This window comes from Bidens hawaiensis, unplaced genomic scaffold (genome assembly GCF_021521415.1).
Source record: "Bidens hawaiensis isolate Kalapana, Puna unplaced genomic scaffold, B.hawaiensis_p1.1 tig00006387_1, whole genome shotgun sequence".
Lineage (NCBI taxonomy): Eukaryota > Viridiplantae > Streptophyta > Magnoliopsida > Asterales > Asteraceae > Bidens > Bidens hawaiensis.
This window is the reverse complement of record NW_027491429.1, coordinates 823,904-942,762: the sequence shown is the minus strand read 5'-3', so window position 1 is coordinate 942,762 and position 118,859 is coordinate 823,904. Positions and strand designations below refer to the sequence as shown.

The window sequence follows — 118,859 nt, the reverse complement described above, 5'->3', positions numbered from 1 at the left end:
TAATAGCATTTTTATAATTATGTGAAAGTTCAACAAGAAAAGTGATTTTGAGTTCGTAAATATATGATAAGTGAGTTTAGCAAGACTTCTTATAAAGAAAAGGGTAAAACAGAATATAAAAGGAAGAAAGTAACAAATCAATCCCATACTTGGATGCCACTTCATTTTCTCTTTAACAAATACCTTGCTTACATGCACGAACACACATATATTTAGACTTTAGTTATGTACCGTGTTAATGTTAACTACGTACATTTGTCAAATATGTTTGTAACTAGGTAATACCGCGAGTTGGGCCGCGGCGTTAAATCATACGAAAAACTAGAATTGTCAATTTATGACAAAGACCTATTAACACGACCAACACGACATAGATTTTAACATGTTTGGGTTTAAGCTTAAGATGTTTTATGTCTTAAACATGTTTCATGTCTTAAACAGGTTGACATGTTTAAGATATATTTAAATTTTGTCCTAATAGGGTAAAGACCTGTTACCTTGTTAGTAACATGTGTAGATTTTTAATTTAAAATAAATAAATAAATAAATATATACTCCTAATGTCATGCTTACATACGGCATTTCACTCGTGCTCGTCATAACCAATATTTTTATGAATTGCTTATGTGGTTTTTTGTTTCAAGTATGTTATGGGTTTGTGATTTTTTGTTTCTGGATTATGTGTTAAGACTTTTATGTTGGTTTTAAATTTTTTGTTTCATGACACATGTATTATTCATTGAATCTTATGTCTCTTAACATGTTAACCTGTTACTAAACAGGTTCGTGTTTGGAAAAATGATACGATTAGTTATCGTGTCGTGTTCGTGTTTAGTATCACATGTCATCATATCTTATCGTGTATTGTCTTATCGTTTCATGTCTGACATGTTAAAGCGTTGAATGGATCATGCATGTCGCGAAGCATTAACTCACTTGTCGCGGCACATTAAAACGTAAATTAACAAAAGTTAGACCGAGACGTAAACCACTATCGTAGAAAAGAATGACAAAAAAAGCTTTAATGACCTTATTCGTCTATGCTAATTAGTTATCTTGTACATTATCACGTACAACTTCGTTCTGAAAAAAACTTACATCGAAACGTAGATGAATTTAAGCATGTCATAACAGTTTTCTGGGAATTTTATAAAAGATTATATTCCAAAAGTTATAACTGAAAAAAAAAATACTCAAACTTGATTAAACAATAAAATAAAATAAAAATTAAAGTTAAAAAAAGAGTTACATTAACTTGAGAATAAATATAAGAATATATAATCTTTAAATATATAAAAACCTTGAGAATAAAGTTAAGAATGTATATTGTTGCATGCTTGACCTCATTATAAAGTCTTTCGTGCTTACAAATGGTAGCTTATAATTATGTTTTCATAATTCATCCCTTTCATCTTTGATTTGCTCTCTTTCCAATTCTCATATAATTTTCATTTCTTTTTTGTTGTTTTCGCTAGTTTTGATACCAAAAAAAATATATAAAAATTTATAATGTTCACACACTTTCACATACATCCATTAGATCTAATTGACTTGTGGGCAGAGCAACTGCAACATGAAGAAGAGGAGGATGAAAGTGTGGATTTAACTGCACAATAAAATTTGCAGTCCTCTTGTGACGTGTAACAAAAAAATCAAATGGCTTCATAGGTATTACTATAAATGTAGCCAATGTAATTACGACTCCCATAAGTTTTGTGCAGAGCTTCCAGAAACATTGGAAGACATTTGTCACATTGGTCATACTATGTGGGTCTTTGATCATTCTTTTAACCCCATCTCCGTCAAAATAAAAGTCTGGTTGCGGTTTAAGATATTGTCGTGTAGTATTTGTAGCAATCGATCTAGGGGGCTATTTCATTATTATTGTTCTCAATGCGATGTTGCCATTGATGCGGATTGTGCTACGAAAAGGCTACTAAAAATATCATCCATCATCCTAGCGACAACCACCCACTAGTTTACATCAACAAACAAATTTTATGCGAGTGTGATGTATGTGGGAAGGAACATAAAGGGATTTTCTATAACTGTCCCACATGTGCCAACTCTTTCATACATAGTCATTGTGCTTTTCTACCAAAAACAGTTGCATATCCAACATACAACAAACAAAATTTTCTCCCATATTCATATGCTCTCCCTTGCTTATTCTTTTCCAAATGCGGATCAAGAATCTAAATTTTTCCCACGTTGTAGGGTATGCAATAAAACATTTTCTAATCAAAATCTTTGGATTTATAAATGTGAAAAGTGTAGATACTATACCCATCTAGACTGCGCAACACCAAGAAATGAGCCATTCATGTCCATAGTTACATCTCCTGGTACGTAGCTATATCTACATAATATGTTTAGTGGTTCTTTCCTAATCCATCTTACAGCATACTAAAACACATGTTTTTTAAGGAAAATGAGTGTAGTGCGTTAGAGGTCACTAAAACATATATTAGTCACCAACATCCACTAATTCTTGAGGATGCACGATGCACTGATATCACAAGACATGCCTATTCAAGAAAAAAATCAATATCCTATCATGACCCTATAAAAAAGATTGAACTTTTGTGCGATGGATGTTTGAGACCAAGATGTTTGAGACCAATTACTACTGGCCAGTTTACGCGTGTGCTAATGAAGACAGGCATTGTAACTTTGTGCTCCATGAGTGGTGTACCCAACTACCTACTGAACTAAAAGATCACCCTGGCCACCCACAACATACCCTATTTTTCCATTCAAAAATTCCGGGTAAGTTTTTCGGAGTATTCTATTGCGATATATGTCACTTAAATTGCAATGGATTTGTCTACTATTGTGAGGAATGCACGTATTATATCGACGTTAATTGTGCCTTTCTTACCTAAAGCAATCACTCATGCCTTTCATCCAAATCACCTCCTATCAATAGTTCAAAACATAGGCGGTTACGATGCCCTTGACTGTAACATGTGCGCGGATATATTTTGGAGGGATGATTTTGCATTCGGTTGTCATGTTTGTGATGATTTTTATCTACAAGCAAAATGCGCTCTGTTAATACCCGAGAAAACTTCGCACAAGTGTGACAAGCATCCTATGAAGTGGAGATACTTCCCCGCTGAGAATCATAAAAGTGAATATTTTTGTGAAATTTGTGAGGTGGGATTTAATCCTAGTTATCCATTCTATCATTGTGATGAGTGTATGCAGTCTATGCATCCAGCTTGTGCTCCATCAATACTTCAGTATGAAACACATGCGGATACCGCCGATAATAACAGAGCCATTCATGGGTTTGTAAATGTGAAATTTGGGGGAATATATAACAATATTGAAGTGCATCCACACCCCCCTTTCATTCTGTCAAGGGATTGCTAGTGATGGTGAATGTGACATTTGTAGTTATGGACACCAATACAGGACGATCTTTAAGTGTTTAATTTGTGAGTTTGTAATTCATTACGACTGTGTGGTACGTAAGCTTGAGTGAATAACATATTGCATATAATTGGTTGTTTTTCTTGTACGTATGTATTTTCTTCTTTATTTGTGAAAAAAAAAATGTTGTAAACAAACCAAATTTTAGTTAATGCATCATGTCCTCACATTTGTAATTCATTTTTGCTTTCGTTAATTATTTCGAATTTCAAGTAACCTAAGTTCAGAATTACATAGACAACACTCTAGTGTTATTGGGATTAAGGCTTACGTATCGGCTCATGAAAAGGCTCGATCGAAACGGGCCCAAGCCTAAAAGTAACTCGCTTAATAAATGACCACTCGCCCGAGTTTCACTTATCAAGCTCGAGCCGTCTCATGAGCTTGTCAATTATATAATTTTTTTAATATATAATAATAATAATAGTTAAATAATATAAATAATGTTATGAAAAAATAACTAAAAAAAATATATATTAGGTTATATATAAAATTATAATAAAAAAACATATATAAAAATAACTATAAATATAAAGAATTAATTAATAAATAGTAAAGCGAACCGCTGAGATGAGCTCGAGCTTGGAAAAATACTCACAAGCCAAGCTCGAGCTCGAGTTCCGTATAAGTTAAACGGGCCAAGCTCGGGGCTCGGCTTGGCTTGTTTGTACCTCTAATTGGGATATGACCAATTCCATAAAAATGTGACAAAAACCACAAATCTTCAGCTCTACCTTGGTGCATGTAAACTATTAAAAATCATGACTTGAGCTTTCCTAACAAGGATTGTCGATGAGTTTTCAACGTCCAATATAAGTTGTCCATGCATGTTAGGAATACTATTAAATGCGGTTTTGTCATATTCCAAGGGTAATATTGTAAAAACCGCATCACGAACCGTGTCGGGAGAAAAATCTGATCAAGCTAAGTTTCCCGCGTTAAGAAGACGAAACCATATCTTTGTAATCGCAGTCGATGCCGATAATATTAAAATTTTTTTCGAAAACGTTAAGAAGGTTTTCGAGGCGGTATAAAAAGAAAAAAATGACGGGTCGGTCGGGTTTATACTGGCGATGTCGTTACAGATGGCAGAAATACACTCGTTTATGGTTTCGAACGGTATAAACCCGTCTGATTTTGACGCGTTTATTTGCAGGAGTGGTGCTGATCTGTACTACACGTCTTCCCATTCGGAAGATAACCCGTTTGTGTTTGATCTTTATTATCATTCGCATATTGAATACCGATGGGGCGGTGGGGGGCTTAGAAAGACTTTGGTTAGATGGGCTTCTTCGGTTATTGACAAAAATGCCAAAAATAAAAAGGAAGAACATGTTGTTACAGAAGACGAAGCGGTTTCTACTAATTATTGTTATGCTTTTAATGTTCGAAATCCAGCATTGGTAAGTTTGTTTATTATGTTATTTAACTGACTTTCAACCTGTTTGACGCGTTCTCCATTTATCTTATATTTCTTATTTAACTTGTAGGTTCCGCCTGCAAAGGAGCTTAGGAAGATGATGACAATCCAAGCTCTTAGTTGTCACGTTATTTATTGCCAAAACGGGAGGAAAATAAACGTTATTCCGGTATTAGCGTCTCGTTCGCAAGCCCTCAGGTGTGTATACATGCTCAACATTTTTTGTTTCCAATATATTAGTATTAACCCATACTTGACAGTTGACCCGTCTAGAGGTGCACAAAGAAACAGATTTTGCTAGAACCGATTAGGAACTGACCCGAACCGTAGGGTTGAAATCGGGTATATTTTGAATCTATTTGAACCCGGTCAAACTCTATTCTTTGAGCTTCTTCAGTCTGTTTCTAACAAAAATCACACTTGACTTTTTGAAACCGGTCAAACCCAAACAGAACAGGTTAAATGCAGATTACTGGTCGACTTTTCTTCAACCCGCTTCCAAAAAAAAACCCCTTTCGACTTTTTAAACCGGTCTAACCCGACCTGAACCGGTCAAAGTCCGGTTTCAAACGAGTCAAGCTCTAGTGATTCCAACCAAAACTGGTTTTGACTTTTGTTGACCCAAACTGGAACTGGTATTCGCACCTCTAGACACGTCTATTATAAACAGGGCCGTCCAAACCGCTCGTCGCTCGAACTCGCTCAGAAATTGCTCGCTCGTTTTTTCGCTCGATTGAAAACGAGCCACCCTGCTCGGTTCGGTTTGTAAACGAGCCAAGCAACGAGCAAAGGTCTGCTCGGTTCGGTTCGGCTCGAATATTTTTTATTTATTTTATATATAATTATATATGAACAAATATATAAATATATAGACTAAACACATAATTATAAGTTTACAATTATTTTTACCCCTTTAAAATTTTCATATTCCGTCAATTTTATAGTTTTATTTGCTCAATTCAAGTTTTTAGAATATTAGAAGTTTGTTTACATGATCATTATATCCCACTTCAAACTTATTTTTAATAAAAACTTATAATGTATTACACGTTTGTCTAAAAACTACTAATTTATTTATAACATATAAATTATTTACAACCTTCAAATTTGTTTCTTATTGAAAATTTTAAAGTGAAAAAGAAATAAATAATGCTCGAAATCGCTCGATGTTCGATCGAAAAATGCTCAATTCTATTTTGGCTCGTTTCGGTTTTCGCTTGGTTCGAATTTCAGCCGTTCGGTTCGGTTGTAAATGAGCAAGCCTTCGCTCGGTTCGGCTCGGCTCGTAAACAACCCTAATTTATAAATATACTAGGTCTTTTCTAGGACCACGGGCCTCAAGGGTCTGGTAATGGGCTGGGTCGTGCTCGACAGGTCCAATCCACGAATTAACATTTTCACCATTCAATAATATGTTTTCAGGTATTTATATCTCCGTTGGGGTATGGACTTAACAAAAGTGGTCGTTTTTATTGGCGAAAGGGGAGACACTAATTATGAAGGATTTCTTGGTGGTGCTCATAAATCCTTTATACTTGGAGGTGTTAGTAATACTAACGACCAACTTAATGCCAACATAATTTACCCGCTTTCAGACGTATGGCCCAAAGACAGTTCTAACATTATTCAATCACCCAATCAGTTTAGTGTCGCTGACATTCGCGGGTCGTTGGTAAAACTTGGAGTTCTCAATGGATAAATTATCAGTGATGTGTTTTTCTTGTTCTTTTTATGCAACTTCATAAAACTATAAGAAATTGGGAAGTGTTGGGTCTCTTTTTGGGAGTTGTATTGACCAAATCTTGAGGAATAAAGCTATTGTTAGTTCTTTGGATTTTTTAATTAATTTATTTATTTTACTCTTTATATATTTTAACAATTTGTTTTTGTTTTTATTTTTTTAATTTTTGGGTTTCGTTTATGAGTTTTTTAAACCCTTTTTGCATTATTGTTAAAACTTTTTTTTATTAATTTCTTATTTGATATATGATCTACTGATGGAGGCCCAAGTATTGAAGAGTGTGCCTGTAAGGCCCCGAACCCGGTAGCCCTACTTTAGCGTCAGATTTACTCATAAACACAGTTCTACAAATAAAATATCATATTTAAAACATCGTTTCTTCCATCTTCAGATGCCAGCCGTTCAGTCCATGCCATGTGCCGTCCTCATGATAACTCTATAATCAGCTCACCTGCGTGCATACTAAAAGTCAGCTACGCTGAGTGAGTTCTAGTTAATCAGACGCCATACAATACATACACATACAAACATATCCGAAGATACATATCCATACTTAATCCGTTACCCTACTACCATACATACATACATATCTACAATCACTAACCTCAGTCTACCGAGAGTACGTTCATAGTCCGCTGTCTATACCTGTACTCAAGATCGTGAACACGTAAAAGGTCCGCAGTCCTTACCTATGTTCACCAGTTATGGTACGTGCAAGGTCCGCAGTCCTTCCCTGTACCATCCTATATTGACAACACGTACAAGGTCCTCAGTCCTTCCCTATGTTGCAACCTAACCCATAGCACATGCGAAGTCCGCAGTCTTCCCCTATGCTACCAGAACACAAGTATAGCACGTATAAGGTCCACAGTCATTTCCTGTGCTGACGCCTATCTATAATACGTATAAGGTCCGCAGTCCTTATCTACGTTGGCGTCTATTACCTATAACCATAGCACGTACGAAGTCCGCAGTCTTCCCCTATGCTACCACAACACAAATATAGCACGTATAAGGTCCACAGTCCTTTCTTGTGCTGACGCCTATCTACATTACGTATAAGGTCCGCAGTCCTTATCTACGTTGGCGTCTATCTCCTATAACACGTATAAGGCCCACCGTCCCTATCTACGTTTACATCTATCATCTACATCACGTATAAGGCCCGCAGTCCTTAACTACGCCATCACCTGCCAAGTCTATGTCCAACAGAAGTTAGAGGGATTCGCCATCCTAACTTACTATGTCGAACTTAGGACTCACATACCATTAGTGTACCTGTACACACATACTTCACATATACAATAATTACATTATAGCATAAGAACACTCTAGGCGTTCTTTACATCATTCATTTAACAACCATACCCCTTGTCGATACGTGCAATATCCGAAGATCATTCACGCCCCGACAAGTGTTCATTTGTAATGTTCATACATCTTCGATATATAATATTCGTACCTTTATTTTTAACCTGACAGTACGCGCAATATCCGAAGATCGTTCGCGTACCGACAAGCAATCATTCATATCCATCACATATATCACATATGACATACACTTATCATTTAGGATAAATGTATTAACAACACATCGAGTATGCACACAGCCCCGAAAACATAACAAGGAATGAGGCTAGAAACTCACATGAACGTGGTTACTTCTTCGGCTACTGATTATTCCTTCTCGAGCCATCCTCATTACTACTTAATTAGTCTTACGTGTCTAAGCCGATTTTACTTCATTGAATCATTACCCGGTTAGTTAATCGTTACTCGTTAATCCTTTAAGGGCATCTTTCATAAATTATCAAAGTCCAAGGGCTACTATGTAATTATCTCATTCCTTTCTAAGTCCAGGGACTATTCTGCCTTTATATTAAACTCCTAGTTCTTTACTTTGCCCTTAACGAATTGGGTAAAGAATCATCCTCTGATTCGCTAAGCTCCCATAACGAACTAGCTAACGAATCACCCTCTAATTCGCTAAGCTCCCATAACGAACTAGCTAACGAATTACCCTCTAGTTCTCTAAGTTTCCTTAGCGAACTAGCTAAAGAATCACCCTCTAGTTCTCTAAGTTTCCTTAGCGAACTAGCTAATGATCACCCTCTAGTTCTCTAAGTTTCCTTAGCGAACTAGCTAGCGCATCACCCTCTAGTTCTCTAAGTTTCCTTAGCGAACTAGCTAGCGAATCACCCTCTAGTTCTCTAAGTTTTCTTAGCGAACTAGCTAAAGAATCACCCTCTGATTCGCTAAGTTTCCTTAGCGAACTAGGGTTAGGTCAGGGAACATTCCCTGACACCTTTATCTTTTCCGGCGCAGCCTTTCCGGCGCCGTCATCTCCGGAAATCCGCGTTTTTGCCGGAAAAACGAGATCTCACTCGTTCTTCCACCGTTTTCATCGTTTTTCGTCCCGTTTGATCCAGATTTGAGCTAGGGTGATCCCTAAACTCATCTTAGGTCCGTTTTATACCCGATTCCACCCGGATCTTGTGATTTAAACGGTTTAACGGTGTCGGCTCGTCGTTACGCGACTATAACTAACGTTTTAGGCTCGTACAATATTAAACTATTATTACCTCGGGTCAGAAATCGATTATCCTTCTTCTTCCTCTTGATTTCGGCTAGAGAGAGAGTAGGATGAGAGAGAGCTAAGTGTGTGTTTTGGTGGTGTATGGATTATGTGTGAAATGAATGGAAAATGGGGATTAAGATTTATATAATTATGGATCATGGGCTTAAGCCCATGGCCTCTTCCTTCCTTCCCAAGTCTATAACCCATATCCATTACCCAACACTAGCCCGACCCATACTAGCTTCTACTCTATTAATTTTTTTTCCGACTAACCCGAGTAAACTTTTCCACTGATATTAATTTATTTAATTATAATATTCTTAGAAATTTCGGAATGTTACAGTGCCATGTTATATTTGGAGGCATCGTGCTTTCAAAGGTGGCCCACGAAAATGGGCATAACTTGGCCTACGAAACTCCGTTTCAAGCCCCCATGACTAGTCAAATCGAAGCTTGAGAAGAGGAGCATGTTGTGGCAAACGGCCTACGATGGTTTTTCCCTTTTCCGAAGCCCAAAAACGCATTCTAAATTAAGTTATGGGCCTTTTTATGCTTTTTCAGCATATTTTACATTTTTATTTTTGGGGTTGTGTATGGCCCATGGCCTTTTTTGGGCTCATTTCGAATTTGAAAGTCTATTTGTATTATGCTAATGTAATGTGAGAAGTCAGACTTGAATCTTAGTAATAAAGTATTTTCTCTTCATTTTCCTTGATCTTTGGGTGAGATTTGGAAGTTTTGAGAAGTTCATCACAGGTATTTCAAGAATCAACGTGATTTGATCTTCGTTATCGTCTTACCGTTGCTTTATCTACTCTTTTTAATCACGAGATCTTAGAGTAACAATTATAAAATATGCGAGTGTTAATAATCAGTGTGTTAATTAATAGTTAGGATGGTTGGATTTTTTTTATATGATATTTTTGTAATTATGTGAAATTTCAACAAGAAAAGTGATACGTTTTGAGTTGGTAAATATATGATTAGTGTGTCAATTTAGTAATACTAAACTAATAAACAACCCTCTTAGTATAATCCATGAAGTAAAATAAACTATCAATTCAAATAGTTTCATCCTTAATTTTTACATTCTTTGGGCGACATTTACAGTTTGACTCTTGAAATCTACCGACAACAATTGAAGAAACACTAAGTGACCCCGGGCAGATTATGGATAATCTGGGGGTTAAGTAATGTTTCCCACGAGGGTTAGGTCCGGCAAAGAAGGATGTTCTTCAGATGACCTGCAAAACAGACACCGTGAGCTCGTCACTGAGAAGGGGGGGGGGGTTCCTCCTTGTGACCACCCTCCGGCGTGAAAATCAGACTAGATTGCTCTTGAATATAAGTGTATATTGAGAGAAATAGCTAGTGAAGGTAAGATACAAGATGATCATACCGTTCCAAGGTGTTGGAGTATTTATAGCCGAAGGTAGGTTTCCAAGCAGGTACAGCCAGCTGTAGAATATTCCTGTTCTACCAACTATGGGCTACGCGCGTGCCATGCTGGTTGGTGGGTAGGAAGCAGCTGATAGTGACAAGGCCGGCTATGTACTGTTCCCTTTCCACCAACTGCAGGCTTTGTGCGTGCCACAAGGGTTGGTGAGTAGGCAGCGGCTAATAGTGACAAACAGTACTAGAGCATGCTCCTCCTCGTACTGTTGTCGGTGAGCTGTCACCCTGTGATTGGTTCATGGGCTGCTTTGGTCAGATCTTGTCTATTTTGTCCATACCTTGGCAGGTATAGTACAAAAGATCTTCCAGAAGCGTACGGACTGGCTCATTTGGGCGGGAGTATTCCCGCCTTGCTCATTCCTTCAGGTGACACTGAATTATTGAGTGCCTTGTGCGTGTAGCCTTGCTATTAGTGCGGGTAGCCTTCCCTGATGGCTTGTATCCGCAGCTGCGGGGTCAGGCGGTGTACTTCACCATTGGGAGGCTTTCCCTGCGGGAACAGCTGGCGTATTGCGCGTAAGGTCTTCATCTATGAGCATGGTGGGTCCTGCGGAACCAGTTGGTCCTTGCGCAGACGTCCCTCTGCAAGGTGAGTCTTGCGGGTCCAACTGGGCTCTGCTGGGACCTACCTCTTCAAGTCCCCCCAGTCCAATGTACTTCTCATGAATTGTTAATAAGTGAGGTGAACTTTGGACTTAAGCAAGTGGTTTTGAAAAGGATTTAGTTTTAAGGTTGTCCGTGGGGATTCTTCCCGCGGTTTCCCTAATGTCACGTGCAGAAATTCCTGACTTTTCTGCTTGATCTTTGGGTCTGATGCGGGTAGGTGTGTAACCTCCTCGCAAGTCAGGAGCGTTGAGTTTCACTTGTGTAGATTCTCCGCGAGGTTTTGGTAGTTTTAAACATAGTGATCACGTATGTTAAAGAACCAATTCCATCCTGGAGCTTCAAACAATCTAGTTCTCAACGTTCCCGCTATGCGGGGATGTTATTTCCCTTTCCGCAAGCATGACCCAGAAGATCCTTCTTGGTTTCAATTCCCTTCGAGTGCTAAGTATGTGAAGGGTTTCGCCTTGACATTGTACCCGCACTCGTCTTATAGTTATCTTACTTCCAAGGTATTCTTGGCGTCCATTCCCTGCGGGTGCTAAGTATGTGAAGGGTTTTGCCTTGACACTGTACTCGCACCTGTCTTATAGTTACTTGGTTGCCAAGGTAAGGGGTATAGTCCCGCTTACTTTTGAATCTTTTTGAAATTCGAAGAGTTGGTGAAAGGATAAGAACAGTCCAAACTGTTGAAACGTCGTCCGACGGTTTCTTCTAACAGTGTCAGGACGTGCAGGAAGTTATGGCGACGTGACAGTACATGGTCATTCCAGACGCTTTTTCAGGCGCGTGGGCGCAATTTTTTGGGCGCGTGGGTGCGGATTTTACGGCGCGCGTCCCGTCAACAGCCGTTGCCAGCTTGCTTTTTCCACGTGTCATAGTTTCATTGCACCAGCTCTTTTCTCTCTCCTCCGCATTAAATTCATCGCATTCATTGCGATGAGTATATAAAGAGGGGGAGGGTCCTTGGTAATCCACACTTTCACTTCTCTCTTCTCCTTCTAAGCGATTTCCGGCGAATACTCTTTCTGTCGAGCATTCTCCTGAAATCGTTCTTTACCTCCAAAACATGTCGTCTACTCATGATCCAGAAGCTATCGTTGAGGAGTCTGACTTGTATGTCGAGAACCCGACGTCTACGTCCGATAAGGACGATAAGAGCACTGCTGGCGAATGCCAGTGTGCTCTTCCCATCGAGCTTTACCGGTACATCGTCCGGAAGTTCATGCTCGAGCCGTTCGAGCCTGAGTTTCCGGAGCCACACCAGACGGTGTACGATGCCCCCAAGGGCAAAATAGGGGTATATGCCGCCTTCTTCGTCTATGGGAATCTTAGGTTCCCATTGACGAAGTTTGTATACCGTGTTCTGGATAGACACGGTGTGCACCTGACGGAGGTACACCCAATGGCGATCGCCAAGATCCGCCATTTTGAGTGGCTGTGCCTCATTCTTGGCGTCGATCCCCACGTCGACCGCCTGATGACCTTCTACTCCTGGAGGTGCATCCAAGGCTGGTACACCCTGGTCACCCGGATCAAGGGTTTGAAGATCTGCGCTACCGAGCGCAGTCTTCGGTCTTGGAAGCGGGAGTTCTTTTACATCTCTGCACGTGTCGTCCCTATAGCGATGACATTTAAGAACGGGAGAGCTCTCCCCAGCCTTCACGCCTCCAACTACCAGGAGGCGGAATGGTTCTCCAAGATTTCCCGGATCCAGACTCCGGTTTACCGCTTTCCGGAGTCCGGGATGGTGATGCTCGGTATGAGCAGGGTGTGGAAGGATGCTGGGGCGGATGCGCCACAAATTCCCATCGTACTTGAATACGGTTTGAACTTTATCCCTTACGGTATGCTCCGTCTTCTTTGTTGATTTAAGGTTTTTTCTAACTATTTTTCTTTTTATTTCAGAGGGAAATGACTTGCAGTCCCTCCTGCATCCGTGGGAAGCTGACGGTCCCGCTCGGTTGGGTACTCGCGCTCTTGACGAGAACGAGTTGCCCATCCTTGCACAGACTGCGGATCGGTTTGTGGAGGCCTACCCGCCAGGCCACGAAATACTGAGCGCCACGCGGCCAGGTAAAAGACTATTTAACCCTCGCCCTCTGAATGCTGAAACCTCTGCTGGAATTCCTCTAATCTTGTCATCTTCTGATGAGGAATCCGCAGATGGTCCTTTTCTTGCGCGGAAGAAGAAGGCTGCTGGCGGGAAGGGTAAGGCGAAGGTATCCTCCACCGCCGACCAGGTGAACCGGTCTGAGTCAGAGACCGAGAGTGAAGAGGCGGCGGGGAACCCAGGTGGTGTTGAGACCACTGCTCCGGAGGTTGAAACGGCTGTCACCTCCGAGCAGCCCAGGACGACGACGGTGACCGGTACGAAGAGGCCGGCTCCATCGGGTTCTTCCCCGCCTGTTCGCACCTTCAAGCTCAAAAGGACCCGTAAGTGTACATAACTTTAACTTCATATCTTTCCGCTATTATACTTATATATCTTGTCTTCGTGCAGGCGTGGATGCTACGGCATTCCAGAGTGGAGCTCACGGTGATGACCCAGGCGGCTACGCCTGCTTGCAGTACTGGTTCAGTTGCTCATCCCGTTGAGCCAACTGTTCCAGCTGTAACATTATCCCCGCCGGATGTCAGTGCCATTTTCAAAGAATCCATCACTGAGCCGGCGGTGATTTCTCTTGCGGGTTCTTCCGCAGCCGCGGCCACGGTTGTGAGTTCACCTCCGGTGAGTTCACCTCCGTTGGTTTTCACCGCGGCAGCCTCCACCATGCCTCCTCCAGCGCCTGCGACTACGGCCAGTCCTTCAGGTTCGTTTGGGGTTGGGGTGTCTAGCCAATCCCTGCCTCCTTCCCGTCTCCTTGACCTTTTGGATGGATATCCCTTAGGTTCAGGTGATGGGTTTGGTGGCTATCGGCCTGTTGTCGACCCTACAGATGCGTAGGGTTATTTTGGCCTATATCCATTTCATCATTTCTCTCTTAACTGTTTTTTGTTTTATTGCAGTTCGTGATTCCAACGAGGTGTACGCTCCTCGGTGGAAGATCCGCCGAGGAACGACCCTCCGGACTGCTGAGGAGTGCGTCGAATGGGTGCGTCACGCCGCCCCAAGCGGTGCGCTGGGGGAGGCCATGGCCAGCTACCAGGAAGGTAGGCTGTCCAACGAGCTCCGAATCCTCCTCGCCTGGATGCAGCCGCGCGTCGAGCTACTTTGTCGTGAAAACGACAAGTTAAAGACGGCGCGTAGCCTTGAAGTGGCTCAGGCGCGGGCTATCCGGGAGGAGAATGCGAAGCTTGTCGCCGTTGCTGCGGAAAAGGAGAAGGCCTTCAAGGCCCTTGAGGTTGACGTTCAGGCTCGTCTCGAGGCCCGTTCCAAGGCCGCCCAAGCTGTTAATGAACAGCTTCGGTTGACTAAGGAAACTGCACGGAACGCAACCGAGAGGGCCACCAAGGCTGAAGCTGCTGCTGAGCCTCTACGCATCGAGATGAGAAACTTAAAACCAAATTAGAGAGGCTCCAGCAAGCACATGATGCCTTGGCCATTGAAGATGCCAAGAAGCTCCAAGAGATCTTGGACCAGAGGGGGGTGCTTGACCACACTGAGCGTAAGCTAAAGGGCGTCGAAGAGGCTGCAGCCAAAGATGTGTTGCTTGCCAACCTTACAAAGAACGAAGCCGAACGCGCCCGTAATGAAGCTCAAGCTGCCCTCCAGGAGGCTCTGGTTACCAAGGAATGGCTTCTTCGAGAAGCATTGTCGCAGGTATGCGCAGTTTCACAATTTCTGTACGCTTTTCCTTACACTTTGAAGAGTTTTTGATATACTTCTGTTTTTTAGGTTGTGCATCGGGTTTTCACGAACACATCATATGACGATGCGATGAGCGCAGCCCTCAACGCTTCTCATGAGGATGGGGAAAAGGCTGGCTTCCTGCTTGGTCTAGGGTTTGTTGAACAAGGCATTCCGCCTTCCAACTTCCCTCTTTACAATGTGGATACTGAAGCTGCGTATGACCAAGCAGTGAATCAGTATGCCGCCTTCCCGCATCCGGTGGTGGAGAAGGTAAACGAGATTGCTGCTGCTGATGATGGGCTAGCTATCCTCAAAGCTTTCCTTGAACCGCCACACTCTACTGATGGTGCGGGTCCAAGTGGGAGTGGTCCTGAAGCTTGATACTTTAGATCCCTTTCCACCATTAGAGTAGATTTTTATGTTTGTAGACTTCTAATCTTGTATGCGGGTATGTACCCAGCAATTCTTGTAATGTTTGAATGTTGATGGAATAAAAATTATTTGTTAATGCCTTGCCTTGTTTATTTCGCTCATATTTTGTTTTAACTTAGCAATTTCTTTAGTACTTAGATAAGTTAACTTTTCAACGTGGCAGATAATAAGTTAAAGTTTTGCTTCCTCTTTCGTGATTGTGCGGATAAGACCGTCACTTTCACTTAGTAGGATGGCTAAACTTTACCTGTATCTGACCTGCGTGGAAGTTTTCCTCATCTTTTCCTTTGAAATTTTATAAGTGTTTTGAATAAGTTAACCTTTCGACGCGCGGTTGCCAATAGGTCAATGTTCAGTTTCCTCTATCATGATTGTGCGGGTAGGACCGTCACTTTCATTTATTGGGATGACCAAACTTCACCTATAGCGACCTGCGTGAAGGTTTTCCTTAGAAATTTTTACCGTATTGTGTTTATGCGGGTTTTTCCGCCTTCCACACGCAACGACTTCTTCCCATATTTATGCGGTGAATACCGGCATATCAGCGTGGGAAGTTCATAAGTATAAAGGTAAGGCTATCAACACAATGTGAGGAGAATCATTTCCATTAGAAGTGGCTCTAGGCCTTTTCTTTACAAGTTTGGAATTGATCTACATGTAACATTTGCGTAATTGAGCTCCGTTCCATGTTCTTGGTATAGGAGTGCCATCGAGCCTTTCGAGCCGGTATGCGCCTTTTCCCAAAACTTCTTTGATAATGTACGGTCCTTCCCAGACCGGTGCCAGTTTTCCTGGGCGCTCTTGGTTTGAAGCCTCGTTGTTACGCAATATGTAGTCTCCTACATTGAAGTTGCAGAGTTTTACCCGCGTGTTGTAGTACTTTTGCATTTGTCGCTTGTAGTTTTCTTCACGCGCTGCGGCTAAGTCTCTGCGTTCCTCGGTTAGCATAAGGTCTAACCGTCTTTCCGCATCATTGTCTTCTAGCTGAATCAAGACCCTTGGTGAGGGCAAACCAATTTTGAATGGGACCATGGCTTCAGTGCCATAAGTGAGGCTGAACGGGGTTTCTCCCGTACTGGCCTTTTTCAGCGTTCTGCTTGCCAAAAGGACGTGTGGAACTTCGTCTACCCAGCCGGATCTGTGTTCCATGAGTCATTTCTTTATGCCTTCGACGATGCTTTTATTTGCTCTTTCCACCTCACCGTTACCTTGCGGGTGTGCCACTGAGGTAAATGTGTGGGTGATTTGAAGTTCTTCTAGCCACTTTTGTAGCTTCTTGTCAGCAAAGTTGGTGCCGTTATCACTCACCAAAGTCTGTGGAAGTCCAAAACGACAAATAATAAATTCCCAAATAAATTTTTTAATATGTTTTGCGGTTGTTTGGGCTAAGGGTTTTGCTTCTATCCACTTGGTGAAGTAGTCGATGGCTACAACTAGGAACTGAACGTTTCCTGCTGCTGTAGGAAATGAGCCTGTCACATCGATGGCCCACTTCTGAAATGGCCATGAAGAGGTGACCGGAACAAGTTCATTCTTCGGGCGATGCGTGTTGGGTGCGTAGAGCTGGCAAGACCTACACTTTCTGATGTATGCCAGCGCATCCGTATGCATCCCCGGCCAAAAGTATCCCGCGTTATTTAACTTAGCTACAACAGCGCGTGGACCTGCGTGTACTCCACAGATGCCTTCGTGTACTTCCCTTAGGAGGTACTCAGCATCTTGGTTGTCCACGCATCTTAAGAGTGGGCCAAGAAAGTTACGTCTGTAAAGGATGTCATCGATGAGTTGATAGTTTAATGCTTTACAACGTATTTTTCTTGCCTGTGTTTTTGACTCTGGTAGTATACCCGCTGCAAGGTAATTTATTATCGGTGTCATCCACGTTTCTGTGCCGGTTTGGATGACACAAATTTCCTTGTGCGGGACTGATGGTGCTTCAAGGAGTTCAATGCGGATGTCCTTTCCCAAATGGGTGAAGGCTAATGATGCAAGCTTGCTTAACGCATCCGCAGATTTGTTTTCGATACGCATGACGTGTATGACTTTACAATCATTAAAATTGCGCATAAGGGTTTTTGCTTGTGCGAGGTACCGGGCCATTGTGTCGTTCACGGCCGTGTACGTTCCGTTTATTTGGTTGGCTACTAACATGGAATCCACGTGGGCTTCCAAGTTTTTCACTCCCATTTTACACGCAATTCTCAGCCCGGCCAAGAATGCTTCATACTCGGCTTCGTTATTCGTACTTGGAAAATCCAGTCGAATAGCGTAAGTGTATTCTTGGCCTGCTGGGTTGGTTAGTTTCAACCCTGCGCCTGAACCCTCGTTGCTGGCTGCTCCATCGGTGTAGAGTCGCCAGACATCATTGATGTCCTGTGCTGGGGAGGGTTGAGCCTCCTCCTGGCACTCTTTCTCCCGCGAAGCGGGGACTTCTGCTATAAAGTCGGCCAGAACCTGGCCTTTTATGGCTGGTCTTGGCTTGTACTTTATCGCATATCCCCCCAACTCAATTGCCCATTTGGCTAGACGTCCCGATAACTCGGGTTTGCCTAGAACGTTTGCAAGTTTGAAGTTGGTGAGAATGGTGATTGGGTGACCTTGAAAATATCGTCTTAGCCTGCGTGAAGCCTGTACAAGTGCTAAGACTAGTTTTTCCAGGGTGGAGTACCGGGTTTCTACGTCTGTTAGGACACGGCTAACATAGTAAATAGGCATCTGGATACCTTTTCGCTCTACTAGCAGGACTGCCCTGGTTTCTCTATCTGTGGCAGAAAGATATATGATTAATTCCTCCCCCGCTTCTGGTGCTGTGAGCGTTGGGAGTTCGATCAAGCGTGACCGAATTTCCTGAAAAGCTGCTTCCGCTTCTGGTGTCCAGCGGAAGTGCGTTTTCTTTAAACAGTTTCTCAATGTTGACACGAATGGGAACGACCTATCCGCATGGTTTGACAAAAAGCGGTTAAGTGCGACTAGGCGTCCATTCAGTGTCTGGGCTTGCTTGATGGTAGTAGGTGATTCCATTTTGATAATGGCTTCGACCTTTTCAGGGTTCGCTCTGAAGCCATCTTTAGTAACAATGACTCCCAAGAACTTCCCTTCTTCCATCCCAAAGGAACACTTGCTCGGGTTGAGCTTCATGTTTATCTTTCTGAGCGTGTTGAAAGTTTCTTCGATGTCTTTCAACATCGCTTCTGGCTCAGGGCTTTTGATGACCAAATCATCCATGTAGACTTCCAAGTTTCTCCCAATTTGGGCATGAAACTCTTTGTCCATCAGGCGTTGGTATGTGGACCCTACATTCTTAAGTCCGAATGGCATCATTTGATAACAAAATGTGCCATCGGGCGTCCGAAATGCGGTTTTGTCCTGATCATCTACAGCCATGTTGTAACACCCCGACCAAAGGCGGATTATACATCGGGGCGCCACATATTGCTTCATTACTCGCGACACTATTGGTGTCAATATTTATGAATATGCTCGCACTTGCGCAGTATATGATTTTATGTTTTATTTCGCGATATTTCGATTTTGGTTGAATTTCGATTTTTATTGATTTTACTTACATATTCGTTTGTGGGATTTGAAAATCCGAAAAGTCATGGTGATACATGAATAGTTGATTTTCAATTTCCATTTACGATTATGTTCTGAGGTTGGAGACTTGAAAAGTCATGGTGATACATGAATTGTCAACCTCCAATACTCATTTTCTTGTATATTTTATATTGAAGATTGGAAAGTCATGGTGATACATGAATCGTCAATCTCCAATACTCGTTTACTCGTATATTTGGGGCTCGAAGCAAGAAGAAGCCTTTCTGACGCTCAAGCTTGGTGGTGCGAGGGGCCGGATGTTCAGGTGGTATCAGAGCCACTCTTGTGCCGTTCGGGATGATGGGACACGCCTCATCGAGGACGATGAGTCCAAAAGGGGGTTGTCTGTAACACCGTTGGCAAACACATCGTCCCACTCTTAGGCTATCACACATCGGCCGTGGACAAGAGAGATCAATGGTTCATAAGTAATGTCTTGCCTCTTCAATCACCAACGCGTTTTGGGCAACCAAAAACAAATCCGTGAGCTCTTCGTGGGCAAAACGGACAATATTGGTGGTGCGAGGGGCCGGATGTTACACATGTGGATTTGATGGTACCCCTTATATGCGTCAAGGAAGCATTTAAGGCGAAACGGTGCTAATGAATCCACTTTGAGGTCAATTTCGGGTAACGGGTAACAATCTTTGGGGCATGCTTTGTTTAAATCTTTGAAATCTATACACATGCGCCATTGTTTGTTAGCCTTCGGTACCATAACGGGATTTGCAACCCATGTTTGATATCTACTAACGCGTACGATGCCCGCGTCAAAGAGTTCCTTGACTTAGGTTCTACACGCGTTAGCCTGTTCCACCCCCATTACTCTGCGCTTTTGTATGACTGGCGTAAAAGCCGGGTCACACTTGAGCTTATGCTCTGCTTTACTTCGAGGTACACCAGTCATGTCAGCTGGTGTCCACGCGAAGATGTCAGCGTTTCTCTGTAGTAAGCGTTTGAGTAAGGTGCGCGTAGGATCAACGATTATTGGGCCAATTGTAACAGCCTGGTCAGGGTATTTGCCATTGAGGGCCCATTTTTTTGGTTCGGTAATGGTTGGTTTAGCCATATTTGGTTTGGGTTTAGATGAGACGGATGCGATGCATACCTGGGGGATACCGGTGATCATCGCTACACCCTCAGCAGTTGGCCATCCCATCATGCCGTGGACTGAAGATACCACGGCGTTGAATCTTGCAATCCCGTCTCTTCCGAAGAGAATGTCGTATGTGTGATGTGGCTTCCTCATTACGACGAAGTCCACGTCTTCTGTGCGGGAGTATTTCCCGTCTGGAGAATGACGGGGAAAGATAGGATACCCAGGGGGGTGTTTGTGCTGCCGTCGAACCCTTCCATTGAGGCGTAAACCGTTTCCAGGCGTTCTTTGTCTTCGTCGTCTAGCTTGTCGAACAACTGCCTGTACATAACCGTTGACGAGGCGCCGTTGTCAGCAAAAGTGCGGGAAGTTATGTAATGCCCCAGCTGGCTTTTGATGACGATAGGGCCTTCCTTGCTGGGTCCTCCTGGCACTCGCGGAAAGCGCACCTCAGCTTCCTTCCATTCGCATGGTTCTGTCGTTCGTCTTTTTCTTCCTCTGATGTTGCCATGAACCATGTGGATGCTGATGTCAACGGGCTTTCGTCCGTTGCCTTTATACCGGTTATCATTCCTTCCTCCATTCTTGATTGATGCCACAAGGTGTGCAAGTCTTCCATCCTTGACGAATGTTTCAACAATATCCTTCAAGGATGTACACTCCTCTGTACTGTGACCCTTTGTCCCGTGGAAGTCACAGGATTTGCTCTGATCCGCATTAGGTCGTTGCCGGATCATTGGAGCTTTTGGCCATGGGAGTTTTTCGGTGGCAAATATCTCCGTGACGCTTTTGGTGAGTGGCGTCCACCGGTGTTTTCGGCTTGAAGGGTGCGTGTTATCCCTTCCGCCAACAAGAGGGCGAGAGCTGGATGAGGTGTCAAAGTTTACCCTTGACTGCCAAATACCTAGCTTCCTCTTTTTGTTTTGCCGGGCGATCCGAACATTGTTTTCTCTGGTCCTCTGTGTGTAGAGATGTGTACTCTGGGGAAGATCCCTACCCAGTTACTTCTCCGTCTCGGCAAAGCGCTTGGCCGCCGTCATGATGGCATCCCATGTGGATGGCATGCCGTCCTTACCCGTCAACGTGCGGATAAGCTCTGGGTATTCGGCGCCCTGGATGAAAGCGGCGCGAACAAGATCTTCACTTATGTTGCCCAGACTCAGCTTTTTGGAGTTGAAGCGAGTGATGAAGTCTAGTAAAGATTCATCTTCCTCTCTCACGCAGTTGAGGATCATCCACTGCTCTTCAGTATATTTCCTCTGTTGACTGAAGTGTTGGCTGAACTTGTGTTGAAAGTCCGCCCAATCTTAGATGCGGTGGACCGGTAAACGATCAAACCACGCCCTGGCCGCTCCAACCAGCGTCATCTGGAACATATAACACCACGTGGGTTCCGTCCAGTTACTGACGGTTGCCCCCGCTATGAATCTGTTCAAGTGATCGTCTGGGTCGGATAGACCATCATAAGTGCCGATGTTGGACATCTGTTTGGCACTTCTCGGGGCGATTGCTTCCGCAATGTCCCTTGCAAACTTGGATGTTCCCGCATTTGCAGCAGTTGGTCTAAAGGTTTTGGAGAAGTCGCGTGGGTTTCCCCCCGCGTTCCTTGGTTTGAAGGTTTCTCCGAAATTCCTTCTTGGTTGGAAGTCCGTTTCTTTACGCTTCCCTTTCGCCCTATGACGAGGGTTCGCGTCAGTGTCGGATTCCTCCCGATCATCGTCCGAGTACTCGCACTCACTGTTCATGTTGAGCTGTTGTCGAGTGCTTCCGAATTCGTCAGCCTGTTGGAGTGAACGCAAGCGTTCATCCAACTCAGCTTGGAATTCCTTCTGACGTGCTTCGGCCCACGCCTTAACTTGATCGAGTGTTTGGCGAGGGAGCCTCGTCTGTTTCTCCAACTGTGCATCAGTGAACCCAGTGAAATATTGTTTACTGCACTTGCCCCGGCTTGGGTAACCGGGGTAGTGTTCGTAAAATTTGTGTAACCGCCGGTGTTCCCCCCAGTAGCTGGGGTTGTGGTTACCGGGGTTTCTTGGTCACTTACTGGCCTTGGGACCGGAGTAACGTTAACCATTTTTTCAGAAGTTTTGAAAAAACTGAATTAGTTCTAGCTTTTATGCACGGATGGCGCCAATGAAGAAACACTAAGTGACCCGGGGCAGATTATGGATAATCTGGGGGTTAAGTAATGTTTCCCACGAGGGTTAGGTCCGGCAAAGAAGGATGTTCTTCAAATGACCTGCAAAACAGACACCGTGAGCTCGTCACTGAGAAGGGGGGGGGGGTTCCTCCTTGTGACCACCCTCCGGCGTGAGAATCAGACTAGATTGCTCTTGAATATAAGTGTATATTGAGAGAAATAGCTAGTGAAGGTAAGATACAAGATGATCATACCGTTCCAAGGTGTTGGAGTATTTATAGCCGAAGGTAGGTTTCCAAGCAGGTACAGCCAGCTGTAGAATATTCCTATTCTACCAACTATGGGCTACGCGCGTGCCATGCTGGTTGGTGGGTAGGCAGCGGCTGATAGTGACAAGGCTGGCTGTGTACTGTTCCCTTTCCACCAACTGCAGGCTTTGTGCGTGCCACAAGGGTTGGTGAGTAGGCAGCGGCTAATAGTGACAAACAGTACTAGAGCATGCTCCTCCTCGTACTGTTGTCGGTGAGCTGTCACCCTGTGATTGGTTCATGGGCTGCTTTGGTCAGATCTTGTCTATTTTGTCCATACCTTGGCAGGTATAGTACAAAAGATCTTCCAGAAGCGTACGGACTGGCTCATTTGGGCTGGAGTATTCCCGCCTTGCTCATTCCTTCAGGTGATACTGAATTATTGAGTGCCTTGTGCGTGTAGCCTTGCTATTAGTGCGGGTAGCCTTCCCTGATGGCTTGTATCCGCAGCTGCGGGGTCAGGCGGTGTACTTCACCATTGGGAGGCTTTCCCTGCGGGAACAGCTGGCGTATTGCGCGTAAGGTCTTCATCTCTGAGCATGGTGGGTCCTGCGGAACCAGTTGGTCCTTGCGCAGACGTCCCTCTGCAAGGTGAATCTTGCGGGTCCAACTGGGCTCTGCTGAGACCTACCTCTTCAACAATTTATTAGTTTGACCACTAGATAGATAAATAACAGTTCTCATTTTAAAATGCATTTACGTATTTTATATTCAACAAGATGTCAATATCAAAATAAGTTTAATTGTGTCTTCAAGAATGTTTGAGCTTGAAACGTACAGGGTCTATAAAAATATCCAGTGGGTGCATATTAGTTCTTAACTCATATTTAGAAAAAAAAATCAAATCCATTATAAATGAAAAATTAAACCCACTAGGAGGTTGAGGGGGTGGGTGGGGGGGGGGGGGGTGGTGCTCGGACGTTCTTCCATCCGCCACTAGTTATAAGAATATAAAAAGAATAAAGTAACAAATCAATCCCATGCTTCAATGGCACTTCAATTTCTCTTTTAACTTTAACAAATACCTCTCTTTAACTTTAACAAATATCTTGCGAGCGCGCGTGCACGAACACAAACTACGTACATTTGTAAATTGTATTTGTAACTAGGTATTATGACTTGCGCATTGGGCCGCGACGTTGAACCATACGAAAAACTAAGGTTGTCAATTCATGACATTGCTTGACATGTTAGCACGACCCAACACGACATGGGTTTAACATGTTTGGGTTTTAGCTTAACATGTTTCTTGTCATAAACATGCTGACCTATTTGGTGATGACACTCGGTTTATGAGAAAACAATTTATAAAGAAAAAGCATTTTGGGTTTATTAAAAAAGTTTTTGGTTATTTGATTTGTTAAGTTAATTTATTTTAGTCTTAGAAAAATAATCGGGTTATAATAATTATTATTAATTTAGGTGAGTCCGGTTTATTCCAACCGAACAATTAATTAAGAAAACTAGTTTGACGAGTGGTTTGTTTTTATTTTTCCGAACACGAACCCGGTTTTTGAGTCTAGTTTGTGCCTGTTATTATTTGAAAAAAATGAAGTCTTATGATAAAAAAAATATTTGTTCTTGATTATTAGTTTGTAAAAAATTAGAAGTTGACTTTTAAACATAATATTCATAAACCGAACATAAGCGAGCCGATTACGAAGAATGATACGTCTCCATGAATTTCGTTTGTGATGTCATCATGGAAACAATCATTATGTGTAACGGCAAGAAATAAACATTACCCTGGGATTGAATCGCAAAGTTGACTTTTGAAAGTGAAACTTGAGACTTAAAAGCAGTTGACAAGCTCGAATGCTTTTGAGTGTAAGATGGTTGTGCAAAGAAATTGTAGAGAATGATAGAGCTTTATATAGGCTCAAAATCATTAATAACAAGATCAAAGTGAGTTAATTTGATGCTAGCCAAGAGGCTAATTATAAGGCTTGAAATCATGTGTTTTGATCAACTAATCAATTATTATGATTTAAATGTCTTTGACTCAGTTAATGAAAGAAAGATGATATATTAAATTTGTAACGCCATCAATAATAAAATAACATTATACATAAACATCATGAACATAAATAAAAAAAAACAATTCATGATTTTATTAATTAATGAAGATCCGAAAGGTGTCGAAATTTTAAAACTAAAATTATTAACGAATGTTACAACATAAAATCTTTTCGCCTTTTTATTAAGTTTTGTCTTTCTTTCTTTTCTTTTTAACGCCTTTTCATCATTTTTTTCGTTTAGTTATATTCTATTTATTTTATTTTATCATTAGATATTGGAATAACAATCATAAAAAATATAATTATTTTCTATTGGATGTTTTTGAAATAGTAGTTTTTGTAATTATGTGAAATTTCAACAAGAAAAGTGATATATGAAAGTAATAAATCAATCCTATCCTTCGATGGCACTTCATTTTCTCTTTAACAAACACCTTGCTTGTGCTTGCACAAATGGTCAGAGGCTCCATGTCGTACAAAACGTATGAAGGAAGCATGACCATTGATTAGTTTCACTCAAAACAAAAACGTGATGGCATAATCGATCTCTATGATTCAATTTCTACCATTTATAGTTTGGTTAAAGGTATAATACAACACTGCCTCCTACAGATGAAAATACCAAACCGCCTTTGCTCCGGCGATATCAAGGTATTAGATAAGTTTGTGTTGTTAGGTGGTGAGAGTTCAAATTCTATGGTTGTAAGAAAGTGTAAATCCAGAGTATCGTTAGAGTGTGTGTGAGTAGCCGTTCTCTAAATAAAGTTTTGGATAAAAATGCGTGTGCGAGTGGCTGGACGGTTAAATTGGAGGTGTCTAGAGATCATGTCGGTTCTTAGCTTGGGCCAGGCTAGTCCTTGGCCTACAAAGCTTTTTCACTCAACAGTGCAAATTTCCGAAAAAAAGTATGTGTATTGAGTCCGACCCAATAAATTATTTATTCAAAATCCTTCGGTCCACCCATATTATTTGTTCAAGATCCGTCACTTCTGGAGAGGTTGATGTCCGAAAATTTTGAAAAGTATATAACTTTTCCCTATCATGTACTACAACCGCAATTTTTAAAATTACGTAGTTATGTTTAAAGGGTGTTTGATTAGATGTATGATTGAAGATAATGGGTATTAACATATGTAGTTGTTTACTATGTTAACTAAATTTGTAAAATGTGTGACTAACTATCGGGTGTTAAAACATATAAAAATAGGAAAAAACGTAGAACCACGTAGGCACGTTAAGAAGCATTAACTCACTTGTTGCGGCACACTAAAACATAAATTAGCAAAACTTAGGCCAAAACGTGAAACACTATCATAGAAAAGAATAACACAAAAAACTTTAATGTTCTTGCTCGTCTATGTTTAGTTAACTTGTACATTATCACACGCAACTCCGTTCTAAACGAAACCTACGTCTAAATTAACATAGATAAATTTAAGCACAAACTTGAGAATAAAGATATATATGAATATATAATCTTTAATTATATAAACTTGAGGGCAAAGATAAGAATATATACCGTTACTCGACATCCTAAAGTTTCTTGTGCTTACAAATGCGGGCTTATAATCATTTTTTCACAGTCCATCGATCCCTTTCATCTTCGATGTGTTGCCTTTCCAATTCTCAACTCATTTTCAAAATATATTTACTTTAATTTGTGTTAGTTTTCTTATATATAAAAAGTTAAACATGTTCAAACATGAACATCCATTGAATCTGATAGACTTATGGGCAGAACAACTGCAAGATGAAGATGAAGAAGAGTACAAAGAAGAAGAGGAGGATGAGAATGTGGAGTTAACTACACAACAAAATTTCAAGTGTCCTTGTGACATATGTGGCAAAAATATCAAATGGTTGCATAGGTATTATTACAAATGTAGCCAATGTTTCTATGTCTCCCATAAGTTTTGTGCACTTCCAGAAACATTGGAAGACATTTGTCACCTTGGTCACACCATGTGCGACTTCGATCATTTCTTTAGCCTCGCCTCCCCCACAATCTTCTTGCAGTTAATGAAGTCTACGCAATGGCCGTGCAATATTTGTCTGCATCCATCTTGGTTTCGTTATTATTGTTCTCAATGCCATTTTAGTGTTGATGCGGATTGTGCTACAAAAAGGCTACGAACAAGTATAATCCATCATCCTAGCCACAAACATCCGTTAGTTTGCATAAGCAAACAAATATTATGTGAGTGTGATGCATGCGGGGAGGAACATAGAGGGATATTCTATCATTGCCCCACATGTGCTAATGCTAACTCTTCCTTACATAGACATTGTGCTTTCCTACCCAAAAAATTAGATATTCAACGTACAACAAATGAATTTTTCTCCCATATCCATCCACTCTCCCTTGCTTATTCTTTTCCAAAAGCAGATCAAGAATCTAAATTTTTCACACGATGTAAGGTATGCAATAGATTTTTTTCTAACCCTTATCTTTGGATTTATAAATGCGAAAAGTGTAGATACTATACCCATCTTGACTGTGCAACATCAAGAAATGAGTCATTCATGTCCATACTTTCATCTCCAAGTACGTAGCTAGATCAATATAATATGTTTAGTGGTTCTGTATTTTTGCTTGATTAATTAGCGCGTACTCTTTTTCATCAGGCACAGGTAAAAACATTAAAAGTTATGAAGATGCTCAATATCCCAATCTTCTTCATCTCCCATTTCCCGATCCATCTTATAGCATATTGAAACATTTGTTTTTCAAGGTAAATGAATGTAGTGCGTTAGAGATCACTAAAACACATATGAGTCATCACCATCCGCTAATTCTTGAGGATGCACAATGCACTGATATCACAAGCCCAACATCTTCAATCCTAAAATCAATATCCTACCATGACCCTATGAGAAAGATTGAACTTTTGTGTGATGGATGTTCCAAGACCAATTACGAGTAGGCCAGTTTACGTGTGTGCTAATGAAGACGCGAATTGTAACTTTGTGCTCCATGAGTGGTGTACCCGGCTACCTACTGAACTAAAAGACCACCACGGTCACCCACAACATACCCTAGTTTTCCATTCAGTAGTCCCAGGTAAGTTTTTCGAAGTATTCTGTTGTGATATTTGTCACTTACGTTGCAACGGATTTGTCTACTATTGTGAGAAATGCATGTATTATATTGATGTTAATTGTGCCTTCCTACCTAAAGAAATCACTCATGCCTCTCATCCGAATCACCTTCTTTCAAGAGTTCAAAACATAAACAATTATGATGCTTCTTACTGTAAAATGTGCGAGCTTGGAGTTTTGGAGAATATGTTAGCATTCAGTTGTCATATTTGTGATAATTTTCATCTACACATAGAATGCGCTTTGTTAATAACCGAGACAACTACGCACAAGTGTGACAAGCATCCTATGAAGTTGAGATACTTTCCCGTTGAGAACCATAAGAATGAGTACTTTTGTGAAATTTGTGAAGAGGAACTTAATCCTAATCATTCATTCTATCATTGTCATGAGTGTATGCAGTCTATCCATCCAGCTTGTGCTCCATCAATACTTCAGTATGAAAGACATGCGGATCCTATCACCGCGGATAACAGAGTCATTTATAAGTTTATAAATGTGAAATTTGGGGGAACATATAACAATATTCAAGTGCATCCTCACCCCCTTTCATTCCGTCAAGGGATTGCAAGTGATGGTGAATGTGACATTTGTAGCGACAGAAACCAATACGAGATTATTTTTAAGTGTTTAAACTGTGAGTTTGCAATTTGTTACTTCTGTATGGAAACTATGTTGAGTGAATAACATATTGTATAATATTAATAGTTTAACAATGCATTTTCTTCTTTATTTGGAAACAAAAAAATGTAGTAACACTACTAGAAAACTATTGTTTTAAAAGCGGTTGACAACCGCTTCAAAGGAATATATTAACCGCTTCTGAGCTCATCGCTGTTAATCAATTTTTTGTTCACTTTGAAGCGTTTTGGAATTGACAGTATATTTGAAGCGGTGATTTGTTTAAAGCGGTTTCCTCACCAGAACCGCTTCAAACTTTACAAATTACAAATTGAGTTACTGCCAGCTGTGCATTGGAAATTCAGAACTAAATATTGATAAATAAATAGCAGCCGACATTGACTTCAACAAAACTGTTACACATTAATAATATTATCCAATAAAAACTGCTACATATATTACGAAAATCACACAAATTATCTGGATTCAACAATAAGAAAACCATACAAAATTTTCAAATCAATAATAAGAGAAACTTATAAATCTAACTTAACGTGGGGGTTGTTTTCAAACAATCAACCAAAAAGCCACAACATTACTCTCATTATCAAATCGTCGATCTCCGCGAGCTTAGCAAACCCCGATTCTTGCCAAATCTAAAAACAAATAAATGAAGTTAGAATAAACCGACCAAAACCATAATATTATGTTTAAGAACCCTACAAACCTTAACAAAAAACAACCAAATCTGAAACGAACCCGTAAACAAAAACCCGAAACAAAGATTCAGACCTTATTTTCACTTTACCTCTAAAACCAAATCAAACTCTAGCCTGAATACCCAAAGCATATATTGTAACTAACCCCAAATTACAAGAATGCCCTTGGTAACCAAAGTTAATCCACAACCAACAAACCCATATAAGCAAGAAAACACAAACTATGAAACTAATGGTCATAGTATCACATGAAGTATAAACAAATTTTAGATGTCGGTAGCAATAAAGTTTAAATTTTAGCTATTAGCTAATTATCTTTACATTTGAACGCCCAAAAATAAGTGTTTGGGTTGTGTTTTAAGGATCAACCCCGAATAACAAATACTTTCGAGCTCAAACAACCGCAAACAAACCTAAGACATGGTGTAATAAACAAATTATTGTGAATATATAAAATACTTACATTGTTGGGGAATTGATTATGATAACGATAAACAAATTCAAACATATGCTTTGTAGCCATATATCCACATTCCCAAGTGCCTTTTGTTTCTTGCACTACAATAAAAAAAATACAATTAACTATAAACCAATTAACAAAAACTAATGAACTATAAATATAGAAAACATACCTCAACATTTTCCATGTAAATATTTCCCAAAAGCTACTTGAATTATGTTTCAAAGAAGATATTTATCTTGGTCCTTTACGCCTTTTAAGAGCATCATTCACTTGTCTATCATTCAAGTGTTTCGAAAATCCAATCAAAAGAATCATAATCAGAACATACAAGTAAACAAATCAACTTTTTTGTATAAACAGTGAATAAGTAAACAAATTGAGTATTTTTAGCAAAAATCTAGTATATACTTACTGAAATCATTCGTTAACTTATACACAGTATCAACAATCCATTTTCTTTGTTTCACAAAAAGTTCAGAATTTTATATAGCATCCAATAAATTGTATCATCATAAACAACTTCAAACACTTAAAATCAAAAAACACAAGATTTACATGCTAACATAACATTATCACCTAAAATCATCACAAAATGGTTGCAATATCCAGCAGTATGCCACCAGTTATCAAATCACATAAAATAGCACTAAAAACATATTTGATGTTAAAGAATATATCACCCAAAATACTATAAATCTAGACAGTAACTAAATTAAGCTTATATAATCCATAAAGTTATAACTTATAACAGCAAACTAAGATAATATAATCATCTTGGTAATTCATCAAACAACTAGAATGCAAAGCAACAAAGAAGATAATATCAACGATAAGCATGTTAATCAGATTGTAGAAAATGAAATAATCAAACTGTAAACAGTTCACAACCCAAGCTCGTGTCTGAAAACATGATGTTTAGTTTTTAATTCGTTTAACAAATACAAAAACCACAAACTAAAGTGCAAGCTATCTATGTAACACATATTAAAAGGCTCCAACAGTTAATCAACAAGAAAACAACAAATGGCATATTCACAAACACCTTGTGGGCATTCACAATAACTGACAAGCTCCAAATACAGTTATATTAACATATAAAAAGCTCATATAGTTACCTTTAAATGAAATTCGGGAAAAAAAAGCTTCAAATTGATGGCACGGTTCCTTTAGGGTTGGCTACTTGGCTTTGTGAATATGAAGACGATGGCGGGTGACTGATAGATTTGGGAAGGAAAGAATAGATTTGGGGGTTTCATGTTTGATAGATTTCATTGGTAGTTTGAAGCGGTTCTAATATAAAAAGACTTTTATGAGATTTAATAATTTTATCTAATTTTGAGCATGGTTTTATATGTTAACCGCTTTAAACATGAAAAGTGAACCGGTTGTGTTTGTCGTAGTGTAAACAAACCAAATTTAGTTAATGCATCACATCTCACATTTGCAAATAAAGGATGCACTATATCACAAAACACATATTAGTCATCAACATCCGCTAATTCTTCAGGATGCACGATGCTCTGATATCACAAGCACTACGTCATTAACAATATTGAAGTGTATCCACACCCCCTTTCATTCCTTCAAGGGATTGCAAGAGATGGTGAATGTGACATTTGTAGGTGTAACAATGCACCATCCTTAAGGGCCAACGTCCTCGTTGGTCACGGCCGGCTCACTCCAAGCCACCACTCCATGGGCCACCACTCCGAGTCCTCGTTGGTCACGGCCACGTTGGTCACGGCTGGCTTCCTCCAGGCCACCTCTCCGTGGGCCACCACTCCGAGGTTGGGGTTGGCTCTGATACCAATGTTACAAGCCAAACAGAAGAACTCAACCCAAAAGACTAGTATGATAAGTGAGGGAACTCATTTGGCTTATAAACCCCACATCAGTTGCCCATACAACCGATGTGGGACAAGTCCCATACCTTGCATTGGTTTCAGTCCGTAACAACCGCTGTCCAGATATAGTTTGGTTTGTGTTAAATGAAAACGAATTACATTCTTATTTTGTGAAAAAAAAATGTAATAAACAAACCAAATTTAGTTAATGCATCGTGTCCTCACATTTGTAATTCAGTTTTGCTTACCTTAATGATTTCGAATTTCAAGTACCCCATAACTGTTGAATCACATAGACAATGTAAAACACTCTAGTGCCATTGGGATATGATCAATACCACAAAAACGTGACCAAAACCACAAATCAAATTAGGGGTGCGTGCGGTGCGGTTTTAGGGTAGAACCAAAGTTTTGGTTTTTTGTTATTTCAAAACAGTTCGGTTTTGGTTTTTACGGTTTTCAAAACTGAAGATCGTCCGGCCTATATGGGCCGAGGTTGGTTAAGTCACACGTCAAAACGAATTGGGTGACGCGGGAGTGCATGCTCAATTAACTTCTAGTTGTTATTTGGATTTTGTCAAAATGCCGGTCAAACGGGCTGTTATTTGAACCCGGTCAAACTCTATTCTTTGAGCTTCTTCAGTCTGTTTCTAATAAAAACCACTTTTGACTTTTTAAAACCGGTCAAACCCAAACATAACAGGTCAAAATGCAGTTTTATACGGGTTGACTTTCTTCAACCCGCTTCCAACAAAAAACGCTTTCGACTTTCTTAAACCGGTCTAACCCGACCTGAACCGGTCAAAGTCCGGTTTCAAATGAGTCAAACTCTAGTGATTTTCCAAAACTGGTTTTGACCTTTGTTGACCCAAACTGTAACCGGTATTTGCACCTCTAAACACGTCTATTATAAATACACCAGGTCTTTTCTAGGACCACCCGGCCTCATGGGTCTGGTAATGGGCTGGGTCGTGCTCGACAGGTCCAGTCCACGAATTCACATTTTTACCATTCAATAATATGTTTTCAGGTATTTATATCTCCGTTGGGGTATGGACTTAACAAAAGTGGTCGTTTTTATTGGCGAAAGTGGGGACACTGATTATGAAGGATTTCTCGGTGGTGTTCATAAATCCGTTATACTTAAAGGCGTCAGTAATATTAACGACCAACTTAATGCCAACAGAATTTACCCGCTTTCATACGTCTGGCCCAAAGACAGTTCTAACATTATTCAAACACCCGGTCAGTTTAGTGTCGCTGACATTCGCGGGTCATTGGTAAAACTTGGAGTTCTCAAGGGATAAATTAGCAGTGATATGTTTTACTTGTTCTTTTTATGCAACTTCATAGAACTATAAGAAACTGATAAGCGTTGGGTCCCTTTTAGGGAGTTGTATCGACCAAATCTAGAATAATAAAGCTATTGTTCTTGGGATTTTTTATTTTATTTATTTTTATATATTTTAACAATTTGTTTTTGGTTTTTCTAGTTTTTTGGTTTCGTTTATGAGTTTTTAAACCCTTTTTGCATTATTAAACTGTTCCTCTTTCTTTTCATTTTTCAAAAACTTTTTTTCATTATTTTCTTCTTTGATTTATGATCTACTCTTTTTAATCACGAGATCTTAGAGTAACAATTATAAAATATACAAGTGTTAATAATCAAGATGGTTGGATTTTTTTAATGCCATTTTTGTAATTATGTGAAATTTCAACAAGAAAAATGATTTTGAGTTGGTAGATATACGATCAATGAGTTTAGCAAGTATTCTTTGAAAAGAATATAAGAATATAAAAAGAAGAAAGCAACAAATCAATCTCATGCTTTATTTACACTTCATTTTCTCTTTAATTTTAACAAATACTTTACGGGCGTGCACGAACACACATATATTTAGTTATGTACCATGTTAATGTTGACTACCTACATTTGTAAAATTTGTTTGTAACTAGATATTGTGAGTTGGGCCGTGACGTTAAACCATACGAAAAACTAAGGCTGTCAATTTATAACACTAAATGACATGTTAACACGACTTAACAACATGTTTGGGTTCCAGCTTAACATGTTTAGTGTCATAAACAGGCTGACCTCACTACTAGAAAAATGACATTTAATGACGCGCATTGCATGTTATTAAAGGGGTAGATGACACATATATCTGTGTCAAGGAAGGCCTTGTCAAGAAAAGTTCATGACATGTATTTGTGTGTCATCCTTTTATGACACACTTATGACATGTATTTGCGTGTCATCTTTTTATAACATGCTTATGACATGCATTTACGTGTCATGAGTTTAGGGTTCAAAAATATATTATTTATAGAATTATTAATTTCCCTATCAAATGAGAATTCTCATAACACAAAAAAATATTCAGATACAGAAAAATAATACATTTCATACAATATTTAATAAAATACATATATTTCATAAAACATTCAAAGTTAACTAATATCAATACATAATTTTAACAAAAAACAAACGGTGCCACAAAAGTCGACCAATCTTCACTAATTTTCTTCAATCCCGGTATTCTTCACTTTCATACTTTTGTAATATGTTCATTTTCCAGAAAAAGAAATGCATACCTGAAAGCAATGAACTCCATTGAAATATATAAGATAAGAATCTAAAGACTTAGACAAGAGAATTTAACAATCATATGCTCGATAATAAAGAACGAGGGGAATATTTTGTTTCTACAAATATCATAGCTGATACATGTTGATAATCAAATATGTAGTTGTCTTTGATTCGGGACAGAGTAAACAAGGTGCACGAAAAAACATGACATTTAAATTACCTGCAATGGTGTTGAATACAATTGACTATAGGTAAATTGTTATAACAAGTATACAAGCATCCATGTCAAGTTGTTTCCAGTTCCATGAGGCCTGTGTTTATTCTTCAGATGTTATTGTTTATGGATGTTAGTGATTATTAACATAGGGTAAACCCAATATATATTAAAATGTCATCAATAACAAAAATAGAATATATTCATTAATTATATGACAAAAAATAAGTGCATACACAAAAAATAAGTTTAACAAAAGACATGTTAACATGTTAGTAAAATGTTCAGATTTTTAATTTAAAAACAAATAAATAACTATATACTCCTAAAGTCTTAAACCTAAAGTTATGCTTACATATGACATTTCGTTCGTGCGCGACAGAACTCATAACCAATATTTAATTTTTAATGGATGTTTTGATTTGCTTCTATGGTTTTTTGTTTCAAATATGTACTAGATTATGTAGTTATTAAGAATTTTATGTTGGTTTTAAAATTTTTTTGTTTCATTACATATGTATATTCATTGTATCTTTAAATATGTCTCTTAACAAATTAACATGTTATTAAAAAGGTTTGTGTTTGAAAAAAATGACACGATTAGTTATTATGTCGAGTTCGTGTTTAGTACCACATGTCATCGTGCCTTATCATGCCATGTCTTATCCTGTCGTGTCTGACATGTTATGGCAACCTTATCAAAAAACAGAAGTCCCAATGTGGAACCACGCATGCATGTCGCGAAGCATTAACTCACTCGTCACGGCATGTTGAAACTTAAATTAACAAAACTTAGACCAAAACGTAAAGCACTATTATAGAATCAATAACAAAAAAATTGCTTTAATGACCTTATTCGTCTATGCTTAGTTAACTTATACATTATCGTCTACAACTTCGTTCCGATTAAAACGTACATCCAAACATAGATAGATTGAAGCATGTCGTAATTGTTTTCTCGAATGTATAAAAGAAAATATTCTAAAAGTAGTTTTGAGAAAATTAAAATATACTCAAAATTAATTAAAAAAAGTAAATAAATATTTAAAGTTAGAGTAAAAAGAGTTAGCATAAACTTGAGAATAAAGATAAGAATATATATTCTTTAATTATATATAAAAAACTTGAGAACAAAGATAAGAATATAAAAACTTGAGAACAAAGATAAGAATGTATACATTGCATGACACTATAAAGTTTCTTGTGCATACAAATGGTAGCTTATAATCATCTATTCATAATTCATCTCTTTTATCCTCGATTTGCCGTCTTTCCATTTCTCATCTCATTTTCAAAAAACATTTGCTTTTGTGTTAGGTTTTTTATACATAAAAAATTATAAATGTTCAACCACGAACATCCACTAGATCTCATAGACTTGTGGGCAGAGCAACTGCAACATGAAGAAGAGTATGACGAAGAGGAGGATGAGAATCTGGATTTAACTGCACAACAAAATTTCCAGTGTTTTTGTGACATATGTGACAAAAATATCGAATGGGTTCATAGGTATTATTACAAATGTAGCCAATGTAATTATGTCTCCCATAAGTTTTGTGCAGAGCTTCCGGAAACATTGGAAGACATTTGTCACGTTGGTCATACCATGTGCGGCACCGATGTTTTGGTTAGCGGTAGGTATTGGGAGTGTAGTATTTGTGGCCGTGAATCTGGTTGGTACATAAAACTTCGTTATTATTGCTCTTTATGTTACTTTAACGTTGATATAGATTGTATTACGAAAATGCTACGAACAAATATTATCCATCATCCTAGCCACAAACACCCGTTAGTTTACATCAACAAAGAAATTTTATGCATGTGTGATGCATGTGGGAAGGAACACAAAGGGATTTTCTATCATTGTCCCAAATGTGCTTACTCTTTCATACATAGTCATTGTGCTTTTCTACCGAAACAATTACATATCCAACATACAACAAATGATTTTTTCTCCCATATTCATCCGCTCTCCCTTGCTTATTCTTTTCCATACGCAGATCAAAAATCTAAATTTTTCCCACTGTGTAGGGTATGCAATAAAAAATTTACTAATCAAAATCTTTGGATTTATAAATGCGAAAAGTGCATATACTATACCCACCTAGATTGCGCAACATCAAGAAATGAGCCATTCATGTCCATACTTACATCTCCAGGTACCTTGCTAGATCTACATAATATGTTTTTAGTGGTTCTCCATTTATTTATTAACTAGTGCGCACTCTTTTTCATCAGGTACATGTAAAACCATTAAAAATTATGAAGATGCTCAACATCCTGAACTTCTTTATCTCCCGTTTCCCGATCCATCTTAGCATACTAAAACACTTGTTTTTCAAGGAAAATGAATGTAGCGCGTTAGAGGTTACTAAAAAACATATTTGTCATCAACATCCACTAATTCTTCAGGATACCCGATGCACTGATATCACAAGCCCTACCTATTCAAGAATAAAATCAATATCCTACCATGACCCTATGAAAAAGAATGAACTTTTGTGCGATGGATGTGTGAGACCGATTACGACTAGGCCAGTTTACGTGTGTGCTAATGAAGACTGGCATTGTAACTTTGTGCTCCATGAGTGGTGTACTCGCCTGCCTACTGAACTAAAAGACCACCCTGGTCACCCACATCATACCCTAGTTTTCCATTCAAGAATCCCGGGTAAGTTTTTCGGAGTATTCTATTGTAGTATATGTCGCTTACCTTGCAACGGATTTGTCTACCATTGTAAGGAATGCTGGTATTATATTGATGTTAGTTGTGCCTTCTTACCTAAAGAAATCACTCATGCCTCTCATCCAAATCACCTCCTTTCAAGAGTTCAAGACATGAACCACAGCCTCTGTAGAATGTGCGCGTATGGATCTGGTTTAAGTAAGTTTGCATTCAGTTGTCATAGTTGTGATGATTTTCATCTACACACGAGTTGTGCTTTGTTAGTACCCGAGACAACTATGCACAAGTGTGACAAGCATCCTATGAAGTTGAGATACTACCCCGTTGAGAATCATAAGAGTGAATACTTTTGTGAAATTTGCGAGGGGGAATTTGATCCTAATTATCCATTCTATCATTGTGATGAGTGTATGCAGTCTGTCCAGCTTGTGCTCCGTCAATACTTCAGTATGAAACACATGCGAATGCCTCCTGGGGTAGCAGTAGCAGAGCCATTCATAGGTTTGTAAATGTGAAATTTGGGGGAACATATAACAATAATAAAGTGCGTCCACACCCCCTTTCATTCCGTCAAGGGATTGCAAGAGATGGTGAATGTGACAGTTGTAGTAGTAGAAACCAATACTGGATGATCTTTAAGTGTTTATATTGTAAGTTTGCAATTCATTACCACTGTCTAGCACGTAAGCTTGAGTGAATAACATATTGTATATGATTGGTTGTTTTTCTGTTATGTATTCCCTTCTTTATTTATGAAAAGAAATTGTGTAAGCAAACCAAATTTAGTTAATGCATCATGTCCTCACATTTGTAAGTCAGTGTTGCTTAAGTTAATTATTTCGAATTTTAAGTACCATAAGTGTTGAATTACATAGACAATATAAAACCCACTGGCGAGCTACTTGAGATCGGTTCTAATCGAGTCAACGATCCCGAGCCTAAAAGTAAGCTCGTTTAATAAGCGAGCCCGGTCCGGAGCTTCACTTATCGAGCTCAAGCCGCATTCTTCGACGGAGAGTCATGTCGTCCAACACCGACCAGACTATGTTGTGTTAATCAGGCCTACGCTGGCTTCAGAGTTTGGCTTGAACGTTCATCCGAAAAACATATTGTCGGCAACTACTTGACATTTGTTGTGCCACCACAAGAGCAAAACTCTCTGGCACAACACACGGTTGGACAATTGTTATTATTATTATTATTATTACTAGGTTAAAACCCGTGTAAACACGGTTAGTAAAATAGTATAACTAAAAAATATTAATAATACAGATGATAATTATGATTGTAATAGTTATGATGTTTTATTTGAACAATAGATATTAAATTTTTAAAAATAAAAGCAACAAATTAATATGTACTTTATACAAAGTATAAATCTAACTATCTATATAATTGTCTACCATAAAATCCTACGTGTCGCTCTCACATCACTCCCCACCCTTTTTAGAGCCACCAAATTACTTGATTTATAAATAGAGACTTCTCACTGATTTAACCCGGTTTGACCCATATAACTCACACGGGTCATAACATATCAAAAACTCTCAATTTACTCATCTAATTCCTTTTCACGGGCATGAGTGTTCTAATGGAGATTATATTCTCTCAAGCCAAAATTCATTCCTTTTTTTCCGTTCCATTCTTAACAATACTATTGAACACTCATCTATCCTCTCAAACCCTAACTCCATTCCATTCAATATCGTCTGATTCTCTTCTAACCATTTTATCCTATTAGGGCTAAAGCTTGGTGTCAGATCTGAAACTCTTAATAATATCTGTAAGTTATTCACGATTCGTGTTTTTGTATGTTGTTCAATTTCATCTACTTGGATTATCAAATCGGGAATTAGGAAAGTCTAAATTGAAGACTGATAACCTAATTTTCTTAATTCGAGTCTTAATTTTTTAAATTGTTAAATTCTCCTTTAGAATACGTGAAGTTCTATCTAGCGTGCATGCATTAGGGTTAATGGTATTGCAGGTGTGTTCATTGGTCAAATTTTAGGGGTTTTTTGGATTAGGTTTTACCAGTTTATGCATGTGTAGTGATATAAAGTAATAAGAATTAAGAAATTGGAAAAGATTATTGTCACCAACATGATTATCTGAATTTGTTACATAATTTCATGATTACACTCTTCAAATGCTATGATTAGGGCTTTAAACGAACCAAATCGTTAGCGGGAGTTTGTTTTATGTTCGTTTAATAAACTAACAAACATGAACAAGAAATGTCGTTCGATTAACTATATGAATGACACTAACAGAGATACATGATTTGTGTGTCTTGAACATAGTGACATGCCTAAACGAAGACAAACTTAAATGAGCTTTCTCGCATTGGTGCTTTGGGTATCTTCTTGGCTCTTATAGAGTTTATGGTTTTCTTCTCTTATAATCATATGTGAACTAAAATATAGAAATAAATCTGGAGAGAATGGTATATAAGATTATTTATAATTCCATATCTCCAATAAAATGGCAAGTTACATTCCTACTGCTCATTTTTTATCTAACATTTTTCTATTTGCAGAATGAGATATATTTATGCCATATCAAACTTCGTCACTTAAAAAGGAGACTGGAACTCTGGAAGTATTGTAAGGCAACACTACTCTGCTCAGGACTTTGTCAAGCAATATATTTAGGAACTTCCTAAATAATAAAAAGATTAAAGAGCGTCATGTCTTGATGGTTTAAGAAAATTTGTAACACTGCAGGTAAAATTGTTAAAAAAATATATATTTGTTGCACAACAATTTTGACTTAATGTTTCACCTTCTAATACATATAAGCTACGATTTAGTAACTAAAGATATTATTCAACAATGGACGTACCCGTTCGTTGTGACATCTGCCCTGATCCGACCCGACCCAGGTACCCGTTTCTCTGACCCGATCTCTTTCTTTTATGATTTAATATTTATTTATACTTATATTTTACTTTTAATAATAATATAAATTTCCTTCCCGCCTCTTTCTCTCTCTTTCTTTCCGCCGTCCCCTCCCTCTTCCTTCTCTCATTCCGCCTTCTTTTCCCTCTTGTCGCCGTCCCGCCCTTAAGCCTTGTTTCCCTCAACTCTTTGCTTGTCCTTTGGTTCTTCCCGCCTAAGGATGTCTGCAGCTCCACGCGCCAGACTCCTTACATGGAAGCCTGCGTGAAGACATCTTGTTCCTGCGATGTGTGAAGAGAACTCTTCTCGCAGCACGCTAAGAATGCATGTTCTTCCCGCAATGCGCTAAGAATGTATGTTCTTCCCGCGATGCGCTTAGAATTCTAGTTCACGCAGCACGCTAAGGATGTGATTCTTCCCGCAGTGCGCTAGGGATTGTTGTGCCAGCCTTCGCGCTCGCGCACTCAGCCTTCCCGCGCTTAACCCTTGTATCTTCTGTTTAAATCTAGCCGTTTGCTTTTGTGTTGTCTTATCTTTTGAGCCGTTGACCTAACCCATCTAATGTCTGAATAGTTACTTTCGGCGCAGCATGCGCACCAACCCCATTGGTTGACAGATAAAGTGACTGACATAATCTTTTGAGATCTGCTTTTGCCATGCTTGACCAGTACCTTTATCTGACCCGCCCATGCTTTTTACTGTTCCCTGACAGCTTTATCTTGCCCCCTGCAGCTGCCATATCTTTTGATATCTTTACTTTTCAGAACTTTTTACCGTTGATATCTTTTCTTTTACTTTTTGAGATCTTTTCCCCTTTTTCTAGGGTTTGTGTCTCCTAGGGTTTTCCTATAAATAATAATAATATTTTCATAACACATCACACACAAACACTTAATCTCTCCTGTTCTCTTGCTCCTTGCTCTCTCTGCCGTCTTCCTCTCCTGCCTCCGTCTTCCTCCCTGTTCTTCCCTGCTTTTCCGGTAATATATATATATTATATATAATAATTTACTTATTAATTATCCTAACTTATAATCAAGACTTAAAACAGATCATTAAAACAATAATCTTATTTATAGGTTAACTTGTGCTTGTTTAAAGTTGGTTCTTGCTTTATCTTACACCGCATCGTTTATCAAGTGAGTTATCTCGTATCAAATCCCTTTTTATTTTTGCTTTGGGATGTTCATGTGTTCATACAAAACTTGAGTCTTAAACTGTTTATGAACTTTAGTCGCGCAGTATCCCATGTGTTGAGGACGTAGACTTGGCTGTTTATTTGTATGTGTGGATCATTAACCGTCTTGTCGGTCTATTCCGCAGTTTTCATGGTACCATTAGATGAACACGGGAGAACATTCGTTTATGATTTTCTCTTTTGTTACACTTGCACAGTTAGTCTTGTTTGTGAGCTCAATTGTGAGCACTGGCAGTCTTGTCTCTTAGAGTTGGTCCCGATCAGATTACACCCTTGTTGAAAACCAGACATACACATGTTGCGCGCAGATTTATTGTTATCTATGTATTGTATTAAACTTGATTCCTCACCAACACGCAAGTGTTTGACGTTTATTTTAACACATGTTCAGGTTTGCAGTAGCTGTTTTGGAGCTTGTGGACACGTAGGACGTTTTTACTTTTGGACCTAGAATTAAAATGTATCAGGACAAGTTAATGATGTTTGAATGTTATAATTTATAATATATTGATTTATGTTTGATTTATGTTCTATATTTTCCCCGCTGCGCGTGCGCGATAAAATGTGTATTAATAAATAGACACCAATAGTGTCGCGAGTAATGAAGCAATATGTGGCGCCCCGATGTATAATCCGCCTTTGGTCGGGGTGTTACAGATTGGTATCAGAGCTCGTTGACTTTAGGATAGGTGGTTAGACGTAACGGCCTAGAATACCTAAGAGTCCCTTCTCGCGCATGAGAGAAATCTCATGTTTGCGCGCTTATTGTTAATTACTCGTTATTTATGAATATGCTCGCACTTGCGCAGTATATGATTTTATGTTTTATTTCGCGATATTTCGATTTTGGTTGAATTTCGATTTTTATTGATTTTACTTACATATTCGTTTGTGGGATTTGAAAATCCGAAAAGTCATGGTGATACATGAATAGTTGATTTTCAATTTCCATTTACGATTATGTTCTGAGGTTGGAGACTTGAAAAGTCATGGTGATACATGAATTGTCAACCTCCAATACTCATTTTTTGTATATTTTATATTGAAGATTGGAAAGTCATGGTGATACATGAATCGTCAATCTCCAATACTCGTTTACTCGTATATTTTAAATTGGGAATTCGGAAAGTCATGGTGATACATGAATTGTCGATTTCTGATTCGAATTTGTTACCTTTATTAAGTCTGCATTTTGGGTCATTTATTTTACTTTAACTTTTGATAGCATCTAACTCCGTGAAACCAAGCTTTATAAAGTTATACTTTGCGATAAAACCAAGATATTAACTAAAATTAAAACTTTTATAGAATGCCTCCGCTATCTCGCCGATTTCAGAGAAGAGAAGCCTCGCGCATGCGTAGACAGCAACGTTCCCAGGAAATGGCCGCCGCAATAGCCCAAGCTTTGAGCCAAAACAATACCAACACCTCGAGTTATAACATTAAGTCCTTTAATGCGGGTAACCCTCCAAAGTTCACAGGTCTCGAAGGAGCCACCGTGATGCTCCAGTGGCTCGAGAAGATAGAAAACACTTTCCTTCACACCCAATGCCCCTCAGAAAGACGAACCCTATATGCTTCCAGTGTCCTGGAATCCAGAGCGCTTACATGGTGGAATGGAGTAGCTCATGCGCGTGGCGCAGAGGCTGCTTCTAGCATGACATGGGAGGAATTCAAGGAAATTCTTACGCGAGAATTCTGCCCTCCCAACGAAGTTAAGCGCCTGGAGGAAGAATTCTGGAACTTGAAGCAATACAGCGGTGAAGCGCGCGAGTACGCGACGCGCTTCCACGAGCTAAGCTTACTGGTCCCTCACCTTGTTACCCCTTCACGCCGAGCCATCGAGAAATTCCTTGGGGGTCTCCCCATGGAAATTCAAGATTCTGTATGGGCCAGAAACCCAGTTACCCTCTCTGACGCCATCGAGTTGGCCGCTGTGCTTAGCGACAACCATGTCAGAGCAGGAACCCTGTTCCTGCGGGGAACTGAGAAGACCAAAACCACCAAAACTGTCCCTGAACCCGCAGAAACCAAACCAGAACCCTCAAACCGTAACAACCTCAAGCGCAGGCGCAAGGCCTATGCGCTTACCAACCCGCCCATTGTCCGGCAACCCGCATACCAACCCCCAGTTTACGCGCCTAACCCACTGTCAACCTACCCAGCACCTCCTGCAGTCCATAACTATGCCTTAACCAATCCAGCACTCCCTGCCCCGCCAACTAAGAAACCTTACACAGGAAACCATCCCTTTTGCCCAACCTGTAGATTTCACCACCCAACCCAAACCCCGTGTCGACTTTGTAACCGATGTGGCCGTACTGGTCACACTGCTGAGAACTGTAGAGTCCTTCTCGCCAATCCAATTGCGCCAACACCACCAGTCTACCCGCAGAATCCACAACCAACCTACCAAAACCCACGACCCAGATCGTGCTTTAACTGCGGTGATCCCAGTCATTTCCGGAACGCGTGCCCGAGACTGCAAGTGCAAATCACACAAGCGAATCCGGTGAACCAGATTTCGAACCAAGTGACGCGTGGACGAGCTTTTAACATAACCGCGCACCAAGCGCAAGCGAATAATGACGTAGTTAATGGTACATTTTTACTTAACGGATTTTATGCTTCTGTACTTTTTGATACTGGCGCCGATCGAAGCTTTATCTCTCGCGCCTTCGAGCAGAAGCTTGCGCGACCGCGCAACGATTTAAAAGAAGATTTTTCAGTTGAATTGGCTAATGGTGAAATTATTTTAATTAACTCAGTGATTAAAGATTGTACGCTTAATCTTAACGAAAACGATTTTCTGATCGACCTCATCCCTATGCCTCTTGGAAGCTTTGATGTTATTATTGGTATGGACTGGCTCTCGCATAATCGCGCCGAAGTTATTTGCGCCAAGAAATTGATTCGCCTACCTCGAGAAAATGGTGATCTTTACATTTACGGCGAAAAACCCTCCAGTGGTCTTAAACTTATGTCTTGCGCCGAAGCCCAAAGACTCATGCGGAAGAAGTGTATTGCATTTCTAGCCCATGTGGTTAAACCTGTTGAAGAGAAGAAGCTTCGCGATATCCCTGTTGTGCGTGATTTCCCTGAAGTTTTTCCTGATGATCTTCCTGGTATCCCTCCCGCTCGTGAAGTCGAGTTCCGTATTGATCTTGTCCCTGGTGCTTCCCCCGTAGCTAAATCTCCTTATCGTCTTGCACCCGCTGAGATGCAAGAATTGGCCAGCCAACTTCAAGAGTTGACTGCTAAAGGATTCATTCGCCCTAGCTCTTCGCCCTGGGGTGCTCCGGTGTTGTTCGTTAAAAAGAAAGATGGATCGTTTCGCATGTGCATTGATTACCGCGAGTTGAACAAACTCACCATTAAAAACCGGTATCCCTTACCGCGTATTGACGACCTCTTTGATCAACTCCAAGGTGCCTCTTGTTTCTCGAAGATCGATCTCCGCTCTGGCTATCACCAGTTGCGCATCCGCGATGAAGATGTTCCGAAAACTGCTTTTCGAACTCGTTATGGCCATTTTGAATTCTTGGTCATGTCCTTCGGTCTAACCAACGCACCCGCCGTTTTCATGGATCTTATGAATCGGGTGTGTAGGCCTTTCTTGGATAAATTCGTGATCGTGTTTATCGATGATGTTCTGGTGTATTCTAAGACCAAGGCCGAGCATGAGCAACATCTCCGATTGGTATTGCAAAAGCTTAGAGCCGAGCAGCTCTTTGCCAAGCTCTCCAAGTGTGAATTTTGGTCTGATGAAGTACAGTTTCTTGGTCATGTTGTAAACAAGATGGGTATTCATGTCGACCCATCCAAGATTGAAGCAATCAAGAACTGGATTACGCCATCCTCTCCTTCTGAGATCCGTTCCTTTCTAGGCTTAGCTGGTTATTACCGGCGCTTTATTTCGAACTTCTCGAAGATCGCTTTGCCTTTAACAGCTCTGACGCACAAAGGTAAACCGTATATTTGGGGCTCGAAGCAAGAAGAAGCCTTTCTGACGCTCAAGCGTTTGTTGTGTGAAGCTCCTGTTCTTGCGCTACCCGAGGGTAATGATGATTTTGTCGTGTATTGCGATGCATCCAACCAAGGTCTCGGTTGTGTTCTTATGCAACGAGGCAAGGTTATCGCTTACGCATCAAGGCAACTTAAGGTTCATGAAAAGAATTATACAACTCACGACCTCGAGCTTGGTGCAGTTGTTTTTGCCTTGAAGATCTGGAGACACTACCTTTATGGTACTAAGTGTATCCTCTACACTGACCATAAAAGCCTTCAGCATATCTTTGATCAAAAGGAACTTAACATGAGGCAACGCCGATGGAACGAACTCATCAGCGATTACGATTGTGAGATCCGGTATCATCCTGGTAAGGCTAATGTGGTAGCCGATGCGCTCAGCCGATAACCCTGCCAACTTAACTGTATCTTGCCGCGCACCCAGCTTCACTTCGCGCCGATTCAAAGCAACCTTGAATCGCGTATTCGTGACGCGCAGTGCGCATCCATCAGTAATGGTAACCTTCGCGCCGAGTTAGCGTGTGGCGCGGAAGCACTCTTTGTCCCTAATCTGAGTGGAATTCTCTGCTATCTCAGTCGCATCTGGATCCCTTGTGATGAGAATCTTCGCGCTGATATCCTGAGTGAAGCGCACAAATCTCGGTATTCTATTCATCCCGGCGCTGATAAGATGTACAAGGATTTGCGCATAACTTATTGGTGGCCCGGTATGAAAAAGGATATTGCTGTGTTCGTAGCTAAGTGCCTGACTTGTTCTAAAGTTAAAGCTGAACACCAACGCCCATCTGGTTTGCTCGAACAACCAGAAATTCCTACGTGGAAATGGGAAGGTATAGCGATGGACTTTATTACCAAGTTACCTTTGACAGCAAGCAAACATGATAGCATCTGGGTAATAGTGGATCGATTGACTAAATCTGCTCACTTTCTGCCCATTCGTGAAAACTACCGTGTTGAGCATCTCGCGCAGCTTTATGTCAAGGAAATTGTCTGCCGCCATGGTACTCCTTTGAGCATCATATCCGATCGCGATGGCCGTTTTATATCTCGCTTTTGGAAATCTCTCCAATCTGCGCTAGGAACTCGCTTGGACATGAGTACTGCATATCATCCTCAGACTGACGGACAGTCTGAGCGAACTATTCAAACTCTTGAGGATATGCTCCGATCTTGTGTTCTTGATTTTGGAGGTAATTGGGATTCACACCTGCCTTTGATCGAGTTTTCTTATAACAACAGCTATCATTCCAGTATCGGTATGGCCCCATTTGAAGCACTTTACGGTCGTAAATGCCGCTCCCCGATTTGTTGGAGCGAAGTGGGTGAAACTCAAATCACAGGACCCGAACTTGTTCAAGAGACAACCGATAAAATCGCCAAGATCCGTGATCATTTGCTGACTGCCAGAAGCCGACAGAAGAGTTACGCAGATCGTAGGCGAAAGCCTCTCGAATTTCAAGTTGGTGATCTTGTTCTCCTCAAAGTGTCGCCTTGGAAAGGTGTTGTCCGCTTTGGGAAGAAGGGTAAGCTTGCTCCTCGTTATGTTGGTCCATTCAAGATTCTCGCGCGTGTGGGAAAAGTTGCCTATAGACTTGACCTGCCGCCCGCGCTCAGTAATGTGCATCCAACGTTCCATGTATCCAATCTCAAGAAGTGTTTAGCTGACGAGAACCTTCACATTCCACTTGATGAAGTCCAAGTTGATGAATCTATGCATTTCGTTGAGAAGCCTGTTGAGATTATGGATCGCGAGGTTAAGCAAACCAAGCGCAGTCGTATCCCTATCGTGAAAGTTCGTTGGGAGTCCAAGCGCGGAGCCGAGTTTACATGGGAAAGGGAAGATCAAATGAAGATCAAGTACCCGCACCTGTTCTCTGCGCAACCTACTTCGAGATAAATTTCGGGACGAAATTTCTTAAAGTAGGGGAGACTGTGACATCTGCCCTGATCCGACCCGACCCAGGTACCCGTTTCTCTGACCCGATCTCTTTCTTTTATGATTTAATATTTATTTATACTTATATTTTACTTTTAATAATAATATAAATTTCCTTCCCGCCTCTTTCTCTCTCTTTCTTTCCGCCGTCCCCTCCCTCTTCCTTCTCTCATTCCGCCTTCTTTTCCCTCTTGTCGCCGTCCCGCCCTTAAGCCTTGTTTCCCTCAACTATTTGCTTGTCCTTTGGTTCTTCCCGCCTAAGGATGTCTGCAGCTCCACGCGCCAGACTCCTTACATGGAAGCCTGCGTGAAGACATCTTGTTCCTGCGATGTGTGAAGAGAACTCTTCTCGCAGCACGCTAAGAATGCATGTTCTTCCCGCAATGCGCTAAGAATGTATGTTCTTCCCGCGATGCGCTTAGAATTCTAGTTCACGCAGCACGCTAAGGATGTGATTCTTCCCGCAGTGCGCTAGGGATTGTTGTGCCAGCCTTCGCGCTCGCGCACTCAGCCTTCCCGCGCTTAACCCTTGTATCTTCTGTTTAAATCTAGCCGTTTGCTTTTGTGTTGTCTTATCTTTTGAGCCGTTGACCTAACCCATCTAATGTCTGAATAGTTACTTTCGGCGCAGCATGCGCACCAACCCCATTGGTTGACAGATAAAGTGACTGACATAATCTTTTGAGATCTGCTTTTGCCATGCTTGACCAGTACCTTTATCTGACCCGCCCATGCTTTTTACTGTTCCCTGACAGCTTTATCTTGCCCCCTGCAGCTGCCATATCTTTTGATATCTTTACTTTTCAGAACTTTTTACCGTTGATATCTTTTCTTTTACTTTTTGAGATCTTTTCCCCTTTTTCTAGGGTTTGTGTCTCCTAGGGTTTTCCTATAAATAATAATAATATTTTCATAACACATCACACACAAACACTTAATCTCTCCTGTTCTCTTGCTCCTTGCTCTCTCTGCCGTCTTCCTCTCCTGCCTCCGTCTTCCTCCCTGTTCTTCCCTGCTTTTCCGGTAATATATATATATTATATATAATAATTTACTTATTAATTATCCTAACTTATAATCAAGACTTAAAACAGATCATTAAAACAATAATCTTATTTATAGGTTAACTTGTGCTTGTTTAAAGTTGGTTCTTGCTTTATCTTACACCGCATCGTTTATCAAGTGAGTTATCTCGTATCAAATCCCTTTTTATTTTTGCTTTGGGATGTTCATGTGTTCATACAAAACTTGAGTCTTAAACTGTTTATGAACTTTAGTCGCGCAGTATCCCATGTGTTGAGGACGTAGACTTGGCTGTTTATTTGTATGTGTGGATCATTAACCGTCTTGTCGGTCTATTCCGCAGTTTTCATGGTACCATTAGATGAACACGGGAGAACATTCGTTTATGATTTTCTCTTTTGTTACACTTGCACAGTTAGTCTTGTTTGTGAGCTCAATTGTGAGCACTGGCAGTCTTGTCTCTTAGAGTTGGTCCCGATCAGATTACACCCTTGTTGAAAACCAGACATACACATGTTGCGCGCAGATTTATTGTTATCTATGTATTGTATTAAACTTGATTCCTCACCAACACGCAAGTGTTTGACGTTTATTTTAATACATGTTCAGGTTTGCAGTAGCTGTTTTGGAGCTTGTGGACACGTAGGACGTTTTTACTTTTGGACCTAGAATTAAAATGTATCAGGACAAGTTAATGATGTTTGAATGTTATAATTTATAATATATTGATTTATGTTTGATTTATGTTCTATATTTTCCCCGCTGCGCGGTGCGCGATAAAATGTGTATTAATAAATATTGACACCAATAGTGTCGCGAGTAATGAAGCAATATGTGGCGCCCCGATGTATAATCCGCCTTTGGTCGGGGTGTTACATTCGTGCCCGATGTCATGTTGTCATCGAACGAAACATGATTTATTGAGCCTCCAGAATATCGCAATCGTGTATGAATGAAATCGGCCCGTTTACGTGTATTGGGAAAGGAAGTAGTATTAGAAGTAAAACATATTGTGATTTCGGTTATCGTTGATGGGTCTAAAATTGGGTGTAACGTGTCGATTGATATATTTGGAATAACGTTACAAATGAAGACGGGTGCGCTTTAAAGCCGTCGATATTATGTGATGGGGTTGTTATGAAACCCGGGTCGATTCTTGAACCAGGGGGTACCTTGATTTGTCAATAATATGTGCAACACAGCCTTAGCTTCTTCTCGCTCTGCTAATAACACAGTTGGTCACTTGGAGGCACGTTTACTAAGCTTACCGTCCCATTTATCAAGATTCAAAATTTCAGAATATTAACAGTTAAACTTTGGACCAAAAAAGGACAAGATTTAATTATAATGAACTTTTAGTTTCTTACTGCTTTCTGCCCGTTAGAAAAAGAGCCTCTAAGGGAAAGAAAATTGGGTCCTGAATTCATAAGAACTATGATTGGTGTTGATAAACAGAAATAAACACTTTGAAAATTCTAAATATGTGATTGTTTAGAAAATTGTGAAGTTACTAACATGTCCATAGCTTTCAGGATCGGTAAATGGAACCACTCTGAATTTTGTTTGTCTAGCTGAGATGCGTGAACACTTGATCTCGGTTATCAGCCAACCCTCATGGCTACTCGTACTTGACTTAGCTCTCAAGGCAGTCATTGGAGGGCTTTTCATATTTTCAAACCTTAAATTTTTTTTAGATCAATTTGATGATACTTACAAAGATTGGTTTATTGTATTGCACACTTACAAAGTTCCGATTCTTCTCAATTAGAAGCCACTTTGCAATTTGAAAATGAAAAAAGTGTAAAAAAAAACATTTTATTAACAATTTGTAAACCACATTAAAGTCGATGCAATTCAACCCAAAATGGGGCATTTTCTCAGGGGATCAATATATGGTTGTATATGTCAAATTGGTTGATTGGTATCTAAAGGTAATAATGATAGGTCAAACAACAAACAACAAATAAAACTATAACTCATTCACAATGTTCAAATCATAAGTCCAATCAACCTATAATCCTAGCTCATCTTTGTCTAAATAATTATTGAAAAAATAATATATATTAATAACAAACAAACCAAAAAACAAATATTAAACCTGTTAAAAATATCATGTACTAAATAATTCTTAGATGATAACTATATACTTTAACTCAAACCCTTAACCCATGTAAGTCAAAAATAAGCTTGTGAGAATAAGTCCATACGAACATAATAGCAATCCATAAATTAAACTTAAACTCTAACTATAAATATACTCATCTCAATCAACTTCAACCACAACCAACTATAAACCTATTAATCTCAATAAAAAGAACCCGAATGTTAAAAAGTATAGTTAACATAACCACGAAATATATACGTATTAAATTAAAAAAAATACTCGGTGGAAAATTAAATAATTAATTTAATAATATATAATTACAAAATGATAACAAAAACCTAAATAATCCGCGTGACACGCGGGCTAAAAACTAGTAATATATAAAATCGCAATTTCATAATTAAGAATTGTTAATCATAACATCAAACCATTATCCTAACTCATAAAATTTTTCAAATGTCAAATGACCAAAAATTATCAACCATGATACAAAAATAAAAAAAACACAAACGTAATTGTTTATACCGATAAAACATTATCGAAACCTCTAAAATAAAAACCAGCATAAATATTGTTTTTAGACTCACCCAATAAATCTATTTTTCCTTCATAGGAATTAATTGATTTTTCTTCACGCCACCAATGCCACATGAAGCATCGTTGCCTTGGCTTTATTAGTTGAATTAACAGCTGCAACATGAACATTTTCAGAAATTTTTTCGAAGTTCATGATGTAAAGTTGGTGAAACACGGTATTAAAACTTGGAATAAAATTGAGTGAAGAAAAACTTAAGAACTTTAATTCAACACTAATTTACCCGAAATTACTACAGTGACAGACAATTTCCTTTGACTCGTGGCCGGCTCAGGTTATGGGGGCTGCGTACGAAATACCCGACGTTACTTAGTGGGTTGTTCCAAAAATAAAAAAGATTAATTCAACATATAAAAACTTAAAAAATATTCATACTTTTGTTTTTGAGTTTAACATCACAAAGCAGATAAACCTTCCACTATCATCATCATCATCATCATCATCATCATCATTCACGATGGTTGGGCGTTTTTTATATGTTGTTTTTACTTTTTTTTTAAATATGTGAAATTTCAACAAGAAAAAAAGTTTTGAGTTGGTGAGTTTAGCCGGGTTTTTTTTGAAAGAAAAAGGTTAGAAAGAATATAAAAAGAACAACGTAACAAATCAATCTCATACTACGATGACACTTCATTTTCTCTTTTAACAAATACCTTGCTTGCGTGCAAGAACACTCACATATTTAGTTAAATATAAATAACTTGCTTGAGTGCAAGAACACTCACATATTTAGTTACGAAGTATTAACTCATGCGTTGAGGCACGTTAAAACGTAAATTAACAAAACTTAGATCAAAACGTAAGACACTATCGCGGAAAAGAATAACCAAAAAAAGCTTTAATGACCTTATTCGTCTATGCTTAGTTAACTTAACTTGTACATTATCAGGCTAACTCCAATCTAAACAAAACTTACTTTGAAAAGTAGATAAATTTAAGAATGTCGTAATGGTTTTCATGGTTTTTTAGTTCACAGTCAGATACAGTTATAAGCAACCTCTAAAGCTGCTAATGCTCTCCGAGTGAGGAGGGAGCGCTATCTTTGCTTCAATATCGAGATCACATCACTCTAGGCAGTCCAGTTACTTCACACTAGCACATCCAAAGAAAGGGCGAAGGCAAGTCGGTTATAAAAGCAAGCAAGAGAAAGAAATATGCAAGTCCCGAGAAGTACTTCTACGGAAAAAAAAAACATATTCTGCCTCCTTAAGCAAGTTAAGGTTCCTATTGCTGCAACCAACCTATAAGTCAACGGTTCTAGCCTCATGAAGTTATTGTGCTTTCCTACCGAAACAATTGCATATCCAAAATAAAACAAACGATTTTTTCTCCCATATTCATCCACTTCCCTTGCTTATTCTTTTCCAAAAGCAGATAAAAAACTAAAATTTTCCCACGGTGTAGGGTATCAATAAAACATTTTCTAATAAGAATCTTTGGATATATAAATGCGAAAAGTGCATGTACTATACCCATCTGGATTGCACAACATCAAGAAAAGAGTCATTCATGTCCATACTTACATCTCCAGGTACGTTGCTAGATCTACATAATATGTTTAGTGGTACTTTATTTATGATTAATTTAATAAAGTGTACTCTTTGTAAATAGGTACAGACAAAATCATCAAAATTTATGAAGATGCTTAACATCCTGATCTTCTTTCATCTCCCCTTTCCAGATCCCTCTTTTAGCATACTAAAACACGTGTTTTTCAAGGAAAATGAATGTAGTGTGTTAAAGGTGACTAAACACATTAGTCATCATCATCCATAACTACACGTTTTCACCATTCAATAATACGTCTCCAGGTATTTATATCTTCGTTGGGGGTATGGACTTAACAAAAGTTGTCGTTTTTATCGGTGAAAGTGGAGACACTTATTATGAAGGATTTGTTGGTGGTGTTCATAAATCCGTTATACTTAAAGGTGTGAGTAATACTAACGACCAATTAATGCCGACAGATTTTACCCACTTTCATACGCCTGACCCAAAGACAGTTCTAACATTATTCAACACCGGATCCGTTTAGTGTCACTAACATTCGCGAGGCATTGGTAAAACTTGGAGTTGTCAAGGGATAAATTATCATTGACGTGCTTTTTTTTTTCTTTTTATGCAACTTTATAGAACTATAAGAACCGGAAAGTGTTGGGTCTTTTTGGGAGTTGTAATGAGTTAATGATCAAATTTTTTGGAATAAAAGCTATAGTTAATGTTTGGATTTTCTTACAATTTATTTTTGGATTTTTTTATTTTGTAGGTTTTACTTATAATTTTTTTTGTGTTTCATTAAGTTGTATTTATTTATATTTTCTTTAACGCTTTTTCAATATTTACTTTTGTTTATGTATTATCTACTCTTTTTTATCATGAGATTTTGAAGTAAAAATCATAAAAAATACGAGTGATAATCATGATAAAGGTCGGATGTTTTTAAATTGTAACTATCATGAAATTTCAACAAGAAAATTTGGATGTTTTTGAAGTGGTATTTTTGTAATCTTATGAAATTTCAACAACAAAAATGATGTACGCAATTTTAGTTTTGAGTTGGTAAATATATCATAATGAGTTTAGCCGTTTAAGAGAGGATATATGGTATTCTTTTCAAAGAAAAAGGTTAAAAATATATAAAAAAGAAGAAAGTAATACCTCCAGCGGTTGAAAATGCAAAACTGCATGCCTTTACTTAATGAATAAGATTTTGTCTTTTCAGCTAGTGAGAGTTTAAATCCTATGAACAAAAACAAAAGTGTAATTTAGGAGTAAAGTCAGAGAGTGCATGAGTTGTTGTTCTCTTAAAAAGTTTTGAATAAAAACGTGTGTGCACGTGGCTGGACGATTGCATAGGATCGAAATGTAAACACACTACGTAAAACACTATGTAAGATTAACCAAATCACAAGTGTAATTTAGGAGTAAAGTTAGTGAGTGCATGAGCTGCAAGTTTTGGATAAAAACGCGTGTGCACGTGGCTGGACGGTTACACGGGAAGCCTTGTCCGAAGGTGTCAGTCGATGTTAATGTCCGGATTTTTTGAAAAAAGTATATAATTTTCCCAACATGTAAAAATACCGGTATTTTTGAAGAGTATATAGTTCTATATATAAATTAAAAACCAAATTTTTACACACTCTAAAAATATTGTTCATCAACCCTTCAATTCTGTCCACACACCTTTGTTTGAACTCGTCTTTTCTACCACAACTTTTCACCCAGTATAGATTAATTAAGCATGTTGGAATGGTTTTCTCGGAATTTTATGAAACATTATATTCTATAAGTTATAAGAGAAAAACAAAATATACTCAAAATTAATTTAATAATAAAATAAAAGGATAAGTTTAAAAAAAGAGTTAGCATAAACTTTTTTTTGGAACAACAGTTAGCATAAAATTGAGAACAAAGATAAGAATATATAGTCATTAATCATTAATTATATAAACTTGAGAATAAAATAATGTTGTATGGTATGTATAATCCTTAATTATATAATCTTGAGAATAAAGATAAGAATTAAACCCCTTTCATCATTGATATTCTGTCTTTCCAATTCTCATCTATATATTTCCGAAAAATATTTGCTTGTGTTAATTTCATCTTCTCATGCTAGTTTTGATATTGAAATATATATCTATATAAATTACAAATGTACAAACACAAACATCCATTATATCTTATAGACCTGTGGTCAAAGCAACCGCAACATGAAGAGTATGAAGAAGAGGACGATGAGAATGTGGTCACAGCAACAGCAATTGCACAACAAAACTTCATGTGTGTTTGTTACATATGTGAGAAAAAAATTGAATGGCTTCATAGGTATTTCTACGCATGCAGAAAATGTTTCTTTAAATACTCCCATAAATTTTGTGCAGAGCTTCCGGAAACATTGGAAGACATTTATCATGTTGGTCATACCATGCGTGTTACCGATCATACTTCTTACCCCATCAGCTCCTTCCAAAGAGGAAGAGGCTGGGGGCATAATCTATGTCAGGATTGGCAGTGTAGTATTTGTAGCTATCGATCTAGGCACCTATCTCGTTATTATTGTTATCGATGTGATTTTAACCTTGATGCAGATTGTGCTACGAAAAGGCTACGAACAAATATCATCCTAGCCACAAACACCCGTTGGTTTGCATCACCAAAAAAATATTATGCGAGTGTGATGCGTGCGGGAAGGAACATAAAGGGATCTTCTATCATTGTCCCATATGTGCTATTCATACATAGTCATTGTGCTTTCTTACCGAAACAATTGCATATCCAACATACAACAAAACAAATTTTCTCCCATATTCATCCGCTCTCCCTTGCTTATTCTTTTCCAAAAGCAGATCAAGAATCTAAATTTTTCCCATGGTGTAGGGTATGCGGTAAAACATTTTCTAATCAAAATCTCTGGATTTATAAATGCGAAAAGTGCCGATACTATACCCATCTGGATTGCGCAACATTAAGAAATAAGCCATTCATGTCCATACTTACATCTCCAGGTATGTAGCTAGACCTACATAATTGTTTAGTGGTTCTTCATTTATGATTGATTAATTAGTGCATACTCGTTTTCATCAGGTACAGACAAAACCGTTAAAAATTATGAAGATGCTCAATATCCTGATCTTCTTCATCTCCCATTTCCCGATCAATCTTATAGCATACTAAAACATGTATTTTTCAAGGAAAATGAATGTAGTGCGTTAGAGGTCACTAAAACACATATTAGTCATCAACATCGAGGATGCACGATGCAATGATATCACAAGCCCTACCTCTTCAAGAATAAAATCAATATCCTACCATGACCCTATGAATAAGATTGAACTTCTGTGCAATGGGTGTTTGAGACCGATTACGACTAGGCCAGTTTACGTGTGTGCTAATGAAGACGGGCATTGTAACTTTGTGCTCCATGAGTGGTGTACCCAACTACCTACTGAACTAAAAGACCACCCTGGTCACCCACAACATACCCTAGTTTTTCATTCAAAAATCCCAAGTAAGTTTTTCGGAGTATTCTATTGCAATATATGTTACTTATATTGCAATGGATTTGTCTACTATTGTGAGGAATGCATGTATTGTATTGACGTTAACTGTGCATTCTTACCTAAAGAAATCACGCATACCTCTCATCCAAATCACCTCCTTTCAAGAGTTCAAAACATAGGCGGTTTTGATGGTCCTCCCCGTGACTGTAAAATGTGCGCGGATACATTTTGGAGGTGTGATTTTGCATTCGGCTGTCATATTTGTGATGATTTTCTTATACACATGCACTGCGCGATGTTAATACCCGAGGCAACTACGCACAAGTGTGACAAGCATCCTATGAAGTTGAGATACTTTCCCATTGAGAACCATAAGAGTGAATATTTTTGTGAAATTTGCGAGGAGGAATTTGATCCTAACTATCCATTCTATCATTGTGATGAGTGTATGCAGTCCATGCATCCAGCTTGTGCTCCGTCAATACTCCAGTATGAAACGCATGCGAAAACCACTGGGTATCATTATAAAAGAGCCATTCATAGGTTTGTAAATGTGAAATTTGGGGGAATATATGACAATATTGAAGTGCATCCACACCCCCTTTCGTTCTGTCAAGGGATTGCACGCGATGGTGAATGTGAAATTTGTGGCAAAGAAAACCAATACAAGATGATCTTTAAGTGTTTAAATTGTAAGTTTGCAATTCATTACGAGTGTCTGGAACATAAGCTTAGATGAATAACATATTGTATATGATTGATTGTTTTTCTGTAATGTATTCTCTTCTTTATTTATGAAAAAAATGGTGTAAGCAAACCAAATTTAGTTAATGCATCGTGTCCTCACATTTGTAACTCATTGTTGCTTAAGCTAATTATTTCGAATTTCAAGTACTATTACATAGACAATGTAAAACCCACTCGGCGAGCTACTCGAGATCGGCTCTAATCGAGTCGGGAGTTTAAACGAGCCTGGGCCTAAAAGTAAGCTCGTTTAATGAGTGAGCCCAGGCCGGAGCTTCACTTATCGAGCTCAAGCCGCATTCTTCGATGGAGAGTCCTGCCGTCCAACACCGACCAGACTATGTTGTGTTAATCAAGCTTACGCTGGCTTCAGAGTTTGGCTTGTGCGTTCCTCCGAAAACCATACTGTCAGCTACTACTTGACATTTGTTATGCCACCACAAGAGCAAAACTCTCTGACACAACACACAGTTGGACGATTATTATTATTATTATTATTACTAGGTTAGAACCCGTGTAAACACAGGTTAGTAAAATAGTATAACTAAAAAATGTTAATAATACAGATGATAATTATGATTGTAATAGTGGTGATGTTTTATTTGAACAATAGATATTAAAATTTTAAAAATAAAAGCAAAAATTAAAAAAATACTTTATACAAAGTATAAATAATATAAAATCACAATTTCATAACTCATCATAACATCAACAATTAGCCTAACTCATAAAATATTTCAAAGGTCAAATGACCAAAAATTCATCAACCATAATACAAAAAAGAAAACACAGAAAAGCTTCCTTGACTAATTGGGTAGATCAAGAAAACAGCAGTCACAGCTGTAACAGGAGCTGAATATGCAATAGCAATCCAAGGTCGCATACTAAGCTCTCACTCACGACCCATGTAACAAGCTACACCAAGTAAGAAGTGTAGAACGATTAGTTCATAAGGATCACCATTGTATAAGCATTCATCAACTGATGTTGCTTCCCAGATTGGATAAAAATGCAAACCTATAGCTACAGATATAGGTAATTATTTATACCGATAAAACATTATCGAAACCTCTAAAATGAAAACCAGCATAAAATATTGTTTTTAGACTCACCCAATAAATCTATTTTTCCATCATAGGAATTAATGGATTTTTCTTCACGCCACCAACGTCACATGAAGCATCGTTGCCTTGGCTTTATTAGTTGAATTAACAACTTCAACATGAACATTTTCAGAAATTTTTTCGAAGTTCATGATATAAAGTTGGCGAAACACGGTATTAAAACTTCGAATAAAATTGAGCGAAGAAAATCTTAAGAACTTTAATTCAACACTAATTTACCCGAAATTACTACAGTGACAAACAATTTCCTTGACTTGTGGCCGGCTCGTGCTACATTTAACCAATGGGGGCCGCGTACGAAGTACCCGGTATTACTTAGTGGGTCGTTCCTAAAAAAAAATTAAATCAACATATAAAAACTTACAAAAGATTCATACTTTTGTTTTTAAGTTCAACATCACAAAGCAGAAAAACCTTCTTCCACCATCAATATTATCATTCATGTCACGTTACGTTAAACCAGACTTCTCCAGCATCACCCAAACCATCGCCTCGTTTCTTGCTCCGCCGCCTATGCTTCACCGTCGTCTTACGAATATCCAACCGTATAGTGAAACAGATATTCGAAATATCCGGAAAAAAAAAATAAGAACTACTTTAAAAATATTTGAATATCCAAAAAATTATCCGAATTATCCGAAAAATTATATGAAATATTCTAAATATTATCCGAAGTATCCGAAAATTATCCAAAATATCCGAAAATTATCAGAAATATATAAATAATATTTAGTATTTAATAATTAAAAAGTATTTCGGATATCCGAACTACCCAACAATTTCCAAAATCACTATTCGAATCTGAATCAGATATTTCTTTAACTATCAAATAATTCGGATTCGGATATTTTTTAACACCCCTACTGTCGGCTAATACTTGACGCTCATTGTGCCATCACAGTGGCAAAACTCTCTGACGCAACACTTTTGTTTTGCTATTATTATTATTATTATTATTATTATTATTATTACTATTATTATTCAACATATAAAAACTTAAAAAAGATTCACACTTTTGTTTTTGAGTTCAACATCACAAAGCAGATAAACGTCCACCACCACCACCACCACCACCACCACCATCATCATCATCATTCATGTCACTTTACGTTAACCCAGACTTCTCCAGCATCACCCAAACCATCGCCACCTTCCTCGCCCCACCGCCACACCCACCACCAGTCTCCGCCGATGCTTCACCGTCGTCTTACGACGGCTTAAAGAACGATCTAGCTGAAATTGGTGACAGTTTAAAGATGGGTATGATTGGAATTACAAAATTTGCTTCTAATTTGATTGGAATTGATCAAAGCACTGATCTTGATCAAGATAATGTTGTGGGGGTTACTGATGATGTTATTCAGTTTGTTCGGGCGGTTTCGGTTCTACCCGAGTGTTGGATTGATTTCCCTTTGTCTTTATTGCATAAAGGTTTGATTTTTATTGTTAGTTTTGTGTTTTATTTAGTGATTGTTAGTGTTCTTGTTAATTTTATTGTTGTTGGTTTTAAATTTTTAATCTTGGTTATGAACCCGTAAGGAGTTAGGATCGGTTAGGTAGTTAATTGCGTCGGGTTCGTATTTGATCAAGAATTGGATAGGCATTGCTAAGTCACTAACGTGTCATATGGGTCGTATGGTATGCAGAAAGTGATCAAATGGGCGATATGATAGGGAAAAAATAATCATATGTGTTGTATGTGACAAAACCATGTTGTTTTTTATTGATAGAGAATGACTGATGTGATCATTGACAAAGTCATACAGCCCGAATGACTTTTTTTGACCTATCATATATTGCCCATATGAGGCTATGTGTAGTGGAGGGGCTACAAAATGAGGCGTTTTACGCCATGTGGCGTCCAGTCAAGTCAGCAAATGGTGGGTTTTTGTTTTTGGGGTGTAATGGTGTTGTGGCCCAATATATATATATATACATATATATAGCACACAAACAAATATAATAATAATAAGAAAAAGGGAAGTCGGCGACAAATAGTCCCCCCTCCCCGCTAATCTCCCCACATTTCGCCGGGGGAGGGGGGGTGGGGTGCTCGCCCAATATCGCTACAAATTGTAGCCCACTACGGGTGGCAGGATGTAGTACACTGACACATAAGTGGCTGTCATGACCAGAGGCTATGTGTAGTGAAGGGGCTACAATTTGGGGCGATTTGTGTCATGTGGCGCCCAGTCAGCAAAGGGGGGGAGGTTTATTTTAGGGGTGCAATGGTGTTGTAGCCCATTATATATACATATATATATATGTATATATCACACACACAACATATTATAATAATAATAATAATATTTCCCAAACACAACCCATGGACAAGAATTTGCCGCCCACACCCCACACATTTTGCCCCTTTTGTAGCCCGGGAGGGGGGGGGGGGTCACCAAAAAATTGCCCCTTTTGTCGCCCCGCTACAGGTGGCCTTAGAGCTTAGAAATTTATACGACCCGTATGATGACATCACTGGATGTGCGTATGGCATCACTCGTTCATCTATTGGATGGCCCTTTATGATATTGCCGTATTGACCTGTTTTTAAAAAAAAAAATTCGTCTTGGATACTATTTAATATAATTTCACAAAACCGAACATATTCTTGTGAACGTTAAACTAAAATTTGGAGTATCTGACTGCAGATTTTCGCATGTCCCAAGTTCAGAAAGATCACACCGTTGTCATCCAAGATTTGGTGCCAACTCTCGCTACTTTGAGGCGTACGATTCACAATTTCATGAATGAACAACAGTTTTGGATGATCTATTTTATTCTGCTGGTCCCAAGGTTAAACGAGAATGATCGTCGCCTTCTATTAACCCCAGAGGTAAGATTATATAATCAAATAAAAATATAATCTTTATTATTGCTATTTAATGTGCATTCGGTTGTTCTACTATAGATTCTTCAAATGCATGAGGATGCTAAGGGTAGTATGGTAAATAGAGCCAAAACCGAAGTTGACGATGAAACAAAGACGACGAAAAATAAGAAGCGTGAGGATGATGTTTGTTTCACTGATGTGGAAGATGAGGATTACAAACAAACACAAAGTAGCAGGGTTTCCTCAGCAAGTGAAAACAGTGATTGGATTCGTGTCGGTGGTACTTCAAAAGCAAGCCGATCAAGGTATCGTGAAAGACGGTCAGAAAGTGAAGGGTCGTCAAGTGATTGGCAAGCGGTTGAAGATGGCGATCTATAGTACAGTAATCGTTAAAAGTTTATCTTTTCATTAAATATTTAGTTTACTAATTGTAACATCCAACTTAATATAATTCATTTTGTACATAACCAGTTTACGGTTTCTTTTTGTTGTGTCAACACTTAAGCAACGAAAACAAAGCCGTAAGCTTTTTATGAATAAAGTGAATAATATTGGTTGGTATGAGAGGTCGAATGTTTATTTCTGTATCTTTCTATGAATTTGAATATAGTACAAAGGGTGATTTGGTCAACTAGTCGAGGCTGCACGAGTGTAAATTCGCATTGTTAGGTCGATTCATCTCTCGGGTTTATCTGAATGTTTGGTTGAATTCGGTTTTAGTTGATTTACACTAATTTGAACTTTTTAGGATTTGATAAATCTTTTTGTTTAAATTCAAAAAATCTTATGAGCCACAATGTAACTTATGTTATACTAAAAAGAAAAAAAGTCAAAGAATCCAGATTCATATACAAACTTTGACATAAACCACAATTTAACTTACGTTTTACTAAAAAAGTAATAATAATAATAATAAATCAAGAATTCAGATTTATATACAAACATTGACATAAACCTTTGTTTCAAAGTTGTGGATGTCTTCCAGTAGAAGGCGGAAATGGCGGTTGATGCCACGAAACTTGGTTAGAACTAACCCTGCCAGTCGAGCTAGGCGGCTGTGGTGGTGGTGGTGGCGGTGGTCTTATAAACACGGGTGGCTGAGAGTTAACAGGCAAAACTTGGTTAGAACTGAACCTGCCTGTCGAGCTAGGTGGCCGTGGTGGTGGCGGTGGTAGCGAATGTGTTGGTGGTTTTACACTGAACCTGCCTGTCGAGCTTGTCTGCTGTGGTGGTAGCAACTGTGGTGGTGGCGGTGGTCTTACAAATGCGGGTGGCTGAGAATTAGCAGGTTGGAATGGTAGGTACGGGAATGAGGAATGGACGTCAGGTCGGGGCGGTGGGGGACCAGGAGGCAGCGGAGGTGGAGACGGGTGTGGAGGGTGTAAAGGTAATGCCTGGAAATTTGAGGTGGTAATTTGTGGTGGCGGTTGGTTATGAAGCTCTGGCGGCTGCCATTCCGGCATATCATCGTCGTCAAACAGTTTGGTCCTTTTTATCGAAGGCTTTAACGAACCAGAACCCGAACCCAAACGGTTATTATTATTGTTGTTCTTTTCCATAACATTCACAACTGAAGGAAGTTGAATCAATGAGGAATTATCCACCTTTTTAGGAGAATTTAAAGGCTTGTTTGCTACAGTTGACTTTCCACATGCAACACCAAGGTCAAACTTTGACTTTCCACACGCAACACCAAAGTCAAACTCAGGAAGATCATCATCTTCAAAAGGCCTTTTCTTTACCACCAAATTACAAGGCTCCACCTCAGCACATGTTGTGGTCAACGGCAACGGTAAAGTCAAAGACCCGTCATGTTGACCAGATTCTGTCTTTCCGGGTGAGAGTTTCTGATCAGCGCGCTGTTTTGAAGAAAACCCGGGTGGTGAATTTTGAGACTCGGTTAAACCCGGGCTACTTTTAACATCTGTTGTATTCTCAACAGGATTTGACGGTCGGTTTTTACGCCATACGACACAACCGATCATTGAATCCGGTTTGTCATCAAGAACCGACAAACCTTTAAAGAAACCATATTTTGCCAAAATTGTTATTATGGGGTCGCTGCGAGGACATATGTAAAGATCTGTACCCGACAAAAGATGTGCAAACCCGACCCGAGAACTTTTCTTGTAGCCATTGGCTACCTGAAAAAAAACGAAAACCAATATATAACAAATCCAACCACATTATGTGTTGATTAAGGTAAACTTATTAGTTATTACCTCTTTCATGCCATTCAGCCCGATGTTAGTTGATCCCTCGTTCCAGCATATTGAGGTTACCTGAACAATACGTGAAACGGGTCAGATCAGAAAATTTAATTAAACAAGGAAACAGGTTGGATAAAAAAAATACATAACAAGAATAGTTAAAATTAAGGAACGTTAATGGACACGAATGAACATAAAAAGTTGATCATTTACATGTTTGTTTGGTTCGTTTACAGTCATTATAATATCGGTTATCCCAGTGTTAAAAAACTACCATATGTGTTTCCTCATCTAATTACCACTATGGCATTCATGATGCATTTAATGACAATTGATAACTTACAATTTCTTAATTTATTATTATAATTTTCAGTCAATGAAAATGGATTCATAAATTTAATTTGGAAGATAGAATATATTTGTTAGGATTAGGATAATTTGTTGCTTAGACAAATCAAAATATCTTGTATTAGTAAACAAATCAAAATTTAATTCATTGGCGCAATTGTATCAATGACGATGTATGCTGCTGATAATTTCATAAAAGTACCGAGCCTAGCACTTTGAGCCAACAGTATTTGGACAACACGCAGATTTATTGTAATCTTTGGCACACAACCATCATTTAATGGCAAGCAATCATCAGTTCAAATTAGTGTGACGCCTATAATAAATCTATAAGAAGATAATTTGTCTAATTCCAGGATTAGTCATCCATAAAATTTACTTCTACAGCAGGTTTCAAACTCTTGCTTGATGAGTTCCATATATGTATGTATATACATGTATTAGCTATAAACTCATCCAGATGAAGGTTTTAATGCGTGCACTCGATCCTTAACATGCTTATATAATCATGTTCATTTGGTCAAGCAATCATCAGCTTGAAAACGGGTCTAAAATTGCAGTCAGGGTCAATTCATATTGCAGCTACTTTATATGGAAGATGAGGAAACACGTTTGGTTTACGATCCTCCAAATGGAAGAAGAAAAGGCTGTGCATTTAAACAGTAACTATAGTCGTCCTTAAGGAGAAATGTGCAACCCTGCTTCTACCTTTTGCCTATGCGAATATCTCATTTATCACAAGTTGTCATTTAGGCATTTGGAGTTGTTAAAAGAAACAATTATGAAGAAATGTGCACCTGCTTATGCTTTTATCCCATTTCGACCGTTTTATCATAATCAAATGTTGATTAGTTTTTTAGGGGGGCTGGGTTCAGTACTTGAACATGGAACTTGGCTGATTGACAATATGCCTCTCATTAATATTGGGCAAGAAGCCGGATAAACTTGTCTATGCTCGGTATTTGGTGGAAGCATGCTAAAGGTGATCTACTGGACCTATATTTATTAATGAACTCTAGATGTTACCACATTATTAATCTTTGAACACTAAAAAGATGTCTCAGCATCTTGTCAAACCATTTGGATCTTGTCATTTATACTGTGTGTCTTCACTTATGATCCCTCGTCGACTAAACGTAGCAATCTAGCCATTAAAAAATTTCAAATTACCATTCATATATACATCTATTAAAGTGTTAATCCTAAATAGCTTCGCATGTGAAGAGACTATTAATCAAAGAAAAGAAAGAAGATACAGACGAGTTCCACACATTATCTTGATGTGGGATAACATCCATGGATTAGTCAGAGACATTTAGCTTCATTTGTTATCGCACGGAGCATTATACATTGTGCCAAACATGGGTAATGTAGTGAATCCAGTTTTTTTACGTTTAGTGTTCTTGGATTCGTTCGTTAGGATGGAGCAGCCAACGAACATGAATATAATGAACTTAAATTCTCTTTGAATCGGTACTTCTGCATATTTTCTAGATGCTGCAAACTACTAATGGACTTGAATTGTTATTGTGACTTGTTCAATGCTACAAACACCATGAATCCTTTATTATTTTCTAAGTATAGAGTAAATGCAAGATCAGCAAACTGTTTCTTGAAATGAGTAGTAATTCTAAGTATTTTCATCCCAGCCCGTGTTTGTACCAGTTTTGACCTAAATCCATTATAACATTTTACCCAACCCACTGCCCATTTTGTCATCTCTATACTGCATCCTACAGGAGACATTCAGCTTTTGAAGTGTACGAAATAAATTATTTGCATAAACTTAATGTCAAACACAAAATTTATAAAAATTACACTAGCTGATAACTTATTCTAGGTAAAATCTGATAGAAACAAATTTAGATTAAGAAATAGAACATATTTACAACTAATTCTCGATTTTACAGATTTCACAGTGCTAGTTGATGTTGCATTGTCTGTTTTGGGATCTATTTCTAATTCTGTCCGGTTCTTGGTCTTGAAGGTGACCCGTGCTCCAATGAGACAGCATTAAAAGGAGACCTTAGTTAAAGCCAAGGATGATGAGCGACTGATTGCTCAAATAATCGACTCGTATATGGACCGGTGGGAATTTGGAAAATGAGTAAAGAAACAAGTCAATAATTCTAAAAAGAATAATCATTGTATAATATTTTAAAACAGTTGGTTTTTATTTAAAGTTGTTGGTTTTATTATTTCAACTAAGACTAGAATGTTGGTTATGACATTATGTTGATCGTAATTAATATTTCATTTACAATCTTTTAGTTCATTTACGTCTCTAGTTAATAAGTTACTTTGACCTATAACTAATGATTTGGTTATGAGCGTAGCCTATAAATGGATATTCATATGTAATGTTTAAAACAACTTCAAACTAACTAGCGCTTTTCTCGCTTCTGTTCCGATTCCTCTAACGCAAAAGTCGGTTTCGACTCTAGGAGAGGATGTCATCCAAGCTAAAGATATAAAACAATGTGTATATGTGCATAAAGAGGGATAGATGATACGAACTAAATGAGTAGTGGTGTTGTATCCAATAGCTTTATTAGGATCATAATATCATGCTTAAGAGGTTAAAACGGGTACTCATAGCGAAGAAGCCATGGGTTCTTTCGTTGTGCTCACATGTTATGCACATGACATATTCGTTAAGTGATGTCTTGAAAGTTGAAATGGCAGCTCTACACCAAGGACAAACCACTGCCGGTAAATGTCTATTTTATACTTGGATTGCAACGTATAACAAACTCAATGTAGTAAAGAGTGGATCGTTTATATTTAGTTCTACTATTTTCCTAATCCATGGGATCTTATAGTCAGTTGCTTTGATTATACTCCTGCTCACATGTTATGCACATGACATATTCGTTAAGTGATGTCTTGAAAGTTGAAATGGCAGCTCTACACCAAGGACAAACCACTGCCGGTAAATGTCTATTTTATACTTGGATTGCAACGTATAACAAACTCAATGTAGTAAAGAGTGGATCGTTTATATTTAGTTCTACTATTTTCCTAATCCATGGGATCTTATAGTCAGTTGCTTTGATTATACTCCCTTAGTTCTTGCTATGTTAGTACTTATTTGACCTTGAAAGTCAAACGAATCACTTGTAACATCAATTCTTGTATCCTAATAAAAATTAGTATAATACTATAAACTATAAAAAAAATTAATAACAAAGGGTTGATGAAAGCAACATCTTACCATTAATCCACGATTCCTCGAGCGAGGAAGACCTTGAACGTACTTTTCAAACGCGTCTAATCTTACTTTTCCTTTAACTTCTATGAACTCAGGCCAGTGGTTACCAACCAATTTCTCACCACTACAAACAAACAATTATGCATAAGATGGATTTGATTTATCATCCTCATGTTCAATTTTTCAAACTCCCATCGATATCACATGCAAATGTGTAATAAAAATGATGGTAGAAATTTTACAAAATCCAAAAAATAGTGACATTTAAAAGCTATTAGAAGTAAGCTTTAAGAAACTAAAAGCAAGTTGAAAAGGACCTTTTAAAGAAGGCGACCGCTGATAAAGTGACCGAAGAACTTAGTTGAAGAGATCCTTCCCACAGTTGTTCAGAACAACTTATTTTCTCTTGATTATTTCTACCAATAGTTGATTTATCGACATTTTGAATATTATTTGTTCGTCCATCGTTTGAACAAGAACCAATTTCTTTTGAATCACCTGATGACTCTTCCACAGATGAAAGTTTGCCATTAACAGAACCTTGTTTCAAGATCTCAACAAGTTTCATATATTCAGGAGTTCCCATTTCAAGTGGCGTTTTCTTCGGCCCGTAATTGGCAGAGAGAAACTTTATCAACTCTTGCAGATTAGAATCAACTAACGGTTGTCCAGCACGAGTTTCTAAAGATCCAAGTTTAACATCTTGCAAGTTTGACGCGGGAGAAGTCAAAGTTGTTACATTATCGGATAATCCTTGAAGAGGTTGTAGATTAGTACCAGGTTTATCTTCCAATTTATCTTTCAACATAATCCCGCCGACTATGGATTCAATCGAATTGATTTCTAAAGTGATTTGCCAACTGAAAGAAGAAAAAAAGTCAACTTAATGAATCCTGCAAAACTAATTATTATGCAGCAGTATAAAAAGAATAGAGGTCTTCTAATATCTTTTTTTAAAGGAAACATGCAAAATAACTAAATCAAAGTAATACTTATGCATATCCCTTCCGTTATTTTCTTTGAAACTCGGCAACTTCTTGATAAAAATTTCACATTTTGCTGCGTGAGTTTTTCTATTTCAGTTATGCGTTAATGATGTGGGCTCTTTTACTTGCTGTATGATCAAAGTATCTAACTGAGCATGCAACACATATAACTGAAGCTTGTACTTTTGCTCATGGATCATTTTGAGTTAGTTTTTAGCGTGTGGCCTCAAATCTGGTGTATCACTATCAGATGCTACTGTGACAATCATAATTTAGGTGTGTTCCCATGTATTAGTTGCTCTTATTCAATCAGATTAAACTCAGTTATATATTCATAGCCAGTCACTCGCAATTGCAGATGATATTTAGTTTATGATATTAGAATTGTCTTTTTTTTTTCTTTTCGTATACCAAAAAGGTTCAAGTCTTTGTTTTCAGCATCAACCTTGATCAGGGATTATGGTGTCTGCAGTTTCCATAAGGAAAGTTTGTGACCCAGTTGGGTCATTTTGTATTAAAACACCTACTGTCAAAATGATGTTATTTATAAAAAAATATTAAACCTTATGTGTTACATTTATATATAATATAAAACTTTATATAACAATGTTAAATGTTCCAAAGGGTATACAAAATCATCTTTAATGATCCAGATTTTCAGAAAGAATGCAATTATGCGACCAAAACAACAAAATGAAAGGAAGATACGTTTATATCTTATGCAAAAAGCCCTTTTCAGTCAACTGAATACTACTGTTATTCTTTGCTCTTACTCTACCTCATATAAGCAGACACTATACATTGCTGAAAGTAAGGAACTTATACTGCTTTATGTATACAATGTTGAAAGTAAGGGACTTAATACTGTGTTATGTATATTATTAGAACCATTTTGGACGGGATTATTTAAGCAAACTCTCTCATCGACTAGACCATTTTCTGCTTTGTGAACTTATTCAGCCGGCTATTTTATACAAAACAGATTGTGTTGAGCCATCAAAAAGACACATAGATATGAGAATGCTGAGGTAGATGTGTGGGCACAAAAGGTTGGACGAGATAAGAAATGAGGTCTTTCTGGAAAAGAGACTAGTACAGAGACTAGATTAACCCTTGTCTTTCGGCTATCAACGCCACCACATGATGCCTGATTAACCTTTCATCACTTTTAATGTTATTTTCACGAGATTAGTAAAATAACGTCAAAATTAGTGCAATTTTACTTTTGCCCACCCGAGGGTTCACACATATATACATTATATGCGCGCACCGCAAGCAGGGCACTATTATACGTATTCACCATTTTTCAATTATTAGTAGCTTACTATGCTATATGTTTAATAATTTTGTTTCTACTATTTATATTTCATGAGAAGCACTATATGTTTTTAATATACTTTTCATGTATAGATATAGTTTGAGTTGGGGGTCTTACTGTAAGCACACTCTCAATCCTATGTGATAGAGGTATGATTTGTCTATATCCCAACCTCCCGTTACGACATACGCTACCAATAACTTTGTTATATGTGGGACTATCATTGGTATGGTTGTTGGTTGTCGAACCTATTCGAATCAACCTCATGTTAACTTTCATGGTAGTTAGTGTATATGCTAAAACAAATTTAACCTTATCAAGGGTATGGGTCATAATACTCGAATGAAAATTTCAACCTAACCAAGCATGACTGAACAACGGGGCGAACAACGACACGTATAATACCATCATTTTTAGGGGGAAATATGCTTTAAAATGATGAATTGAAGGACATACCAATCTTCACAATATGTTTGTCTATCATTAAGGTGGATTAGCCCTTGATTTTAATTCCTTTCTTGGACAGAGTTACAAAACGTTTTGAGTTTTATTTTCAAGTTAGCTTCTTCAAACTGTTTTTCGTCACAAAATGCCCCTAGAGCTAGCGTATTTAGTGCGGTTTTATGAAAATCAGATGTATATTGTGCAACTCCACCACAAAGAACCTGCAAATATATAGTAAATGTAATCAATATGTAGACAGTCAAATATATGGATAATAAACTAATAAACAGTCAAAGACAGAGAAAAAGGACAGAAATATTATGTTATAAGATAAAATCATGTACACGCAACACACTATCATGTTTTACAGATCAATTTAACAAACTTTTAACAACAAACTAACAATTAAGAACCCTAAACTTACTTCATTATTAATCCTTAATCAAAAACTAACCCTGATCCATAAATTCCACATTTTACACCAAAATACAGCAAACAGACATTTTCTTACATCCTAAAATACGAATTTGTAACATCAATCTCAATATCTCATTATAAACTAAGAAAGTCCAACACAAGACGAACCAGCCATAGATACACACACATACACATAGGGTTTGTAACTGAATGTTTGGCGAACTACTCAGCAGGAAGTTCGTTTTGTGTCTGTTCGTTTAATAAATGAACAAACATAAACAAGAAAGTTTCGTTATATTAATCAAATGAACAAACACGAACACATGCCAAGTTCGTTCAGTTTTGTTAGTGAACGTTTGATAATGTGTTCATTTACGTTCGTTAATGTTTGTGTTGTTAATTAGATGTTTTTAAATAAATTTAATTAAACTTTTCTAATCTTATCATATAGATTTAAACAAAATTATTAACTACAAAACAACCATATATACAAGTATTATGCAATTAATTTATATGTAAAATCAAAATATGAATGTTAAAAAAAATACAAACACAAACTTGGTAGCCTGACCAAATGGCAATCACCATTCTCGGTTAGCCATATCAAATAAAAAAAGTTCATTTCCTTAATTAACAAACACGGACAAGAAATTTAGTTTGGTTAAGTGTTCGTAAACCATTCGTTGTCCGCTATAAGCTTCACGAACGAACATGAACAAATTTAGTTTTCATGGTCACTTTTTAATTTATTTGTTTCTAATTTTTTTACAGTTATTTCTAATATATTTTCCAGGTATATATAAATATATATACCTTGAACTTGTATTTATACAAATCCCATTCACTTTTTAAAATAAAATACCTAAACTTTATAACTCATATACGGAATAAGCTGCTTGGTAAATTTAAAGTAAAATGAAGTGTGTGCGTGTGTGTGTGTGTTCCTTTGATTTGTATTATACATAAAGCAAACTTTTTTTTTAAAACAAAACTGAAAATATTGTATTTTTATACGAAACGTGACTATCACTCGATAAATTTTAAAAAAATAAAGTTTTATAATTTCATACTCTTGGTAAGGGCCCCAAACTTTTCCTCCGCGTTAGGCCCCCAAAATGATTGGGCAGCGATCAGCACTGGTGCGGTGACAAGTGATAACAGTGTCTGATAACATTTTATGCATAATCCCTAACACATACGCACAATATAACAAACCACATAATAATAATAATAATAACCCTAGCTACACATCAATTAGAAGCAATCGTAGACTTAATCCATTAACTATAACCACAAACCCTAACAATAGTTAATTACACGTCAATAAACAGTGTCAATAGTGAATTGGAGTCTGTAATTACAAATTACATACTAATTATATGCGTAATTGAATATACGAACCGTGTTCTTCAACTATTATTATTGCTCGTTGGTGGTTCGATAGGGCTCGTACGGATGCATATCCACACCTGATACTCTGCTGCAAATAAATAATAATAATAATAATAATCTATATAATTGGATTGAATCGGGTTGTTGTAAATAAGCCCATATAAATTAATAGCCAAGCCCATCTTGGTCTGGAACTAGAGGTGCCCAAAATACCAGGTTCCGGACCCGACCCGGTGTACCCGTCCCGGAACTAGAGATGCACAAACCAGTTTGGGTTGAAACCGGTTCGGTTTGGTTAACAAAAGTCAAAACATGTTTATGATCGGTTTCGGTTCGGGTTGAAACCCGTTTCTCCACCAAGTTGCGATCGGTTCGGTTCGGGTTTTGATCGATTTCGGTTCGGGTTTTGACCGATTGCCAGTTTCGGTGCGGTTAACCGATTTGGAACCGGTTTATATGGCCAAATTTGCCCGGAACCGGTTCCTACCCATACTCGACCCATAGGTAGGACCAGGTATAGGATTTCTCCCCATTGTCGTACCCGGAACCGGAAATACCCTATCAAAATCCGACTTTACCCTACCTGAAACCCAAAAAAACGAATGAAACCGTTTAAAACCTGGTCATATACTCGACTATACCTGGAACAGGTTTCTACCGAACCCGATTTTGACTTTTGTTGACCATACCCAGAACGGTTCCTACCCGATTCCCAGTTCACGAAAATACCCAGTTTATGCACCTGTTTCTGGAACTTGTTAACCGGACCGGTTTATATCTGAAACCGGTTTCAGTCAAAACGGGTCCCAAACTCAATAAATGGGTATTTTATTATAATAAAATTTAATTATTAAATAGTCAAATAAATTGACACATAATAGGCCACGTCATCATAATATTAACGGAGTTAGCGGTCAATTAGATTGAGATTGTTATTAGTATCTAAACCGAAAGTTAGGATTGCTATTAGCCATAATGTTAGTTAGGATTATTATTGACAGATACTCAATAGTTTGAATTATTAGAATCCAATTTTCAATTTTTTAAGGTAAAATTTATTAAACAAAAACACGAAAAACTCTTACAAAGAGCAAACAAAAGAACTAAAACAAAGACCAATAGTACATACTACATACAAGAGATTAAATAAAATTGAACACACTAAAAGCACGTCTCTTTTATCTATATATTTTTTGTAATCTTTAACTTGTGTATGTTCAATCTCTTATCAGTAAAATACAATATTTTACTTGTTATTGATAAAATACAGAATTAATGATATACATAAAGAGCAAGTGAGTACACATGAGTACATGACCATATGTGTTGTCATTGTTGGCCCTAACCAATTGAAGAAACACGGATCCGCTCTTCACTAATGGTTCCTGAATCTAATGAATCAACAGGGTAGGATATGGTTAATTGCCAACACGATATGAACCCAATTGCCTAAAGTCCAATGGCGAACACCTGCAAAACAGACACCGTGAGCTCGTTACGGGAAGGACAAGAGGGGGGTATTCCCGTAACCACCCTCCGGCGTGAGAATAAGTATTGTTATGTAGAAGATAAGTACTTAAGTAAATTGAGATAGTACAGTGGGAGTGAATGAATACCTCATGCTGATTGAGAGGGTATTTATAGCCGAAGGGTGTGGGAAGGTGATTGGGCCAGCTGTCCTTTTCAGAAGATGCTCTCATAACCACCTGGACACGTGTCCTCTTTTGATCGGTTCGGTTTATACGTTGCATGTGCATGTATAACCACCTGGACACGTGTCCCTCTGTTATAGGTCGAACAGGAATCATTGGCCAAGTGTACGGTTATAACGGCCTTGCCAGGTGTCACTGGCTGATTGGCCGAAGGATCACGTATTGCCCAAGAAAGCATCTTGGCACTTCTTCTAGAAGGTGATTAGTTATTGACAGCTGTCCCAGAGCATTACCTCGTGGTCATTTACGCGGAGGGATATTCCCTCTTGCGGATGACTTTTGAGGGTGCTAGGGTGCTTCCGCATGTGTCGTGAGGGTGTTTCCTCCTCAGATGAATTATGCGAATGATTCATATGTCCCGCGGGTGCCTTATGAGGGACTTCTGGTTGACCCGCGGGTATTACTTAAGGGTATTTGGGTCTTTTTGGTACCCTACCTCTATACCAATATTTTGACAGTTGTGAGATTTATATATAGCCTCAATCATGGACATAAAATTCTGAAATGCTTACATCTTATAAAACGTTAATACCACAGTCCTTGTCAAGTCGATGTGTTTCATATTATTGTTTACGTTAAATATAAATACACAAGAGTTTAGCCGGTATACCCCAAAGTCCAGCCCTATGGTCACAACGTGTGGCCGATGCAACAAGGCCATACACATCTTATACTTCAAGGTGTAAGTATAAGTAGTCCATAATAAAATTTAAAAGTAGATTAATTTGTCTAAAGAGTATTGTATAATCTCTTACATAAACTTGGAATCAGACCTAAGAGCACGGACACAAACATATAATTGATCTCAACCAAGATCGATTTTTTCTTGTTATTATATTTTCTTAACATTAATTACATACCCCTAACCATTTATTTACACTGAATAACTTCTTAAGCATACTGTGATTCCAAATCGTACTTTCTAGGCTCTCAAACTATGATAAACATGCAAATAAACAAAGTTTAACTGATAACTCTAAACATTCAAACTATTCATTATATACCAATTAATTTAACTATTTCACTTAGTCTCTTCAACTTTTCGTTTAACTCATTTCAACATTAACTTTCAGCATTTTTTTTTCTTCCTCTTCTATGGTAGTTTGCAAGTTGCCGCACGTCGACAAAATAAAAATGTATCATGTTGTGACAGTAATTGCTTTCTCTTCGATTTGTTATTTGTTGTAATGGTGTGTTATCGGCCGTGTTAAAAGTCATTGAAAATTTGATTAGGATGCAGGAATCAAGAAAAAAAAAACAAAATAAATAAACAATATATAGAGGCAACAATCGTGGCGAGTTTATGGAACACAATTACACAAAGGTGGATATATGGGCTAAAACTTTAGCGTGTGACAACAAAATTAACAAGACGATTAAGAGACCAACCGACACAATGGGAGTACGACCTCTCATCTGAAAGCAAATGCTTTAACTAAAGAAAGAAAAACATGATCACGAATGATTGTCGTGCAATCAATCGATGATTATTCTTCATTTCTTCCCACAACACGTAACAAGAACGTTGCTATCATACCAAATCACAAACGAATATTACTAAATGATAAAATAATACAAGAACCTATATTAATATGTTATATGTTAGAATAAAGTTGTTAAATAAGCAGCCTAGTAAACTATGACAAATGCAAATAAAAAGAACAAATCAAGATTCAAGATCGACTGATCAAGTACTCCTAAAAATATACATAGAGCCTTGACCACAAGTCCGAAACCAATTTAGCTAGATCTGACCACAATTAAGTACTTTCTTGTCCATGGTGTATAAGCTCAGTAATAATTTAACTCCAGTTTGATTCACTCGATCAGGTTCGGCTCGACTATATAAAAAAAGTAAGATGAAGCTTGATTCCCACGCATTGATTTTCGGCCATTGATTTCAAATAAAATAAATAGACGGTGACATAATTGTAATTACATAACTTAGACCACTCACACTTTTGATTTTTTCAGGTTATGTTCACTTTTTTAAATCGCTGATATTTTTCATATGACACTATATAAAAAATATGCCATAAAATCGAGTATTTTATTCTCTTTAATTCAAGTAACTACCTTATTGCTATACTTTAAAAAAAAATCAACGGTTTTTAAAATCCCAGATTTACTGGAATGTGTGACTAATTTTATTTTGTTAATTATTTTTTTTCATACGCAATTTTTTTTCATACGTAGTTATTTTACTTCATGTGTAAATATTTTACGTAATTAATTCATAATTATTTTTATTCATGCTTAATTTAGGTTTCGTATTTATAATTATGTCACCACGTGAACTTTGTACGATAAGAAGCCTTTGATTTTAATTTTCATATTTTAACAAAGAGAACAAAAAAATAATATAATTATATCGAGAGAGGTACAATTCCTTTCACTAAAACTCATTTTAACTTAACTAATATGTGTGAAATCGGTGATTGTATGACGCTTTAAAACGTTATAAAAAATGCGAGACGTCATATTGACTGTCACCTATTATGAAAATAAGTTATTTTAATAAAAAAAACTCTGATTTTTGAAAGACGCTTTAGACTTTTAAAATGATTGAGCACATGCTACCGACTCGGAGTATATTTCAAGGTCAGATATAACCTAAACTGAAAAAAAAAAAATTTACTTGTTCGAATGCAAATAATTACGTTCAATTAATCATCAAGAAACATTGATCTAAACACAAGCTCTTAAAATTGAAATGAAACCAATCTAATACAATATCAAGATCGGATATAAACCTAAATTAAATGAAGCAAGTGTTTAAGAAAAAAAAATACAAATTAAAATAAAAAACCAGACTCTAAAATGGTGAATCTGTGGGTGCGTTTGTCTGTTGTTGATCAATATATTTATCCGTGAAGAAAAAAGCTTATCTTCTTTGGACTTATGCCCAGCCCGTGATTGTATGTCTCTTAATTTCCTTTAATTATTTTATTTTTACTTTTAAATAACATCTTTTACATGTGATTGGTCTGTTTGGCCTTGTTTTCCACCACTATATATACACTTGCTAGAAATATTATATATTTTACGTGTTACATTTGACTTCATGCATGTGATATCTACATTATTGAAGTTGATACAATTAAATTTTATATATTATAACTACTATATATCACACCCTTAACCCAAGGTAACAAGTTACGTGTATTATAACAATATATACTATATTCAATTCATCTTTGTTTGACAGAACTCCTCCAGATCTTGATCTCTTAAGCTTTTTGTTGGAATTTTTTGTTTTTGTGTGTTTTATAATCGTATATATAAGACTACCTTTTGAACCTGTGTACTACACGAGATTTGTCAAATGATAAAAAGTTATTTGCGTAGAATCATATTTTCATATGTTAGGAAGGTAAAAAAAGTTGTTTGCGAAAAGGTCCCAAACATTATAAAATACAATTTAAATTTCTAAAAACTTTGAGCCGATCGGATTAGTTAATTAAAATTTGTGAAACTATGGATAATGTCGTTACAACTAAACCTACTTCAAGATGTCCCTTTAACAAATGTCTCAAGTTTGAATTCAACTTCTATTAGTCTAATTTTGACTTTAACCATCGAGACTTGGCTAGCTCAAACTCTTTTATTGGTAGTGTATGTGAATTTTCTGGTAGCAGGTTCTCATATTCATATAAGATAAAAAAAATAAACATATATATATGGTTAAATTGTTGTTTAGCAACTTTGACTTTGTGTTGAACTATTAAGAAGTTTGACCTATTAAGAGGCAGCCTTTGAATTATTCAACATATTGACATGTGTCTTTTAAATGAACCAAATATACTTTCGATACCCTCATAACATGAAAGAACAAAACTATATAGTACCACTTTGATTAGCCAATGGTTTCATACCAATAGGAATGTCCAGCTCAAAGCAACCATGGTCCAGTAACTTTCGAAATGACTTAAAGAAAATGACGAGAATGTATCTATCACAAGCTCAGAATTGATTTCACGATAAGATGTGACGTTTTATTAATTTAGTAATCTGATATGTACCATATATTTTTCTCCGAAGAGTAATGATGCAACCTTTTTGTATGTTTGTTGATTTTAATTTTCTTGTATGTTTTTTTTAATATAAATCGGTGTGTTCATATCTAAAGGTTATTAGCATGATGTGTGCCCAAAATCGAATTATTTGATGTTGATTGACATGAACAAGCCATGTATATTCGTAATTGTCGAACAATGTCTTTAGGGTTTACTAACTGGCAACTGGTACTCTAAGCAGGTTTGGTACTCGAATCCAGTATAACGTATGCTGTGAAAGAACAAGGGTAATCGTGCATGTACTTCTCCTTCTAGAACGAAGACGTTAGTACTCTAAGCAGGTTCGGTACTTGAATCCAGTATAAGTATGCTGTGAAAGAACAAGAGTAATCGTGCGCACACTTCTTTTTCGTGAACAAAAACGTTACTAACAAGTAACTAGTACTCTAATTAGTAGGTTCGGTACTTAAATCCGTATAACATATATTCTGAAAGAACAAGGGTAAGCGTGCACGTACTTGTGCACCTCTCTTTCTAGAACGAAGACATTAGACTAAGCATAACAAAAACGATAAGAGCCATAAAATAATTTGAATACACACACACTGTTGCATGATTGTTTTATAAGTTATGTATTTTTTTGTGCAGGATTAGTTAAATTATGTGCGTAATTTATTACTTCATACGTAGTTACTTATATATGCTGTGTAACTATTTATTTCATGCATAACTATGGCACGGAAGCTAGGTCTTGATACGTTAAGCGTCATATGTATTAGATCTTTTACCTCTGTATATATTTGAAAGAAAATTTCTTTCATATCGAAATCAAAAGCAAACAGGCAAAGCTTCACCTATGTGTGTGTTTGTGTGTGTATTCGGTTAATACATGATATGTAAGGACATCAATTCACATGGTAACCTCGTTCATAAATAATTATACCATATAAGCTCATGACTTGTTGGTCTAATGATATGATATCCCTCATGTCCCGAATCGATAATCAAGCACGAACTAACGAATAACTCTCGTTTATATTAATCAGAAAATATTACTCAAAAAACTGATTACAAACTCTCAAACTCTAACTCGGTTTGATTCTTGATGAACCATAACTCGGTTAAATCATGTCCACACACTATAATGTCTAACCATAACTCGATTTATATAGACTAACCTAAATTGTGAGCCAATACATTATCTATTATAATTACAATACAATTAGGAAACATAACCAATTATGACTGACTTGCCATCATTGGTCCCTCAAATTCACCGACTTGAGTACTTAGAGTCCGGAATTACTTCCAACAATCCCGCACAAATGTAAGGTTGTAAATTCATATTAATGGATGGTTCGTGGGACAGCGAAAACAAGTTGGGGCCTTAGGCCCACGCGTAATTAAGGCCCCCAAGTCTAAGAAACATTATATATAGATATATTATAATGGGTAAATTAAACTCAAAATAATGTATTGGTGTGGTGGTAGGTTTTGTTGTTACTAAAGTATAAGTTATTAGTTCAAAACTTATAATAAGCAAAATTTATTTTATTAATAGTTGTCATGAAAAGGCTCCGAAATTGTGTTTCGATTTAGGTCTCAGCATTCGTTGAGCCGGCTCTATTCATATTGATACAAGATAAAAATGGAATTTTGCCTGTAAAAAAAATACATATGTAAGAACACCGATTCACATGATAACTTCATTCATTAATGCTCTTGTAAAAAGTTATTTATATATTTTTTACACGTGAAAAGACATGTTGTGGGGTTTGCATGAGGACTTTGTGGAACCTCATTTCACTTTCTAATGGTTTTAAATATTCAAAACTCATCAAACATAATTCTGAAACTTTTATTAAAGCTTCTCGCACCGTACATCACTAGCACATGCTAGGGACTACGACTATGGTAAAGAAGTTGCCGATATCCGAACAAAATATTTTAACTAGCTAGTAGTGACAGAAACTTTTGTTTTTATATGTTTAGACTGTTAAACAAATATCTCGTATCATAGAAAATTTGATTGCATAAAAAAGAAGAAAATGCTCTTTGATCTAAACACCCATACTTCCACGTACCCATGGCTAGTTTTTATTATCAAATTTATGGTATTTTAATTATATGGTTTCTTAAAAGTTATTGTAATCATGTGCATGTATAATTGAATTATTTCAATATCAGGTGAAGAGGTAGGTCCCAGCAGAGCCCAGTTGGACCCGCAAGACTCACCTTGAAGAGGGACGTCTGCGCAGAAACCAACTGGATCCGCAGGACCCACCATGCTCAGAGACGTGACGTCCTTACGCGCAGTACGCAAGCTGTTCCCGCAGGAAATGCCTCCCAATGGTGAAGGACTCCGCCTGTTCCCGCAGCTTCGGATACAAGCCATCAGGGAAGGCCACCCGCGCAGCAAGGCTACACGCACAAGGCACTTAGCTCTCAATCACTCAGTGTCACCTGAAGGAATGAGCATAGCCGGGAACAATCCTGCACAAGGGCGGGAGGGGGAATACTCCCGCCCAAATAAGCCAGTCCGTACGATACGGGAAGATCTTCTGTACTGTACCTGACGAGGTATGGGCAAAAGATCTGACTAAAGATACGACAGCTTATTGACAACAGTATGGCGAGCAGCATGCTCATGTACTGTATGTCACTATTAGCCGCTGCCTACTCACCAACTACTGCCATACCACGTGCATAGCCGGCAGTTGGTGGAAAAGGAATAGTACACAGCAGGCCTGGTCACTATCAGCCGCTGCCTACCCACCAACTACCAGCAGGGCACGTGCGTAGGCCACTGTTGGTGAAACAGGAATACTATTGCAGCCGGCCACACCTCCTTGGAAACCTACCTTCGGCTATAAATACCACAAATGGTATGACCATCATATCTTATCACATTATCATCATATTATACCTGATATCTGCTCTAGCAATATCTTAATATACATTTATATTTAAAGAGCAATCTAGTCTGATTCTCACGCCGGAGGGTGGTCACAAGGAGGAACCCCGCCTTCTCAGTGACAAGCTCACGGTGTCTGTTTTGCAGGTTATCAGAAGGACCATCTTTTCTGGGTCTAACCCCTCGTGGGAAACATCTATCTAACCCCCAGGTTATCCGTAATCTGCCCGGGGTCCGGTTAGTGTTTCTTCATTGGCGCCATCCGTGCATAAAGCTAGAACTTCATTTTTCTCCAGTTTTTTCAAACTTCTGGAAAGATGGTTAAAGAAACTCCGGTAACCACAACCCCAGCTACTGGGGGGAATACCTGCTACACAGTTTTTACAAACACTACCCCGGTTACCCAAGCCGGGGCAAGTGAAGTAAATTTTACGAACACTACCCCAGTTACCCAAGCTGGGGCAAGTGCAGTAAATAATCGCTCACTGGGAATCACCGATACCCAGTTAGAGAAACGAACAAGACTCTCCCGCCAAACACTCGATGAAGTTAAGGCATGGGTGGAGGCACGTCAAAAGGAATTCCAAGCTGAGTTGGACGAACGCTTGCGTTCCGTCCAACAGGCTGACGAATTCGAAGAATACTGGGACGATGACTCGGAGGAGTCCGACTCCGACGCGAACCCTCGCCATAGGGCAAAAGGGAAGCGTAAGGAAACGGACTCCCAACCGAGAAGGCATTTTGGAGAAGCCTTCAAACCAAAAAACACAGGTGGAAGTCCACGTGACTTCTCCAAAACATTCAGACTAAATGTTGCAAATGCAGGAATGTCCAAATTTGCAAGGGACATTGCAGAAGCAATTGCCCCAAAAAGTGCCAAACAAATGTCCAGCATAGGCACATATGATGGTATATCCGACCCAGATGATCATTTGAACAGATTCATGGCGGGGGCAACCGTCAGTAGTTGGACGGAACCCACGTGGTGTTACATGTTCCAAATGACGCTTGTCGGGGCTGCTAGAGCGTGGTTCGATCGTCTACCGATCAACCACATCTACGACTGGGCTGACTTCCAACAGAAGTTTAGCCAACAGCGAAAGTATACCGAGGAGCAATGGACAATCCTCAAGTGCATTCGAGAAAAAGATGAATCTTTGCTAGACTTCATCACTCGCTTCAATTCGAAGAAGCTAAGTCTGGGTAACATTAGCGAAGATCTTGTTCGCGCTGCCTTTATTCAGGGCGCGAACGACCCAGAGCTCATCCGCACCTTAACGGGTAAAGATGGCATGCCATCCACATGGGATGCCATCATGACAGCAGCTAAACGCTTTGCGGAAACGGAGAAGCAACTGGGTAGAGATCTCCCACAGAGCACAAACCTCTACACCCAGAAAACAAGAGAAGACAACGTCCTTACCGCCCGATTAAACAAAAAGCGAAAACTAGGCATTTGGCAGTCAAGGGTAAACTTTGACACCTCATCCGGCTTGCAGCATCGGTTAGGCGGAAGGGATAACGTACAGTCAAACAAGAACTCCAGATGGACGCCGCTCACCAAAAGCGTCACCGAGATATTCGCTACTGAGGAGCTCCCATGGCCAAAGCCTCAAATAATCCGACATCGTCACAATGCTGATCGGAGTAAATACTGTGACTTTCACAGGACAAAAGGCCACAACACCGAAGAATGCATAGACGTAAAGGACATGGTCGAAGCATTCGTCAGAGATGGGACGCTCGCGCACCTCGTGGCGCAATGAACGCTGAGCAGGCTGATGCGTGTAGAACCCCAGCTGGGGAAAACACGAATAAAAATTCCAGCTTCAATGTGGAGACTACATGCTGCGTAAAGAACGAGATCCCGAACCAGGTGCGTATCGGCTCGATGGCACTCCCATCCCAACAACATGGAAGGGAGCTCAATTACACAGTTTGCATGTAAATCAATTCCAAATTTGTAAAGAAAAGGCCAAGAGCCACTTCTAATGGAAATGATTCTCCTTAAAACATCGACGCTGATGATTTTACATTTATACTTTATGAACTATCAACACTGATGCCGGTTTTCACCGCATACATAAGTGAGTCGTTGCATGGGGAAGGCGGCAAAACCCGCATAAACCCAAAAAACGACAAACCTTCACGCAGGTCAGTTAAAGGGGAAAAGTTCAGTCATCCTACTAAATGAAAGTGCCGGTCTATCCGCATGAATCATGAGAGGAAACTGAACACTAACCTATTAACAACCGCGCGTCGAACGGTTAATTTATTCAACACGGGTATGCCGGTTTTCACCGCATAATTACTTGGAAAGTCGTTGCGTGGGGAAGGCGGCAAAACCCGCATAAACCCAAAAAACGACAAACCTTCACGCAGGTCAGTTGAAGGGGAAAAGTTCAGTTATCCCATTAAATGAAAGTGCCAGTCTATCCGCATGAATCATGAGAGGAAACTGAACACTAACCTATTAACAACCGCGCGTCGAACGGTTAATTTATTCAACACGGGTATGCCGGTTTTCACCGCATAATTACGTGGAAAGTCGTTGCGTGGGGAAGGCGGCAAAACCCGCATAAACCCAAAAAACGACAAACCTTCACGCAGGTCAGTTGAAGGGGAAAAGTTCAGTTATCCCATTAAATGAAAGTGCCGGTCTATCCGCATGAATCATGAGAGGAAACTGAACACTAACCTATTAACAACCGCGCGTCGAACGGTTATTCAAAACAGGGAATTTCTAACAAAAAGATGAGGAAAACCTACACGCAGGTCAGATATAGGTAAAGTTTAGCCATCCTACTAAGTGCAAGTGACGGTCCTACCCGCACAATCACGAAAGAGGAAGCAAAACTTCACACCTATTATCTACCACGTTCAAAGGTTAACTTATCCTCAGAAAGGATGAGGAAAACCTACACGCAGGTCAGATATAGGTAAAGTTTAGCCATCCTACTAAGTGCAAGTGACGGTCCTACCCGCACAATCACAAAAGAGGAAGCAAAACTTCAACCTATTATCTACCACGTTCAAAGGTTAACTTATTCTACACTTGGAAAATTGCTAATTTAAACTAAAGTATGCAAGTCATATAACGTTTATAAAGCAAGGAATCCAATAAAAGTAGCGGTCTTACCCGCAAAAAGATTTATATTTCATAATATTCATTACAAGAATGGCCGGGTAACTACCCGCCTACAAGAAAATAAATCTATATAAGATAAATCTATCCTAGCAGTGGGAAGGGATCTTCAGGATCAAGCTTCAGGGCCACTTCCACTTGGACCAGCACCATCAGTAGATCGTGGCAGTTCAAGGAAAGCTTTAAGGATAGCTAACCCATCATCAGCAGCAGCAACTTGATTCACCTTCTCCACCACCGGATGCGGGAAGGCGGCGTACTGATTCACTGCTTGGTCGTAAACAGCTTCAGTATCAACATTGTACAAAGGGAAGTTGGAAGGCGGGATGCCTTTCTCAACGAACCCTAGACCAAGCAGGAAGCCGGCCTTTTCCCCATCCTCGTGAGAAGCGTTGAGGGCTGCGCTCATAGCATCATCATAAGAGGTCTCTGAGAAGACCCGATGCACAACCTACAAGAAAATATACAAGTATCAGAACCTTTTCTATTTACAAAGAAAAGCGTAAAGACATAAAAAACATACCTGAGACAACGCTTATCGAAGAAGCCATTCCTTGGCAACCAGAGCTTCTTGGAGGGCAGCTTGAGCTTCGTTACGGGCGCGTTCGGCTTCACTCTTGTTGAGGTTAGCAAGCAACACTTCTTTAGCCGCAGCCTCTTCGACGCCCTTTAGCTTTCGCTCAGTATGGTCAAGCACCCCCCTCTAGTCCAAGATCTCCTGGAGCTTTTTGGCGTCTTCCATCGCCAAGGCATCATGAGCCTGCTGGAGAGCCTCTAATTTGGCTTTAAGCTCTTCATTCTCCACGCGTAGAGGCTCAGCAACAGCTTCAGCCTTGGTGGCCCTCTCGGTTGTGTTCCTTGCAGTTTCCTTAGCCAGCCGAAGCTGTTCATTAACAGCTTGGGCAGCCTTGGAACGGGCCTCGAGCCGAGCCTGAACTTCAACCTCGAGGGCCTTGAAGGCTTTCTCCTTTTCCGCAGCCACTGCGGAAAGCCTTTGGTTCTCCTCCCGGACAGCCCGCGCCTGAGCCACTTCTTTAATGCGAGCTGCTTTTAACTTGTCGTTTTCACGACAAAACAGCTCGACGCGCGGCTGCATCCGGGCCAGGAGAACCCGAAGCTCATTGGTTAGCCTACCCTCCTGGTAGCTAGCCATGGCTTCCACCAACGCACCACTGGGAGCAGGGTGACGAGCCCATTCCACGCACTCCACAGGGGTGCGAAGGGTTGTTCCTCGGCGAATGTTCCATCGTGGAACATGCGCTTCATTGGAATCCGACACTGCAAAAAACATAAAGCAGTTAGGAAAAGATGATAAAGAAAAAATATATATATAATGGGCCAAAAGAACCCAACGCACCTGTAGGGTCAATAACAGGCCGATAGCCGCCAAACCCATCACCTGAACCCAACGGAAATCCATCCAAGAGGTCAGGCAGATGGGAAGGAGGCAGAGGTTGGCGATAAGCGCCATGCATACCTGAAGGTTCGGCCGTCGTTGCCGATGACGGAGGCATGGTAGAAGCCGCCGCGGTCGCCGCCGCGGAATCCGCAGCAAAAGTAACCGCCGGCTCGGTGAAAGATGCGGTAAAAATAGCACTCACAGCCGGCGGTGACGTCATCACAGCTGGAACAGTCGGCTCAAAGGAGTGAGCAACTGAACCAGCGGAAGCAGGCGCAGGCGCCTGGGTCGTCGCCTCAGGTAGGCTGACCGGGCCTACCGTCATTGGCGGAGAGGTACTCCTCTGCGCTCCACCCTGGAATGCGTCAACATCCACGCATGCACAAAGAAGATAAGTGTTAAATGATATTAAGCTATGAAGATAAAAGCTAAACGAAGTTGTACTTACGGGTTTTCTTGAGCCTGAAAGTGCGGACGGGCGGGGATGAACCCGATGGAGCCGGCCTCTTCACGCCGGTCACCGTTGTCATCCTGGGCTCTTCGGTGACAGTTGTCACAGCCTCCGGAATGGTGATCTTATCACCACCGGGATTCCCCGCCACCTCTTCGCTCTCGGTCTCCGAATCAGACCGAGGCACCGGATCGGCAGTGGAGGCCACCTTCTCCTTCCCCTTCCCGCCGGCAGCCTTCTTCTTCCGCACCAACGGAGGACCATCTGCGGATTCCTCATCATAACATACGATTAGAGGAATTCCAGCAGAGGTTTCAACATTGAGGGGTCGAGGGTCGAATAGCGCCTTACCTGGCCGCCTGGCGCTAAGGATCTCGTGGCCTTGCGGATAGACCTCCACGAACCGATCCGCCGTTTGTTCTTGGATGGGCAACTCGTTCTCGTCTAGAGCGCGAGTACCCATCCGAGCGGGACCATCAGCCTCCTGCGGGTACAGGAGCGACGTCAAGTCGTTCCCCTCTGAAATAAACAGGAAAGAAGTTAGAAGAAATTCTAAATCAACAAAAGGAAACAAAGCATACCGTAAGGAACAGAGTTCGAACCGTATTCGAGGACGATTGGGATCTTTTGCGCATCCGCAGCCTTCCACACTCGGCTCATCCCCAGCATCACCATCCCGGACTCCGCAAACCGGTAAACCGGAGATTGGACTCGGGATATTTTCGCAAACCATTCCGCATCCTGGTAGTTGGAGGCGTGAAGGCTGGGAAGTGCTTGCCCATTCTTGAATTTCATGGCAAGGGGGATGGCGCGAGGGAGATGTAGAAGAACTCCCGCTTCCACGAGCGAAGACTGCGCTCGGTTGCGCAGATCTTCAAACCCTTAATCCGGGTTATCAACGTGTACCACCCCTGGATGCACCTCCAAGTGTAAAAGGTCATCAGGCGGTCAACATAGGGCTCAATGCCCAGAATCCGGCACACCCACTCGAAGTGCCGAATCTTGGCAATCGCCATCGGGTGCACCTCTGTCAGGTGCACACCGTGCCTCTCAAGGACACGGTAAACAAACTTTGTCAATGGGAACCTAAGATTCCCATAGACAAAGAATGCAGCATAAACCCCGATCTTGCCTCTGGGGGCATCGTACACCGTCTGGTGGGGTTCAGGAAACTCAGGCTCGAGAGACTCGAGCATGAACTTCCTGACGATGTACTGATACAGATCGCCAGGCAGAGCACACTGGCACTCGCCAGCAGTACTCTTGTCATCGGCTGTAGACTCGAGATCACGTGAAGACATCTTGAAGATGAAAGAAAACGATTTCAAGAGAATGCTTGCCTGAAAAGGTGAGTATTCGCCGGAAATCGTTCTTAAGATGAAGAGAAGAGTGAAAGTGTGGATTACAAAGAACCCTTTCCCCCTTTATATACTAATCGCAATTAATGCGATGAATTTAATGCGGAAGAGAGAAAAATTGAAGGTGCAATGAAACTATGACACGTGGCAAAAAGCAAGCTGGCAACAGCTGTTGAAAGGACGCGTACCATTAATTTCACGGCCACGCGCCCGAAAAATCGCGCCCACGCGCCTGAAAAAGCGTCTGGAATGACCATGTACTGCCACGTTACCATAACTTTCTGCACGTCCTGACACAGTCAGAAGAAACCGTCGCACGACGTTTCAGAGGTTTGGACTGTTCTTATCCTTTCACCAACTCTTCGAATTTCAAAAAAATTCAAAAAGATTCAAAAGTAAGCGGGAAAATATCCCTTACCTTGGCAACCAAGTAACCGTAAGACGGATGCGGGTACAGTGTTAAGGCAAAACCCTTCACATACCTAGCACCCGCAGGGAATTGAAGCCAAGAATAACTTGGCAACCAAGTAACCGTAAGACGGATGCGGGTACAGTGTTAAGGCAAAACCCTTCACATACCTAGCACCCGCAGGGAATTGACGCCAGGGGTACCTTGGAAGTAAAGTAACCGTAAGACGAGCGCGGGTACAGTGTTAAGGCAAAACCCTTCACATACCTAGCGCTCCGCAGGGAATTGAAACCAAGAAGGATCTTCTGGGCAATGCTTGCGGAAACGGAAATAACATCCCCGCATAGCGGGAACGTCGAGAACTACATTGTTTGAGGCTCCAGGATGGAATTGGTGGTTTTAACATAATTGATCACTATGTTCAAAACTACCAAAACCTCAGGGAGAATCCACACAAGTGGGACTCAACGCTCCTGACTTGCGAGGAGGTTACAGCCTACCCGCATCATACCCAAAGATCAAGCAGGAAACTCGGGAATTTCTGCAAGTGACAAGGACTTCCGCGAGAAGAATCCCCATGGAAAACCTTAAAAAACCCTTTTCAAAACCCTTTGCTTAAAGTCCAAAAGTTCACCTCACTTTATTAAACACTCATGAGAAGAACATTGGACTGGGGGGACTTGAAGAGGTAGGTCCCAGCAGAGCCCAGTTGGACCCGCAAGACTCACCTTGAAGAGGGACGTCTGCGCAGAAACCAACTGGATCCGCAGGACCCACCATGCTCAGAGACGTGACGTCCTTACGCGCAGTACGCAAGCTGTTCCCGCAGGAAATGCCTCCCAATGGTGAAGGACTCCGCCTGTTCCCGCAGCTTCGGATACAAGCCATCAGGGAAGGCCACCCGCGCAGCAAGGCTACACGCACAAGACACTTAGCTCTCAATCACTCAGTGTCACCTGAAGGAATGAGCAAAGCCGGGAACAATCCCGCACAAGGGCGGGAGGGGGAATACTCCCGCCCAAATAAGCCAGTCCGTACGATACGGGAAGATCTTCTGTACTGTACCTGACGAGGTATGGGCAAAAGATCTGACTAAAGATACGACAGCTTATTGACAACAGTATGGCGAGCAGCATGCTCCTGTACTGTATGTCACTATTAGCCGCTGCCTACTCACCAACTACTGCCATACCACGTGCATAGCCGGCAGTTGGTGGAAAAGGAATAGTACACAGCAGGCCTGGTCACTATCAGCCGCTGCCTACCCACCAACTACCAGCAGGGCACGTGCGTAGGCCACTGTTGGTGAAACAGGAATACTATTGCAGCCGGCCACACCTCCTTGGAAACCTACCTTCGGCTATAAATACCACAAATGGTATGACCATCATATCTTATCACATTATCATCATATTATACCTGATATCTGCTCTAGCAATATCTTAATATACATTTATATTTAAAGAGCAATCTAGTCTGATTCTCACGCCGGAGGGTGGTCACAAGGAGGAACCCCCCCTTCTCAGTGACAAGCTCACGGTGTCTGTTTTGCAGGTTATCAGAAGAACCATTTTTTCTGGGTCTAACCCCTCGTGGGAAACATCTATCTAACCCCCAGGTTATCCGTAATCTGCCCGGGGTCCGGTTAGTGTTTCTTCATCAGGTGTTTAAAGTCGGGAATTCTAAATTTTAGATTGTTAGTTTTACTATCCAAATATGAAAGAATGTTATTGGTAGGTAATGATGATCTGAACTTTGAACAAGAGTGAGGTTTGATAGATAGCGACGCTGTGTTTGAATTTTGAAAAATGTAGGGTTTCCAAATAGTGATATGTTTATATATACTAAAAAGTTAAAATGTATATATTTAAGTTTTTGGATCGCGTACATCCGAAGTATTTGAAAATTTTCAAAATCATTGTCCGAATTCGAAATCTTGGATTCAGATTCGGATTTTTAAATATTTCGGATTCAATTTTGGACTTGATTTTTTAACACCCTAATTCCAATCATGGTGGTTATATGGTGTTCATTAAATATTATCCGTGTCAAATTTGAATTCAGTCAAGTTGTATAAATATAACTAAAGTTTATGGCGTTAATTTATTTATATTGTTTCCTAAAAATTATCAATATATATGTGTGTATTGTAGAAATATAAGTTATATAACTATTGTTTCCTAAAAGTTATCAATATAGAACTTAACTATCATTGTTTCGTTTCAATTAGATCGATTACCAAATCATTTTCTTCCATTGTAGAATTTTTAGCTGATTATAGCTCATACAATCTAAACATGTGTTTACTACGAGACTTATTAAAACCCTCAATGACTTATGTATAAGACACTCAGGACGTATACATTTTCACACATATTACCACTAGGCTACAAGCCCTTTAGTATACATAGATTAAATAGTGTGATATTTACTGACTTCGGCTCTTCAGAACCGACTCACACATGAACACTATCAAGAAGAAACCATGTTAATTAGTGGTTTTCGGTCAATTTTTTGGGCATCCCAATTAAGTAAAACATGTTTTGAATTATTAGAACTCATGAAATTTATCTAGAATGCATACATAGATAATAAGTTAAGCAAAAATTCTCATTTGAGTTCAACACCTTCTTTCTTCCAGTTAAGAGTTTAAAAATTATTTCAAATTAAAAAAAAAAGGTTTAAGGTTTTTTCTTCTTTTCATTGAGCAAAACAAAATTAAATATTATTTCAGAAAGATTATACATTCTGTGTTTCTTTTTGTACGATTGTCCGATGAGTTAGTAGCTAGGTAATGTTATACACAAATAATAAAAAAGCTAATAAGATGCATGATTGGCAACTTGCATAATTAGGCAGACGACCCTGCACATATTACATTCACGTGACTACCCTACTATTCATTCATCTATTACCCATTGTATCTTATATATGTAACTTGAATAATTTTGTAAGCTTTAAAATTTTCTAACAAATACATGATTAATTATTAAAAACTTTATAAAGATAGTTGTAACCTGAAAGAGTAGATAAGATAGAACATCATGACCAAGTTGCTTAAATAAAAGTGTTAATTGGGAGAGATTTGAAGATTCATCAAGGGTCGAAGATCAATGTCACAATCGAGCCAACATTGACCATACAAGATCTTTTGTGTTTTTGTCTCAAACACGATTTTGTAGCCACTACAATAGTGCAAAATACTAAATCTTCTTATTATATTATACCATTAAATATTGTTCGCTCTACCCTTAATGTCAGATACGTTGTATTGGTTATTTGATTGAAGACTTCTCAAGATATCACGCCCAAAAATTTCTCCCACGAACTAAAGCAAACTACCACGTGATCGTATGTGTGACCAAATGTTTCTTATGAATATATATCGACGACTAATGTAGGGATCGACTAAGATGTTACAACCAACCAGTTATAGACTCATCATCAATTCAAACGTGATATCATCTCACCTAAGTATATATAATTGTCTACAATTGCAACAAAAAGTAATTCAAACATTTAATTTTATACACAACTGATTAATTTTAGTGATTGATTGATCAATCACCATATTAGCTATAATATCAAATGTTTGATCATGAATGTACATATCGATCAACGGTAATTAATCACAAAACACATCCAAATAACTATTAAATCATCAAAAGTAGCTAGCTATTCTTGTTCGGGTTCACATCATCTACATGATACAAGGCATTTTGTTAGTCCTAGTGATGTAAAAATAGCGTCGACAAAGTCCCTACAAGCGTAAAAAGATAGTTAAGAGTCTGCTTACGCTAGTTTTATTGGTTAATACAAAAGTTTAGCCAAGTGTTGTATATTAACGTAAAAGTATATGGTCAAAAGTTCATATGCGAGTGATGTTGCTTTCTTCTGACTAGACATTGATTAAGATTAAACATCTTTTAACCTATTTAACCTAACTTATATGTACTTCCGTTGGCCACAACTCATATATGGTGTTCAATCATTTGAAGGTCACATGTTGTAGTATAAATATCAGTATAACAATTTACAGATCAAGTGTTTCTTGTGACTTACGTGCACCAATCAGCTGAAAGACAAGGGTACATGCATCAATCAGCCGATGTCCCGATGGTTGAGTGTTATGTGTCTTATGTCCAAGGTTTGATGCAAAACTACTATCGAGTCGGGGTCTCACCGAAAGCAGCCTCTCTATTCCTACAGGGTAGATGTAAAGTTGTCTACATCTTACCCTCCTCAGACCCTCTCATAGTTTTACTATTGGTGGGATTTACTGAGTACGATGATGATGATGATGATAAATTTAATGATCAAGTGTTTCTTTGACTCGATAAATTTAACATCACTTGGGTTTGAATACTTGTTGAAAGAATCTCAAAAGTTGGTGTGTTGTTACTTGTTAGAGATTGCATTGCTTTTGTGGATACTGTTCGAACTACTTCTATCAAGATTAAACATCAAAGACAGAAGACTTATTTATTTGTTTATTAGACGCAATCAAAGGAATTTGTCTATCGACAAAATCAAATCTCTTATGAAAAGGAGACATATTTGACCAATGTCTTATCAAATTCTTTGTATTAATTTATTATTTAACCTTGATAAACATTTTAGTTGACCAATGTAAAAGAGAATCATCATAAGTTACAATCCATTCAAAATGATGCAATTTGACTGTTTGTTAGTGAACTTTTTCTTGTTGTTTGGACATACATAGTTAAAACAACAATTTGTGCCTAATAAATACAAAATGTATATAAATATATTTTAATTTTGTAGCATTTAGTTTTGAGACTTAAAAAATATCATTCTTACAAAAATACTCGGGCATTATATTATACCACCCTCTATACTATTTGACCTGATATGTATATGATCATATAACCTATGCATGCGAACGTATAGCATATCAATAAAAATGCATACCATACGAGCAAATGATTTGAAAAGCAACTAATGACTAATATATATTAGACCAAGTGCTGTGAGGTGACGCCCCAAGCTACCTCACAGTACTTTTAACACGCCCAAACTTCAGTCAATCCATTATACATATGGATGTCAAAGAAAAAAACAAGTCATTATCAACGCTAAGGCAGTAACATGCCGGAGCTAAGGGCTCTTTGAGCGAGGTTCACCAACGACAATCATACATTATCTTATAAAAGAAAAGATCAAATAATAATTATATTAGTTAAATCATTACATGTTTTTTTATGAAAAAATCAGTAAGAGGTCCGATGTATGCACAATGACGTAACATAATGTTTTTCATTTTTTTTATTTAAATCACTACGCGTTATATATTATTGGAGGAAATTAGTCATGTTCACTAAACCCCAAAACTTATTTATGAAATCAAAGTATAGAATTTAGATATAATCTAATTCCATTTTCCAGCTAGTGAGCAACTAATACTCTAATAGTACACTACTCCTTGTCCTATATATATACCACCACCTACATCACATCACCTACACCAACACTCATCACATAATCAAAATGAAGTACTCCTCTAAGAAGCAGCAGCTCACTGCTCTTCTCCTCATCTCCATGTTCTTCATTTCCACTGCCACTCCCATTGCTCTTGACTGTGTTCCTTGTGGCAAACCACCTCACCACCACCCTAAACCACCCTCTGGAAAACCACCTAAATCCCCTAAACCACCTGTTGTCAAACCACCACATATTAAACCACCTGTTGTCAAACCACCACATATTAAACCACCTGTTGTCAAACCACCACATATTAAACCACCTGTTGTCAAACCACCAATTGTTCTTCCACCAGTTGTAACACCACCAATCACACTTCCACCTGTCGTAACACCACCAATTGTTAAACCACCAGTTGTTAAACCACCAGTTATAACACCACCAATCACACTTCCACCAGTCGTAACACCACCAATACTCAACCCACCAAAGCCAGGGACACCATGTCCACCACCACCATTTGTGCCAGCACCAGCAGCCACATGCCCCATAGATGCACTAAAACTAGGAGCTTGTGTGGATCTCTTAGGAGGGTTGGTGCATATAGGCTTGGGTGATCCAGTAGTGAACCAGTGTTGTCCTATTCTTGCTGGATTAGTGGAACTTGAGGCTGCAGTTTGCTTGTGCACAACCCTAAAGATTAAGCTCTTGAATATTAATATTTATTTGCCACTTGCTCTTCAGTTGCTTGTTACTTGTGGCAAAACACCACCTCCTGGTTACACCTGTTCTATTTAAGCTTCCAAGTTTGTTCCCATTTAGGTAATAATAATACTTTCTTTACTCATGCAAACCCTAAACCTAACCCTAATCTCTCTTTCTCTCATTTATGCATATATTTTTGTGTTTTGGTGTCTTTTAACTTAACTAATTTATGAAACTGAGGTAAGATATTCTCTTAACATAAAAAAGTTATTGGTAATAATTATGTATAGGTGTGTGTGTTTACTAAAGTTGATGTGTAAATTGTACATGCATATGTATGCATGTGATAGTTTTGTGACTTTGTCCACTGGCATAAGCTCAGAACTCATCAAATACATATGATTATTGATATATATTAAAAAAAAACTAGAAGACAAATATAACCAGTCTCTACAGTTTTTAAGATTGTTTGAATTGATATCTTATACTCCGTAACTTATTTAAATAAATTGTAATTAAAAAAAAGGTTTTTAATGGCAAATTATCACTCTTATTAAGACTTGAACCCAGAACCTTTAAAAAATTAAATTAACTTATATTTTAAAACACACAATTTTAAAACCTTGTGTAATTAATAAATTAAATGTATTTACAATTTGTAAGTTTGAAAGTTAATTATTATATAAAGAGGTTTAAATGTGGAAATTGAATATGTTTCTTTTTATAGAGTTTAATCAAATAAAATTGAATTGATATTAAATTTAGCTAAAAAAATAACTTTAATTAGTTTTCATAGAGTATTTGTTGAGTATTTGTATAATGATCAATCAAATATATTTTCGCAGGGATAGGATTGATGAATCCTGGATGAAGTTTGCCACCAGGATCAAGAATTTTCTTTTGTTTGGAGTGTTTAAGATAATTAATTTTCTATTGTTTCGATTAATGTTCACTTTAGTTGTATCAGATATGATTAATCTATGTTTGATGCATGGTTTGTTTTGTTGATGCAAGGATATATGATCAGTTAATGGATATCAAATGTTTTCGATTAATAAACATAAAAAATTGTATTTATCTATTTATTTATGGTTTTATAAATATATTGACGATTGTTTGCATATTCATCCATGAGTCTATGACTATGTAAAATAAGTAAAATTAAGACTTACCACGAAACCTGAAAACAAAAGAGTAATCATGCAATTTAATCCATCAATGATTACCGACAGTTTATTGAAGAGTAAATATGTCACCACGCCATAGAAGCGAAGTGTTTTAAACCATGGTATTTCACCACGTACCTCAACCCACAGCGAATAGTTAAAATGATACAACAAGTAGTTAAAAGTTCACGGTTTTTAATTTACTAACATCAAATGTTTTTGTTAAGTTGCAAGTCAAAGGCAATAATAGACAACATGCGTGATGGGGCTTCTGCCCCTTTGATTTTGTACTTACGTACGTACTATATTAATCTTCATCATGTCACGTGTCCGACAAGTATCCCAGAAGAGAGTGCTCCCCATGGAGTATATATTCTTATTTATTTATTTATTTATTTATTATGTTATAAACCCGTGTACTACACGGGGTTGTTTACAAAAAACTGAACTTAACAATGTGAAGAGGTAGGTCCCAGCAGAGACCAGTTGGTCCCGCAAGACTCACCTTGAATAGGGACGTCTGCGCAAAGGCCATCTGCTCCCGCAGGACCCACCATGCTCATAGAATCTTACGCGCAGTACGCAAGCTGTACACGCAGGGAAAGCCTCCCAATGGTGAAGTACCCCGCCTGTTCCCGCGGTTGCGGATACAAGCCATCAGGGAAGGCTACCCGCAGACAGCAGGGCTACACGCACAAGGCAATAGCTACTTCAGTAGTCACATGAAGGAATGAGCAAGGCGGGAACAATCCCGCCAAAATGAGCCAGTCCGTATGATTCTGAAAGATCTTTTGTACTATACATACCAAGGTATGGATAGGACAGACGATCTGACCAGAACAACCCATGAGCCAATCACAGGGTGACAGCTCACCGACAACAGTACGAGGAGGAGCACCCTCTAGTACTGTTTGTCACTATTAGCCGCTGCCTACTCACCAACTCTTACTGAGGGGCGTGCGTAGCCTACAGTTGGTAGAATAGTGTTACTGTTGGCCGTAACTTATTCACCAACCAGCATGGCTTGCGTATAATCCACAGTAGGTGGGACGTGCATAATCTACAGTTGGTGGAATAGTGCAGCCGACTTTGTTACTGTTGGCCGTAACCTATCCACCAACCAGTATGGCCTGTGCATAATCCACTGTTGGTAGAACAGGAATACTATTCAGCCGGCTGTACCTTCTAGGAAACCTACATTCGGCTATAAATACTCCAACATCTTGGAATGGTAAGATCATCTGCTATCCAGTTATCTAGCAATCTCTTAATATACACTTATATTCAGAGCAATCTAGTCTGATTCTCACGCCGGAGGGTGGTCACAAGGAGGAACCCCCCCTTCTCAGTGACGAGCTTACGGTGTTTGTTTTGCAGGTCTCCTGAAGAACAGCCTTCTCAGCTAGATCTCATCCGTGGGAAACATTACTTAACCCCCAGATTATCTATAATCTGTCCAGGGTTCACTTAGTGTTTCTTCATTGGCGCCATCCGTGCATAAAAGCTAGAACTATTTTAGTTTTTTCACAATTTCTGAAGAAATGGTTAACGTTACTCCAGTCCAAAGGCCAGTAACCGACCAAGAAACCCCGGTAACAACCCCAGCAACTGGGGGGAATACCGGCGGTTATACAATCCTTACGAACACTACCCCGACTACCAAAGCCGGGGCAAGTGCAGTAAATATTCCACTGGGGTTCACCGACACCCAGTTGGAAAAACGAACAAGGGCCCCTCGCCAAACACTAGATCAAGTGAAGGCGTGGGCCGAAGCACGGCAAAGAGAATTCCAAGCCGAATTGGATGAACGCTTGCGTTCAGCTCAACAGGCTGACGAATTCGGCAGTACTCGCCAACACCTCAATATGAGCAGTGACTGCGAGTACTCAGATGACGAGTTGGAGTCCGATACCGACGCAAACCCTCGCCATAAGGCGAAAGGGAAGCGTAAGGAAACGGACGTCCAACCAAAAAGGAATTTTGGGGAAGCTTTTAAACCAATCGCGGAGAGAAACCCGCGTGACTTCTCCAAAACCTTTAGACCAACTGCTACAAATGCAGGAAAGTCAAAATTCGCAAGGGACATTGCGGAAGCAATCGCCCCGAGAAGTGCCAAACAGATGTCCAACATTGGCACTTATGATGGTCTATCCGACCCAGACGACCATTTGAACAGGTTCATTGCGGGGGCTACCGTCAGCAACTGGACGGAACCCACGTGGTGCTACATGTTCCAGATGACTCTGGTCGGAGCGGCCAGGGCATGGTTCGATCGTTTATCGATCCACCACATATATGACTGGGCGGACTTTCAGAACAAGTTCAGCCAGCACTTTAGCCAACAGAGGAAGTACACTGAAGAGCAGTGGACGATCCTCAACTGCGTGAGAGAGGAGGATGAATCTTTACTAGACTTCATCACCCGCTCCAACTCCAAAAAGCTAAGTCTCGGCAACATAAGTGAGGATCTGGTTCGCGCCGCCTTCATCCAAGGCGCCGAATACCCAGAACTTATCCGCACATTGACGGGTAAGGATGGCATGCCATCAACTTGGGATGCCATCATGACGGCGGCAAAGCGCTTTGCCGAGACGGAAAAGCAACTGGGAAGGGATCTTCCCCAGAGTACACACCTCTACACGCAGAGGACAAGGGAGAACAACGTTAGGACCGCCCGGCAGAACAAAAAGAGGAGGCTAGGTATTTGGCAGTCAAGGGTAAACTTTGACACCTCATCCAGCTCTCGCCCTCTTGTTGGCGGAAGAGACAACACACACCCTTCAAACCGAAAACACCGGTGGACGCCACTCACGAAGAGCGTCACGGAGATATTTGCCACGGAAAAATTGCCATGGCCAAAAGCCCCATTGATCCGGCAGAAACCTAATGCGGATCAAAGCAAGTCCTGTGATTTCCACGGGACAAAGGGTCATGGAACTGAAGAGTGCACATCCTTGAAAGACATTGTTGAAGCATTTGTCAAGGATGGACGACTTGCACATCTCGTGGCATCAATCAGGAAGGGAGGAAGGAATGACAACCGGTACAGAGGTAACGGACGAAAGCCCGTCGACATCAGCATCAACATGGTTCATGGCAAGGTCGGAGGAAGAAAAAGACGAATGACAGAACCATGCGCGTGGAAGGAAGCTGAGGTGCGCTTCCCGCGAGTGCCAGGAGGCCCCAGCAAAGAAGGCCCCATCGTCATCAAAAGCCAGCTGGGGCATTACATCACTTCCCGCACTCTTGTTGACAACGGCGCTTCGTCAACAGTGATGTACAGGCAGTTCTTTGACAAGCTGGATGATGAAGACAAAGAACGCCTGGAAACGGTCTACGCTTCAATGGAAGGGTTTGACGGCAGTACAGAAACCCCCCTGGGTATCCTATCTTTCCCCGTCACTCTTACAGATGGAAAACACTCCCGCACAGAGGATGTGGACTTTGTCGTGGTGAGGAAGCCACACCACACGTACGACATCCTCTTCGGGAGAGACGGGATGGCAAGATTCAACGCCGTGGTATCTTCAGTCCACGGCATGATGGGATGGCCAACAGCTGAGGGTGTGGCGATGATCACTGGCATTCCCCAGGTATGCATCGCATCTGTCTCATCTAAACCCAAACCAAAGATGGCTAAACCAACCATCACTGAACCGGAAAAATGGGCCTTCAATGGCAAATACCCCGACCAGGCCGTTACCATTGGACCAACAATCGTTGATCCCACCCGCACCCTACTCAAACGCTTACTGCAGAAAAACGCTGACATCTTTGCGTGGGCACCAGCTGACATGACTGGTGTACCCCGAAGTAAGGCGGAGCATAAACTCAAGTGCGATCCTGCTGTCACGCCAGTCGTACAAAAGCGCAGAGTAATGGGGCCTGAACAAACTAACGCGTGTAGAACCCAAGTCAAGGAACTCCTTGACGCAGGCATCATACGCGTTAGTAGATATCAAACATGGGTTGCAAATCCCGTAATGGTACCGAAGAATGACAAACAATGGCGCATGTGCATAGATTTCAAAGATTTGAACAAAGCATGCCCCAAAGATTGTTATCCGTTACCAGAAATTGATCTTAAGGTGGATTCGTTGGCACCATTTCGCCTTAAATGCTTCCTGGATGCGTATAAGGGGTACCATCAAATCCACATGGCCGTAGATGACCAGGACAAAACCGCATTTCGGACGCCCGATGGTACATTTTGTTATAAAATGATGCCATTCGGACTTAAGAATGCAGGGTCCACGTACCAACGACTGATGGACAAAGAGTTTCATGCCCAAATCGGGAGAAACTTGGAAGTCTATATGGATGATTTGGTCATCAAAAGCCCCGAGCCAGAAGCGATGTTGAAAGACATTGAAGAAACTTTCAACACGCTTAGAAAGATAAACATGAAGCTCAACCCGAGCAAGTGCTCATTTGGGATGGAAGAAGGGAAGTTCTTGGGAGTCATTGTTACTAAAGATGGCTTCAGAGCGAACCCTGAAAAGGTCGAAGCCATTGTTAAAATGGAATCACCTACCACCATCAAACAGGCTCAGACACTGAATGGACGACTAGTCGCACTTAATCGCTTTTTGGCAAACCATGCGGATAAGTCGTTTCCTTTCGTGTCAACATTGAGAAACTTTTTAAAGAAAACGCACTTCCGCTGGACACCAGAAGCGGAAGCAGCTTTTCAGGAGATTCGGTCACGCCTGATCGAACTCCCAACACTTACAGCACCACAAGCGGGAGAGGAGTTAATCCTATACCTTTCCGCAACAGATAGAGCAACCGGGGCAGTCCTGCTAATAGAACGAAAAGGCATCCAGATGCCAATCTATTATGTTAGCCGTGTACTAACAGACGTAGAAACCCGGTATTCTACCCTCGAAAAATTGGTCTTAGCACTTATACACGCTTCACGCAGGTTAAGACGATATTTCCAGGGCCACCCAATCACCATTCTCACCAACTTCAAACTCTCAAACGTTCTAGGCAAACCCGAATTATCGGGACGTCTAGCCAAATGGGCAATTGAATTGGGAGAATATGCAATTAAGTACAAGCCAAGACCAGCCATAAAAGGCCAGGTCCTGGCCGATTTTATTGCAGAAGTCCCCGCTTCGCGGGAGAAAGAGTGCCAGGAGGAGGCTCAACCCTCCCCAGCACAGGACATCAATGATGTCTGGCGACTCTACACTGATGGAGCAGCCAATAACGAGGGTTCAGGCGCAGGGTTAAAATTAACCAACCCAGCAGGCCAAGAATATACTTACGCTATTCGGTTGGATTTTCCAAGTACGAATAACGAAGCCGAATATGAAGCATTCTTGGCCGGTTTGAGAATTGCGCGTAAGATGGGAGTGAAAAACTTGGAGGCCCACGTGGATTCCATGCTGGTGGCCAACCAAATAAACGGGACGTACACGGCTGTGAACGACACAATGGCCCTGTACCTCGCCCAGGCAAAAACCCTTATGCGTGATTTTAGTGATTGTAAAGTCATACACGTCAAGCGCAGCGAAAACAAATCTGCGGATGCGTTAAGCAAGCTTGCATCACTAGCCTTCACCCACTTGGGAAAGGACATCCGCATTGAACTCCTCGAAGCACCATCAGTCCCGCACAAGGAAATTTGTGTCATCCAAACCGGTACAGAAACGTGGATGACACCAATAATAAATTACCTTGCAGCAGGAACACTACCAGAGTCAAAAACACAGGCAAGAAAACTACGCTGTAAAGCACTGAATTATCAGCTCGTCAACGACATCCTTTACAGACGTAACTTTCTTGGCCCACTCTTGAGATGCGTGGACAACCAAGATGCCGACTACCTCCTAAGGGAAGTACACGAAGGCATCTGTGGAGTACACGCAGGTCCTCGCGCTGTTGTAGCCAAGCTAAACAACGCGGGATACTTTTGGCCGGGGATGCATACGGATGCACTAGCATACATCAGAAAATGCAGGTCTTGCCAGCTTTACGCACCCAACACGCACCGCCCGAGGAATGAACTTGTTCCAGTCACTTCTTCATGGCCATTTCAGAAGTGGGCCATCGATGTGACAGGCCCATTTCCTACAGCAGCAGGAAATGTTCAGTTCCTAGTGGTAGCCATCGACTACTTCACCAAGTGGATAGAAGCAAAACCTTTAGCCCAAACAACCGCGAAGCATATCAAAAAATTTATTTGGGAATTTATTATTTGTCGTTTTGGACTTCCACAGAATTTGGTGAGTGATAACGGCACCAACTTTGCTGACAAGAAGCTACAACAGTGGCTAAAAGAACTTCAAATCACCCACACCTTTACCTCAGTGGCACACCCGCAAGGTAATGGTGAGGTGGAAAGAGCAAATAAGAGCATCGTCGAAGGCATCAAGAAGAGGCTATCGGAACACAGATCCGGCTGGGTGGACGAGCTTCCGCACGTCCTTTGGGCAAACAGAACGCTGAAGAAGGCCAGTACGGGAGAAACCCCGTTCAGCCTCACTTATGGCACTGAAGCCATGGTCCCGGTCGAAATTGGTCTACCCTCGCCAAGGGTCTTGATTCAGCCAGAAGACAATGATGCGGAAAGACGGTTGGATCTTATGCTAACCGAGGAACGCAGAGACTTAGCCGCAGTGCGTGAAGAGAACTACAAACGACAAATGCAAAAGTACTACAACACGCGGGTAAAACTCTGCAACTTCAAGATAGGAGACTACATACTGCGTAACAACGAGGCTTCAAACCTAGAGCGCCCGGGAAAGCTGGCCCCGGTTTGGGAAGGGCCATACATTATCAAAGAAGTCCTGGGAAAGAGCGCATACAGGCTCGAAAGGCTCGATGGCACTCCCATCCCAAGAACATGGAATGGAGCTCAATTACGCAAATGTTATATGTAGATCAATTCCAAAACTTGTAAAGAAAAGGCCTAGAGCCACTTCTAATGGAAATGATTCTCCTTTCATAATGTGTTTACCTTTATACTTATGAACTTCCCACTGATACCGGTATTCACCGCATAAACGGGAAGAAGTAAGTCGTTACGTGTGGAAGGCGGAAAAAACCCGCGTAAACACAACGTCAATAAGGGAAACCTACACATAGGTATGATGTAAGTAAAGTTTAGCCATCCTTGTAAGTGCAAGTGACGGTCTTACCCGCACAATCACGAACAAGGAAGCAAAACTTCAACCTATCATCTACCACGTTCAAAGGTTATCCTAAAAAAAAAAAAAAAAAAAAAAAAAAAAAGATGAGGAAAACCTACACGCAGGTCAGATATGGGTAAAGTTTAGCCATCCTACTAAGTGCAAGTGACGGTCATACCCGCACAATCACGAAAGAGGAAGCAAAAGTTCACACCTATTATCTACCACGTTCAAAGGTTAACTTATCCTCAAATAAGGTAAACCTACACGCAGGTCAGATGGTAAAGTTTAGCCATACTACTACGTGCAAGTGACGGTCCTACCCGCACAATCACGGAAGAGGAAGCAAAACTTCACACCTATCTACCACGTTCAAAGGTCAACTTATCCTAAACACTTGGAAAATTGCTAATTTAAACTTAAGTATGTGAGTCATATAACGTTTATAAAGCAAGGAATCCAATGAATCAAGCGGTCTTAGCCGCGCAAAGATTTACATTTCATAAATATTCGTTACAAGAATGGCCGGGTAACTACCCGCCTACAAGAAAGTAAATCTATACAAACTAAATCTATCCTAGTAGCGGGAAGGGATCTTCAGGATCAGGCTTCAGGGCCACTTCCACTTGGACCAGCGCCGTCAGTAGAGCGTGGCTGTTCAAGGTAAGCCTTAAGGATAGATAGCCCGTCATCAGCAGCATCAATTTCATTCACCTTCTCCACCACCGGATGCGGGAAGGCGGCGTATTGATTTACTGCTTGGTCATATATGGCTTCGGTATCTACATTGTACAAAGGGAAGTTGGATGGCGGGACGCCTTTCTCAACAAACCCTAGACCAAGCAGGAAGCCGACCCGTTCCCCATCCTCATGAGAAGCGTTGAGGGCTGCGCTCATTGCATCGTCTTAGGATGTCTCTGAGAAGACCCGATGCACAACCTATATAAGAAAATATACAAGCGTCAGCACCCTATCTACAAAGAAAAGCGTGAAGACATGAAGATAGACATACCTGAGACAACGCTTCTCGAAGAAGCCATTCCTTGGCAACCAGAGCTTCTTTAAGGGCGGCTTGAGCTTGGGTGCAGGCGCGTTCGGCTTCGCTTTTGTTAAGATTGGCAAGTAGAACTTCCTTTGCGGCAGCCTCTTCGACGCCCTTAAGCTTCCGCTCGGTATGGTCAAGCACGCCCCTCTGGTCCAAGATCTCCTGGAGCTTCTTGGCATCTTCCATCGCCAAGGCATCATGAGCACGTTGGAGAGCCTCTAATTTGGCCTTGAGCTCCTCATTCTCCACACGCAAAGGCTCAGCAACGGCTTCAGCCTTGGTGGCCCTCTCGGTTGCGTTCCTCGCAGTCTCCTTAGCCAGCCGAAGCTGTTCGTTAACAGCTTGGGCAGCCTTGGAGCAGGCCTCGAGTCGCGCTTGAACCTCAACCTCGAGGGCCTTGAAGGCCTTCTCCTTCTCCGCAGCAGCTGCGGACAGCTTTTGGTTCTCCTCCCGAAGAGCCCGCGCTTGGGATACTTCCTTGGCGCGAGCTGCTTTCAACTTGTCGTTTTCACGACAAAGCAGCTCGACGCGCGGCTGCATCCGGGCTTGGAGAACTCGAAGCTCGTTGGTTAGCCTACCCTCCTGGTAGCTAGCCATGGCTTCCCCCAACGCACCATGGGGAGCAGCGTGGCGAGCCCATTCCACGCACTCCACAGGGGTACGAAGGGTTGTTCCTCGGCGTATGTTCCATCGCGGAACATACACTTCATTGGAATCCGAAACTGCAGAAAACAAAAAAGCAGTTAGGAAAAGATGATAAAATGTATAAGTGAAAAAGGGCCAAAGGAACCCTACGCACCTGTAGGGTCAATTACAGGCCGATAGCCGCCGAACCCATCACCTGAACCCAATGGAAATCCATCCAAGAGGTCAGGCAGATGGGAAGGTGGCGGAAAGATGCGAGAAGCCCCACGCGTACCTGAGGGACCGGCCGTCGTTGCCGGGGGCATGGTAGCAGCCGCCGTGGTCGCCGCCGCGGTCGCTGCCGCAAAAGTAACCGCCGGCTCTGTGAAGGATGCTGTAAAAATCGCACTCACAGCCGGCGGTGACGTCATCTCGGCTGGAACAGTCGGCTCAGAATGAGCAACTGAACCAGCGGAAGCAGGCGCAGGCGCCTGGGTCAACGCCTCAGGTAGGCTGACCAAGCCTACCGTCATTGGCGGAGAGGTAGTACTCGGCCCCTCACCCTGGAATGCGCCAACATCCACACCTGCGTAAAGAAGAAAAGTGTTAAAAAAGACTTGAAGATTAAACTACGAAGATAAAAGCTAAGAGAGTTGTACTAACGGGTTTTCTTGAGCTTGAACGTACGGACGGGCGGGGACGAACCCGATGGAGCCGGTCTCTTGATGCCGGTCACCGTCGTCGTCATTGGTTCTCCGGAGGTAACAGTCGTAGCCTCCGGAACAGTGGTCTTCTCACCACCGGGGTTCCCCGCCACCTCTTCACTATCTGACTCAGTGTCAGATAGGAGCACTGGATCGGCTGGGGAGGCCGCCTTCTCCTTCCCTTTCCCGCCGGCAGCCCTCTTCTTCCGCACTAACGGAGGACCATCTGCGGATTCCTCAGAAGAAGACAGGGTGTAAGGAATTCCAGCAGCGGGTACAGCACTGAGGGGTGGAGGAGAGAATAACGCCTTACCTGGCCGCCGGTGGCTCAGGATCTCGTGGCCCAGCGGATAGACCTCCACAAACCGATCCGCTGTTTGCTCCAGGATGGGCAACTCGTTCTCGTCAAGAGCACGAGTACCCACCCGCACAGGATCGTCAGCTTCCCGCGGGTACAGGAGCGACTCCAAATTGTTCCCCTCTAAAAGAAAAGAAACAGTTAGAAGACAAACTCATATCAGCAAGAAAGACAAGACATACCATAAGGAGTAGAGTTCAAACCGTATTCGAGAAGGATGGGAACCTGAGACGCCTCCTTCCATACCCGGCTCATCCCCAGCATCACCATCCCGGACTCCGCAAACCGGTAAACCGCAGATTGGACCCGGGATATCTTTGCAAACCATTCCGCCTCCTGGTAGTTGGTGGCGTGGTGGCTCGGAATTGCTTGGCCATTTTTAAACTTCATGGCAATGGGGATGGCGCGGGCAGAAATGTAGAAGAACTCCCGCTTCCACGATCGGAGACTGCGCTCGGTCGCGCAAATCTTCAAACCCTTGATCCGGGTTGTCAGGGTGTACCACCCCTGGATGCACCTCCAAGTATAGAAGGTCATCAGGCGGTCCACATAGGGCTCAATGCCCAGAATCCGGCACACCCACTCGAAAAGGCGAATCTTGGCGATCGCCATGGGGTGCAACTCGGTCAGATGAACACCGTGCCTCTCAAGGACACGGTAAACAAACTTTGTCAATGGGAACCTAAGATTCCCATAGACAAAGAATGCTGCATAAACCCCGATCTTGCCTCTGGGGGCATCGTACACGGTCTGATGGGGTTCAGGAAACTCAGGCTCGAAAGGATCGAGCATGAACTTCCTAACAACATACCGGTACTGATCGCCGGGCAGAGCACACTGGCACTCACCAGCAGTACTCCTGTCATCGGTGGTAGACTCGAGATCATGTGAAGACATCTTGCAGAAAGAAAGCGATTTCGGGAAAATGCTTGCCTGAAAAGGGGAGTATTTGACGGAAATCGCTAAGAAGAAGAGAAGGGTGAAGGTGTGAATTAAAAAGGACCCTCTCCCCCTTTATATACTAATCGCAATTAATGCGGTGAATTTAATGCTAAGGAGAGAGAAATCGAGGGTGCAATGAAACTATGACGCGTGGCAAAAAGCAAGCTGGCAACAGCTGTAAAAAGGACGCGTGCCAGAAATTTCGCGGCCACGCGCCCGAAAAATCGCGCCCACGCGCCTGAAAAAGCGTCTGGAATGACCATGTACTGTCACGTCACCATAACTTCCTGCACGTCCTGACACAGTCAGAAGAAACCGTCGCACAACGTTTCAGATGTTTGGACTGTTCTTATCCTCACCAACCTTTCGAATTTCAAAATTCAAAATTCAAAAAGATTCAAAAGTAAGCGGGAAAATACCCCTTACCTTGGCAACCAAGTAACCATAAGACGGATGCGGGTACAGTGTTAAGGCAAAACCCTTCACATACCTAGCACCCGCAGGAAATTGAAGCCAAGAATACCCCGGCAACAAAGTAACTATAAGACGGGTGCGGGTACAGTGTTAAGGCAAAACCCTTCACATACCTAGCACCCGCAGGGAATTGACGCCAGGGGTACCTTGAAAGTAAAGTAACCGTAAGACGAGCGCGGGTACAGTGTTAAGGCAAAACCCTTCACATACCTAGCGCTCCGCAGGGAATTGAAACCAAGAAGGATCTTCTGGGCAATGCTTGCGGAAACGGAAATAACATCCCCGCATAGCGGGAACGTCGAGAACTACATTGTTTGAGGCTCCAGGATGGAATTGGTGGTTTAAACATAATTGATCACTATGTTCAAAACCACTAAAACCTCAAGGAGAATCCACACAAGTGAGACTCAACGCTCCTGACTTGCGAGAAGGTTACATACCTACCCGCATCATACCCAAAGATCAAGCAAAAAAATCGGGAATTTTTGCAAGTGACATTAGGAAACCCGCGGGAAGAATCCCCACGGAGAACCTTAAAACTAAAAACCCTTTTCAAAACCCCTTGCTTAAAGTCCAAAAGTTCACCTCACTTTATTAAACATTCATGAGAAGAACATTGGACTGGGGGGACTTGAAGAGGTAGGTCCCAGCAGAGACCAGTTGGTCCCGCAAGACTCACCTTGAATAGGGACGTCTGCGCAAAGGCCATCTGCTCCCGCAGGACCCACCATGCTCATAGAATCTTACGCGCAGTACGCAAGCTGTACACGCAGGGAAAGCCTCCCAATGGTGAAGTACCCCGCCTGTTCCCGCAGTTGCGGATACAAGCCATCAGGGAAGGCTACCCGCAGACAGCAGGGCTACACGCACAAGGCAATAGCTACTTCAGTAGTCACATGAAGGAATGAGCAAGGCGGGAACAATCCCGCCAAAATGAGCCAGTCCGTATGATTCTGAAATATCTTTTGTACTATACCTACCAAGGTATGGATAGGACAGACGATCTGACCAGAACAACCCATGAGCCAATCACAGGGTGACAGCTCACCGACAACAGTACGAGGAGGAGCACCCTCTAGTACTGTTTGTCACTATTAGCCGCTGCCTACTCACCAACTCTTACTGAGGGGCGTGCGTAGCCTACAGTTGGTAGAATAGTGTTACTGTTGGCCGTAACTTATTCACCAACCAGCATGGCTTGCGTATAATCCACAGTAGGTGGGACGTGCATAATCTACAGTTGGTGGAATAGTGCAGCCGACTTTGTTACTGTTGGCCGTAACCTATCCACCAACCAGTATGGCCTGTGCATAATCCACTGTTGGTAGAACAGGAATACTATTCAGCCGGCTGTACCTTCTAGGAAACCTACCTTCGGCTATAAATACTCCAACATCTTGGAATGGTAAGATCATCTGCCATCCAGTTATCTAGCAATCTCTTAATATACACTTATATTCAGAGCAATCTAGTCTGATTCTCACGCCGGAGGGTGGTCACAAGGAGGAACCCCCCCTTCTCAGTGACGAGCTTACGGTGTTTGTTTTGCAGGTCTCCTGAAGAACAGCCTTCTCAGCTAGATCTCATCCGTGGGAAACATTACTTAACCCCCAGATTATCTATAATCTGTCCAGGGTTCACTTAGTGTTTCTTCACAATGTTAATTATGTTTAACTTTCATTGACAAAAGCACATCATCAAATAACATGATCGAATGATACATAACTAAAACCGTCTATAATATCGTGGACCAAAAAATTATTGTGGTCCAATTTACCGCATGCTGTTAATTCCTCAATAACATCCCAAAACAATTTCCAAGTCTTTGAGCCGAACACGTACTTAATCCCATATAGCTTGATTAGATTAAGTTTGATAAGCCCAGCCAGTTTGTATTATAAAATTATTTGCTTAATCAATATTATTTGTAGAAATTTGGGTAATCAAGATAAAATGACATACCTGCAATATTAAAAATACATAGAAACTATTCTATCTTTGCACTAATTCATTTTTACAACATTTCATCAATCTGAAATGTGGCACTTAATTGCTTGCTTTTTTGAAATGCTAGCCATCACATCATCATTTGGTTTGCATACAAATCATCATAAATAATAATTGTTGTTGCATCCATACATGTTTTTGCATACAAATCATCATAAATAATAATTGTTGTTGCATCCATACATGTTTTAAAAGTAAGAAGTTGTACAAATTGTAAATAACCAAAACATGTTAACTATTGATAGACGTTCAAAACATTTAGTGCCCCAAATACAATATTAAACATTGCCATCACATTTAGTCATACATGTCCCAAACAGACATGCACCAAAACATACAAAGTAAGCATTGTGACAAGATGAACCAAAATACATAGGGCACTTAATAGAGTTTAAGTCTAGTTAAGTTTGAATACGGTAGGGCCATGAAAATTACTTGGTCACTTGAGTAAGCAACGATGAACCTTGCTTTCGCTTATAAACTAAAGCACATTTATCTCCAACAGATAAATTGACAAGATCAACAATACTTGTATGCAATGCTGGATCATCTTCTTGAACCGAAGATGCATCATCTATACCCAAACCGGCAGCAGATTCGTCAATCGGTAACTTCAAAGGTTTTCACCCGTGTCAAACTTGCGTATAAAAACACATTCTTTCTCCACCGAGAATCTTTTATGCTTGCATAAATAAAGTATTCATAACATATGCTTCAATCTTGGTACCCCGAAAAGGAAAGAAATAGTAACTCGTAAAGCATAAAAAAGGCATTAAAAATAACGTAGTTGAATGAATAATTATAAAATTACCTCCTCATCCATAAGGATTAAGTCTACTACATAAGTATCATGAGATAACTCATCAAGCAGGCTAGTGACTACGTCACTACAATATACTCAAGTAACCTATAATTATTTTCCAATGTTATTTCAGTATTGAACAATTCGTGTAAACAATGAAAATACATATAGTAAGATATACCTGGAACTGAAGTTTGGAATAACATTGTCACTCTAGGTTCGCCATATGGAAAACAAATGGGAGATTGGCATGTTTGTGAGTTTATGGGGGTTTATATTAATAGGCTTTCTATGTCAACTGCAGTTACAATCGTGCAAAAACCAACTTAAACCAATTAAGCTAAAATGTTCAAAAAAAACTTGTTAACAGTTTTAACCTGATTTTTATAATAAACTGCATAAAAGCAGTTTTATATATTTTGATCATATGCGAATTATTTAGTGAATATGAATATGAATCAAACTGATCATACTACAAAAATAATATTGATATCAATGTGAGTTATGAGTAAATGTCAGTATATTGAGATGATATAGATGGTAATATCATTATTTAGGTTAAACATTACTTGTTATTTAGTTGGTTTATATAAGGCTAAGATAAAATAAATTATAAATTTAAAAGTATGAATATAATTGTAAACCAAGTATGTTCTTACAGCAAATAGTTTTAGGCAATGGTTATTCATACACCCTTTTGGGTTATTCACACACCCTTTTAACACACATCAAAACTATATATACACCCTATAAAGGGTGTATGAATAACACATCCCTAGTTTTAATATATACTATGTTTCGAGTTTTGACTACAACTGCCATGTTCATTCATAATTGAAATATTGAACCAAAGGTAGTACGGCAAAATGAACGGTTGATGTATTTATTAAAATTAAAATGGTGTAGATGTAAAAACCGTTACAGTAGAAAAAAAGTATGAATAAAGAAATTTTGAGAAGGTGCCACTTGGCAAAATGTAAAGGGAGGGGCTTTCTTTGATTGACACTTAGTCGAAATACCTTTTCTTTTATTACTATAGAGATTAGTTTAGAGCCCGTGTAACATGGTAAATGACTTTTAACTGGATAATTATATATTTTTTATATTAATGTGAAAATATATGTTTTTGAAGCATTTTGGTCTGAGTTATAGAAGAAAATATCGAAAACTAAATATATATTTTCTTATAGCTAATTAAACCCTTTATACTAACCAAAAGATCATATAAATAAATGACATATACTTCATATAGTAAATCGGTATACATATAGATTATATTATAATATTAAACTTCAATAATTTAATGCTAAACACAAAGATATATATAATAGATATTCTCCATGTTTGCAATATTTATACAAAACATTTCGAAAAAATTAAGAAAATACACATTTTCCTGAGTTCAAATGCATACGAGAAAATTTTAAATCAAAATTTAAAACTAATCTTATATAAAAATTTATGAATTATTGCTTAAATCTTAGTTTAAATACAATTTGTAGTTTACCATACAAATCCAAATTCTTCGACAATGATGCACATTTTATTTGCTTTAATTTGCAATTACCCGTGATTTTAAAATTTTATTCTAACAAACCAGCAATGTCAATTTTAAAATTTTCTTATTTCACCATTAATGTTAATGAATGAATCGATTAGGATTTACATATAATAAAAACAAACTTGAATTCATATATTAAAATGACTTAAAAGTTAAGGACCATACATTGAAATAAGTAAAATAAAGATAAGGAAGCCTATGAGATTAACAAATGACAAAAATAGATAGTCTTTTATTAGAATGGATAGATAGAAAGATGCTTTTGAAGAGTTTAGGTGAGTGATGCTGTCACTTTAATTATGAAATGATTATAATTTAATCACCTTTCGTTACCAATACTTATTTATTAATTTATTAATGTTAATAATAACAATATTATTATTATTATTATTATTATTATTATTATTTATGTTCAATTCCCATGACCTAAATGAACCCTTACACCATCCCCTTTTTTTTACCTTTTTTTTCTGCATAAATCAATATTCTTTAAAGTATGCGCCGGATTGCCAACTTATGACACAAAACTAATTACTTTACAAAGTTAAGACTGATCGATTAGATATCAACTTATGATTTAGCATAATATGAATATATGATTACTATAAAACCCGCGTCTAATGATGAACAATGACATGCAACATCTCCCGTGATTTCTTACCAGTCGATAAAATCACATCGATTGCTTGAGATCTTTTCCGGTCAGAAATGAGACTCATAATTGGCTAGTCTAGAAAAAGAAGTAGAAGAAGAAGAAAAGAAAACTTCAAAAAATGTATATACTAACATCACAAAATTGTTATATGAAATCTTTCAATGTTGATGGGTCCAAAATTAAGAAGGCATCCGGATAGTTTTTTTCAATAACATAAGTCCAAATACAAGAAAACAAAACAATAAAATTAATGCTTGTCCTTTGTCGACGACATAAATTCATGCATGACGATGTAATTATTTATGCTTTAGATAAAAACTTATAAGATAGTAAATAATTATATAATATAGTAGATAGATGATGTATTATATCAGTTTTCTTTTTATTATTATTCAAAAGTTTAATGTTTACATTCATATTCAAAGGTACAATTTTATCATTAACGTGGTGAAAGATATTCTGTATGATCATATCTTACGGTACATTATTACCTATTCAAGGTAGGGGCTTATATATTGTGTAGTGACTTTCAATATCCGATTTTGTCTCCGAAAATCGGATATTCATCCAAATTTTAGGGTATATCCACTCTTGATCTTCAAATCGGCTTGATCAGAAGCATCTGTTTGATTGATCGCTCAAGTTGATGCTAGAAAATACATTGTTCATCTGCTCATGATCTTCAAACTTTGAGGATGAAAGTAATTCAAGTTGATGAGCCATTTGTTAAGCTAAAACTGCAACTTGTTGAATTTAACCCTATCACGTAATATTTATTATTTAATAATTAAAAACCATACTTTGGATAATTCGAGTATTCGAAATTTTCTAAAATGCCTAGCTATGTTGAATCCGAAAATTCAGATATCCGAATTTTTCTGTGTTTTAGATTCAGATTTTTTTACCGCACATCTTGAACCATGCTAAGTTGCTAACACAAAGTACATAGAATTTGGTGTAGCTCAATGATATGAATATTTGTTTAATTAATACCTAACTCTATAAGACGTTAGTCTCCAAAATATATCAAACCTATATTGTGGATTAAATCTTAATAACTATGTGTTATTGATAAAAATAATAAAATTCAAGAGAGTTCTATTCCAAATCATGCTCAAAAAGAAAAAAACGTAATCTTTCTTCTCTATAAATGTATACGTTAACGTACTATAAGTATATAATAACATGATACTGTTGTTGTGAATTCGACTTTTAATCTAAACCTTGAAAATGAACAAGTAGACATAGTGAAAGTTAAAAGGTAACAAATAATAAATGAATTTAGTGGTTAGGAATGGATGAGGGACCATTTTGATATGGATGCACATGACATTTGTTTGTCATCACTCCATCCAAAACATGTGGTTGCATTCTACATGTTTCAAAACACAAAAACATTAATTAAAGATTCCTTATCTCCAATCTCGTGAAAAATCTACTTATAACTTGGATAACTATTGTTATTAATATGGAGTATATAATTATGATCATTACATATACATATAAGAAATATTTAATGGTATTTTATACATATTTAAAAATTAGTGATTGTTGTGTGTGTATATGTTAATCAAGTTATGTATTAATGGTAGGGGTGCAAATGAGTCAGGTTGCCTGCGAGTCACTCGAGCTTGAGTTGTGCCCGAGCCTCAAATAAAGTTTATTTAGTTATCAAGCCTAAGCTCGAGCTTTGTAGGAAAGCTTGTTTAGGCTCGTCGAAACTTAACGAGCCTTGTGCATTTTTATAAGGTTTTCCTCTTTCCGGCTTCCCCATATGAATTTTACACTACACGCCGAGCTTGATCAAAGCTTTGGCTCGTTTAAGGTGCTACACAAGCTCGGGCCGAGCTTAGGCTCGTTTAAGATTTTTGTAAAAGTATATAAATATATTTAAAAACTTATTAAGTAATTAATAGATAGTAAACAAGCCGAGACCGAGCTTGAAAAACAACTCACAAGCCAAGCCTGAGTTATAGAAAAATAGTTGGAAACGAGCCGATCTCATACTCAGTTTGGCTCGTTTACACCCTGGCCTAACCTAATTAACATGTGGGGCCATGGGGAATCATTTAAAAAAAAAACTCCATTATTGCATAAAGGGAAAAAATCAGATGAGATGATCTGATAGTTTTAATAATCTTACTTCGAAAGAATTTATGCACTTTGTATATATAACATTTATGGATGATGTTGGTATGTCATACGTACAACAAGTTACAAAATATAAGACAATGAATGTTATCATCAAAAAGGTTAAATATTTAAAGTCTTTTGATAATATATGTCCGTGAGAAATATACCATCGATCTAAATATCCTTGTACAAATACAATAAAAAAAAACATACACACAGGACACATTTATAGTTAGAAATCAGAATACAAGTATTAAGATAGGTAAAAGTTGAATGGATAACACTACAAAACAAACGAGTATTACCAACGGCGGTTTGCTAGTGGGTCATATATCGTTGGTAATTACCGATGAATTTGCAATGGAAACCTCAAAAAATATTAAAACATTAACATAGCGCAAGATTTGAAAAGGTTTGTTAGTTTTGGGAGAGGCATCATCGAAGAAGATTCCCTTGGTAATATGTCGATGATATGAAAATGGATTTCCGATAAGATGACTCATATTCTTTTTATGCGGATGTTGGTGTGGGCTTAGAATTCCATCTAATACCTCGCTCTTCCGTCAATAATTTAGGTTTGAAATAGGTGGTCTTGGAATTTAAACAATCTTTCATCCTAATTGTGAAGCTTGAAAACAATGTTATATGGCAAAAGGGCAATGGCAATTAAAGAATTTGTTTGAAAGGAAAAGAACATGAACATTTATTTTAGGGATATTGGATTTTAATAATCTAATTTTTTTTCAATTAGCCTGCCAATTGAACAAAGTTTAGATTATTAAAATCTAATATTCCGTTATTTTAAGAAGCTTGAAATTTTTAAAAAACTTCTAAGGGTCTGTTTGGTATGAGATAACGGAATGAACGAGGGAATGGAATGGACAAATGAATGGAATGAACAAATGAATGAAATGAATTATTACTATTCCATTGTCTTGTTTGGTTACCACATAGGAATGAAATGAATCATCACTTTATTAATTTTTTTAATTAAATAGTAAACTATTCAATCATAATATTTTTTATCAATTAATAAAACGGTTATAAGATAATGCGATATAGTAATAAAAGTATAATAACAATTATAATTTAATAAAATTTATACTATAATAAAATAATAATGATGATAAATAGCAATAATAATAGTAGGAGTAATAATAATAATAATAATAATAACAAAAATAATAATTATTTTTATTATTAATTATTATTATTATTATCATCATCATTATCATCATTATTATTATTATTATTGTTCATTTTCCATTTCATTCCTAGATGGAATGAAAGAAAAACCATCTTTTGCTAAGGAATGAAAAATGTTATATATGAAAGGGTTTGCATTCCTTAGAAATGATTCATTCCATTAATGAATGGTAACCAAACATGTTTTATTTTGGAATGAGTCATTTCATTCCACCTCTCATTATTTCATACCAAACACTACCTAAGAGTTTGATAACGGTGACAAAAGAGTTGTAAAAATATAATAAACAGTTAACCAATCAATTACGGCTTTTTTAAAGTCCGAGATAGATTATGTGGTAATCATAGGACTTATAGTTAACTTTTGGTCTACAAAAGATTTTTTTTTCATGAGAATTCCCAAACTTGATTACTAGAATACACGCACAAATGTTTGTGAATTATGCTATATGCAATGTAACTAATGTTATCAATTGTCTTCTTTTTACAAGCTTAGTAAATTGTTTAATTGTGACAATGTGAAATACTTAGATTGATGCAATGGCGTCGAAGTACCCTGCTACGGCAACGAAGTAAGTTGACACACTACATAGTCACTAGATTGCGAAGTGAGTCGATGAGCCATATAGTAAACAGATAGATAATAAATAACACTTTGTTTGCAAATGTTGACAAAGTGAGCCTTAGATTCTAGCTACAATATTATTGTTTTGTGAACTATATGTTATTGATCCTAGTAATTTTACTTGTAGTAACTTACATAATTTTGAAGTGAACTGATCTTTTGTTAAGTTTCAAGAGAGTATTTTGTTCATGATCATAGACAATAAAATATAAATTTAGCCATGTACTAAAAGCTAGCTGTCATGTCCTAGAGATACAGGATGTAATTAAACAATAATTTATTTATTTTTCTTTTGATTCATAACAATCCAATCTATTATTCACATAATAGCTTTTTACAAAAGCGTATAATTGTACCAATATACTTCACTAATTAAACATTATAGTGATGTTGTGGCTTAATTTGGTGATATATCTTATCTATTTGACTGCATGTGACATCCAAGTGGCTTTGAATAAAGTGAACACATGACAAAGTTGGTAAAACATTTCACAAACATCATATTTGGCTTTAAAGTCATACATTGCCTTAAATATAAATATATTTTAGGATATGCATTATTATAAATATTCATGAATAGAGAAGGATGAAAGTTCTAGTATGTTTAATGAAAATGGGTTTGTGACTTGTGTGAAAGAGAGAGCCTATAATCTTTAATACTATTGGGTTGATTACTTTTTGTTGCTTAGGCTATGTGTAGTTCTCTAATGCCCACGCTGTCATCACCAACCACATCATAGCCATGTCACCACCGCCAGCTACATCCCAATCATGCTACCCCCTTGTCATGTCCCCACCCCCCCCCCCCTCTACCCACAAAAAAAAGAAAGAAAAAAAAACTCTGTTCAAAAGGGGGTTGCGGTGCAGCTTGTTGCCCGTTTGCCTGCCACTTTATTGTAATCGTTTTATAGTAAATTATATAAAACTTCGATTAAAAAAAAAAAATTCCCTGACGTCCCACATCTCTACAACCCCTTCGCGGCTGCCACCTAATGTTGTGTCTAGTGGTTAGCAACCTTGGGCTGTTCTCCGCTACACCCAGCCTTATAAAACATATTTAGAAAAGTGATCCATCTTAGGCCGACCCATCAGCCCAGGCCCAATTGACACAAATTAATATGGGCAAATGTCTTGACTTGAGAATTTTGGTCACCAAGGTCCAAAGCATCCTTTTTAAGTTTTACTGTTCTAGCTTTATTTGGATTGGGATATAAGAACTTCATTTTCTTTAATGTTGGGACACTCGTACTTATATTTAGAGGTGCAAACAAGTCTACTCGACCTATGAAAAGCTTGAAACAAGACAACCATATCAAGCCCGAACCAAACCTAAGCCTCAAATAAAGTTCGCTTATTTATCAAGATGAGCTCAAGCCTTGCACAAAAGGTCATTTATGCTCATCAAGCCTTGGACTTCTATGTACCAAGCTCACACTGCACAGTCAAGCTCGAGCTTAGCTTTAACTCGTTTAACGTACCTCACACAAACTCAAGCTAAACCAAGACTCATTTAAGTATTTCTCAAATTAGCTATTTCTCAAGCCAAATTTATCCCGAGCTTCAATTTATGTATACAACCCGAGCTCAAGCTTCAAAAAATGAACGAGCTCGGGTTGATTGTTTACTAAAATAGCGATAAAACAAAAAAGCAAAAACGGGTCAGTTGACCCGTTATATAACTTCAATAAGTCCAAAAGGATAACTTCCTTTTATCAAATCAACCATGAAAACCGACGGAAAGTTAAAAAAAAAGTAACACTACATCTCAAATCTATTGAAGGGCCAACTGTGTTAGCCGCAATCGTCTCATATCGATCAGAACACTAAAAAAACAAAACACAGAATTAAAAAAAAATGCTCAAAAATAGTCAACAAACAAAAAGACCTTTTTACCCTGAACTTGGAGCTATATATATGTTACAAATCCAATCCTCGGTTTCAAAGGATTGTTGTCCACACCTACGCCTACAGTCCACCGAACATCACTTCTCCGTTAACGTCCCTGCAAGAAACCGAACCCGACTGCATCTCTTCAACTTCGAAACCGCATCTTCCGTCTTCCCACGAACTAAATCTATATATGTTGCGGTTAAAACCACTTCTGGGTTGTCGGGTAGTACCGACAACGCGAGTGTCACCGCCTCGTGGGCCCGCTCCATGTCACCTTCTGCTGCTGCCATGGCTGCCATGTCAGCCAACAGGACCCCACGTGCCTCCTCCGGCTTCAGAAACAAAAATCTCGACCCGGATAATGGTTGGTCGACCGCAGGGGCGTTATTGGAATTTGGCTCGTCAAGATCTACAGCTTTCCTCATATGCCAGATTTCACAATCCTCTTGGCTGTAGGGTAATTCGGTGTTATTACTATTTTGCCCTGAAATATAACCCGACAAATGCTCGGATGCTTGTTTGGGCTGGTTTAACAGACAGTAAGCTTCCGCTGCATAAACATTTCCTAAAAACGAGTAAACTCTAGAACATTCTGGAAGCTTCAAAAGACACTTGGAAGCCGCCAATGCCTTGACTGCATCCCCGAGTTCCAAGTAAACAAACGCCAGGTCAGCGATCACAGCTTGCAAGATCATCTGATTCTCTTTTCCACATAAACCTTCGTACTCGTTAATCGAACTTTGAAGCAACAGGTTCGGATTCCCGACCTTCATCTCTTTTGCATTCAGTGACGGGTTCGCTTCCCCGTTTGAATTCACTTGATCCAAACCCGGACCCTGATCGAGATCCAGTTTCAAATTCGACTCACGGGTCCCATCTGGATAGTCCAACAGGTGTAACACGTTCAAAAGACAACTTTTAGCAAACGTGAGTGAAAGATTCGGGTCCACTTGCAACGTGTTTCTTGAATTCCAGCTCTCGATAACGTGTTGTCTCCACTTGCCCTTACCGATAACCTTAACATTAATATCTGGTTTCTTTTCGGAAAACATTATGCAACACTCGGCGATTCTAAGCCACAAAAGCGGTTTTTTGAAGAACACCGAACCCGACTGTTGAAAGCAACGAACCGCAAGTGTGGGTTTCCCGCTTGCCAAATAAACTAGCCCACAATTGTATGCGAAAAGGACGGATTTATCTTGTGAATAACTCAACAGTTTCATAGGTTTTTCCTTCCGTTGTGGAGAGCTGGTTCCTATAGCCCTGGAGAAAAAGACGGCTGCAGTTTGGTACTTCTCGAGTTGATAATAAATGCATCCAAGGTTGTTGTAATACAAAGATGACGTCCCAGTCTCGGGTTGACTAACAGATGCCATTAACAGCTTTATTGCTTTTCGGTGGTTATTTCTAGCATATTCGAGCTGAGATTTTAGAAATAACGCGAGTGAATAATCTTTACCGCGTGCAATATTCATGGCCATTTTGACTTCTCGTTTGGCGGCTTTGAGATTTCTTGTTAAGATGAGAATCCAAACCTTGTACAAATTCATAAGCGACTCATCAGTTTGTGTTCTTGACGGATCATTTGATGGTCTTGTTAGTGTAATCATTAGAGATTCTAGTCTTTCCTCTGAGAGAGTTCGGGATAATAAAGGGCTTTCAGGGCCGTTTGTGTTGACAGCTGAATCTGAGTTGATTAAATCTGATGATACCATCACGTTGCTGGGCGCTGACATGGATTTTGTTACTAGGGTTGTTAGCTGTTGATGAGCGGTGGTTCCTGAATCACCTTGTGTGGCTAAGCTATTGCCGCCTACTCTTTCCAAGTAATTCAACACATCCTGGAAACAAGAACATAATTTGCTAAATTGATAGTAATTAAAGATAATAATCAATTTCAACCATGTAGATTGACATAAATGCCCTTGAACTCTTGACAAAAAAAACTTACAGCAGCTGTTGAAGCATGATGGCCAACTAAAGAAACCTCCAGTAACAAGAGGCATACATGGCGTGCCACCCTCTGTTGAAGAAACAAGATTATGAACATACAAAGTAATCATGTGACGTATATTAATACAAATTCATCGCTTACCTCATCTATTGGTACAATATTTTGATATAATCTTTCCAAAACGGAGAAACACTTCTCATATTCGTGCAGATGGTAGAGAATGACTGCCTAAAAAGAAACAATACAGAAGATTAATAGAAATACATGATTAAGTAGAAAATACAAGAGAACTTAGAAATAAACAAATAACATGATGACATACTATGTTAAACATCGTCACAGAAGCATCAAGTTCTGTAGCTGCTGAATTGGCCACAATATTATTACTCTTATTTCCGACTGATTTGATTCTGTTGTTCGATGCCTCTGCACTTTCCCCAGATGAATGACCTAGCCTTTCACTTTGTTTCTTTACCAAATGAACAAAAAAGTCAAAACATGTACAAGCAAGAAAGTATTTATTACAAAAATCTATATATTATATCATACAGATGAATAAACAATAGCACATGCTCATATTAGAAATTAGAAGGAAAAAAAAAGCCACCACTACAACAATATCTATCTGGCATGATACTAGTTCCACTAATATTACATATAATGATTTGCTTGACAGCTTGAGGAATGTCATTAATGAAATCACGATGGAGAAAATGAAAGATACTAGTGTTCTAAAGTAATTAGAAATACCTTGAGATTATCAAGTGTTTCCAAAAATCTCTTTGGATTTGAAAATCCATCTTGAAAGTTCTCCGCAATAGCAATGTTATGAAGAACCTACATATAAAAGTGAATTAAAGAATGAAACATCCACAAATAAAAGGTAAAGGCACAAAAATCCGGCAATAACAATCTTCTGCAAGAATCAAAATGTTGAACCATAACAAACAATTAGAATAGATCTTTTAGCCGCTAAATTCTATAACAAACAAGCGCAAAAAATTGATGGTATTATTTGAACTTTAAAAGGAGTGCACGTAAGTAAATAACAGCTCCACCTTTTCATTTCCTCTAATTTACTTGGGAGGTAATTAGAATTTAACAAACTTATGTTAATTAAAAAAAATAAACATGGTGTGCGTTTAGTTATTTGGTAATTTCGACATATACTAGATTAAAGCTCTTTTAATACTTGGGATTAAAACAGATAAACCAAATTATGAAAGTAAACCAATGAAAAACTCCAACTATCAAAACTAAGATAGATCTCAGCCTCGTTTTATAAAAATCATGTATGCAAACCACGTTTGCCATCATACTTTTTAACAGACATTGTAAAAGAACACTTAATGT

The 118,859-nt window shown here is 39.2% G+C and overlaps 6 protein-coding genes across 7 annotated transcripts in view; 4 read left to right on the top strand and 2 right to left on the bottom strand.

Annotated features, from left to right (window-relative positions):
* Positions 1-4,282: 4,282 nt before the first annotated feature.
* Positions 4,283-32,735, top strand: LOC143632367 (putative sucrose-phosphate synthase 1). Of its 2 annotated transcripts, none has more exons than XM_077100912.1 (3): positions 4,283-4,841; positions 4,929-5,056; positions 32,396-32,735. In XM_077100912.1, the coding sequence occupies exons 1-3, from the start codon at positions 4,512-4,514 to the stop codon at positions 32,670-32,672; spliced, it is 735 nt and encodes a 244-aa protein (XP_076957027.1). In that variant the 5' UTR covers positions 4,283-4,511; the 3' UTR covers positions 32,673-32,735. The 2 variants fall into 2 exon arrangements, with proteins under 2 accessions (XP_076957027.1, XP_076957026.1); XM_077100911.1 differs by lacking the exon at positions 32,396-32,735 and adding an exon at positions 6,281-6,685.
* A 2,776-nt stretch (positions 32,736-35,511) lies between these two features.
* LOC143632326 (uncharacterized) lies at positions 35,512-37,527 on the top strand. The gene is made up of 2 exons (XM_077100877.1): positions 35,512-36,353; positions 36,938-37,527. The coding sequence occupies exons 1-2, from the start codon at positions 35,512-35,514 to the stop codon at positions 37,362-37,364; spliced, it is 1,269 nt and encodes a 422-aa protein (XP_076956992.1). The 3' UTR covers positions 37,365-37,527.
* A 21,079-nt stretch (positions 37,528-58,606) lies between these two features.
* On the top strand, positions 58,607-60,975 carry LOC143632285 (uncharacterized). Its single transcript, XM_077100843.1, has 3 exons — positions 58,607-58,942; positions 60,163-60,347; positions 60,423-60,975. The coding sequence occupies exons 1-3, from the start codon at positions 58,609-58,611 to the stop codon at positions 60,720-60,722; spliced, it is 819 nt and encodes a 272-aa protein (XP_076956958.1). The 5' UTR covers positions 58,607-58,608; the 3' UTR covers positions 60,723-60,975.
* A 204-nt stretch (positions 60,976-61,179) lies between these two features.
* LOC143632364 (uncharacterized) lies at positions 61,180-70,781 on the bottom strand. Its single transcript, XM_077100910.1, has 7 exons — positions 70,680-70,781; positions 68,874-69,082; positions 66,431-66,973; positions 66,117-66,237; positions 62,567-62,626; positions 61,548-62,488; positions 61,180-61,478 (listed from the first exon to the last, which is right to left on the bottom strand). Exons 3-7 carry the CDS (start codon positions 66,919-66,921, stop codon positions 61,307-61,309), a joined length of 1,785 nt encoding a protein of 594 aa, XP_076957025.1. The 5' UTR covers positions 66,922-66,973; positions 68,874-69,082; positions 70,680-70,781; the 3' UTR covers positions 61,180-61,306.
* Positions 70,782-91,497: 20,716 nt separating this feature from the next.
* Positions 91,498-93,229, top strand: LOC143632284 (uncharacterized). The gene is made up of 2 exons (XM_077100842.1): positions 91,498-92,338; positions 93,067-93,229. The coding sequence occupies exon 1, from the start codon at positions 91,583-91,585 to the stop codon at positions 92,312-92,314; it is 732 nt and encodes a 243-aa protein (XP_076956957.1). The 5' UTR covers positions 91,498-91,582; the 3' UTR covers positions 92,315-92,338; positions 93,067-93,229.
* A 22,161-nt stretch (positions 93,230-115,390) lies between these two features.
* The window catches only part of LOC143632363 (uncharacterized), a 7,297-nt gene continuing 3,828 nt past the window's right edge, over positions 115,391-118,859 (bottom strand). Inside the window, exons 2-6 of the mRNA XM_077100909.1 lie at positions 118,257-118,343; positions 117,829-117,975; positions 117,648-117,734; positions 117,504-117,575; positions 115,391-117,393 (exon numbers count right to left, since the gene is read on the bottom strand). Coding sequence (XP_076957024.1) covers positions 115,645-117,393; positions 117,504-117,575; positions 117,648-117,734; positions 117,829-117,975; positions 118,257-118,343 — 2,142 coding nt within the window. The 3' untranslated portion in view covers positions 115,391-115,644. The remainder of the gene's footprint in view (positions 117,394-117,503; positions 117,576-117,647; positions 117,735-117,828; positions 117,976-118,256; positions 118,344-118,859) is intronic.

Coding starts and splice junctions, on each gene's coding strand:
- LOC143632285 (XM_077100843.1), top strand. CDS start 58,609: ATGTCACTTTACGTTAACCCAGACTTCTCCAGCATCACCCAAACCATC. Junction 58,943..60,162: donor TTTGTCTTTATTGCATAAAG/GTTTGATTTTTA, acceptor ATCTGACTGCAG/ATTTTCGCATGTCCCAAGTT. Junction 60,348..60,422: donor GCCTTCTATTAACCCCAGAG/GTAAGATTATAT, acceptor GTTCTACTATAG/ATTCTTCAAATGCATGAGGA.
- LOC143632326 (XM_077100877.1), top strand. CDS start 35,512: ATGTTCAACCACGAACATCCACTAGATCTCATAGACTTGTGGGCAGAG. Junction 36,354..36,937: donor TTGCTAGATCTACATAATAT/GTTTTTAGTGGT, acceptor TATTGATGTTAG/TTGTGCCTTCTTACCTAAAG.
- LOC143632284 (XM_077100842.1), top strand. CDS start 91,583: ATGAAGTACTCCTCTAAGAAGCAGCAGCTCACTGCTCTTCTCCTCATC.
- LOC143632367 (XM_077100912.1), top strand. CDS start 4,512: ATGTCGTTACAGATGGCAGAAATACACTCGTTTATGGTTTCGAACGGT. Junction 4,842..4,928: donor ATGTTCGAAATCCAGCATTG/GTAAGTTTGTTT, acceptor TTTAACTTGTAG/GTTCCGCCTGCAAAGGAGCT. Junction 5,057..32,395: donor TCTCGTTCGCAAGCCCTCAG/GTGTGTATACAT, acceptor ATATGTTTTCAG/GTATTTATATCTCCGTTGGG.
- LOC143632364 (XM_077100910.1), bottom strand. CDS start 66,921: ATGTTGAAAGATAAATTGGAAGATAAACCTGGTACTAATCTACAACCT. Junction 62,627..66,116: donor CGAGGAATCGTGGATTAATG/GTAAGATGTTGC, acceptor CGTATTGTTCAG/GTAACCTCAATATGCTGGAA. Junction 62,489..62,566: donor GGCTGAATGGCATGAAAGAG/GTAATAACTAAT, acceptor GTTTTTTTTCAG/GTAGCCAATGGCTACAAGAA.